This window comes from Capricornis sumatraensis, chromosome X (genome assembly GCF_032405125.1).
Source record: "Capricornis sumatraensis isolate serow.1 chromosome X, serow.2, whole genome shotgun sequence".
In the NCBI taxonomy this organism is placed as follows: domain Eukaryota; kingdom Metazoa; phylum Chordata; class Mammalia; order Artiodactyla; family Bovidae; genus Capricornis; species Capricornis sumatraensis.
The window spans coordinates 94,916,148-95,060,326 of record NC_091092.1 but is presented as its reverse complement, the minus strand read 5'-3'; the positions used below and the strand labels follow the sequence as shown (position 1 = coordinate 95,060,326).

Sequence of the window (144,179 nt, the reverse complement as noted above, 5' to 3'; positions counted from 1 at the left end):
TGCAGGAGCTGCAGGATATGTGCGTTCAATCCCTGGATTGACGAGATTCCCTGAAGAAGAAAATGGCAACCCACTCCTGTATTCTTGCCAGGATAATCCCATGGACAGAAAAGTCTGGTGGGCTACAGACCACAAGTTCACAAAGAGTCACACACGACTGAGCAACTAAGCACACACGCATGTGCATGCACAAATTTACAGTATCACATCATTTGCAAACAGTGAGAATTTTAATTCTTCTTTCCCAATCTGGATTTCTTTTATCTCCTTTTCTTCTCTAGGACAACTAAAGCTATGTTGATTAATAGCAATGAGAGTGGGCACCCTTGGCTTGTTCCTGATCTTAGAGGAAATGCTATCAGTATTTCACCATTGAGAATAATGTTTGCTGTGGATTTGTCATATACAGCCTATATTACAATGAGGTAGGTTTCTTCTATACCCATATTCTGAGGAGTTTTTGCCTAAATGGATGTTGAATTTTGTCAAAAGCTTTCTCTGCATCCATTCAATGAATTATATGGTATTTATCTTTCAATGTGTTAATATGGTCCATCACATTGATTGATTTGCATATATTGAAGAATCATTGCATCACTGGGATAAACCTCATTTGATCATGGTGTGAGATCCTTTTAATGTGTTGTTGGATTATGTTTGCAAGAATTTTGTTGAGGAGTTTTGCATCTATATTTTTTGGTGATATTGGTATGTAATTTTGTTTTTTGTGCAATCTTTATCTGGTTTTGGTATCAGGGTGATGGCCTCATAGAATGAGTTTGGAAATGTTCCTTCATCTGCAATCTTTTAAAAGAGTCTTAGAAGGATAGGCTTCAGTTCAGTTCAGTCACTTAGTCAAGTCTGACTTTTTGTGACCCCATGGAGTGCAGCATGCCAGGCTTCACTTTCCATCACCAACTCCCAGAGCTTACTCAAACTCATATCCATCAAGTCAGTGATACCATCCAACCATCTCATCCTCTGCCAGCCCCTTCTCCTTCTGCTTTCAATCTTTCCCAGCATCAGGGTCTTTTCAAGGGAGTCAGTTTTTTGCATCAGGTGGCCAAAGTATTGGAATTTCAGCTTCAGCATCAGTCCTTCCAATGAATATTCAGGACTGATTTCCTTTAGAATGGACTGGTTGGATCTCCTTGCAATCCAAGAGATTATCAAGATTCTTCTCCAACACCACAGTTCAAGAGCATCAGTTTTTCGGAACTCAGTTTTCTTTATAATCCAACTCTCATATCCATACATGACTATTAGAAAAACCAGAGTTTTGACTAGACTAACCTTTGTTGGCAAAGTAATATCTCTGCTTTCTAATATGCTATCTAGGTTGATCATACCTTTCCTTCCAAGGAGCAAATGTCTTTTAATTTCATGGCTGCAATCACCATCTGTAGTGATTTTAGAGCTCTCAAAAATAAAGTCTTTCATTGCTTTCATTGTTTCCCCATCTATTTGCATGAAGTGATCGGACTGGATGCCATGATCTTAGTTTTCTGACAGGCATTAGCTCTTCTCTAAATGTTTGATAGAATTCCCCTGAGAACCCATCTGTCCCTGGGCTATTGTTTTATAAAAGTTTTTTTTTTTTTTTAATCACAGTTTCAATTTAAGTGCATGTAATTGACTTGTTCATAATTTTATTTCTTCCTGGTTCAATTTTGGGAGATTGAACTTTTCTAAGAATCTATTTTTTCATGTCCATTTTATTGGGTTATACTTGGTCAAAATCGTCTCTTATGGTTTTTTGTATTTCTGCATTGTCTGTTGTAAACTCTCATTTTTCGTTATCAATTTTGTTGATTTGATTTTTCTCCAGTTTTTTTCTTGATAAGTCTGGCTACAAGTTTGTCAATATTGTTTATTTTCTCAAAGAACCTGCTTTTAGTTTTATTAATCTTTAATATTATTTCCTTCATTTCATTTTAATTTATTTCTGCTCTGATGTTTATGATTCCTTTCATCCTGCTAACTTTGTTGTTGTTTTTTTTTGTTGTTGTTGTTGTTGTTCTCTTTCCAGTTGTTTTAGGAGTAAAGTTAGGTTGTCTCTTCGATGGTTTTCTTGTTTCCTGGGGTATTGCTATAAACTCCCTCTTAGAACTGCTTTTGCTGCATCCCACAGGTTTTGAGTTGTCCTGTTTTCATTGTCATTTTGTTCTAGAAATTTTTTTTTATTTCCCTTTTGATTTCTTCAGTAATCTGTTTGTTATTTGAAGCATATTATTTTAAAATCTCCAAATGTTTGTGTTTGTACAGTGTTTTTCCTGTAATTGATATCTAGTCTCATAGCATTGTGGTCAGAAAAAATGCTTGATATGATTTCAATTTTCTTAAATTTACTGAGGTTTGATTTGTGACCCGTGATGTGGTCTATCCTGGAGAATGCTCCATGTGCATTTGAGCAGAAGGTGTATATGTCTGCATTTGGATGGAATGTCCTGAAGATATCAATTAGAAGCATCTGGCCTAATGTGTCATTTAAGGCTTGTGTTTCCTTATTGATGTTTTGATGATCTATCCATTGGTGTGAGTGAGTTGTGTGAGGTGCTATTATTGTGTTACTGTCAGTTTCTCCTTCTCTGTGTGTTAGTATTTATCTTATGTATTGAGGTGCTCCTATGTTGGGTGCATAGATATCTACAATTGTTATATCTTCCTCTTGGATTGACTCCTTGATTATTATGTAGTGTCCTTCCTTATCTCTTGCAATATTCTTTATTTTAAGGTCTATTTTGTCAGATATGAAGATTGCTACTCTGGATTTCTTTTGATTTCCATCTGCATGAAGTATCTTTTTCCATCCTCTAAGTTTCAGTCTGTATGTGTCTCTAGGTCTGAAGGCACCATATATTTGGGTCTTGTTTTTGCATCCATTCAGCCAGTCTGCATTTTTTGGTTGGAGCATTTAATCCATTTTCATTTAAAGTAATTGTTGATATATATGTTTTTATTGGCATTTTCTTAATTATTTTGGGTCATTTTATAGGTCTTTCCCTTCTCTTGTGTTTCCTGTTTAAAAAAGTCCCTTTAACATTTGTTGTGATGCTGGTTTGGTAGTACTAAATTCTCTTAACTTTTGCTTCTCTGTAAAGCTTTTGATTTATGCATCAGTTTTGAATGAGATCCTTGCCAGGTAGAATAATCTTGCTTGTAGATTTTTCCTTTTCAATACTTTAAATATATCCTGCCATTCCCTTCTGGCCTGCAGAGTGTCTTCTGAAAGATCAGCTGTTAGTTGTATGGGATTTCCCTTGTATGTTTCTTGTTGTTTTTCCCTTGCTGCCTTTCAATATTCTCTCTTTGTATTTAGTCTTTGTTAGTTTGCTTAGTATGTGTCTAGCTGTGTTTCACCTTGGATTTATCCTGTATGAGATTCTCTGTACTTCGTGAAATTGACTAACTGTCTCCTTTCCAGCGCTGGAGAAATTTTTGACTATAATCTCTTCAAATTTTTTCTGAAACTCTTATTTTTATATTCTTCTTCTGGACCCTTATAATTTCAATGGTGGTGCATTTAATATTGTCCCAGAAGTTTCTGAGACTATACTCCGTTACTTCCATTCTTTTTCCTTTATTCTGCTCTGCAGCAGTTATTTCTATCATTCTATCTTCCAGCTCTTTTATCTGTTCTTCTGCTTCAGATATTATGTTATTGATTTCTTTTAGAGTATTTTTAATTTCAGTGATTGTGTTGTTTGTCTCTGTTTGTTTATTCTTTATTTCTTCTAGGTCTTTGTTAAATGTGTTAATTGATTCTTGCATTTTCTCCATTCTGTTTTTTGGGTTTTGATTCATCTTTATAATCATTACTCTGAATTGTTCTTAAGATAGTTTACTTATTTCTTTTTTGTTTATTTGGTTTTGTGTTTCTTGCTTGTTCCTTCATTTGCACAGTATGTCTCTATGTTTTCTTTTTTATTAACTTATTGTGTTTGAGATTTCTTTTTTCCAGGCTTTGAGGTTGAATTCCTTTTTCCTTTTGGTTTCTGCGCTTGGTGGGTAAGGTTGGTCTAACTGTGTAGGCTTCACGTTCAATGTGACTTGTGCTTGTGTTTGAGTGGAAGGACATGAGTTTTTGTTTTTATTTTTTCCTCTGATGGGTGGGGCTCTGTGAGGTGGTAATCCTATCTGCTGATGACTGGATCTGTGTTTTTGTCTTGTTGTTTGGGTGAGGTCCCCTGCACAGAGTTCTGCTGGCAGTTGGTGATGCCAGGTCTTATACACAGGAGGAGGTCTTTGTGGGAGATCTTAGTAATTCATACTCCCTGGGGTTAGGAGTTCTCTGGCAATCTACTGTCTTGGTGTCAGCAGTCACACTTCAAAGGCTCAGGGCCTGATTTATGGCCAGGGAATGCAGATTTCACAGGTTGTTTGTTATGGCATTAAAGGAGATTAAAACAAACACACAAAAGCAAAAAACAAGAATTAAAATGGGAGACCCAGACAAATGGCAAATACAAAATCAGTCAAATAATAACAAAAATAATGGAATATGCACATACACATATACAGCCATAAACAAAACCAAAACAGCCCCCCTCAAAAAAATAAAGTTCAAAAGATTGACCTGGTGAGTAAAGGAAACCAAATATAATATCAACCTTTTACAACAAAACTAAAGTACAAACTGAAATACAAAACCAAAGCAAGGTGCCAACTGGGCAATAAAGCAATAGAAACAAAACAAACTAACCAATATGGTAAGAAAAATAATAGAAAAAGCATAGTTAAAAGAGGTAAATAAAGATTTATATATATTAGAGCAACTACAACAGGAAAATAACAATAAGAAAGGAAACAAAAGAATAAAAGTAGTAAAATAATAAAAATAAACTTTTAAATTTTGTAAAAATAAAAAAAAAAGAAAAAGAAAAGAAAAAATATATGCCACAGAACTGCAAAAAGCCACTGTAGAGGAGAAAGATATAAAAGAATTTAAAAAGTATGATTAAAAAATTATCAGAAGGTTAAATGAATTTAATAGTACTAATAAAATCAACAAATATAGCAACAGTGGGGGGAAAAAGAAAAAAAAAATCAAGAAACAACTGCAGAACAAGTCAAAATATAAGAATAATAAATACATGTTTTTGAATCTCAGCTGTCAGTATCTTTTCCCTCTTTGTGGGTCACAGTCCACCTCTCCTCCCTAGGATGCCCTCTGATACTGGACTGGTCTCCAGATCTGCTGTGATGGCAGCTCAGACTCTAATCTGGTCTTACTCCTGTGTGTTCTTGACTTCAAAGTCCACCTCCAGGTGCCAGAGCCAGTTCGTTTTATTTTGTGGGAGCTTTCATTGTCCTTTTATACATCCCATAGGACACAAAGTCAGCTCAGTTGATCATCTGGATTTAACCTGCCACTTGTATAGCTGGTGGGAAGGATTTGCGTCCTCTTCCTTAGCCACACTGTCCCTGTGTTTCAACTGTGGTTTTATCTCCACCTCTGTATGTGAGTCATCCACAGGGCTTTGCTCCTAAGTCTGCCCTGGAGGACCTGGGTCTGCCTCAGTGAGGACCCAGGTGGCACAGTTGCTTGGATCACAAGGGCCCAGCACCACCAGGTACTCAGGAGCCAGCAGCTAGAGCAGCATGAAATGTACCCTAGGGTTTTTTCTAGCTTCTGGCAGCTCTGCCCCAGCAAGTGTTGAGTATAGAGGTGGCACAGCTGCTTGGATCACAGGGACCCTGGAAGCACCAAATGTGTAGGGACACTGACTGCCTCAACAGTAGGAGCTATGACCCAGTCAGAGTCTTTTTCTAGCCTCTGGCAGCTGGTGATCAGAGGGGCTCTTTGGCTGGCCCTTCTTTTTTGCTTGGCCTGATTCAGGCACTTAAAAGGCCCTCCTGGCTGGAGTCCTTCTCTGTTTTTCAGCTTATCAGAGGCTTAAAGGGCCAGCCTGTCTGGGGTCTTTATTGTTCAGTTGCTGGTGCTGGTATGTGGGAGAGAGAGGCTACAGTGTTGGCTCCCCACCCTGTACATGACTCAACAGTCTCATTTTGCCTTCATGGCTGCCTGGTTTTCCTACACAGTCATTTCCAACCATGATCTCCTCCTTCATGTCCCCTTGGGGCATCTCCCTGCAGCCAACAGCAGACCTCACTCTGGGATTTGCTCTCCAGTCCCTACACTCCAGCTCTCAGCTGCTGTGCATTCTAGGGGACTTGCATCTCTGTCAAAGGTATGTATGATTGTAGCAAGGGCTGTCTCTGTGATTCTCATTTCAATAAGATTGTCACTGATCAGCTGCTTCACTGCCCAACAGCCTCAAACGCTTCTCCTCTGCCCCCAATATTTTCCCTGATGTAGGGATCTGACCCCTGCTTCAGTCCCCCCCACTCCCCAGGTGCAGGTCCAGTCCTTCTTACTCTCCTTCCATCCACCGCCACCCCCCCCCCCCGCCCCACCCAGCGCCACTTCCTTCATCCTACTAAGTTCTTCCTGGTTCTATATATTCTTTTCAGGTACTCTTTTCTGCTCTCAGCTGGTGTTCTACAAGATCTTATGTGTCTGAAGGTGTATTCGTGATGTATCTATGGAGAGAGATATGCTCAATATCCACCTACTCCTCTGCCATCTCATTCTCTGGAATACCTTTCTCCATCCTTTCTCTTTCAATCTGTATGTGTCTCTAGGTCTGAAATTAGTTTCTTATAAACAGCATATACATAGGACTTGCTTTTGTATCCACTCAGTCTATGTCTTTTGGTTGGACTATTTAATTCATTGAATTTAAAAGTAATCTTTAGGGTTTTCTATGTAGAGGATCATGTCATATGCAAACCGTAAGAGTTTTACTTCTTTTCCAATTTGGATTCCTTTCATTTCTTTTTCTGCTCTGATTGCTGTGGCCAAAACTTCCAGAACTATGTTGAATAGTAACAGTGAAAGTGGGCACCCTTGTCTTGTTCCTGACTTTAGGGGATATGGTTTCAATTTTTCACCATTGAGGATAATGTTTGCTGTGGGTTTGTCATATATAGCTTTTATTATGTTGAGGTATGTTCCTTCTATTCCTGCTTTCTGGAGAGTTTTTATCATAAATGGATGTTGAATTTTGTCAAAGGCTTTCTCTGCATCTATTGAGATAATCATATGGCTGTTATTTTTCGATTTGTTAATGTGGTGTATTACATTGATTGATTTGCGGATATTGAAAAATCCTTGCATCCCTGGGATAAAGCCCACTTGGTCATGGTGTATGATCTTTTTAATGTGTTGTTGGATTCTGATTGCTAGAATTTTATTGAGGATTTTTGCATCTATGCTCATCAGTGATATTGGCCTGTAGTTTTCTTTTTTTGTGGCATCTTTGTCAGGTTTTAGTATTAGGGTGATGGTGGCCTCATAGAATGAGTTTGGAAGTTTACCTTCCTCTGAAATTTTCTGGAAGAGTTTGAGTAGGATATGTGTTAGCTCTTCTTGAAATTTTTGGTAGAATTCAGCTGTGAAGCCGTCTGGACCTGGACTTTTGTTTGCTGAAAGATTTGTAATTACAGTTTCAATTTCTGTGCTTGTGATGGGTCTGTTAAGATTTTCTATTTCTTCCTGGTTCAGTTTTGGAAAGTTGTACTTTTCTAAGAATTTATCCATTTCTTCCACGTTGTCCACTTTATTGGCATATAATTGCTGATAGTAGTCTCTTATGATCTTTTGTATTTCTGTGTTGTCTGTTGTGATCTGTCCATTTTCATTTCTAATTTTGTTGATTTGATTTTTCTCTCTTTGTTTCTTGATGAGTCTGGCTAATAGTTTGCCAATTTCATTTATCCTTTCAAAGAACCAGCTTTTGGCTTGTTGATTTTTGCTATGGTCTCTTTTGTTTCTTTTGCATTTATTTCTGCCCTAATTTTTAAGATTTCTTTCCTTCTACTAACTCTGGGGTTCTCCATTTCTTCCTTTTCTAGTTGCTTTAGGTGTAGAGTTAGGTTATTTATTTGACTTTTTTCTTGTTTCTTGAGGTATGCCTGTATTGCTATGAGCTTTCCTCTTAGCACGTGTTTCATATTGACATTTTCTTAATTGTTTTCGAGTTGTTTTTGTAGGTGTTTTCCTTCTCCTTCTGTAGCATTTGTTGTAAATCTGGTTTGGATATGCTGAAGTCTCTTAATTTTTGTCTATAAAGGTTTTGGTTTCTTTATTAATTTTGAGTGAAATCCTTGCTGGGTAGAGTAATCTTGATTGTAGGTTTTTCCCTTTCAATATTTTAAAGATATCCTGCCACTGTCTACTGACCTAGAAAGTTTGTGCTGAAAGATCAGATATTAATATTGTGATTACCTTGTATGTTAGTTGATGTTTCCCCCTTGCTGCTATTAATACTTTATGCTTTTAATTTTGGTTAGTTTAAGTACTCCATGTCTTGGCGTATTTCTCCTTGGGTTTATCCTGTATGGGACTCTGCACTTCTTGGACTTGATTATTTCCTTTTCCATATTAGGTGGGTTTTCTACTATAATCTCTTCAAAACTTCTCAGACCTTTCTTATTCTCTTCTTCTGAGACTTCTAAAAGTTGAATGTTGGTGCATTTAACATTGTCCCAGGTGTCTCTGAGACTATCCTCAGTTCTTTCCACTGTTTTCCCTTTATTCTGCTCTTCAGAAGTTATTTCCACTAGTCTGTCTTCTTGCTAACTTATTTATTCTTCTGCGTCAGTCATTCTACTATTGATTCCTTCTAGAGTATTTTTTGTATAGTTCTTCTGTGTGTTTTTGACACATCTTCTTAACATCCTCTGCTTCTGTTAGGTCCATACCATTTCTGTCTTTTGTTGTGCCTATATTTGCATGAAGTGTTCCTTTGGTATCTCTAATTTTCTTGAAGAAATCTCTCGTCTTTCCCATTCTGTTGTTTTCCTCTATTTCTTTGCATTGATCACTGAGGACAGTTTTCTTATCTCTCCCTGCTATTCTTTGGAACTTTGCATTCAGATGGATATATGTTTCCTTTTTCCTTTGTCTTTTGCCTCGCTTCTTTTCTCAGCTATTTGCAAAGCCTCCTTAGACAACCATTTTGCCTTTTTGTATTTTTTTTCCCTTGGGGGTGGTTTTGATCACAGCCTCCTGTACAATGTTGTGAACCTCCATCCATAGATCTTCAGGCAGTCTGTCTATCAGATCTAATCCCTTGAAGCTGTCACTTCCACTGTATAATCATAAGGGATTTGATTTAGGCCATACCTGGATGGTCCTGTGGTTTTCCCTACTACCTTCAATTTAAGTCTGAATTTTGCAATACAGAGATCGTGATCTGAGCCACAGTCAGCTCCTGGTCTTGGTTTTGCTGACTGTATAGAGCTTCTTGATCTTTTGCTACAAAGAATATGATCAATCTGATTTTGGTATGGACCATCTGGGGATGTCCATGTGTAGAGTCATCTCTTGTGTTGTTGGAAGAGGGTGTTTGCTATAACCAGTGCATTCTCTTGGCAAAACTGTGTAAACCTTTGCCCTGCTTCATTCTGTACTCCAAGGCCAAATTTGCCTGTTACTCCAGGTATCTCTTGACTTCCCAGTTTTGCATTCCAGTCCCCATGATGAAAAAGGCATCTTTTTTTTTTTTTTTGAAGTTAGTTCTAGAACCTTTTGTAGGTCTTCATAGAACTGCTCAACTCAAGTTTCTTTGGTATTGGTGGTTGAGTTATAGAATTGGATTACTGTGATATTGAATGGTTTGCCTTGGAAATGACCAGAGATCATTCTGTCATTTTTTGAGATTGCACCCAAGTACTGCATTTTGGACTCTTTTTTTGACCATGAGGGCCACTCCATTTCTTCTAAAGGATTCTTGCCCATGGTAGTAGACATAATGTATATTCACCCATTCTGGTCCATTTTAATTCACTGATTCCTAAAATGTCAGTGTTCACTCTTGCCATCTCCTGTTTGACCACTTCCAATTTACCTTGATTCATCAACCCAACATTCCAGATTCCTATGCAATATTAAGCTTCCCTGGTGGCTCAGATGGTAAAGTGTCTGCCTGCAATGCGGGAGACCTGGGTTTGATCCCTGGGTCGGGAAGATCCCCTTGAGAATGAAATGGCAACCCACTCCAGTACTCTTGCCTAGAAAATACCATGGACGGAGGAGCCTGGTAGGCTACAGTCCATGGGGTCACAAAGAGTCAGACACGACTGAGTGACTTCACTTCACTTCATGCAACATTAGTCTTTACAGCATCAGACTTTACTTCCATCACCAGTCACATCCACAGCTGAGTGTTGTTTTTGCTTTGGCTCCATCTCTTCATTCTTTTTGGAGTTGTCTCTCCACTCTTCTCCCATAGCATATTGGGCACCTACCGACCTGGGGAGTTCATCTTTTAGTGCCCTATCTTTTTGCTTTTTCATACCATTTAAGGGGTTTCTCAAGGCAAGAATATTGAAGTGGTTTGCCATTCCCTTCTCCAGTGGACCACACTTTGCCCAAACTCTCCACCATGGCCCATCCATCTTGAGTGCGCCTACATGGCATGCCTCATAGTTTAATTGAGTTAGACAAGGCTGTGATCAGTTTGGTTCAGTTCAGTTCAGTCACTCAGTCGTGTCCGACTCTTTGTGACCCCATGAATCAGTTTGGTTAGCTCTCTGTAATTGTGGTTTTCATTCTTTCTGCCTTTTGATGGATAAAGATAAGAGGCTTGTGGAAGTTTCCTGATGGGAGGGACTGGCTGTGGGAAATCTGGGTCTTGCTCTGTGGGTGAATCTGGATCTTGCATGTGTATGTGCACAGACATGTGAGACTCTGTAATGGAATTTTCCAGGCAAGAATACTGGAGTGGGTTACCATTTCCTACTTCAGGGGATCTTCCTGACCCAGGGATCAAATCTGTTTCTCCTGCATTGGAAGCAGGATTCTTTACTACTGAGACACCTGGGAAGCCCTCCACTTTCTGACACTTAGGGCTAATATTCAGGAAATTTGTTATATCGTCTCTTAAATATTGAAATGTTTCTATACCAGCTGGTAAATAGTCACTACCCTAAGCTCCCTACATATCACTTACTGCACTAATCCCTCACCTGGAACACCTAATCCTTCCTTGCTTGCTAAGTCACTTCAGTCGTGTCTGACTCTGTGCAACCCCATAGACGGCAGGCCACCAGGCTCCTCGTCCCTGTGATTCTCCTGGCAAAGACACTGGAGTGGGTTGCCATTTCCTTCTCCAAATCATTCCTAGAGAAAAAAATCTGTTTGAAGGAGAAGAAATTTTTGATTTTGATCTCCTGGAATTGTAGAGTTAGTATAAAAATGAAGGTCAGAGAGCCCTGAAGAGTAGAAGTCACCATTCAGATGACTGCTGGGGCTAAGCAGAAGCTACAAGGTAGGTTTATGTCCCTAAAAGAGACCAGCTGCACCCAGCTCCAGTCAACGATTGCAAGGTGGAAATGTTAGCCAAGGGATTCTAAATCTTTTGATTTTTTAAGAGAAGTTAGAAAGCCAGAGGTTCACACAGAAGGGAACAAATTCTTCCAGGTGGATCCTATTCACTGAATTCTACCTAGAGCTCTCTATTGTCATACTATTCAATGCATGGTCTGTAGACCATCAATATCTGTACCACCTAAAAGCCTTTTAGAAATTCTGAAATTTTAGGCCCCATTTCAGACCTTCTGAATCAGAATCCAAATTTAAAGATCACCAGGTGATTTGTACGCACAAAAGTCTGAGATGCGTGATTTAGTTGCTTGGGATATAATAGTATACAAAGATTTTGTTCTCATAAATGTTACATACTAGTAGGACAAGATATACAATAGAAATGAAAAATGATTAGTAAACAAGAGTAGTTTCAGTGGTGATACATATTATGAAGAAAGTAAAATGTCCAGGGTGGCTTCTTTACTTGCATGGATGGTATTTAATCTGGGGCCATAGATAAACTAAAAGGACTCAAATGGGATGGCTAGACACACTGGCATCACAGGTCTCTCTCTCTTTCTGTGACTTCTCCACATGACTAGCATGGGCCTCTTCATAGCATGGTGATCTTAGGGTAATGAGCCATCTTAACATAGTGGTTAGCTTCACCTAAAATAAGCATTCCAATAGACCAGTGTGGCAACTTATTAGTTGAACAAATACTGAGGACCTACTCTGTGCAAAGCACTGTCCCATACACTTGCTACAAATATTCTGATACAGCCTCACACGTTATATAGCATCACTTCTGTCACATTCTATTAGTTGCAAGGAAGGTAAAGGAACATCCCAGATTTAAAGAGATGAGATATACAAGAATAAGAATAATGAAGGAGTGTGATTCCTTGGGGAATCATGATTGGAGAATAACTACCACAAGAGATATTTGAGCTGAGACCTGAATGGAGCAAAGTTGCCAACCATGCAAAATTCTGAGCAAAAAACACTTCAAGTAGAAGAAATAGCCTGCAAAGGCACTGGGACAAAAGCAAGCTTAAAATTTTCAAGAGATGTAAAGAGGACATTTTTATTATAGCAAAGTGTATGAAGGAGAGTGTCATAGAAAACAAAACTGGAGAGGTAGGCAAGAACCCTACTATTATAGGTGAGAAGTTCAGAGTTTACATTAATCACAATGGGAAAAAATGGAGTTTTTGAAGCACGGAAGTATTAAAAGATAAACTGAGGCATATTACACACTTTGAGTTTATTTGAGCAAAACTTAGTTGGAATCGGGCAGGACTGGACTGAAAATGGTTAAGAGTGCTCCACCAATAGGAGCTAAAGGAAAGACTTTTATAGAGAAAAGGCAGGCATAAGTAAAGAAAACATAACTTGGCTATAGTTTAAGCAGTTGCATTACGTGACTATTTGTGATGCATTGTCCTTAGGTTTCAGTTTGTTATCCTTGAGACTTTACAGGCTTAGGCTTTGATCTGTTTACACAGATTCCTAAGTAACTCAAACCACTGCAGTCTAATGGCTTTCTTTCTTTTTTTTTTTTTTTCACTCATTGAGATTAATTTGTTTTTCTTTATAAACATATTTAATTGAGGATAATTGCTTTATAATGATTTCTTAAAATTAATTTATATTAATTGGACAATGACTAATTTACAATATTTGATGGTTTTTGCCATACATCGATATGAATCAGCCATAGGTGTATTTGTGTTTCTCCATCCTGAACCTCCCCCTTCCACCTCCCTCCCCACTCTATCCCTCTGGGTTGTCCCAGAGTACTGGCTTTGAGTGCTCTGCTTCACACATGGAACTTTCACTGGTCATTTAATTTACATATGACAATATACATGTTTCAATGTTATTCTCTAAAATCATCCCTCCCTCGCCTTCTTGCACAACCTAAAAGTCTGTTCTTTACATTTGTGTCTCTTTTGCTGTCTCACATATGAGGTCATCGTTACCATCTTTCTAAATATATAAGTGTTAATATACTGTATTGGTGTTTTTCTTTCTGACTTACTTCACTCAGTATAATAGACTCCATTTTCATCCACCTCATTAGAACTGATTCAAATGCATTATATTTAATGGCTGAATAATATTCCCTTGTGTATATGTACCACAGCTTTCTTATCCATTCCTCTGTCAATGGACATCTAGTTTGCTTCCATCTCCTGGCTATTGTAAGCAGCACTGTGATGAACATTGGAGTATATGTGTCCCTTTCTATTCTGGTTTCCTTGGTGTGTATGCCCAGCAGTGGGGTTGCTGTGTCATATGGCAGTTCTATTTCCAGTTTCTGAAGGAATCTCCACACTGTTCTCCATAGTGGCTGTACTAGTTTGCATTCCCACCAACAGTGTAAGAGTGTTCCCTTTTCTCCACACCCTCTCCAGCATTTATTGTTTGTAGACTTTTTGATAGCAGCCATTATGACTGGCATGAGATGGTACCTCATTGTGAGTTTGATTTAGATTTTTCTGATAATGCATGATGTTAAGCATCTTTTCATATGTTTGTTAGCCATCTGTATGTCTTCTTTGGAGAAATGTCTGTTTAGTTCTTTGGCACATTTTTTGATTGGGTCATTTATTTTTCTGGAATTGAGCTACAGGAATTGCTTGTATTAATTATTTGTCTGTCAGTTGATTCATTTGCTATTCTTTATTCCCATTCTGAAAGCTATCTTTTCACCTTGCTTATAGTTTCCTTCGTTGTGCTAAAGCTTTTAAGCTTAATTAGGTCCCATTTGTTTATTTTTCCTTTCATTTCCATTACTCTGGGAGGTGGGTCATGGAGGATCCTGCTGTGGTTTATGTCAGAGAATGTTTTGTCTGTTTTCCTCTAGGAGTTTTATAGTTTCTGGTCTTACATTTAGATCTTTAATGCATTTTGAGTTTATTTTTGTGTATGGTGTTAGAAAGTGATCTAGTTTCATTTTTTTACAAGTGGCTGACTACTTTTCCCAGCACCAGTTGTTAAAGAGATGATCTTTCTTCCATTGTATGTTCTTGCCTCATTTGTCAAAGATAAGGTGTCCATAGGTGCATGGATTTATCTATGGGCTTTCTATTTTGTTCCATTGATCTATTTTTTTTTTTTTTTGTCTTTGTGCCAGTACTATACTGTCTTGATGACTATAACTTTGTAGTATAGTCTGAAGTCAGGCAGGTTGATTTCTCCAGTTCCATTCTTCTTTCTCAAGATTGCTTTGGTTATTCGAGGTTTTTTGTATTTCCATACAAATTGTAAAATTATTTATTCTAGTTCTCTGAAAACTACCGTTGGTAGCTTGATAGGGATTGCATTGAATCTATAGATTGCTTTGGGTAGTATACTCATTTTCACTATATTGATTCTTTCACTCCGTGAACATGGTATATATCTCCAACTATTTGTGCCATCTTTGATTTCTTTTATCAGTGTTTTATCGTTTTCTTTATATAGGTTTTTTGTTTTTTACATAGATTTATTCCTAAGTATTTTATTCCATGTACCACAATGGTGAATGAAATTGTTTCTTGAATTCTGCTTTCTGTTTTCTTATTGTTAGTGTATAGGAATTCAAAGGATTTCTGTGTGTAAATTTTATCTCCTGTAACTTTACTATATTCATTGATTAGCTATAGCCATTTTCTGATGGGGTCTTTAGGGTTTTCAAGGCAAAGGATCATGTTATCTACAGACAGTGAGAGTTTTACTTCTTTTCCAATCTAGATTCCTTTTATTTCTTTTTCTTCTCTGATTGCTGTGGCTAAAACTTCCAAAACTATGTTGAATAGTAGGGGTGAGAGTGGGCATCCTTGTCTTGTTCCTGATTTTAGGGGAAATGCTTTCAATTTTTCAACATTGAGGATAATGTTTGCTGCGGGTTTATTATATATGGCTTTTATTTTGTTGAGGTATGTTCATTCTATGCCTGCTTTCTGAAGGGTTTTTATCATTAATGAATGTTGAATTTTGTCAAAGCTTTCTCTGCATCTATTGAGATATCCATATTTTTTATCTTTCAATTGGTTAATGTGCTGTCTCACATTGATTGCTTTGCAAATGTTGAAGAATTGTTGCATCCCTGGGATAAAGGCAACTTGGTCATGATGTATGATCTTTTTAATATGTTGTTGGATTCTGTTTGCTAGAATTTTGTTAAGGATTTTAGCATCTGTGTTCATCAGTAATATTGGCCTGCAGTTTTCTTTGTTCTTTGGCATCTTTGTCTGGTATTGGTATTAGGGTTATGGTGGCATCATAGAATGAGTTTGGAAGCTAACCTTCCTCTGCAATTTTCTGGAAGAGTTTGAGTACGATAGGTGTTAGCTCTTCTCTAAATTTTTGGTAGAATTCAGCTCTGAAGTGGTCTGGACCTGGATTTTTGTTTGTTGGAAGAGTTCTGATTACAGTTTCGATTTCCATGTTTGTGATGGATCTGTTAAGATTTTCTGTTTCGTCCTGGTTTGGTTTTGGAAAAGTATACTTTTCTAAGAATTTGTCCATTTCTTCCAAGTTGTCCATTTGACTGGCATATAGCTGCTGATAGTAGTCTTTTATGATCATGTATATTTCTGTATTGTCTGTTGTGATTACTTCATATTCATTTCTAATTTCGTTGATTTTATTTTTCTCCCTTTGTTTCTTGAGGAATCTGTCTAATGGTTTGCCTATTTTATTTATCTTCTCAAACAACCAGCTTTTAGTTTTGTTGATTTTTTGGCTATGGTCTCCTTTGTTTGCTTTTCATTTATTTCTGCCCTAATTTTTATGATTTATTTCCTTCTACTAAACCTGGGGTGCTTAATTTCTTGTTTTTCTAGTTGCTTTACATGTAAAGTTAGGTTATTTCTTTGATTTTTCTCTTGTTTCTTGAGGTAAGCTTGTATTGTTTTGAATTTTCCCCTTAGCACTGCTTTCACTCCATCCCATAGATTTTGTGTAGTGTTTTCATTTTTATTCATTTCTATGCATATTTTGGTTTCTTTTTTGACTTCTGTGGTTTGTTGGTTATTCAGAAGCATGTTGTTTAGCCTCCATATGTTTGTATTTTTAATAGTTTTTCTCATAATTGACATCTAATCCTACCAAAATGTGATCAGAAAAGATGCTTGGAATGATTTCAATGTTTTTTGAATTTACCATGGCTAGATTTGTGGCCAGGATGTGATCTATCCTGGAGAAGTTTCCATGTGAACTGTAGAAAAAGGCGAAATTCATTGTTTTGGGGTAAAATGTCCTATAGATATCAATTAGATCTAAATGGTCCATTGTATCATTTAAAGTTTGTGTTTCCCTGCTAATTTTCTGTTTAGTTGATCTATCCATAGGTGTGAACGGGGTATTAAAGTTTTCCACTATTATTGTGTTACTGTTAATTTCCCCTTTCATACTTGTTAGGATTTGCCTTACATATTGCAGTGCTCCTAAGTTGGGTGCATATATATCTACAATTGTTATATCTTCTTCTTGGATTGATCCTTTGATCATTATGTCGTATCCTTCTTTGTCTCTTTTCACAGCCTTTATTTCAAAGTCTATTTTATCTGATATGAGTATTGCTACTCCTGCTTTCTTTTGATCTTCACTTGTGTAAAATACCATTTCCCAGTCCTTCATTTTCAGTCTGTATGTGTCACTTGTTTTGAGGTGGGTCTTTTGTAGACAGCATATATAGGGTCTTGTTTTTGTATCCATTCAGCCAGGCTTTGTCTTTTGGTCGGGGCATTCAACCCATTTACATTTAAGGTAATTAACTATAAGTATGATCCTGTTGCCTTTGTTGTTTTGGGTTCGAGTTTTTAAACTTTTTTTTGTGTTTCCTGTGTACAGAAGATCCTTCAGCACTTGTTGAAGAGCTGGTTTGGTGGTGCTGAATTCTCTCAGCTTTTGCTTGTCTGTAAAGCTTTTGATTTTTCCTTCATATTTGAATAGGATCCATTCTGGGTACAGTAATCTGGGTTGTAGGTTTTTCTCTTTCATCACTTTAAGTATGTCCTGCCATTCCCTCTTGGCCTGAAGAGTTTCTATTGAAAGATCAGCTGTTATCCTTATGGGAATCCCTTTGTGTGTTATTTGTTGATTTTCCCTTGCTGCTTTTAATATTTGCTCCGTGTTTGATATTTGTTAATTTGATTAATATGTGTCTTGTGGTGTTTCACCTTGGCTTTATCCTATTTGGGTTTCTCTGTGTTTCTTGGACTTGAGTGGCTATTTCCTTCCTCATTTTAGGGAAATTGTCAACTATTATGTCCTCAACTATTTTCTCATGGCCTTTCTTTTTGTCTTCTTCTTCTGGGACTCCTATAATTTAAATTTTGGGGCGTTTGACATTTTCCCAGAGGTTTCTGACGTTGTCCTCATTTTTTAAAATTCTTTTTTCTTTTTTTCCTCCCTGCTTCATTTATTTCTACCATTCTATGTTTGACCTCACTTATCTTATCTTCTACCTCAGTTTTTCTACTCTTGGTTCTGTCCAGAGGTTTTTTTTTGTTTGTTTGTTTTTGTTTTTAAAATCTCAGTTATTGTATTATTTATTATTGATTGACTCTTTATTTTTTCTAGATCCTTGTTAAACATTTCTTACATCTTCTCAGTTCTTGTCACCAGACTATTTATCTGTAACTTCATTTTGCTTTCAAGATTTTGGGTCATTTTTACTATCATTATTTTGAATTCTTTTTCAGGTAAATTCCCTATCTCCTCCTCTTTTGTTAGGTTTGGTAGGCAGTTATCATGTTCCTTTACCTGCTGAATATTTCTCTGCCTTTTCATCTTGTTTAGATTGCTGTGTTTGTGTGGCCTTTCTGTATGCTGGTACTTTGTGGTTCTTCTTTATTGTGGAGGTTGCTCCCTGTGGGTGGAATTGGACGAGTGGCTTGTCAAGGTTTCTTGGCTAGGGAAGCTTATGTTGGTGTTCTGGTGGGTGGAGCTGGATCTCCTCTCTCTGGAGTGAAATGAAGTGTCCAGTAGTGGGTTTTGAGGTGTCCATGGGTTTGATTTGACTTTTGGCTGCCTGTATTTTAATGCTCAGGTTTATGTTCCTGCATTGTTGGAGAATTAGCTCGATATGTCTTGCTCTGAAACTTGTTGGTTCTTGGGTAGAGCTTGGTTTCAGTGTAGGTATGAGGGCTTTTGGATGAGCTATCACCAATTAATGTTCCCTGGAGTCAAGAGTTTTCTGGAGTTCTCAAGTTTGGGATTTAAGCCTCCTACCTCTGGCTTTGTCTTATTCTTAGAGTAGCCTCAAGACTTCTCCATCCATACAGCACCTATGATAAAACATCTAGGTAAATGGGAAAGAGATTCTCTACAATGAGAGACACCCAGAAAGTTTCACAGAGTTACATGGGGAAGAGAAGAGGGAGGAGGGAGATAAAAGTAACCAGGAGGAGAAGACAGGGAATCAAGCAGGGAGAGAGCAATCTAGCCAATAATCAATTCTTTATATGTTCTCCACCCCTGGAACACTCAGAGAGGTTCACGGAGTTACATAGAGAAGAGAAGAAGGAGGAAGGAAATAGAGGTGATCAGGAAGAGAAGAGGGGGAGTCAAAAGGAGAGAGGCAGATCTAGCCAGTAATCAGTTCCCTAAGTATTCTCCACAGCCCAGAAGACCCAAAGAGATTCACAGATTTGTGTAGAGAAGAGAAGGGGGAGGGAGGAGATAGAGGTGACCTGGGGGAGAAAAAGGAGAGTCAACAGGGTTAGAAAGAAATCAAGCTAGTAATCACACTCCTACATACAAATGGGTACTAAAGATTGGCCACCTCATGCAAAGAGCTGACTTATTGGAAAAGATTCTGATGCTGGGAGGGATTGGGGGCAGGAGGAGAAGGGGACGACAGAGGATGAGATGGCTGGATGGTATCACTGACTTGATGGACCTGAGTCTGAGTGAACTCCGGAAGTTGGTGATGGACAGGGAGGCCTGGCTTGCTGCAATTCATGGGGTCGCAAAGAGTCGGACACGACTGAGAGACAGAACTGAACTGAACTGAAAGATTGGATTCCTAAAGGTACAAAATTGATAACAAAAACAAAAAGCAAAGATTAAAAATCTAGATTAGAGGTTAGACTCTCAAAAATATTATATTAAAAGTATAAAACAAAATCAATCACAAAATTATAAAAAATATATATGTGAAATTTGCTTTAAAAATAGGGTCTTTTTTGCAAGGTAATAGTAGGTTATAAAAATGAAAATTAAAGGAGTAATAAAGAATTTAAAAATTAAAAAATGATAATAGTAAAATATATTTTGGAATTTCTCTGAAGCTGTTGAGGGCAGTGTGGTGTCAGTTTTAGTTTCAGACAGTTCCTTGATCCAGTTTATACTTCTCAAAGTCTATAGGCCCCTTCCAGTGTAGTCAGTGCTAACTACAGGGTTTTAATCTGTTGCACCTGTCACTTCCAGAGCAGTTCCCTCTTCTTTGTTTATTTTGACTTCCTCTGTTTGCAAGTCTCTTCAGTGTCTAAATTCCGCCCTTGACACAAGGGGGCGAAGGTGGTCACTTATTTTGGCTAACTTGTTTAGTTGTTCTACGGGGAGGGTGAAACACTGCAAACAAATATCACTGGCATGTGTGGGGAGTTCTCACAATGTCTGGGCCACACTGGCTTTTCCCACCTCTCTCAGCATGTGTGCTTTCCCAGTCTACACTGCTCAGGCTCCAGACTGCTCTGCACTGGAACTGTCTAAAGTAGGCCCTGGGTTGGGTGCACTTCCCAGTCCTAAGCCACTCAGGTTCACGTTTTCAGGTACCCCACAAAGGCACAGACTCGGTTGGGCCTGCTTTTTGTGCCCTTCCAAGGTCCGAGCAGCGCAGGCAACCAGGTGCTTGGAGAGCACACTCCCAATTTGATAGTGCCTCTTATCACCTCCCCAGTCCCAGGCACTTGGTTTCCTGGGTGCACCACGAAAGCACCGTCTCAGGTGTGCCGTGTGTCTCCTTTGGAGGGCTGATCTCTGATTGCCACCATCCTGGAGGATGTCAACCATTCAGGATCCCAGGAAGACTAGTTAGTACCTGGGAGCCTGCTCACAGTTTGGTGGAGGATGCCATCTCTGGGGCCAAGATTGTCTCTCACCTTCTGGCTCTGGCTGTAGCCCACCTGCCTCTCTGCCTCCAGTGGGGGAAGGGGCTGGTTCACATTCTACTAGCTCTCCTCTGGTGTTCGCTCAATCCTTTGTTCTGTGAGCAGGCCAGGCTGTTGTGGGAAAGTTCTCTCTCTCTCTTTTTTTTTTTCCGCTGGCTATCCCACAGTTTGGGTTGCTATCTCACCCTAGCTCCCTCAGATTGTCCTTTGGGCATTCAGGCCCGGTCCCCACCCTAAGTATGCAGCCCACACCTCCCTGTTCAGCCTTAAATCACTGCTGGCAGACTCCAGCGTCTGGGCTACCTCTCCACTGGGAGTTTTGGCTAGGCATGTAATCTGTGTTTTGTTTGTTTGTGTGTTTGTTTTTTCTCCCGGTTATGTTGCCCTTGAAGTGAAGTGAAAGTCACTCAGTCATGTCCGACTCTTTGCAACCCCACAGACTGTACAGACCATGGGATTCTCCAGGCCAGAATACTGGAGTGGGTAGCCTATTCCTTCTCCAGGGCATCTTCCTGACCCAGGAATCGAACTGGTGTCTCCTGCATTGCAGGCGGATTCTTTACCAGCTGAGCTATGAGGGAAGTCCTATGTTGCCCTTGGAGATTCCAAAACTCTCCACACACCTCCCGGTGAGAGGGTTTCCTGGAGTTTGGAAACTTCTCCTCTTTCATGACTCCCTCCCAGGACCAGGTCTCTGTCCTTAACTCTTTTGTCTCTCTTTTTATCTTTTATATTTTGTCCTTCCTCCTTTTGAAGAGAATGGGTTGTTTTTCTGGGTGCTTGGTGTCCTCTGCCAGGGTTCAGAAGTTGTTTTGTGGAATTTGTTCAGCACTCAAATGCTCTTTTGATGAATTTGTTGGGGAGAAATTGGTCTCCCCGTCCTATTCCTCCACCATCTTATGTCCGCCCCCTGATTTGAATTTTGTAATAATGAGCAATGATTAGCATCTTTTCATGTGTTCATTAGCCATCTGTATGTGTCCTTTGGATAAATGTCTGTTTAGGTCTTTTTAACACTTGTCAATTGGGTTGTTTGCTTTTCTGGCATTGAGTTGTATGAACTGCCTATGTATTTTGGAAATTAATCCTTTGTCAGTTGTTTCATTTGCTATTATTTTCTCCCATTCTGAGGGCTTTTTACCTTGTTTATAGTTTTCTTTGCTGTGAAAAAGCTTTTAAATTTAATCAGGTCCCAATTGTTTACTTTTGTTTTTATTTCCATTACTCTAGGAGGTTCAAGCTGGTTTTAGCAAAGGCAGAGGAACCAGAGATCAAATTGCCAACATCCGCTGGATCATGGAAAAAGCAAGAGAGTTCCAGAAAAAAAAAAAAATCTATTTCCACTTTATTGACTATGCCAAAGCCTTTGACTGTGTGGATCACAATAAACTGTGGAAAATTCTGAAAGAGATGGGCATACCAGACCACCTAACCTGCCTCTTGAGAAATCTGTATGCAGGTCAGGAAGCAACAGTTAGAACTGGACATGGAACAACAGACTGGTTCCAAAGAGGAAAAGGAGTACATCAAGGCTGTATATTGTCACCCTGCTTATTTAACTTCTATGCAGCATACATCATGAGAAACGCTGGAAAGGAAGAAACACAAGCTGGAATCAAGATTGCTGGGAGAAATATCAATAACCTCAGATATGCAGATGACACCACCCTTATGGCAGAAAGTGAAGAGGAACTAAAAAGCCTCTTGATGAAAGTGAAAGAGGAGAGTGAAAAAGTTGGCTTAAAGCTCAACATTCAGAAAACTAAGATCATGGTATCTGGTTCCATCACTTCATGGGAAATAGATGGGGAAACAGTAGAAACAGTGTCAGACTTTATTTTTGGGGGCTCCAAAATCACTGCAGATGGTGATTGCAGCCATGAAATTAAAAGACACTTACTCCTTGGAAGAAAAGTTATGACCAACCTAGATAGTATATTCAAAAGCAGAGACATTACTTTGCCGACTAAGTTCCGTCTAGTCAAGGCTATGGTTTTTCCTGTGGTCATGTATGGATGTGAGAGTTGGACTGTGAAGAAGGCTGAGCACCGAAGAATTGATGCTTTTGAACTGTGGTGTTGGAGAAGAATCTTGAGAGTCCTTTGGACTGCAAAGAGATCCAATTGGTCCATTCTGAAGGAGATCAGCCCTGGGATTTCTTTAGAAGGAATGATGCTAAAGCTGAACCTCCAGTACTTTGGCCACCTCATGTGAAGAGTTGACTCATTGGAAAAGACTCTGATGCTGGGAGGGATTGGGGGCAGGAGGAGAAGGGGATGACAGAGGATGAGCTGGCTGGATGGCATCATGGACTCGTTGGAAGTGAGTCTGAGTGAACTCCGGGAATTGCTGATGGACAGGGAGGCCTGGCATGCTGCGATTCATGGGGTCACAGAGTCGAACATGACTGAGCGACTGAACTGAACTGAACTGAACTGAACTGAACTGAGGAGATGGGTGATAGAGGATCTTGCTTTGATTTATGTCATCGAGTGTTCCGCCTATGTTTTCCTCTAAGAGTTTTATAGTTTATCATTTTACATTTTGGTCTTTAATCCATTTTGAGCTGATCTTTGTGTATGATATTAGGAAATGTTCCAATTTAATTCTTTTACATGTAGCTGTCCAGTTTTCCCAGCACCATTTATTGAAGAAGCTGTCTTTGCCCCATTGTATATTGTTGCTTCCTTTGTCAACAATAAGGCAACCATAGGTGCATGGGTTTATTTCTGGCCTTTCTATTTTGTTACTTTGATCTATATTTCTGTTTTTGTGGGTTTTTTTTTTTTTTTTTTTTTTGGCAGTGCTATACACTCTTGATGACTGTGGCTTTGTATTATTATCTGAATCAGGAAGGTTGATTTCTCCAGCTCCATTCTTCTTTCTCAACATTGATTTGACTATTCAAGATCTTTTGTGTTTCCATATGAATTGTGAAATATTTTGTTCTAATTCTGTGAAAAATGCCATTAGAAATTTTCAGGGGTCACATTGAATCTGTAGATTGCCTTTGGTAGCAGAGTCATTTTCAAAATATTGATTCTTCCTACCAAAGAACATGGAATATCTCTTCATCTGTTTATGTCATCTGTGATTTCTTTCATTAATGTCTTATGATTTTCTGTGCACAGTTCTTTTGTCTCCTTAGGTAAGTTTAATCCTAGATATTTAATTCTTTTTGTTGTAACGGTGAATGGGATTCATTCCTTAATTTCTCTTTGTCATTTTTCATTGTTAGTATATAGAAATGCACTTGATTTCTGTGTATTGGTTTTCTATCCTGCAACTCTGCTAAATTTACTGATTAGCTCTAGTAATTTTCTGATAGCATCTTTAGGGATTTCTATATATAGTATCATGTCACCTGCAAATAGTGAGAATTTTACTTCTTCTTTTCTGATCTGGATTCTTTTTATTTTTTTCTTCTCTGATTGATATAGCTAGGACGTTCATAACTATATTGAGTAATAGTGATGAAAGTGGACACCCTTGTCTTGTTCCTGATGTTAGGGAGCACGCTTTCAATGTTTTCATCATTGAGAATAATATTTGCTGTAGGCTTCTCATACATGGCCTTTAGTATGTTGAGGTAGGTTCCTTCCATGCCCATTTTTGAGGTTTTACTCATAAATGGGTGCTGAATTTTTGTCAAAGGCTTTTTCTGCATCTATTAATATGATCATATGATTTTTATCTTTCAGTTTGTTAATATGGTGCATCACATTGTTTGATTTATATATATTGAAGAATCTTTGCATTCCTGGTATAAACCCAACTTGATCATGGTGTATGAGCTTTTTGATGTGTTACTGAATTCTATTTGCTAAAATTTTTTTGAGGATTTTTGCATCTATGTTCATCAGTGATATTGGCCTATAATTTTCTTTTTTCTATTGTCTTTGTCTGGTTTTGGTATCAGGATGATGGTGGTCTCATAGAATATGTTTGGAAGAGTTCCTTGTTCAATTACCTTAAGGCATTCTTCTGCTTTTAGATGGTTCTCTTTGATAACTGACTTTATCTGTTTGTACTTCTTGACCTTAGGCATAGACTTAGGGATCTGCTACTGTTCTTCTCTAAATGTTCGTTCTTTTTGTGTCTTGCATCTCTATCACTCTATGTGTGTTTCTGTCTCTAAGAGTGATCTCCCTTCTCTGCTGAGACTCCCACATATCCTCAGGTGGTACCAAGCTATAAACATTTATACATTTCTTATAAATACTTACAAAATACTAAGGTTATTTTTCCAAAAGTCAAATTGTTTAAAAATACAAGATTTGCATTCAATTAGTAGATAGAGGCTGCATACTAAAGTACTATCCATGCCATTTTGATTTTAATTTCAGCATTTGAGGCCTCTTGCCTCACTTTCACCCCTTGTCCCAGTATGTTATCCCAGGTTAATCTTTATCTTGTCAAATACAAATTGTCACTTGCAATGGACACTTGCCCTCAACTTCTTGCATAAGGATTAACTCATGTGCTGATGAAGCTCCTGACATTCAATACCCCTGAAAGGAGTTCAGCGTGGAGAACAGAAATTGAGGTAGGAGACAGAAGGCCCCCCACCCCACAGTAAAGCAATTGGAAATTCATTCCTTATGGACCAAAACTCTGAGTAGCAGGATAATTATGAGAGGAGGCTAGGCCCTGCCCAGACCACATATTTCTTGTTCTTGAAGTCAGGAGACCTCCTTGACCACACATACACAGAAAGGCTCTTTGGAAGCCAAAGGGGAATTATGTCAAGGGATGTTCTACCCAGATGCCTTTTCAGTAAAATCCACCATGGCTAAGAGATGCATGCACACAGATGAGAGGTCCTGATGTGAAATGAAAATATCTCCTGCCATATTAATAAACAAGATATGTCACAGCCATCAGTGGTTTCTGGTCTCCAAATGTGAATGAGGGCTCCCAAAACTGATCCAGCAAATGCTGCCACCACCTCCACCTCATGGTGATTGCTGAGGAGCTGGGGAGATGCAAGAAGCAGGGTGAACAAGGAAACAGGTTTGGCCCCATATAGCTGAGGTGCATATGAAAAGAATGAATTTAGTGAGCCCAGAAACTTGTATCTTCCCATACATAGAATGCTAAATTCCTTAACTTGATACCTGATCTTTGATGTTCAGACTGCCTGCCCCCTCTGTTACAAACTAACTTGACTCCCCCTCCTTCCTCTTTGGAGCAGTTTTCTGGGCTCAGAGTCATAAGCATTCCAACCAAATAAAATAACTCCCTAATTTCAGGTTGTGACTATAATTTTTAGTCGACACTAAAATATACCAAATATGGACTGTGACTCAGGCAAATCAAAATGATTGGCCAAATGAAACCAAGAAGATATGCTTCGTAGAAGTAATTGAAACTGCCACAAGGGCACAACTCAGTGACTTTCTCTCACAGAATTCACCCATGTGCCTATCCACATGTACTGTACTTTTTTCCCTCTTATTAAGTACTTTACTATCTTCACTACTTTCCATCTTTGTGGAAATTCTTTTCTACAAAGCCAAAGGGCTAAGGCCTTTGTCACTGACCACTGGTCTAGTGGCTAGGATCTGGTGCTTTCACTGCTGCCATCCAGCCCAATCTCTGGCTGGCAACCCAAGCCCCTCTCCAAGCCATTGCAGGCTGAGGCCACAGGAGATCAAATGAGGCACTGTGTGCTCCAGTAAACTGGCAGGATGGGTCTTTAGATAGTTAGATATTTTCAGGAGCTGATTTTATGAGCTAGGTTCTTGTATCTTCTCATATCTAGGAAAGCACTAAAATCCTTCATGGTGACACTGTTCCTTGTGATTACTAAAGTTTCATGAGACTAGTAGAAACCTTCTGGAAAAATATGTGCTTGATTGCATGTATACCCTCTTCACCAAAATCACATATATGCTGACCTTTTCCCCTACCTCTTTGTAGCAGTTTGTCAGAGCAATCTGAGGTACTATCTCCCAGGCTGAAGTCCTCATTTTGCCTCAAATAAAACTTAACTCGCAATTCTCACATTATATGTTTTTTAACATCGGTGATATCTTGGTTTAAGCTGTTCCCCCCGCTACTAACACCATTCTCTTTTCATTTCTCTGTACCTATACAGGTATTTGGAAGATTGATTTGAAGTCCAGTGTTCTCCACAAAGCCTTTCTTAAGCACTCCAGGATACTGAAAAACATGATTGCAGTTAGCATGGAATCTTAGAATGTCTTTTCACTGATCATTTAGTATTCAGAGATAGATATCTTTTCAATTATATATTTTTTTAATATAAATTTATTTATGTTAATTGGAGGTTAATTACTTTACAATATTGTATTGGTTTTGCCATACATCAACATGAATCCACCACAGGTATACACGTGTTCCCCATCCTGAACGCCCCTCCCTCCTCCCTCCCCGTACCATCCCTCTGGGTCGTCCCAGTGCACCAGCCCCAAGCATCCAGTATCATGCATCTGTTTCTTTTTTTGTTGTTGTTTTAATTTTTTTTTTTTTTTTAGTTTTTATTTTTACTTTATTTTACTTTACAATACTGTATTGGTTTTGCCATACATTGACATGAATCCACCACGGGTGTACATGTGTTCCCAAACACGAACCCCCCTCCCACCTCCCTCCCCATAACATCTCTCTGGGTCATCCCCATTCACAAGCCCCAAGCATGCTATATCCTGCATCGGACATAGACTGGTGATTCGATTCTTACATGATAGTATACATGTTTCAATGCCATTCTCCCAAATCATCCCACCCTCTCCCTCTCCCTCAGAGTCCAAAAGTCCACTATACACATCTGTGTCTTTTTTGCTGTCTTGCATACAGGGTCATCATTGCCATCTTTCTAAATTCCATATATATGTGTTAGTATACTGTATTGGTGTTTTTCTTTCTGGCTTACTTCACTCTGTATAATTGGCTCCAGTTTCATCCATCTCATCAGAACTGATTCAAATGTATTCTTTTTCATAGCTGAGTGATACTCCACTGTGTATATGTACCACAGCTTTCTTATCCATTCATCTGCTGATGGATGTCTAGGTTGTTTCCATGTCCTGGCTATTATAAACAGTGCTGTGATGAACATTGGGGTACATGTGTCTCTTTCAATTCTGGTTTCCTTGGTGTGTATGCCCAGCAGTGGGATTGCTGGGTCATATGGCAGTTCTATTTGCAATTTTTTAAGGAATCTCCACACTTTTCCATAGTGGTTGTATTAGTTTGCATTCCCACCAACAGTGTAGGAGGGTTCCCTTTTCTCCACACCCTATCCAGCATTTATTGCTTGCAGATTTTTGGATCGCAGACATTCTGACTGGTGTGAAGTGGTACCTCATTGTGGTTTTGATTTGCATTTCTCTAATGATGAGTGATGTTGAGCATCTTTTCATGTGTTTGTTAGCCATCTGTATGTCTTCTTTGGAGAAATGTCTATTTAGTTCCTTGGCCCATTTTTTGATTGGTCGTTTATTTTTCTGGAATTGAGTTGCATAAGTTGCTTGTATATTTTTGAGATTAGTTGTTTGTCAGTTGTTTCAATTGCGATTATTTTCTCGCATTCAGAAGCCTGTCTTTTCACCTTGCTTATATTTTCCTTTGTTGTGCAGAAGCTTTGAATTTTAATTAGATCCCATTTGTTTATTTTTGGTTTTATTTCCAGAATTCTGGGAGGTGGATCATAGAATTCTCTGTACTTTTAAAATTTTCTATTCTGAGCATATTTTACTTTTATGATAACAAAGAAAAAGTGTTTTACAAAAAAGAAGGTTTGTTTGTGAATGTTTCCTTGGGAGTGGGGATAGAAGAACACCAATGGGAGATAAGATAAATGGTACTTTCAGCTAGGAGGACAAGGACCTAGAAGAGAAGGAATGCAGTCAAGGTTAGGATAGCCTATTGAAAGCTGGGTGTCACTATTTAGAAGAATTGGTGCTCCTTTGGTTTTCAGAAGGAAATTAGAACCTGAAGTGTCTGTATTGGAAGCAAATGTTCTATGTTAATATGTTCAATAATGGTGGGAGTTGGAGGAGAGGGGTCATGTGCAGAGCAGTAGCAGTGGGAAGTACAGTGAAGGAGTCTCAAGTACAAATTCAACCTTAGAGCAGGAATTTGGTTTTAGTCCTTCCACTCCCACTCCTCATCCCATGGCCCTGTAATAGGCCTGACACAGAATAAACTGCTCAGTGTTTCAATGTTTTTTGACAGGACTTTTGAGTGGCAGAAATCAAGACCTTTCTACCTAAAGATTTCCATCTAGGCTTTTCTTTTACATCACGACTTCTTTTGTTTTAAGGGAGCCTACATCTTTATAAATGCAAATTCAGTGGCTATCATACTTTATTTTTTAGCTTATTTTTTATTATGTAAATATATTTATTATAGACAAATGAAAAAATACAGGTAAGCAAATCCACAGAAGATGTAAAATAAAACTACCTAAATTTCCACCACCACCACCACCACCATCACCACCACCTAAAGATAACCATGTAAACATCCTTCCAGACATTTTTCTCTGTGTATATTTACCCTTATTATTCAATTATGTGTTTTGTAACCATGTCTTTTCACTTAACAATTTAACACAAACAACTTTTCAGGTTATTATTTTTATTTTTGGATCTTTTAAATAATTGTTTTTAGCTACTCACATGATATTTTAATGTATTGTTTTTTTAAAAATTTAAGTATATAAAATTTACAGGTAAGATTAATATCTTCTTTAATCAGCAGTCCCATCTTATCTTAGTCTTGGTCCCCTCCCCCACCCCTCAGAAATAACCACTATTATCATAGTATGTATATGTTCTTACAGGTGGTTCTCTAAAGATTTATATGTAAGACATTATTTTGGTGATATACATAGTGTTTATTATCTACATAAATTGTGACATACTGTATATATTAGTCTGTTATATATTAGTCTATTATATATATATATATATATATAATATATTATATTTACTTTCTTCACTCAAAATCATGACTCGAATATCTAAACACATCTCATTTCATTAAGCTGATGTGTGGTATCATGTAGTAGAGATGCACCATTATTTATTTAACTATGTCACTTATTGGTGTAAGTTTAAGTTGTTTTCAATCTTTCATTGTTACAAACAGCACTGAAATAAATATGCTTGGCAAGACTTCTTGTGCACATGTGTACAAATGTTCATTTAGGATAGATATGAGGAGAGTAATTAGTATGTCATGGGATGCATAGCCCTCAGCTTCAATAATTAACACATGGCCAAACTTGTTTCATTTTTACTCCACTTCCCCATATATATTAGATTATTTTAAAGTGAATTATATAATTTGGATGCCGATTTTAACATTTAGTATATGCTAAAAAATTCCCTCCAAAATGAACCAATTTAGATTCTCATCAGCAGTGCTTGAGATTATTTTCAACAACTTTGTCAAACTTGAACTTATCAAACTTTAAGTTTTTGTGATTAGAAGTAATATTTTATTATTGTTTTAATTTGTATTTCCCTGATTAGTAGTAAAATTGCCCAATTTCATATGAAATATATTTTCGTATATTTGTTGGTGTATTTAATGTTGTCCTAGAGGACTCTGAATTATCATCATTTCTTATTTTTTTTTCTTTTTAAAAAATTTCTTATTTTTAATTTATTGATGATTGCTTAACAGTATTGGTTTGATTTCTGTCATACATCAGCATGAATTAACCATCCATGTACACTCTTTAAAAAAAAAATTCTGTTCCACTGCAGTGATTTCTCCCATTTTGTATTCCAGCTTGTTCTTCATTTATTTAGCTATCATTCCTTTTAGGGTATTTTTTATTTTAGTTATTGTATTCTTCAACTCTCTTTGTTTGTTCTTTATGTCTTCTAGCTCTTTGTTAAATATTTCTTGTATCTTCTCAGTCTGTGTCTCCATCTTTTTCCAATATCTTGAATCATCTTTATTATAATTACTCTGAATTCTTTTTCAGGTAGATTGCCTATCTCTACTTCACTTAGATATTATTTTGGGGTTTTATCTTATTCCTTCATCTGTAACATATTCCTCTGCTGTCTCATTTTGTCTAACTTTCTGAGTTTTCAGTCCCAAGCTTCAGGATAATAGTTCCTCTTGCATCTGGTGTCTTCACTCCAGTGGATGAGACTGGTCTAAAGGGGCTTGTGCAGGCTTCCTGGTTGGGAGGGACTGGTGCCTTCCCATTGGTGAGTGGAGCTGGGTCTTGTCCTTCTGGTTGGCAGAGCCATGTCAAGTGGTGTTTGGAGACAGCTGTGGGCTCAGGAAAACTTTAAGCAGCCTGTCTGACGATGAGTGGGGCTATATCCCTGACCTGTTGATTGTTTGGCCTGAGACATCCCAGCACTGGAGCTTAATGTCTAGTGTTAGTTGCTCAATCACGCCTGACTCTTTGTGACCCCAGGGACTGTAGCCTGCCAGGCTTCTCTGTCCATGGGATTCTTCAGGCAAGAATACTGGAGTGGGTTGCTATTTCCTTCTCCAGTGGATCTCCCTGACCCAGAGATTGAACCAGGTCTCCTGCATTGCAAGCAGATTCTTTACCATATGAGCCACAAGGGAAGCCCTCAGCACTGGAACCTATAGGCTATTGGGTGGGACCAGGTGTAGGAATCAAAATGGCAGCCTCCAGGATAGCTCACGGAAGCAAGTACTTTCCAGTATCTCTGCCACTAATGTCGTGGTCCCTTCAGTGAGCCACAGCTACCCCCTACTCCCTGGGAAATCCTCCAAGTTCACCATGTGGGGTCTGGCCAAGGATTTATGAAGTCACTACCTTTCCCCTGGGTTTCAGTACACATGAGACATTGTGTGCACTCTCCAAGAGTGGAGTTTCTACTTGCCCAGTCCTGTTGAGTTCCTGCTACCAAGCTTCACTGACCTTCAAAGCCAAATGCTCTGGAAGCTCTTCCTCTTGATTTCCTACTCCCAGGTTGGGGAGCCTCATGTGGGGCTTAGAACTAATTCCTGTGCGAGAACTTCTGCAATAAAGTTCTTTTCCAGGTTGTGGTCACCCACCCGGTGGGTATAGGATGTGATTGTTTCACAAATGCACCTCTCCTACCATCTCATTGTGGCTTCTTCTTTGTCTTTTAAAATAGAATATCATTTTTGGTATGTTCAAATATTTCTTGCTGAAGGTTGTTCTGCAGGCAGTTTTGATTTTGATGTTTTTGTGAGAGAAGGTCAGCTCAGGTTTTTCTACTCCACCATCTTGTCCTCAAACCTGGTGTCCCAACCTAATCTCTCTTACCCAGGACAGCACCATCCTGTTGATCATGGGTCTTCATTGGGTGCAGTCAAGACTGATCTTGATACCAAGGTCACAGTCTTGGAGAGGCACCCATCCCCAGGTCCAAGCCATAGAAGCCCCAGCAGATCTTCTATATATTTAACAAACACTTTTTTTCACTTTCTGTGAAATATCTATTCAAACCCTTTGTTGATATTTCAGCTTGGATTTTTCTTTCTTTTTCTTTTTTAAATCACATTTAAGGTTTATATATAAAATACCACTGAATAAATAGCTAATGTGTAAACATTTTGAATGTTAAGAGGCAAGTGAAATTTTCTTAGCATCTGTTGATTCTTTTTTTCAACTATTTCAGCTATTTTTTTGAGAGCCTGTTATCTTCCAGTCTCTAGAATATGTAATGTTGAACAAAAGAGGACATGGGAGCCTGGTCTGCTATAGTCTGTGGAGTTGCAAAGAGTTGAACAGGACTTAGTGACTGAACAGCAACGACAAAAGAGATGATTCCTGCCCTAGTGAAAATTATTAGTTAAATGGGATAGACAAAAATCAATTAAATGACCGTACATGCATGCATGGTAAGTTGCTTCAGCTGTGTCCAACTTTTTGCAGCCCCATGGACAATAGCCTGCCAGGTTCCTCTGTTGATGTGCTTATGTGCTTAGTTGCTCAGTCATGTCTGACTCTTTGAGATCCCATGGACTCTAGCTCACCAGGCTCCTGTGTCCATGGGGATTCTCCAGGCAATAATACTGGAGTGGGTTGCCATTCCCTTCTCCAGGGGATCTTCCCAACCCAGGGATCGAACCCAGGTCTCCTGCATTGCAGGCTGATTCTTTACCATCCGAGCCACCAGGGAAGCTCTGTCTATATATATGGTTGTTGTTCCCTAAGTCATTGTCTGACTCTTTGCAACCCCATGAACTGCAGCATGTCAGGCTTCCCTGTCCTTCACCATCTCCCAGAGTTTGCTCAAACTCATGTCCATCGAGTCAGTGATGCCATCCATCTGTTGTCCCCTTCTCCTCCTGCTTTCAATGTTTCCCAACATCAGGGTCTTTCCTAATGAGTCAGCTCTTAGCATCAGGTGGCCAAAGTATTGGAGCCTCAGCTTCAGCATCTATCCTTTCAATGAATATTCAGGGTTGATTTCCTTTAGGATTGACTCGTTTGATTTCTTTGCTTTCCAAGGGACTCTCAAAAGTCTTCTCCACCACAATTCAAAAGCATCAGTTCTTTGGCACTCAGCCTTCTTTATGGTCCAACTCTCATGTCCATACATGACTACTGGAAAAACCATAGCTTGACTATATGGACCTTTGTAGAAATAGTGACAAATAATTAAAAGTGCTCTGAAAGAAAAGCACCTTGATTAAAAGGATTGAGGAATCCAAGCTGGTGGGCCACTGGGTAGGATGCAATAGAGAAATGATGAGTAGTAGTGCTCCCATTCAAGCAGCCAGGACAAATTGGAAAGGATCTCTCACCCCTTAAAGGCTATTTCTCATTAGCTTTATGATCACAATCTGCTTGAAAAGTATTGCTTTTTGAAATAAAGTCAACTTTAAAAGCACTGCTGCTGCTGCTAAGTTGTGTCAGTCATGTCCAACTCTGTGCGACCCCATAGATGGCAGCATACCAGGTTCCACCATCCCTGGAATTCTCCAGGCAAGAACACTGGAGTGGGTTGCCATTTTCTTCTCCAACGCATGAAAGTGAAAAGTGAAAGTAAAGTTGCTCAGTCGTGTCCGATTCTTTGCGACCCCATGGACTGCAGTCCACCAGGCTCCTCCGTTCATGGGATTCTCCAGGCAAAAGTACTGGAGTGGGTTGCCATTGCCTTCTCTGATAAAAGCACTGACTTAATAGATAATCTAGCACTTAATTATTAATCTTTGGTTAAAAATGAGGCAAAGACTATCCTCTGTGTCCCCAGGACAAGTCCACTACCAGAATCCTTCTAGGAAAACCAACAGAAATAAATGATGGATAGATCAAGTATTTTCTGAAGAAACTAGGGAAACTAGGAATTCCTACTTGTGGGAATCCAGTATAACTGTGCACTCCATTATAGCATTATCAACATGAGCAAAACCAATAACAGTAGCAATATCAAAACTCAGAGCAATAGCAAGAATATCCAGATCCATGAAAACAAGTGCAACAATATCAACAAGAACAAATTTAATCACATCAACAGGCAGTGTAAGGACAGGGAATGACAAGAGCACCTCAGACTTTTTTGTACTTACTCTTTCAAGAAGACAGTAAGATCACGCTCAAGGATGCTTGCCTCTTCTGTATGCTCTGAAGTAAGAAACCACCTTCAACCTCAAGGAACATGGAATGGAGGATTAAGTGTGTCACCAGAGTGTGATCCATCAAACTCCAATGATCCATTGGAGGGACACTATCCACTCTGAGAAAAACCACAATCCTGAGCAAGAAATACTCCTAACGGTTATATGAGCAAGTCCAAAAAGTTTGGAAAAGTAGTCCACTTTATCTGGCCTATGTGCCCACATTTCCACCCTTTCCACGGTTTACTGAGAAACCCATCTAGGCTTGGGACCTAGGAAAATCTTCCTGACACACAAAACAGTTTGTGTTATGGTAGGTGTCAGCGGACTAGATTCTATTTATGAAGTTTTATAACAAAATAGAATGATCTTTAGTTGAATTGGCTCATGCCTTTAAGACCCAAAAGCTTAAGAAGCTGATAAATATAAGACTTCAAATTCTCCAGGACTTATGGCTCTCTGGCTGATGAAAGTTTTATGATATGGCTTGAAGCTAGTCTGTGATCAGGGCTTGGCTATAGTGAGCCTGGAGGTTAGGGATGCTGCAGGGGAATGTTTAAACCCATAGCTACTTCAGGGAAATACTGGGGCCTCAACTGTCTCAGTTAAGGGAAAATATTCAGTGGTCTGAGCAGTGTTAAGTAGAACAAGACTGTCACCTCCCTTGTTCTGGACACTGTATTTTTGTAAATACAGCAAAAGACAGCTTTAGTTTTTGGCCACCACATTTCACAATTGACGTATATTGAGCTCACCGTCCACTGAAATCTCAAAGCTGTATTACACATGCTGTTTCTAAACCACATCTCCTCAGTGGCCTTTCGTGGATACTGCCAGTAGCACATCAACACATTCATTTGTTTTTATCTCCTCGTTCTCTAGCCTCTAGGGAGACAATTCCCCTCAACCTCCTCTCTGTTTCACAACACAACAGAAACTTCAGCCAAATTACACATAATTGAATAGGTTATGGTTTTCTATATACCAAATTCCATTCCTGCTGCATCTTCTTCATCACTGGACTTGGAACACAACCTGTTCTCTTGATTGAGATTTGGGACATTTTCAGTTTACTTTCATGCCAGTAGTATGTGTCCAAATTATTTTTTAGGCTCAATTCTTTCTGGAAAAGGCTAAGCTCATATGCTTCTTGCTGATTATATTTGGCTCATTTTCCAAATAGAATCAAATTTGGTCTAATCTGGCCTCTATATGGACAAGTAGAGGATGTGAAGTTGGAAGGAGGATGTGATCCTTGTGAGATGTCGCACAGCTTCAGGATGACTATCCAAACTTCAACTACTCCAGATTTAAAAATAATCAGCTCTTACATATCATTTCATTTAGTCATTATAAGAGTCCAGGAAGATACATGTTGCCACCTGTTTATTGATGAGAAAGCCAAGGTTTAGAGAGATTAAACGTTGTGTTTAAGAGTTACATAACTAATTATGAGCAGAGCTGAACACAGAAACTCTCTTAACTAAAAATGCAGGGATCTTCTGCCTTTCCATTTGGCTTTACGTATAAGTTGATGAGATCTCCAATCTATGCTACTCTTGCCATGACTATCCTATATCTGACTATTTCTGGGGACCTCACAGATGGGGACAAAATACACCAGTGACAAAATCACTTGGTACCTTGACCAGACTTGAAGAAAATATGGGAAACTGGATTCATTGCTTGGGTGCTGCTGCCTATGAGATGACCTGGTCATAGTGGTTAAAAGAGGAAGTGGCAGACTACTAAGCAGACTGCTAAGAAGGACTTCCTTTTCCAGAGACTCATAATGTCATTACAAAGACATCAGTGGACAGTGGACACAAAAAAATAAAATAAAATCAGTCTCTGCAGATTAGTTTTCTAGGGTTGCTATAATAACACAGACTAGGTGACTAAAAAAAAAGTGTTTTCTTACAATTCAGAAAGTTAGAACTTTAGAATGTCAGCAGATTTGTTTTTTTTTTCCTGGGGCCTCTCTCTTGGCTTGGAGGTGGCTACCTTCTCACTGTGTCCTCACATGGTCTTTACTCCACATGTACACATTCCTGGTGTCTCTTTTAGTGTCTAAATGTCCTCTTCTTATAAGGACACCAGTCAGATTGGATTAGGGGCCATCCTAATGACCAAATTTTAAGTTAATTGCCTCATTAGAGGTCTTATATGCAAATACAATTATCACATTCTGAGGTGCTGTGAGTTCAACATATGAATTTTTGGAGGACGCAACTCAGCCTTTGACATTATATTCTGTTTCTCAGAGCTTGTACTGAATCTAGTTATCCTTTTAGTTTTCAATAAATAGAGAACAGCTGCATAAAGTGACACATAAATAGGATATTCTTGAGAAGAAGGATGTGGGGTGAGAGGAGTCAAGATATTGATTGTCATTTAGTATCTGTATCTGTTCTCCCAGGTTCCAACTATTTCACCCCAGGCCTAGAATTTCAAGGTTTCTTGGCAACCCCTCATTGTTCTCTTGCTGGCAGAATCTTATTTTTCTTGCTGAACTCTTTTCCCTTTTTTGGCTAATATTTGATCCTTTGAGAAAGTTTGGGCTCTTGACTTTCTGGAAACAAGTATACAAAATTAAAATTTGGCCTATATTTATAGACCTTTTATCCAAAAATGGACATTTTAGTGATAATCATAAATGTGGTAGACATATATATCAGATTTTCCAGCATAGTTTAAGATCTAAAACTCTAGTCTTATTGCTTTCATAATTATATGTTCATTTGTTAGACTGTTTGAATCTGCATTCAGAAAATATACTTCAAAGATTTGCTAAGTAAATTTTTGTATTTCCTTCAATAAGTTTCCATTATTTGGGGAAAAGATTCTAAACTCAGCATAACATGCTAGGTACCCAGTGATGTGGACCTGCACATCTATCCAGTTTCATCTCCTGCCATTACTCAACATAAATTCTGTGATAAAACCACACAGAATTTTAATCACTCCAAATTACCTGTTTTATATATATGTCTGCACATGTATTTTAGGATACTTTTCTAGAATGCCTATGATGCTCTTCTTTCTACCACTATCTATAAACTTCCTGCAATCATCTTATTTATCTTTCAAGTCTCATTTAAATTCTTCTCTGTGAAGCTGCTTCTGCCTTCCTCAGAAAGTTGATCACTCATGTTTTTCCATTGTTGTTTATACTTACTAAATTACTTATTATATTGTATATACTATAGTATAGCTCATACATATTATATTTCATGTAAAAACTAAGCTATATATCATAGTGATGAGCACTTTGGTCTATTTGAGTCAGTTTGTTTATTTGGCTATCTTTCTCACTAGACAAGTACCTGACTCAGAGTAAGTACTCATGTGTTTGTTAAATTAGTGAATAAAAAAAATATGAAAGGGACATTGCCAAGGATGTAGGTCTCTGCTTTCCCACCTCCAAAATGATCAGTATGATTTTTGTGATTAAGATAATCATATGGGAGTGAGGTAGAACTAGGAATAGCTAAACTTAGGCTTTTAACCTGTTTACCAGTTATGGGAATCTGCTCTGATCTAAGCTGAATTACCAGTGTTGGGCCCTAAGAAGACCAATCCAAGTTGTCAAATTAACCTAAACTCCAAAAGGTATAAATAGCTGAGGAGAAAGCAGGATGGCCTGACAGATATGTTCCCTGGCAGACCAGGTGTTATGCTGAGGGGTTCAGAAAACCTGATTCCTCCTACCTCCATCTTCTGAGGTCCCCAACCCAGGGTCCCTAAGACTCTGAGAAACCAGAATATTGCCACAGTAGTGGGGAAATACTAGCATGGAAATTGCCACACATAGGCTTTGGGGAGGTAGTATAAGGGTTAGGGTGGAGGAAGAATGGTACAGAGGGACTGATGCAAAAGCCAACTGCCATTCTTGAGCAATTGAGGAGGTATGGGTTAGAAGTCCAGACTGTTGTTTCTGGGACTTCCCTTTCACAATGACTCTGCAATGAGTAACCGCTGGGGTGGAGAGGCAGTTACAGAGGCAACCTCAGGCAAAGCCTGGACTAGGGGTGGTGACTGATAAGCCACCCACTTTTGAGTTCCCACCCCATCCTACTTTCCTCCTTCACATCTATTATTACATCAGATCTGACAACAGTCCTGAAATGTAGGCAAGGCAAAGATTATGACCTTTGTTTTACATTTGAGGCTGTTGCCATTGGTGTTTATTTATACTATATTACTTACTATATTATACATACTCTAATATAGCTTATACATATTGAGTTAATGAGGACCAGAGAAGTGGTCCATTAGGTAGCCTCTTTCCCTATTAAACTGCTAAACTACACTCACCTAATGGTTCCTCCATCCAAGAGCTTAAGCTCTGCTCTTTCTGGAGCTTTTTGTCTATCCAACATAATAGGTCTTTGGAATTTCTGGCCTTCAAAGTCTCCAATTCACCATAACCATAACCATAACAATAACCACAGTAATATCAATTTCTCTCATCTTGACTTATGTTGTGTCAGGGACAACAGCCATTTATTCACCAAGTATTATTTGATATCTCCTACCATATGCCAGAAAACACCCTCTTCCAACAACACAAGATATGGCTCTATACATGGACGTCACCAGATGGTCAATAGCAAAATCAGACTGATTATATTCTTTGCAGAAAAAGATGGAGAAGTTCTATATGGTCAGCAAAAACAAGACCAGGAGCTGTCTGTGGCTCAGATCACGAACTCCTTATTGCCAAATTCAGACTTAAATTGAAGAAAGTAGAGAAAATCACTAGACCATTTAGGTATGGCCAAAATCAAATCCCTTACAATTATACAGTGGAAGTGACAAATACATCCAAGGGATTAAATATGATAGAGTGCCTGAAGAACTATGGACAGCGATTTATAACATTGTGCAGGAAACAGTGATCAAAACCATCCCCAAGAAGAAGAAATGCAAAAAGGCAAAATGGTTGTCTGAGAAAGCCTTACAAATAGCTGAGGAAAGAAGTGAAGTGAAAGACAAAGGAGAAAAGGAAAGATATATCCATCTGAATGCAAAGTTTCAAAGAATAGCAAGGAGAGATAAGGAAGCCCTCCTAAGTGATCAATGCAAAAAAATAGAGGAAAACATTAGAATGAGAAAGACTAGAGATCTCTTCAAGAAAATTAGAGATATTAAGGGAATAATTCATGCCATAATGGGCACAATGAAGGGCAGAAATAATATGGACCTAACATAAGCAGAAAATTATAAGAAAGAGTGGCAAGAATAAACAGAAAAACTATACAAAAAAGAGCTTAAATACCCAGATAACCATGATGGTGTGATCACATACCAAGAGCCAGACATCCTGAAGGGTGAAGTCAAGTGGGCCTTAGGAAGCATCACTATGAACAAAGATACTGGATGTGATGGAACTCCAGTTGAGCTATTTCAAATCCTAAAAGATGAGGCTGTTAAAGTGCATCACTTAATATGCCAGGAAATTTGGAAAACTCAGCAGTGGCCACAAGACTGGAAAAAGTCAGTTTTCTTTCCAATCCCAAAGAAAGGCAATGCCAAAGAATGTTCAAACTACCACATAGTTGCCCTCATTTCACATACTAGCAAGATAATGCTTAAAATCCTTCAAATTAGGTCTCAAAAGTATGTGAACCAAGAAATTCCAGAAAAGGCAGAGGAACTAGAGATCAAATTGCCAACATATACTGGATCATAGAAAAAGCAAGATAATTCCAGAAAAACATCTACTTCTTCACTGACTACGTTAAAGCCTTTGACCGTGTGGATCACAACAAACTGTTGGAAATTCTTCAAGAGATGGGAATACCAGACCACCTTACCTGACTCCTGAGAAAAATGTATGCAGGTCAAGAAGTAACAGTTAGAACCGGACGTGGAACAATGGCCTGGTTCCAAATTGGGAAAGGAGTACATCAAGGTTCTATATTGTCACCCTGCTTATTTAACTTAGTATATGCAGAGTACATTATATGAAATACTGGGAAGGATAAAGAACAAGCTGGAGTCAAGACTGCTGGGAGAAATTTCAATAACCTCAGGTATGCAGATGACACCATCCTTATGGCAGAAAGTGAAGAGGAACTAAAGAGCTTCTTTATTAAAGTGAAAGAAGGGAGTGAAAAAGCTGTCTTAAAGTTCAACATTCAAAAAACTAAGATAATGTCTTCCAGTCTCATCAGTTCATGGCAAATAGATGGGGAAACTATGGAAACAGTGACAAACTTTATTTTCTTGCACTCCAAAATCACTGAAGAAGGTGACTGCAGTCATGAAATTAAAAGATGCTTGCTCCTTTCAGAAAAGCTATGACCAACCTAGCCAGGATATTAAAAAGCAGAGACATAACTTAAGTGACAAGGTCCATCTAGTCAAAGCTATGATTTTTCCAGTAGTCAAGTATGGATGTGAGAGTTGGACCATAAAGAAAGCTGAACGCCAAAGAATTGATGCGTTTGAACTGTGGTGTTGGAGAAGACTCTTGAGAGTCCTTTGGACTGCAAGGAGATGCAACCAGTCCATCCTAAAGGAAATAAGTCCTGAATATTCGTTGGAAAGACTGGTGCTGAAGCTGAAGCTCCAGTACTTTGGCCAGCTGATGTGAAGAATGGACTCATTTGAAGACCCTGATGCTGGGAAAGATTGAAGGTGGGAGAAGGAAACGACAGAGGATGAGATGGTTGGATGGCATTATTGATGTGAAGAACATGAGTTTGAGCAAGCTTTGGGAGTTGGTGATAGACGGGGAAGCCTGACGGTTCTTCAGTCTATGGAGTCACAAAGTGTTGGGCACAACTGAGCGACTGAGCTGACTGACCATATGCCAGGACTTTCCTGGTGGCTCCATCAGTAAAGAATCTGCCTGCAATGCGAGAGACCTGGGTTTGATCCCTATGTTGGGAAGATCCTCTGCAGAAGGGCATGGCAAACCATTCCAGTATTGTTGCCTGGAGAACCCTCACGGACAAAGGAGCCTGGTAACATGCAGTCTATGTGGTCACAAAGAGTCGGACACAACTGTGTGACTAAGCACACACACCATATGCCAGGTACTAAGCACTAGTTAATATATTAGTGAATACAACATTGTTTCCTTTTTATCGCAGAGCTTATAGTCACAAAATGCAGTATCCAAAACCAGGGAGATGATCAACAGTAAGCATGTAAATTGACCAAATATTAAATTATTCCAAATCAGTCACCTAGAGCCAGACATGCTGGAGTGTGAAGTCAAAGGGACCTTAAGAAGCATCACTATGAACAAAGCTAGTGGGGGTGATTGAAATCCAGCTGAACTATTTCAAATGCTAAAGATGATGCTACTAAAGTGCTGCATTCAATATGCCGGCAAATTTGGAAAACACAGCAGTGGCCACAGGACTGGAAATGTCAATTTTCATTTTAATTTCAAAGAAGGGCAATGCCAAATAATGTTCAAACTACCACACAATTTCACTCATTTCACATGCTATCAAAGTAATGTTTAAAATACTCCAAACTAGGCTTCAACACTGTGTGAACCAAGAACTGCCAGATGCACAAGCTGGATTTAAAAAAGACGGGGAAACCAGAGATCAAATTTCCAACATCCGTTGGATCATAGAAAAAGCAAGAGAATTCCAGAAAAAAACATCTACTTCTGCTTCATTGACTATGCTAAAACCTTTGACTGTGTGGATCACAACAAACTGTTGAAAATTCTTCAAAAGATGGGAATTGAAGACTACCTCACCTGCCTCCTGTGAAACCTATATGCAAGTCAAGAAGCAACAGTTAGAGCTGGATATGAAACACTGGACTGGTTCCAAATTTGGAAAGGGATATGTCAAGTCTTTATATTGTCACCCTGCTTATTAAACTTATATGCAGAGTACATCATGCAAAGTGTTGGGCTGGATGAAGCACAGGCTGAAGTCAACATTGCTGGAAGAAATATCAATAACCTCAGATATGAAGATGACCCTACCCTTATGGTAGAAAGTGAAGGGGAACTAAAAAGCCTTTTGATGAAGATGAAAGAGGAGAGTGAAAAAGGTGGCTTAAGACTCAACATTCAAAAAATGGATATCATGGCTTCCAGTCCCATCACCTCCTGGAAAATAGATGGGAAACAAAGGAAACAGTGAGAGACTTTATTTTTGTGGCTCCAAAATCATTTCAGATGGTGATTGCAGTCAGGAAATGAAAAGACACTTGCTTCTTGGAAGAAAAGTTTTGACAAACCTAGACAGTGTATTGAAAAGCAAAGAAATTACTTTGCCTAAAGAGGTCCGTATGGTCAAAACTATGGTTTTTCCAATAGTTATATATGGATGTGCGAGCTGGACCATAAATAAAGTTGAGCACTGAAGAATTGGTGTCTTCAAACTGTGGTGCTGGAGAAGAGTCTTGAGAGTCTCTTGGACAGCAAGAGATCAAACTAATCAATCCTAAAGGCAATCAACTCTGAATATTCGTTGGAAGAACTGATGCTGGAGCTGAAGTTCCAATATTTTCCCCACTTCATGTGAAGAGCCCACTCACTGTAAAAGACCCTGATGTTGGGAAAGATTGAAGGCATGAGAAGATGGGGATGACAGAAGATGATATGGTTGGATGGCATCACCCACTCAATGGACATGAATTTGAACAAACTCAGGGAGATGGTGGTGGACAGAAAAGCCTGGCAGGCTGCAGTCCATGGGGTTGCAAAGAGTTGGACATGACTGATAAACTGAGTAGCAACAGAAACAGCAACAACTGTGAAGGAAGGGTTTCCAAATGGTTCTAGTGGTAACGAATCCTCCTGTCAATGCAGGAGAGACAGGAGATGCCAGTTTGATCCCTGAGTGGGGAAGATCTCCTGGAGAAGGGCATGGTAAAGCACTCCAGTATTCCTGTCTGGAGAATCAAATGGACAGAAGAACCAGGCAGGCTACAGTCCATAGTGTCAGAAAAAATCAGACAGAAGTGAAGCAATTTAGCATGCATGCAGACACTATGAAGGAAATCAGTAGGATTTATAAGGTGTGAGAGCAAAAGTGTAAGGACATCTACTTTAGCTTGGATTGGAAGGGAGGACATTCCATGAAGAGGATATTTGAAGTTAAGACCTTAGAGCCAAAGGTGTATATAGTCCATCTGACTAGGGTTAATAGCCATCTGGAGGCAAAATAATATGCAGGAATGGCACTGGATGCAACCTGAGGAATCCCTTTTAAATGGCACAGAAAGGAACTGGCATTTACTAAGTGTCTACTATGTGCCAGGCAGGAGCTAATCTCTTTTCCATATGCTTTAAAAAAAAATTGTTCAGTCTCAGTATTCTCATCTGTATAAAAAGGAAGTGAAGATATTTGTCCTCTAAGGGCTCTTAAAGATTGGAGATATTAACTAGTCCATGATCCCATCTTTTTGTTAGAAAGTGAAGCCTGTGGATATGGACCAGTTTGCCTCAGCTTGTCTGATATATAAGTACATCATTCTTCAACTCTAGGTCTGATCAACTTGGCCTGAGACAGTCTTATATGAACTAAAATCTAAAAGGGCACTTCAGACTCTGACACTGCCCAGGAAGAATATGTGCATGGGGGAAAACCAACTTGGATGCAGAGGGAGGAGTTCATCTGTGAGCCCATTTACAGTATGGTTTTACCTTTGGATGACAGCAAGGCTTTTTGTAGTGTCAGATATTTCCAGGAAGAGCAGAAACTGAAGTTCAGTGTTTTGTGTAGATAAAACTTATCCTGGTTGTGGCAGATATATTGGAAGAAGGTTAAATATTAAGTCCAAAATCTTTATGCTTTCGTGAAAAGAGATCTGATGAAAATTTCAAATATATTTTATTTCTTTTCTATAGCTCTCTTTTCTTCTTTCTCCTCCTCTGCTTTTGCCTCCTCCTCCCCCTCATCCTTCTTCTTCTCCTTCTCTTCTTCCCCTCCCCCTCTTCTTCTGTCTGGAAGTCAAATACCCAATTATAACCTCAGGCTCCATTTTACATTAGCACTGGTCCTAATATTTATCCCAACTTCCAGCTTGAGGGAGAGGATAGAAGAAGATAAAGGAGAAGAGGGAAGAAAAAATGAAAAGAAAAAAAAAAAGAAGAATGAGAAGATGGAAGATAAATGATTAGAAATAAAAAAATTACGTAGAGGAGAGGAGTGCAGGGGAAAGAAGGAGAGGATAACTTCTTCTCTTTGACTAGTATGCCCACCAATCCTGTCTCATCATGAAAGTAACTTCAGTGAAGCCTAGGGCTTTCCCCATGAAATAGTATTTCATCTTGATAACAATGGGCTTCCCTGGTGGTAAAGAATCTGCCTGCAATACAGGAGACTTGCAGTAGACATAGGTTCATTCCCTGGGTCGGGAAGATCCCCTGAAGAAGGAAATGCCAATGCACTCCAATATTCTTGCCTGGAAAATCCCATGAATAGAGGAGACTTCCAGGCTACAGTCCATGGGTCCATGGGTTGCAAAAGAGTGAGACATGACTGAGTGACTGAGCAATAAACTTGATAACAATGCAACACTTTGGTTACAAACTTCTCAAATCAATAACTTCAACAGAAATAAAGTACATCTGAAAATTATTTCTTCCAGAGTCCCTTGAACTCACTCCAATTTCTATCATAGGAGAGGGTGTATCACTTTGTGCATAGGAATACGGGCAAAGTGAGATCCTATTCCTCTTTCCCTCTGCCCAAAGGGAAGATTCTGCTCCTCTGAGATTTTGCCCAGTAAAATCAGCATGTAATAGATCACAGTAAAGTCAGCATGTAATAGATTTCACAGAAAAGTCTTTAAGGGAAGAGAGACCCTCACTAATCCATGTAGGAAAGAACAGTGCCTAACAGAAATCAGAAACCTAACTAAGGTGGAATCTTAAGAGGTCTGAAAAGCGAAAGTCGCTCAGTCGTGTCCTACACTTTGTGACCCCATGGACCCCGGTCAGTCCATGGAATTCTCCAGACCAGAATGCTAGAGTGGGTAGCCTTTCCTTTCTCCATGGGATCTTCCCAACCCAGGGATCAAACCCAGGTCTCCTGCATTGCAGGTGGATTCTTTATCAGCTGAGCTACAAGGGAAGCCCCAAAACTGCTGGAATGGGTAGCCTATCCCTTCTCTAACAGATCTTCCCAACTCAGGAATTGAACAGGGGTCTCTTGCATTGCAAGTGGATTCTTTATAAACTGAGCTATCAGGGAAGCCCTAAGAGGTCTGATGGAATATTAAAAGGAGGATCAGGGTTACTCATTTCTTTTCTCTGTCCCTTAGACATTACTATGGATAAAATGACCACTTTCAGCTCTTGGTTCTGTTTTTTTTTTTTTTCCCCAATGTTCATACTGAATCTCCACTTACCTCTCTGGGTTATTTCTACAGATGAGTTAATCTTGTTGATGAGGGGAAAAATCCACTATTTGGGGATAATATTTTCTCTAGAATTAAAAATATAACAAACAAGCAAACACAACCCCCTTGTTAATACATCCATTCTCTGTGAGTTTGGCTTGCATTAGGTGGTTATAGACTATAGTCAGGTCAACTCCAGATGTTTTCTCAAAAATGGTATTTAGAGGTCAGGCAAAATGGAACCTTGTGCCCCAAGATGAGAGATCTCTGCTTGAGAAGTGTATGTGGCTGTTCTCTTGCTCTGTACATCTGCAGCTTGACTACTGCCTGCTTTACCTACACCTTACTCATATGATTGGCCTTCCTATATACTTGCCCCAGGTCCAAACTAGTGATTATTCTTATCAAAGGAGCAGTGAGGGATGTGCCCCTGTTCTAGTTTCTCTGGTAAATGATGAGCGAACTTGACATAAATGCCCCCTATAACTGACAGTCTCTCCTCCCCACTAGGAGTGAGCCTGAGACTCTGACCTGCCTACTTTCCACTCCATGTGGTGGGGTGCTGCTCCAGCACCTTACTTCAGACATGTAAGATCCTTCATCTATTAAACCATTGATGTCTCTGTCGTTGACTCTGGGCTCTTTCTTTGGTCTTGAAACCAAACAAGCACAGAGGCTTGTAGGCCTGTGGAGTGTAATCTAACAGGAAGAAAGACCTTATCCTTGGAGAGCATTTTTACCTCATTCTATAATGTCAAGAAACCAATTTATTTGTATTGCAGATAAGGAAAATGGAGCCCAGAGAGGGTAAAAATCTTGCCCAAGTAGGTCAAATACACAGCCAGGATCTAGGCTTAGGTCATAACCTTGTTCTACCTAGGCTCTTGTCCTATAACAGTCTATGTCTGCATTCTGTACCCTATATGCCCATTCTGTACATTCTCTCTCTTACCCTGTAAATAAGAATCAGGAGTTCTGTGAAATCTCAGAAAAATAATCATTGAATCAATTGAACCTAGTTACTTTTCAATTAAGTGGCCAAGAGAGAGAAGTCTATTTATAGATTTTCTCCTTTTATCTTTATATGATAGATCTTTTCCTTCTCCTCTCCAATAGGGTTTCCCTTTATTTTGGATTTTAACTTCCTTATCTTCCTTACTTAAGGTGACAGAAATGTAACCCTGATTGAAACTTTGTTCATTTCTTTTCAAATATGTCCATAGAAAGAAAGTAGAGATTTGCAAGAAAACCCAATTGCTGTACAATCTTATCTTCACCTTCAGCCAGAATCTGATTCTAGGTCTTTCATTAAGAGCCTACTGTGTGCTAGGTGTGGAGTCTAAGAAAAGAGATAACCCTGCTATCTGAAGAGATTTTTGACTGGGGTAGGATTGGAGTTGGCAACTGAACATGTGTGGAAAGGATCTTTCAATAGATATTTTAATCAGATTTAACAAGAATTTACAGAAAGTCTGCTTCATGCAGACTTACCCTAAGGTTCTGGGAATCTCAAAGCAAATAAATCAAGGTCACTGCCTGATTTCATCCTAGGTATATTAATAGATAACTTAAATGTAATGTGATCAGGCAATAATTGCAAGATCAAACCAGTCAATCCTAAAGGAAAACAACCATTAATATTCTTTGGAAGGACTGATGCTGAGGTTGAAGCTCCAATACCATGGCCGCAAGATGCAAAGAGATGACTCATTGGAAAAAAAAAAAAATACTGATGCTGGGAAAGTTTGAAGGCAAAAGAAGAAGAGGCAGCAGGCAAACTCTGGGAGATAATGAAGGACAGGAGAGTCTGGTGTAATGCAGTTCATGGGGTTGTAAAGAGTCAGACATGACTTAGTGACTGAACAACAATATGTAGTATAGGACACTTTGTCTATGGAGCTAAGAGTGGTTTCCTAAAGATGATAATTGAGCTGAGCCTGAAGAACAAACACAAAGCCACCTTTCAGGATATATGTGAGGGGGCCAGGAAACTTTCCAGGTCTATAGAGAAGCATATAGAAAGGTCAGAGATGTACTACTAGAGTATAGGGGATGTGATGTTGTAGTTGGAATACAGGATAGGTGGATAAGGATGAAGACATAGGTTATGGACAAGGTGTGAAGGTTTCTGGCTAACTGGTTGAGTAATTTTCAACTTTTAGCTTTAGGCAATGGAGAGCCACTGATCCTTTTTAAGCACTAGAGTAAAAGACCATCCTGACAATAAATTCCAAACTTTAAGGAGAAACACATCATTGACTGAAAATAAGCATCATATTTATATGTATATTTTCATTTTCATCTTAATCATTAAGAATAAGATTATCCTCCCCCTTAAACAGGCACTATGGGAGCTAACCTCATTACCAGGTAACATTTCCTAAATAGGAACTTATTTTGTGCCTCTAACTGAGGATATAGAAATTATACAGGAGACTCTTGTCAGTGAGGGAACTCCAGGCTATAATGGGAGAAAGGCAGGGGCATGAAATGTCATGATGAAAAACAGTGCTCTAATGAGTATTAATAAATATTTACAATTGTAGTCAAAGATGACTGATCTGTCTATCTTGGATTCCCTTTCATAGGGATATGGATTCCCTTCAGGATTATTAAAAGGTTTGAGGTATAGGGTCAGAGATATGAGGACTTTGACATTCAAAGTGATATGTTGAATATTCAATTGAATCTACTAATGTGGAAGTGGGGGAAAAATAGAGTGAGCAAGCTGTAGACACAAGCACATACACACAGAGAAAGATACAGCACTCAAGGAAACACTTAACATGTAATAAGGAGCAGGAAAAAGAAGGAATTCATAAAGAAAACCAAAAAGAGTGGTCAGGAAGATAAACAAATCAGAGAAAAGTAGGCATGCCAATTCAACTACTCATTGAATACTACTCTGGATTGGGTGTTGTGTTAGGCAGTAGGGAAACAAATGAAGAGGACAGTTCCTGCCATAAGTTATGATCTTTCGGCAAAAAGTTGATTTTTATATCTCATCTGAACCATGCTTGTGTGACTTTGATGACAGAATTCATTTCGAAGAGGTAAGTTAACTTATAAACCACAGGAATTTGAGAAGAAAGGAATGGCTGACAGCATCATCAATTGCAGAGACATTGAAGGGAATGGGAGCTAGTAGGGAGGGTTTTGGCTTTGTTGAGAAAGAATTCATGGTAATTTGGTGACACCAGATAACAGGGTCAGTGCAGAGATGGGGATAGAAAAGAAAAAGCTAAGTTATGGTAAATTAGGAAGATAAACAATGAGAAAATTTTTTAAAACTACTTAAAAAACACTTTGTGTAAAGTGAAAAATGATGAGGTGAGCATTTTTTAAAAGTTGACTGTGATCAACATACAAAACACCAAATAGAATGACATCTGAGAAGAGGCCATTGGGTTGGTAAGCTTTGTGTAAGCAGATCCAGTGGAGTAATGGAAGCAGGTGAAGTGAGTGTGGCCTTAACCTGAGTTCAGAAACCACTTTGTTTGGCTTAGGAGTAAAAGTGGGAGGTTCAAAAGGGCATAAGAATTTGGAGGCTTGCAACACAGGGACAAATATTTGGAGGAGAAGTAGGATAAGAGGAGAGGAAGTTGACTTAAACCACAATAGGCACGGTTCAGATGAGATGAGAGGATCAATTTCCTGCCAGTGGAGCATAGCTCATGGCAAGAGAAGTGAGAGAAACTCTATATTTCCAATCCCCTCCCCAAATTTATAAATAATTCTCCCTATACTTTGCAATAAAAATTGTTACTATCCATCCTGGAGGCAGTGGAAGTTACAGAAGTTACTAAAATGACTCTTCCAAGTGGCATTTGGTATAGAAGAAAGTAAGAGAATTTGTTTGATCTTCAAGTATTCAGCTGCTAATGAATGACTTGACATGAATCATTTTGAGCACTCTGAACTTCATTTTTCTTGTTTGTGGAAAAGGAAGAACAACTCCTACCTCCTAGAATGACTGTGAAGGTTACATGAAAGGATGTGCATAAAGCATCCAGCACAGCGCCTCAGATGTAATAGCCATTAGCCAGCTGTTAGCTCCCTTCCCCCACTTCCTTTGTTTCCCTAGTCCTATCAACACAATGCTGGAGTCTCCAGATCCTGCTCCCCCTTTCTTCTCCCTGTTTATACTTAAGAGACAATGAAAATGTGAGAAAACTTGTGGATGCTGGGAATCCATGCCACAATGTACAAGAGCTGAGGATGTCTTGGATAGAGTCAAACTATCCAGAGGAGCCCACAGAGCATCCCTCAACCCACCTCTTTACCAAGCACTGAGACAAACGAGGCAGCTTTCCAAGATGTCTGATAGTATCAGTGGGTCAGAGAAGTGGACCTAATTAGTAGTTAGAGACTCTCAGGCTTCTAAATAAGTCTTCGCCTGTCAGACAGATGGCATTTGCTTTATACTACTAAAAGTAACAGAAGATGCCCCTACAAGTCTCAGGGAGACTCAGGTTCAGACTCAGGTTCAGCCTCAAAGGGTCCTAGAGTAAAGTCCCAAAACAGGTCCAGAGAAATCCCCAGCCACATGAAAAATGTCATCCTTCACATTCATAGTATCATTTTACAGTTTAGAAAACTTATTTCACATTAGGTTAGGATTTATGTGTATATGTTTGTGTTTAATATAAATATTGTTTATAAGAAAATTGTAAATTATATAATAAATATATAAAGAATACAATATAAACACAAAATAATTAATTTTAATGTATATGTGTATATTAAATAAGGACTTTCCAGGGGGCTCAGTGGTAAAAGAATCCTCCTGTCAATGCAGGAGACACAAGAGATGCCAATTTGATCCCTGGGTCAGGAAGATCCCCTAGTGGAGGAAATGGCAATCCATTCCAGTATTCTTGCCTGGAGAATCTCATGGACAGAGGAGTCTGGCAGGCTACAGTCCACAGGGTTGCAAAGAGTCAGATATGACTGAACAGCTGAACACATACACACATATATATTAAATAAACAAAACCCAGAGAACTTTACTTAGTCTGGGTCATCCTGAGATCTCAGTTTTAGACAGTTTGGAAGGAAGACTTACCTAAACTCATGCAAAATTAGATTTGCTATTATTTTCTCTTATAAGGCTCTATATTTATCTTACATAAATCTTGGTTTTTTACTGTGAGATTGTTTGGTGAGAAATCTGGGAATGTAGTGTCCTGGTCAATTGTATTATCTTTGGTATCTCTATCACTCAGACCATTTCAAAAATTCATAAATGAGAAAAGAGGGTTCTTGAAGACCATCTGTGCTTAGTTGCTCAGTCATGCCAGACGTTTTGCGACCCTGTGGACTGTGGACTGTAGCCCGCCAGGCTCTTCTGTTCATGGGGATTCTCCAAGCAAGAATACTGGAGTGGGTTGTCATGCCCTCCTCCAGGGGATCGTCCCAACCCAGGGATCAAACCCAGGTCTCCAGTATGGCAGGCAGATTCCTAACTGACTGAGTCATCAGGGAAGACCTGAAGATAATCTATAAATTATAAACAAGAGCAAAGAATGGAATTCCCCAAGTTCATACTATAAGCCATGGCATAGTTGAGCCTGGAACTCAGCTCTCCTGCCACTGTGTCCTGGGCTTTCTTCAATGAATCTTTAATCTTGATTAATTAAGATCCCAGGTCATTAGGAACCAGGGTCAAGGGATGGTCAAGGCATTCAGTATCTACATGTCATCTCATTTTCAGGCCTGTACAACAGGATTAATTATTTTTCATTAACAAATATTTATTGAACGTTTACTATAAGCAAAGCACTAGAGTTATAGCTGTGAATAAGCTAAAATCACTGCCCTCCTGGAGTTTGGTAGAAGACACATACAATGAAAAAAATATAAAATGTTAGAAGCAAGGTCAAAAGACAAATGCTAAACTATTGACATTTGCAATTCTTATTACTTACAAAAGGAGAAATCTATCTAATATATAAATAACTCTCAATCACAGGAAAAATAAATCAGCAACTTTATAGAAACGTGGATATTACAGAGATGGTTCTTGACCTCATGGTACTTGTAATGTAGTGGGAGAACCCCCTTTTCTCAAAGGCTAGGGAGAGTGGCTGGACAACATGGTTTTAAGAGACCAAAGGAGATGGTGAGCTTTGAGTAGTTCTCCTCATGCTTTCCTAGGTGCACAGCTAATACAAGTCTAAATCCCAACTCTGTCACTCACTAAATATGTGACTCTTAGGGAAATTGCTTAATGTTTTTGAGCTTCTGTGTCCTCATTTTGTGAACAGAGAATAATTCTAATTCTGCAAGTTTATTGAGAGGAATGATAAAATAGATGTGAGAGTATGAAGTATATAATAAGCACTCAACAATACTTTTTTTCCTTCCATTTCCCACATCTCATTCTGCCTAGAACAGAGAATAGAGGAGCAGTGCCTTTTCTTCCATGAATGTTTACCTTCCTTTCCTTCTTACCTTGTAATGTCTGGCCTTGAAGGAATTCTCAGCTATGTCATTCTGCTGAGTCCCATGAAGTACCTATTTATTAGTTCCATTTTGAGATGGGGAAATGCATAATCAGAAACATTAGTAACTTACCTACAGCTGTAAAGTGGCAAACTGTAGTTCAAATTCAGGTCTTTGAACTTCAAATTCAATGCTTTTGTCACTATAGTACAAGGCTTTAGGTGACAATCTTCAGTGCCTGCCACCAATTGAGTGCCCACTTTTAGCATCTTTGTTATTTGTCACTTAATCTAACTGTAACACTATTAGCAAGAGACATTTGACCATCTACATTATAACACCTTCTTAGGGGTTAGAAAAGTTCAGGATATTAATTAGAGATTCTGAACTACCTATTATACTAATTGCTGACACTCCTTAGATAAGCCTGTGGAAAGTAACATGCCAATACAGGACAGGAACATTACTGAAAAGAGTTCATGGTGATTATTAGCTGTGGTGTAAGCACAAAGGTTTGGCTAAATTCTTTTTTTGTCTCCACAAATGCACCATTCTTGCCATTTGTTTAGTCAGAGGAAACACTAGGAAGATGAAAATGGGATGAACATGGTTTGCACGCCAAGTCAGTGATACCAGGAGCAACCATTCCAGTCTGAATTTAGAGACTATATATTTTAAAACACCAATACAATATACTAACACATATATATGGAATTTAGAAAGATGGCAATGATGACCCTGTATGCAAGACAGCAAAAAAGACACAGATGTGTATAGCGGACTTTTGGACTCAGAGGGAGAGGGAGAGGGTGAGATGATTTGGGAGAATGGCATTGAAACATGTATAATATCATGTAAGAATCGAATCGCCAGTCTATGTCCGATGCAGGATACAGCATGCTTGGGGCTGGTGCACGGGGATGACCCAGAGAGATGTTATGGGGAGGGAGGTGGGAGGGGGGGTTCATGTTTGGGAACGCATATACACCCGTGGTGAATTCATGTCAATGTATGGCAAAACCAATACAGAATTGTAAAGTAAAATAAAGTAAAAATAAAAATAAAAAAGAAATGCAATTTTATTCCTTCCAAATATATGCAATGGGCTATGACAAGTTTTTCCTCCTTCCTTCCTTCACTGTCCACAACTGTTGCCTATGGGTTTTTACCTTTAGGTGAACCATTGTAGGAGTATTTGGCTAGTTTCTTCAGTTAGTTCTGTCATAAATGGAAGCTTCTAAAGAACTTTGATTGGTGGTAAGGTACCATCACAATAATGTAAAATAATTATTGACCAATTAAATAAATTTTTAAAAGAAGTGAAGAGTACAACCAACTTGCTTTTCTAAGTCTTAAACAACTCTCTAGAACTCCTATGTTATTTAGTATTTTTTTGACTGCACTGCTTGACTTGTGGAGTCTTAGTTTCCTTTTCAGGCATCAAACCTTCACCCTAGTCAGGGAAAGCATGGAGTCCTAACCACCAAACCACCAGGGCATTCCCATTCATACATTTAGTTTTTTCTTTCCAAGAAACTAAGCAAAGGTTAGCTCAAAAATTGTCATAAATTGGAAATTAATTGAGATTTTTTTCTGGATAAGACTACCCTTGTAGAGTGAGATGATAACTGACTTGAGTTTGCTGTTTGTTAACCAGAGTCATATTAAATATTTTTGTAGATTGCTTTAAAAATCTCACCTTTCATAAATTGTTGCATAGCCTTTGGGCAAATGACATGACCTCCTTTAACTTCAGCTCTTCATATGTCATACGAGGTTAATTTTAGTATCTTCCTCATAAGGTTGTTGTGAGGATATTGCATAAACTAATACATACAAAGGGCTTTAGACAGTGTCTGGCACTTAGTAAATTTTCTTGGTTAAGTACAAGGCCTTTGCCTTGTTTCTCCCAGAACACGTTTGATGAGTTGGACAGGCTTTGAGGCTGCTCTTACTCTAGTATATCCATAGATATTTGAAGATATTCTTGGGCTATATTTACCTTGTTATATCAGTGGTCCCTCCATTCATACAAGCTCACCATGTTCTTTTTTACCTCTGCAATTTTACTTGTGTTCTTCTTTCTGCCTGGAATGTCCTTTTCTGACTATTGATCTTAATCATCTTTCAAGGCTCTTTTTAGGATTCATGTTGCTGTATGGAAAAACCAATACAATATTGTAAACTATTTAACCTCCAATTAAAATAAATAAATTTATATTTAAAAAAATAATAAAATATACTGGTAAGAAAAAAATATAAATAAAATAAATGCTGCCTCTTCTGTGAAGTCTCCAAGCAGTTTGAATTAATTTTTTTTCCACACCCTTGCCTCCAGAGTTCCTTGTCTTGAAGATGAAAGAGTACTGAACCACCTGTTCCTTCTCTGGTTTCTCATGTCTCATTGGATAAGTTTCAAACTCTCAACAGTATACAAGGGCTTCTTCAGTTTGATATCCTCTTTACTTCTCTTACATTGCTTTGAGCTATTCTTTCCTTTTCTTACTCTATTTTAGACTACATCAGTCTTCTTATCTTCTTTGAATATGCCACATATTTTCCCACCTTAGAGATTTTACATAAGCTGTTTCTTCTGTCTAGAATAGCTTTTCACAATTACTTGCTTGGCTCATTCCTTCTTATTCATCAGTCTCACTTCAAAAGTTACTTCCTCTGAGAGGTTTTCTTGACCTATCCAAGCCTTGTGGATTAGGTTCCCTGTGTCCTAACTTTCTGAGATTCCTCCTTTCATGTCATATTTACCTGTAACTATTTGTTCAACAACTATTTTTCACCACACTGAAAGTGCCAAGAAGGGAGGCATCTTATGCGTCTTGTTCTCTGTATTCCAAGTGCCTTACATCATTCCTGATATTAAAAAAAAAAAAATTGTTGAGTGAATGAATCTAGTCCAGCCTCATTTTAGATATGGCTCATAGAGGGAGAGGGTTTTACTCAAGGTCACATAAAGAGTCAGTGGCAGAGAAGACTGTAGTCTACATCTCCTGACTTTAGGTGTAGTGCTCTTTTCCTTATATTCACTCCACTATAGTACTTGTTCTTTGTATTAATCTGAGTCCTAGGATAGGCTGTAAATTCCTTGAGAGCAGGGACTACATCTTGTACTTTTGCTGTCCAATTGTGGTAGCTACTAGCTACATGTGGTGATTGAATATTGTCATGAAATGTAAGTTTAAAATGCACACAACATTTTAGAGTGTAGACTACCTCATTAAAACATGTTTTCATTGCTTACTGGTTTAGAAAACATCTTGGATGCATTGGGTTGAATAAAATATACTATCAAAATTGCTTTCATCTATTTAGTTTTTTTTTTTAATTTCTAATGTGGCTCTTAGAAACTTTGTGGCTTATGTTATATCAGATGTATACTACTGCTTTGTTGTATATATATGTATTTTCCCCTTGGTACCAACTATAGAGCTTCACAGCTGATAAGTACTTGGCACACACATGTTGAATAAACTTGAGCTATAGTTGGTATATTAATTGCTGCCATGTTTCTTGTTACTCTCACTGGGTTTTGGGGAACCTCACAGTGAACCATCTGCCCTCAAGCTTATGAGTACATGAAGTTCTTCGATCTTGGCCTAAGGGTGCCCCATGCATTGCATCAGCCTTTGGGTTTCCTTTCGGAGGAAGCCCCAGTACAATCATATACACAACAATCACCAAGGTTGAGGTGGAGTGTGTGGACACTGGCTTCTTGCACAGGAAGTGGCCTCAGCATTGCAATTGTCCCTGGGGCCTTTTCTTGACAGCCTTCCTATAGTGGATGAGGGTAAATGAGCAAGGAGTTGAACTCAGTGTTGAGAGGGGCTTCTCATTTCTTTTATGAGGGTGAGGTAGGCTAAAGAATGTGGGGATCTTGGGCTCCTTCATTTGCTTATGCACTGATGCATTTACTCATTCAACTCACAGTTATAGAGCAACTATTTCATTCTTGGTCCTGTGAAGAAAGGAAGGGATCAGATACAGTCTCTATTTAGCAGTTTTTGGTCTGGCAAAGAGGCAGGCAAAGCCAGGAGCAATTAATTTTGTCAAGAGTAGGTGGTCACAGTAATCATCATTACTTTCTCTAAGCATCTTTAGAAATATAGGTAAAATCTTTCTTTTTCTAAGAACCTTAGAACTGCCTTATGACCCAGCAATCCCACTGCTGGGCATACACACCGAGGAAACCAGAATTGAAGGAGACACGTGTATCCCAATATTCATAGCAGCACTGTTTATTATAGCCAAGACATGGAAATAAACTAGATGTCCATCAGCAGATGAATGGATAAGAAAGCTGTGGTACATATACACAATGGAGTATTACTCAGCCATTAAAAAGAATACATTTGAATCCGTTCTAACGAGTTGGATGAACCTGGAGCCTATTATACAGAGTGAAGTAAGCCAGAAAGAAAAACACCAATACAGTATACTAACACATATATATGGAATTTAGAAAGATGGTAATGATAACCCTCTATGCGGGGCAGCAAAAGAAACACAGATGTATAGAGCAGACTTTTAGACTGTGGGAAAGAGAGAGGGTGGGATGATTTGGGAGAATGGCATTGAAACCTGTATACTATCAGGTAAGAAACAAATCGCCAATCTATGTTCAATACAGGATACAAGATGCTTGGGGCTGGTGCACGGGGATGATCCAGAGGGATGATATGGGGAGAGAGGTGGGGGGGGGGGGTTCAGGATTGGGAACTCATGTACACTCGTGGCTGATTCATGTCAATGTATGGCAAAACCAATACAGTATTGTAAAGAAAATAAAGTAAAAATAAAAATTAAAAAAAAAAAAAAAGAACCTTTCTAATCACCACTGCCTTCTTACTCCCTGCCCTGGAAGAATCATGGCTTTCTCGCTCAGTTTTCTGATAGCACTTTGTACCTTCATCAAATCACTTGTCTCACACTATAGAAATATTTATTTCCTTGGATACATGCCTACATCCTTTTCCTCTCTAGCTTGAGAATTCCTTGATATAATGTGGTAGTTGGTGCTTAAACAAGCTGTGCATGATTTTTCAAAGGCATATAATTAATGAGTTTCAGAGTTGGATCTATAACCCAGGGGCTATAACACAGCATCTAAGACATAGGAATTCTGACTCAAAATTCAGTGCTTTTTATTTTTTCATTCCAGCACTGAGTGAATAAATGAATGCATCTACAGTGTGAGACTCCAGCACCTTCTGCCTGCTCCCCTTATCCACCTCTCTTCCCCTATATCTTGTCTCATAAGTACAGTCAAGCCAAAGAATATCCAAAATGAAAGAATTCTGTGTCTTTTGGTTGGACAACAGACCTAAAGGAAAAGTCCCTTTTGTTTATTCTGCAAATTTGGCCCTTCCCAGCATACTTTGTGTTTGTAAGGTAAAAAGAGGCTCTGAGGAGCCCCATGATATTTACTGTAATTCAGACCTTTTGCACAGTAGGCACGAGTTGTAGATCCTCCTGACTCTGAACACTCTTTTTTCATGGACCTACTTTGAAGCTCAAATTTGCCATCATGCAGAGTACATCATATGAAATTCCAGGCTGGATGAATCAAAAGCTGGAATCAAGACTGCTGGGAGAAATATCAACAACCTCAGACATGTAGATGATATCACTGTAATGGCAGAAAGTGAAGAGGACCCAAAGGACTTCTTGATGAGAGTGAAAGAGGAGAGTGAAAAAGTTGGCTTAAAACTCAACATTCAAAAAACTAACATTATGGCATACAGTCCTATCACTTCATGGCAAATATAAAGGATAAAAGTGGAAGCTGTGACAGATTTTATTTTCTTAGCCTCCAAAATTACTGTGGATGGTGACTACAACCAGGAAATTAAAAGACATTTGCTCCTTGGAAAGAAAGCTATGACAAACCTAGACAGCATTAAAAAGCAGACAGCTCTTTGCCAACAAAAGTCTGTGTAGTCAAAGCTCTGGTTTTCCCAGTAGTCATATATGGAAGTGAGAGTTGGACCATAAGGAAGGTTGAGTGCTGAAGAACTGATGTTTTCAAATTGTGGTGCTGGAGAAGACTCTCTAGAATCCCTTGGGAATCAAGGAGATCAAACCAGTCAATCATAAAGAAAATCAACCCTGAATATTCATTGGAAAGGCTGATGCTGAAGCTTCAGCTCTAATACTTTGACCACCTGATGTGAAGAGCTGACTCATTGGAAAAGTCTCTGATGGGAAAGAATGAAGGCAAAAGAAGGGGACAGTATAGGATGAGATGGTTAGATAGCATCACCGACTCAATGGACATGAATCTGAGCAAACTACAAGAGATAGTGAAGGGCAGGAAAGCCTGTCATGCTGCAGTCCATTGGAAAGAAAAGAGTCAAACATGAGTTAGCAACTCAACAACAGCAATTGCTGCTTTAACTGAAGATGTTGTTTCCAGAGGGTCTCTGTTAAAAATCTAGGGCAGTAACTTAACTGATAAATGAGAGAGAGAGAGAAAAAAAAAGTGTGTAGCTGAAATTACTCAATCTCTAGGATACAAGTAGAGAGGAAGGGTCCCTCCCTAGGATAGTGCTCAAGGGACAACCCTGACTCCACCCCAAGTTTTAGTAAGAAACAACAACAACAAAAAAGGAACTGAATCTTTCTAGAAGATAGATCTGGGGAAACTAGTCTCAAGGACTAAGTCAATAAATTATTCTGATAGAAGAAAATTTTCTACAGAGCAGTGTGAATGTGAGTGAATCCCTATTCAAGCTATCCCTAGAGCCTCTAGGCCCTGCATATGCAGAAAAGACCATAGTAAGAGAGGGGCAGCAATGGAAGGGTTATAAAGGAACCAGGGAATGTTTGAGTTGGAGAGGCCACCAAGATCATCTAGTTCAATCTCCTGGTTAAATGGGAAACTAAGATTAAGGGAGGGAACAGAGTTGACAGATCTGGGAGTAGGACACAAAACTCCTGGCTCCCAGGATATGTTCTTTTTTTTTTTTTTTTTCTCTTGAACCTGAATTTATACTACTGTATGTGGCTTGGATAGATTATTCACTGAGTCTTGAGTATTGCAAAGAGCCCTATTTCTGCTCTATAGACTAAGGACTGAGACTTGGGCACTGCAATCATTGAGAGTGATCATGCAAATATAGCCTGAAAGCATAGCAGGAATTGTCTCTATGACATGCCATCTGCCATGTCATCAGGTTTCATGATGTAGTGTCCTGCATAATGGGAATTCAGTCTTCCTGGCTGTGGATGGGAACTGCCCAAGGATTGCAAACAAGACGATCTAGGAAATCATTTGCTTTCTTCTCATGACTATCATGTTCCTCATGAATCCTGAAGGTCACAGTTGAATTTAAGGGTCTGACATTATCTTTTCCTTCTCAAGGTCAATTACTTTCTTTGTAATCAACATGAGAGAGTAGAAAAAGCCTAATATTTGGAATCATAAAGACCTGAATGCAAATTCTGCCTTCTCAATTATTTTCCCAGTTTTGTTTCTTTAAGCAAGGCACTTTACTTCTATGTGTTTCAGTTTCCTCACTTATAAATAGGAATAATGATAATACCATACTAAATGGTTGTTGATTAAATAACACATGCAAAACACATAATAAAAGCATCATGCAAAAACATATAATAAATGCTTTGTAAGTGTGAAGTTTCTTTTTTCATTCTGTCTTAAGTTCCCTAGATGCCAGAATGCAACCTGTGGGCAGAACTGTGCTGGCAAGGCCAGCTTCAAATGTATGTGATCTGTAAAGTTTCACAGGGCTTCATGCTTATAAAAGACCCCAAACTTAGCTTAATATTCTGCTGTCACCATCTTGATTTTCTTTTCTTTCTTTTTTTTTTTTTTTTTACAAGGAGCTCTTCATTTTGTACCTGCAAATTTACCCCTGTAAATTGTTTTGTGCCAATATAGTTCAAATGAAAGTTTCAGGAACAGGAAACATTTAGACAGGATGAGAGAACACATGAATGTGGAGTTGACAGAAATAGATTCAAGTTCTATGTATGCCACTAATTTGCTTTTTTATATCAGGCATTTCCTTTTATCCTTCAGAGGATCAGTTTCTAAATTTTGACAATTTTCATTTGACAGTGTCTTAGCTTTGACATTTCAGGACTCCTTCAATAATCTTGAGGAAACCTCTCTGGCCATAGGCAGAACCTAGGGCAGCCAGAGCTCTCTACTCCGACATTCTTAAGCTTGGGAAAATAGTACCTGGTGGAGTTCAGTGGCAGTGGGCAAGGACATAGCAGTGGGGGCTGTTGCTGAAGTAGGAGACCCTTTCACAACGGCACTGTTTTGTCATTTTGCACTCAGATTTCCGTTGGCTAACCTCAGCCTTATCTTCCTCATTTCTGTTTCCTCTTGAAGACACCAAAGGCCCTTCAAAACATAGGACCTTCCTGCTCAAAGCATAAAGTCCAGTTCCCTCTGACTTCTGAAGGATGGCTCATCACCAGCGAACCTATGCCTCCTACAAGATTAAGGCACCAGTTCAGTAACAGGTATAGTATCCACTTGCCCTCTCTGTTTGGGTTCCCAAACTGGGAGAGTGTCCAGGGCTACTAAAGGTGGCTTGGATCTACTCATCTCATTCTCTTTGGACACTTGTCATTAATCCTGGATCAAGGGTGGGGGAAAAGAAGGGTCCCATTGGTCCCCTTCTGTCCTGAAATCTAAAATGGTAATAACAGACAGTTTAGGAGACAGTCAAATGGGAGTGGAAAGTTCTCTGTAACCAGAAGTCAGGATATTTAAATAACAGTTTTGGTTTTGGTGTTTACCTATTATGTATCTTTGAACAAGTCCTTTCTCTATTCTAGGACACATATTTTTGGCCTCTTCTGCAAAAAATAGGAGGGGGAGGATTAGATGAATTGTGTCCAGAGACTCTTTTAGTTTTTATATTTCTTATTTTGAAGGTTGTCAGCCCTCTATTGAGAAGGGATGTGGAAGGGATGCTGAGTAAATATCTTTCGGTGAGGATGAGCAAGGGGTTTAACTATGCCTGAAAAAAAAAAATCATACTGCTCCCAGTGTGAGGAGGCCCAACTGGGTCAGTTGCAGGGCAAATCTTACTACTTGGTGTGTTAGACCTCCCAGGGTAGGCAGAGAACAGATGACATTTTATGTAGTGTAACAGACGAAGAGAAAAGCTTTCAGTGTCCCTCAATACCACTCCATATAGATATCCACCTCTTCTTTCTATGGGTTTGGCCAGCTTTTCTCAGCTAAACTTGCTTTCATTACACTCTATGGGACAGGCATGGACTAGAACATCAAAAGTGGAAATAAAACCAATATAGTTTCAGCTCAACTGCTGACTCTTTCCATTAATACTGGGACAAAATGGTCTATAAGGCTCTTAAGTTTCATGTACTAAAAAAGAATCTTTAACCTCTTCATATCTCTCTTCCTTTTTGATGAAGTCAGAAAATGTGTTCAGAAGGCTGTGGGCACCTCCAGTTTACCCTTGTTGACTACTAGTCAATAAGGATGATAATAGAAGAAAGGCATCAGTACAGTTCTCTCTCTCCGGCCACCCTGAACTCAAACTCTATTAATCAGTTTCCTTGGCTGGTTTCTCCAGGGACTGAGCTAAGGTTTCCGTGAGCTCCTATACAAAAGGCTCTGGAAAGGTCACCAGACACTTTTACAACAATTTTTACAGGTAAGTTTTCTTGTTACCATTTCCAGGGGAGACAACTGAAGATCAAAGGACAACTGAAACCTAAGGGAAAACTTTCCCAAAGCCATGGTTGGCTAATCGGTGCCCAATGCAGCATTAGAATCAAAGTTTGTCTGATTCTTTCCACTATGGCATATCTGGTGATCATGATTGTTGCTTTGGCTGAAAAAGCCACACTTCTGGGTCGCTTGGAATGGATTGGGTAGGTAGAGAGGGAAATGATTGGATAGGTGGAGAAGTAGAAGGTGGAAAATACTGTTTAGATCTTTAAGTTTGAAGTTACTCTCACATATCAAATTGGAGGAACATGTCACCCCTTTGAGGCTTCTTGGTGGTGCTAGTGGTAAAGAACCTGCCTGCCAATGCAGGAGACATGAAATGTGGGTTCGATCCATGGGGTGGCATGATCCCCTGGAGGAGGGTATGGCAACCCGCTCCACTATTCTTGCCTGGAGAATCCCATGGACAGAGGAGCCTGGTGGGTTACACAGTCCACAGGGTTGGAAAGAATCAGACTCAACTGAAGCAACATAGCACGCATGCACACACATCACCCCCTTACCAACATATATTCAACTGAAAGAGTTAAAGTTTATTTATTTATTTACAAAAATACACTCTACTGTTTCATTGACAGAGAAGTCCCTCTGCCTTTTCTTATCTGTGATAAGACCTTCTCGCCTCATGGGGCATTTTTATATTCCTCGGAATGTTTGCAATTTTTATGCCAGTATTTAATATAAGCCAGTTACTTTCTCATAGATCAACTAACACACCTGGGGAGGGGAAGAATTTGACACAGACCACCCGGAACTTTTAGCAACAGGATTTGGGCATTGCTAATGAATTCTCTCAGAAGTTCCAAGCATGCATGATCATGCTCCTGGTAGCTTCTTTATTTTTCATATGACTGCACTGAATGATCCCAGTACCTGACTGCCAAGTCCACTGCCAACAATACTTACACCCATTTTGTGGATGTGGAAAACTAGAGTTCAGAGAAATGGAATGATTTATCCAAGATTTCTCAACTACTTAATGGAAGAGCCAGAATTCATGCTCACACTTGTCCTAAAAGCCTTTGTTCATAGCCATAACACTGTGAGAACATAACACACTGAGTAGCACACATTGCACACATAGCATAGAACACTGTGCGAAATGTGAGAACACTGAGAATACTGTGAGAACCATAGGAAGGTGAGACATGGACTTTAACTCTGGGACCTAGTCCTTTCCTGCACAGAGAACCTCACTGTAGCTAAGGACCCCTAGAAATGCCATAGCTATAGGACTCAGGCCTGAGAACCCCTCAACTGGGCACTGGGACTTCACCTGCATTATCAACTGGGCCTACCACATATACCATAAAGATCCTTCTACTGGTTAAAAGCCTTATTGCCTATTTTGCTCACTTCCTTATTCTGGTGATTCACCTAGTCCCTACAGCCTCTGAAGTTTCCCTGGTGTTCAGGGTGTGACTCCTTTCTCTCTCTTTCCCTCCAAGGTCACATCTTCCAGGAAGATCTCGCCTCCCTACTGAAGCCCCTGGCCAAGCCTTCTGCAGTGCCATGCTCTGTGTATTTGACAAGCTGAGTTGGACACTCCATGTAGTAGTGTCAGTTTGTCAAATACCCCAAGTGCGGCATATGCCTAGCAGCTCCAGGCTGGAACACTTGAGATACAACAGAAGAGAGACAGTTGGATACAAGAACACTCAGCAAATACCAACTAAGTTCTCAGAAGTTATTTTCGGTGACTTTGAGGGAAATAAACCATTATATGTGAAGGTGTGGGGGAAAGATGAAGCAGCTCTGCTACACACAGTGGGAGCCCTAGGGGGACACAGTAGTCTTGAAAAGGCATTTGGGCACTTTCAAGGGATGTAAATGTTCTTTGATTCATACTTTCTTCCTTCACACTCCCTTCCCAGAGTCACCTAGCAAGGACATGAGGACTTAGGCACCCAATTTCTTGACACTTAATCTTGACTTCTAAACACTTTGACCTTACTTATCTCTCTCCTTTTCCTTATGCTCTTTCTCCTCTTGGGAATACCTTCTTTATTTCTCTCTTCTCATCCAGTTATTTCCCATACTTCCTGGCCCAGCCAAAGTCCAGCATCTCCAAAGACTTTTGAAAGTTAACTTATATTCTTTCCTGCTTCGTTCTTCAACACACTCCTTGCCTGGGTGCTTGTATGTACCCATTTATTTCTTACTGCCCAATGATACCTTTTGAATTGTTAGTGAACTTCTAAGGGAGGTATTTTTTAATTCCCCACTAGATTGTGAACTCCTAGAGAACAATACTCTTTCCGTGATTGCTCTCTCCCAATTCCATCCCTACCCCAACCTCAGCACAGTACTCTAGTTACACAAAATACTTAAAAAATGCTTATTGATTGAAATACTTTCCACTAGTCCCTTAGCTTTGGGGCTTTGGGTCAAATACTACCCAGGAACTTTGTGAAAAAGCAATTAAATTTTGGTAACTACAATGCTATAGGGTGTGTGAGGTTACTGCGAACATGGATGGTTTAATCCCTGAGAAATAGGGTCAAAAGTCAGAGGATCAGGGCAAAAAAATGTAGACCCAGAGAGAAAGTAAGTTTTGTAATCACTTGGTAGCAAAAGGTTATATAGATACTTTATTGCAGGATTTTTCAGAGACTTTAATATTGAAATATTGCTTTGGAAGTCTCTAAGAGAGAGCCATGGAGTGAAACATTCCCCATGCCTATCTGATTATGGAATTTTTTTCTGTGGGCCATTTCCTGGGTCTTGTATTTCATGGAACGAAATTTGAGAAACTATCTTAGAGGAGCTTTATATTTTTCCTCTCTTCTGGAGATCTTGTCTTTTTCCCAACCGGCTACTTGCCTAAGACAGATCCAATGTTATCACATCATCTTTGTTTAGTCTATACTGTATATTTGGACTAGGTCTATACCTAGGACTTTCTTACTGACTTATTTTATATGTAAAAATTTATCAGGTTTTGGACAGAGACGATCTCTGGAAGTTTCCTGCTGTAATATATATATGATCCTAGGTCTGTAATTTTATCTTTTGTGTGACATTTAATCAAATTGGCATCCATGTTAACTGGGATCATTAAAATAATTTAGATGTTTGCTTTCAATTTTTTCTACTCTGGAACAATTTATGTAGCAACAACAAAAGGCATACAGGCCTGGGGGATGGAAGTGCTCCTTGATTCATTACTTTCATTCATGTAAAACAAAGGGCTCCTTGTTCACTTTTGTGTATAATTTTGACTTTTGTAATGTGTGTATGGGGGGCAGCTGTTAGTTAAATCTGAAATGACCTTGGGTTGCATTGTAATCAAAAGTGGTGCATGTCAGCTTCCATAGAGGTTTAAGAAGTCGATTTGACATGAATTACCTGAGGAAAAGTTGAACTTGCCCAGAACAGGTCTTCACTGAGGAGAATGATTTAAAAAGTACATTGTGTGTGCACATATTCAGAAAGATAAACAAACACACACACACATACACATGCTCAGGCACTTCCATCCCCAGGACCTAGTATTTATTCCTGCTTGAGAAGAAAGACTTCCATGCTGTGATCTTCACCCCACATTGTAAGAAGGGGTCAGGAGATAAAGATGACCTATGAAAAGTATAACTTTTACAAAGATTTCAGAAATCTAGGAAGTAAAAAATCCCTGAGGGTGATGCATCCATAGTTTGGAAAGAAGGAGAGCTCTTTATCTGTGCACCCACAGTCCCTAAGACAAAAGAAAGACTCCTTTTTTTATGGTTTCCAGTTAACCTGGGAAGAGTCACCCAGGTGGAGCTGGCAGGATAATTAAGAGGAGAATAGAAGGCAGTTGGGAGAAGGCAATGGCACCCCACTCCAGTACTTTTGCCTGGAAAATCCCATGGATGGAGGAGCCTGGCAGGCTGCAGTCTTTGGGGTCGCGAAGGGTCGGACATGACTGAGCGACTTCCCTTTCACTTTTCACTTTCATGCATTGGAGAAGGAAATGGCGACTCACTCCAGTGTTCTTGCCTGGAGAATCCCAGGGATGGGGGAGCCTGGTGGGCTGCCGTCTATGGGGTCGCAAAGAGTTGGACACGACTGAAGCAACTTAGCAGCAGCAGCAGCAGCAGGCAGTTGAGTACTCTTTTACCAAAGATTTATTGTGTTTCAGTGAGCTCACTGCTGAAATGAAGTAAGGATAGCATGGGTGTGAGGGAAGATAAACCAAAAAAGAAAAGGTTCTATGCATATTTACAGGACCTCAACTATCTCAACTAGTCTCACTTTAATCACTTTTGGTATATGCTTGAGAGAGGACCAAAATGACCAGTGTTGTTATTATGCTTAGATATTTATTGAGCATCAAAAGAATACCAGAGCACTAGGCTCTTAGTACAGGAGCAGATCTGAACCCTGCTCTGTTTCATGATAATCTTGATTCAAAGCTGTCTGGCACTAGAGAAAGGGAAGTGACCTGAACACAACTCATCCTCTGAGCTGGTGGAGATGAAGCCTCCCTCTGGCTGTTCAGTGGTAAGAGGCCAAAGTTGAATGTCATCTGGAGGCATAGTGACCAAGTCCTAGTGCTATGGGCATGTTCTTCTGATATTTGGAGAAAAGCAATGGAAGCTGTAGGCAGGAATACTAGAAGGGTCTAGGGCATGACCCAGCAGCAGGCTTGCTTGAGGTACGTATGGAAACTTCTTAGGCAAAACCAGTTACTCTTAGCAACCCCATTGTTGGCAAGGAAGACATGTTGGACTAACCAGGAAGAAACAGAAGGGAAAGGGGCCATGTAGAATGGCCCAGTAAGACATTTTTAGCAGACATTCTTGCCCTTGGTCGCTAGAAGCTCATAGTCCAGGGGATCTGTATACAGCAGACGAGCATAGTCACTGTTGATCTGGGTGATGATCTGGTACTCCTGGCCCAGGCAAGGCTCATCAGAGTAGTCATTGCCCAGAGTCTGGGAATCTGGCTCTTCATTGGAGCAGCCACTTGTGAAGAGGGCCACCCTCATTGTTTCACCAGAGTCACTGGCCTCCCTGGTATGAAACCTGTGGTTCAAGAGCCCACCACCCATGAGAAGAAACTTGAATCTGGTACCTTGGTTTCCCACTTTTCTGCCCCAATTATTGACAAATGACCATCAGGCACCTGCCACCCAAGGATTCTTGGAACAGAGGGCTAGTGGACTTGGATTATTTTGTGTATTCACTGGGTTAGGACAGTACCATAGGAGGTGCTTCTGAGAGGGAAGAAAGTTGTGCCCTGACCTTGAAGGCCTCTGGGCTTAATATTGGGCCTGTACCAAACCCACTTGCCTCTATGCCAATAATCAACAAACTTGAGGACTAGGAACAGGTCAGAAGATAGAAGATGAGAAGCTATCTTACCTGGCCACTTCATAGACATGATCTAGAAAAAAAAAAAAAAAAAAGAAGAAGAAGAAGAATCAGGTCAGAAGTCTCCATAGGGAATGGGTAAGGGCCAAATGCAAGTGCTTGTGAAAAGAAAAGGGAAGAGGAGACAGAAAGGGGGATCTCAATATGTCTCAGCCTTCCAATCATTAGGAGCTGTTAGGAAGGTGGTTTGAAATACAGATTTACCTGTTTTTCAACAGATGCAGATTTATCCGGGAAATGAAGAGGAAGCACATTGATCACTGTCATCTTTGGCACAATCTGACTCTGGACATAGGGCTAGAGCTTGGTGTGATGAGGGGAGGGACACTGGAACTGGATCCACTCTCCACCCAGGAGTCTTGCCAACTATCCTTCAGGGAGTCCTTATGAAAAACTTGGCAGCCATTCAGAGCCCAGACCAAAGGGTCTGAATTATCAGTCTGATGCCCGAGACTAGCTTGAGTCATTCTCGAGTGCATTTCTCCCCATCCTGCATCCAGGAAAGATCTTGGAATAAGTCACCATTGCCCCCTAGTGTCTGTGGAGGAGAAATATCTACATTCTGCTGCTGCTACTGCTGCTAAGTCGCTTCAGTCGTGTCCAACTCTGTGCGACCCCATAGATGGCAGCCCACCAGGCTCCCATGTCCCTAGGATTCTCCAGGCAAGAACACTGGAGTTGGTTGTCATTTCCTTCTCCAATACGTGAAAAGTGAAAGTGAAGTCGTTCAGTCGTGACCGACTCTTTGCAACCCCATGGACTGCAGCCTGCCAGGCTCCTCCATCCATGGGATTTTCCAGGCAGGAGTACTGGAGTGGGGTGCCATTGCCTTCTCCATTCTACATAGGCTTAGAAGTTCTATAAGTAAGTAAGTGAAGTTGCTCAGTCGTGTCCGACTCTTTGCAACCCCATGGACTGTAGCCTACAAGGGTTCTCTGTCCATGAGATTCTCCAGGCAAGAATCCTGAAGTGGGTTGCCATTTCCTTCTCCAGGGGATCTTCCCGACCCAGGCATCGAACCTGGTCTCCTGAATTGCAGGCAGGCACTTTAACTTCTGAGCCACCAGGGAAGCTCCATAGCCTGGTACAAAGATGGATGTCTCTTAGTACTGCCCTCTAGGTGCTGGTAATCTTTCAGAGATGCAACTGGGAATGTAAACATTAAACCACAACAAAGCAAAAACAGAATGCTGCAGCTTTTTGTTTTGTGATAAAGCCTTACATTTCCATGTCTTACCTCCCTGATTGGCCCTGCAGCTTTCATATTGTAGGATATTTTTCATTTTTATATGCCTAGTGCATGGTACATAGTAGGTACTCAGAAGCTACATGTTAAATTGAGAAGATGCCCTGAGGCTGTCTCCCTTATAGAGAGATAGAATGCAGGAATTCTGGAAAGGCATTCCAGGGAGGAAAAAGTATAAAGACATGAGGTGTGTCACATATTTGCCTGTTTGACTCCAGTGACTGGGAATGAAATTAGGTCTAAGAGAATGGTGGGGGTTGACAAGATAGGCCAGAGCCACATTATAGAGGGCCTTCAATGGTATGCTACATTTTGACCTCTGTCCTCTGAGTCATGGGGAGCACTGGACTGTTTTTGAAAGAGAAATAATCTAATATGGTTACAGTTTGTACTCAGTCTTATTGAGACTATGATGAATGTTTTTGTTTTAGTACTCCTAGGATTTGTGGCAACTTAAGATATCTCCACTTCCAAGTTTAGCCTCATGGATCATAGCCATGGTAACTGGCCAAGACAAGAGTTTTTACTTCAAACCCAGGACAAGGAGAAACTCAAGGCTTCCTCCTCTTTTGGGGTTGGAGAGACCTATGGTAGAAATCAGACTATTAGGGAGTAGGAGCTACTTCAAAGGAAGAGACACATAAATGCTGGTAATGACTAGTGCAAAAGGAATTGAGGTGTAGTTAGGCTTACTTAGAAGTAAATATTAAGAGTCTCCTTTTCCTCTGTTGGCAAACACATGTTAAATGACTCTGACAACTACACTGTAATCATGTCACTGCCTGGCTTAAATTTTTTAAGTGATTTTTAATGCAAGACTTAGAGAAGAAATTCCAAATTCCTTAACCTGTCATTCAAGACTTTCTAGAATCAGGAATGAACTTATCTTGTCCTTAGTATTTCCCTATTGCTTGGCTACATGAATTTTCTCTATTGATGACTCCACTCATATTTATCTTTTACAATTTCACCCCTTTATTCATGTAATTTCTTGTATTTGTAGAATATTGTCCCTTTTCAATGGCTTTCATCCCTCAATGTATGGTCTAAATCCTGCCTCCTCCTGAAAGTCCTTGATAATTATTCTACCCCTAACTGATTCTCCTATCCTTTGGATCCCTTTAGCATTGATTGTCTTCTCCAAGCTTTGAGTTCATAACCTTTATAGCTATGTATTGTTATTGATAAACTCCATGACTCTACCTTGATTCCATTAATTAAACTGTAAATAACTTGAGGCAAGTAATTGTTACTTCTCCTCCTCTTGCATCCTCATTAAAAATCCATTATATAGATGCTGTGCCAAGTTGAGTAAAAAATTTTGTGAATTAAATTTCATATGTTGTACTTTTATTGCATGTCTGTCTACATGAATTCCCTATCCTCACTTTCAGGATAGGCTGGGGACTCTTTGAAGTGCCTAACATAGTGCTTGATACAGAGTTTATGCTCAACTGTACTGCTGAATGAAAAAATAAGCAAAAGCCACCCATTCATATTCATCACTCACCCTGTTGGGATGTCTTCTGGCAGACCATGATATAAGTCATGGTGATAAACACAATACAGCACAAGGAGATGATGAGAATTATGGCGAAGATAGACAGGCCTTTACCTAGGAGGCAAAACAAGACCAAGTGGTGTCTGGTTGAAAACAGTCCAGAAACAGAGACTCCAAGGATCAGTCCAGACTCGCTCACAGTTCTTTCTTTTCCATCTTCTCCTAACTTATTTAGCTAGCCAGAGAGACAAACAAAACCCTGGATCCATGAGAAAGACTTGAGAGAAGCTAGAGACTCAATGTATATGCAAGTTATTTCAGATCCACTCATTGATGGCTGATTGGCCTGGGCATTTGAACCAGTACTCCATGCTTTCCATGGGGCCAAGACAAGAGGTTTTTCACATTTTCTTAGAAGAAAGTGTTTCCTAGCTTCACAGAAATACTACTGTATTGAGATTATGATCAATTACTTCTAGTCATAATGATTCTTTTATTCAAACACTCTGTCCAAGCATTCAGGTTTCTTAATCCTCAAAACATATTTCAACTGAGTCTCCTGGGTTACCTATCTAAATCATGAAGGAAACCCCTGGACTAGGTTTCTGGTCCTGAATCTGTTATTGATTTGCTGCATGACTGTGGTAGGCAGAATAAAGGTCCTCCAAAGATGTTCATATTCATATCCCCAGTATGTTAGTTTACACTGTAGGGAAGAATTAAGATTGCAGATATATTTAAGGTTGTTAATTCATTGACTTTGAAGTGGGGAGATTATCTTGAAATATCTGGGTGGGCTCAATGGAATCTCAAGGGTCTCCCAAAAGTGGAAGAAGGAAACAGAAGAGGGAATGACAGTGAGATATTTGAAGATGCTACATTGCTAGTTTTGAAAATGGTGGAAGGTAACCAGAAGCCAAAGAAAGAAGGTAACCTCTAGGAACTGAAAAGAAGACAAAGAAACTGATTATCCACAGTCTCCAAAAATAACATAGCCCAATTATGCCTTAATTTTAGCCCAGTGTGTCAGACTTCTGATGTCCAGAAGTATAAGATAATACATTTGTGTTATTTTAAGATGCTAAGTATGGGGTACTTTTTCAGCAGTCCTAGAAGGCTAAATACATAGAAGTCATAGAAGAATAAATACAGTGACTTTAATCAGATTTCTGACTAATACCTTAGTTTCCCCATAAGTTCAATGAAAAGATTGGATGATGTCTAATGCACTTGTAGCTATAATATTCTGAATCTAGGGAATGAGGTCAGGGGATATGGATGGAGAGGGAAAGGAATCTCAGTGTTCTTAGGATTTAATGCTGCAACTGACTTTGTTTTCTCTAGATTCCAAAATATTATATCTTAGAAAGCTGGTATTTGTGGTCCTTAGAGCTCTGATTGGAGTTGAGAGAACCCAAGGTATAAAATGATACAGATCAAGGGAAGGTTCCTCATTGGAGAGAGTCAAGTTGTAAAATAATTAATAGAGGATGTAGTGCATGAACTCCAAATCTTAGAGTATCCATTCCTCCAAAAGTTATTTTCTCATCTTCTCAAATCAACTGTCTTAAGAAGTATCTTCTTGCCCCCATTCTTCTATGGATATTGCCATAGGAGAGACATGGGACTATGGAAGTCTTCAAGCCAAAAGTGACAACACAAAAATGGAACACAAAACAAGTTTAAGCTGTGACCTGAGACAGACAAGAAACTCTGCAACCAGAAGGGCAGAAGTACAGAGGCATTAAGAATTCCACCATCAAAAACCCTGAGTTGGGAAGATCCCCTGGAGAAGAGAATGGCTACCCACTCCGGTAAACTTGCCTGGAGAATTCCATGAACAGAGGAGCTTGGCTGGCTGCAGTCCGTGGACATGATTGACTTCCAGGAGTAGTTTTGTAGAAGAAGATGAGTAAGCAAAGGATCTAAGAAGTGACAAGAGTTGCTGCAGAAACACTGGGTGTCCAAGTTTCATCAACTGCACTGTTACCCTGTGCCAGGGACTGTCTATGCTGCTCCTGTGGTCAGAGATGGATCTGCATTGCCAGCAGTGAACCTCTCTGAGTGTCCCTCAATGTGGAGAAACTTTTCATCTTTAACTTAGATGTTTTATCATCGGTGCTGTATAGATGGAGAAGTCTAGAGGCTACTGTAAAAACAAAACTGAAGACCAGAAGCAGGAGGCTTAAATCCAAAGCCTGAAAACATTAGAGAACTCTTGAATTCAGGGAACATTAAGCAATAGGAGCTCATCAAATGCCTTCATACCTACACTGAAACCAAGCTCCACCCAAGGGCCAACAAGTTCCAAAACAAGACATATCACTCAGATTCTCCAGCAACACAGGAACACTCCCCTGAGCTTGAATATGCAGGCAGCTCAAAATTATTCCAAAACTTTTGATGTCTCATAACCCATCACTGGTCACTCCACTGCACTCCAGAGAGAAGAAACCCAGCTCCACCCACCAGAACTCCAACACAAGCCTCCCTAACCAGGAAACCTTGACAAGCCACTGATACAACCCCACCCACAGTGAGGAAGCTCCATAATAAAGAGAACTCCACAAATTACCAGAATATAAAAAGACCACCCCAAATGCAGCAATATAACCAAGATGAAGAGACAGAGGAATACTCAGCAGGTAAAGGAACAGGAGAGTTGCCCACCAAACCAAACAAAAGAGGAAGAAGTAGGGAATCTACCTGAGAAGGAATTCCGAATATTGATAGTGAAAATGATCCAAAATCTTGAAATAAAAATGGAATCACAGATAAATAGCCTAGAGACAAGGATTGAGAAGATGCAAGAAAGGTTTAACAAGGACCTAGAAGAAATAAAAAAAGAGTCAAAATATAATGAATAACGCAATAAATGAGATCAGAAACACTCTGGAGGCAACAAATAGTAGAATAACGGAGGCAGAAGATAGGATTAGTGAAATAGAAGATAGAATGGTAGAAATTAATGAATCAGAGAGGAAAAAAGAAAAACGAATTAAAAGAAATGAGGACAACCTCAGAGACCTCCAGGACAATATGAAACGCTCCAACATTCGAATGATAGGAGTCCCAGAAGAAGAAGACAGAAAGAAAGATCATGAGAAAATCCTTGAGGAGATAATAGTTGAAAACTTCCCTAAAATGGGGAAGGAAATAATCACCCAAGTCCAAGAAACACAGAGAGTTCCAAATAGGATAAACCCAAGGCGAAACACCCCAAGACACATATTAATTAAATTAACAAAGGTCAAACACAAAGAACAAATATTAAAAGCAGCAAGGGAAAAACAACAAATAACACACAAGGGGATTCCCATAAGGATAACAGCTGATCTTTCAATAGAAACTCTTCAGGCCAGGAGGGAATGGCAAGACATACTTAAAGTGATGAAAGACAATAACCTACAGCCCAGATTACTGTACCCAGCAAGGATCTCATTCAAATACGAAGGAGAAATCAAAAGCTTTACAGACAAGCAAAAGCTGAGAGAATTCAGCACCACCAAACCAGCTCTCCAACAAAATCTAAAGGATATTCTCTAGACAGGAAACACGAAAAGGGTGTATAAACCTGAACTCAAAACAATAAAGTAAATGGTAACTGGATCATACTTATCAATAATTACCTTAAACGTAAATGGGTTGAACGCCCCAACCAAAAGGCAAAGACTGGCCGAATTGATACAAAAACAAGACCCCTCTATATGCTGCTTACAAGAGACCCACCTCAAAACAAGGGACACATACAGACTGAAAGTGAAGGACTGGAAAAAGATATACCACGCAAATAGAGACCAAAAGAAAGCAGGAGTGGCAATACTCATATCCGATAAAATAGACTTTAAAACAAAGGCTGTGAAAAGAGACAAAGAAGGCCATTACATAATGATCAAAGGATCAATCCAAGAAGAAGATATAACAATTATAAATATATATGCACCCAATATAGGAGCACCACAATATGTAAGACAAATGCTAACAAGTAAGAAAGGGGAAATCAACAATAACACAATAATAGTGGGAGACTTTAATACCCCACTCACACCTATGGACAGATCAACTAAACAGAAAATTAACAAAGAAATGCAAACTTTAAATGATACATTAGATCAATTAGACCTAATTGATATCTATAGGACATTTCACCCCAAAACAATGAATTTCACCTTTTTTTCAAGTGCTCATGGAACCTTCTCCAGGATAGATCACATCCTGGGCCATAAATCTAGCCTTGGTAAATTCAAAAAAATAAAAATCATTCCAAGCATCTTTTCTGACCATAATGCATTAAGATTAGATCTCAATTACAGGAGAAAAACTACTAAAAATTCCAACATATGGAGGTTGAACAACACACTTCTGAATAACCAACAAATCACAGAAGAAATCAAAAAAGAAATCAAAATATGCATAGAAACTAACGAAAATGAAAACACAACAACCCAAAACCTGTGGGACACTATAAAAGCAGTGCTAAGAGGAAAGTTCATAGCAATACAGGCATACCTCAAGAAACAAGAAAAAAGTCAAATAAATAACCTAACTCTACAACTAAAGCAACTAGAAAAAGAAGAATTGGAGAACCCCAGAGTTAGTAGAAGGGAAGAAATCTTAAAAATTAGGGCAGAAATAAATGCTTAATAAACAAAAGATACCATAGCAAAAATCAACAAGGCCAAAAGCTGGTTCTTTGAAAGGATAAATAAAATTGACAAACCACTAGCCAGACTCATCAAGAAGCAAAGAGAGAAAAATCAAATCAATAAAATTAGAAATGAAAATGGACAGATCACAACAGACAACACAGAAATCCAAAGGATCATAAGAGACTACTATCAGCAGTTGTATGCCAATAAAATGGACAACGTGGAAGAAATGGACAAATTCTTAGAAAAGTACAATTTTCCAAAGCTGAACCAGGAAGAAATAGAAAATCTTAACAGACCCATCACAAGTATGGAAATTGGAACTGTAATCAGAAATCTTCCACCAAACAAAAGCCCAGGTCCAGACGGCTTCACAGCTGAATTCTACCAAAAATTTAGAGAAGAGCTAACACCTATCCTACTCAAACTCTTCCAGAAAATTGCAGAGGAAGGTAAACTTCCAAACTCATTCTATGAGGCCACCATCACCCTAATACCAAAACCTGACAAAGATGTCACAAAAAAGAAAACTACAGGCCAATATCACTGATGAACATAGATGCAAAAATCCTCAACAAATTTCTAGCAATCAGAATCCAACAACACATTAAAAAGATCATACACCATGACCAAGTGGGCTTTATCCCAGGGATGCAAGGATTCTTCAATATCCGCAAATCAATCAATGTAATATACCACGTTAACAAATTGAAAAATAAAAGGCATGTGATTATCTCAATAGATGCAGAGAAGGACTTTGACAAAATTCAAAATCCATTTATGATAAAAACTCTCCAGAAAGCAGGAATAGAAGGAACATATCTCAACATAATAAAAGCTATATATGACAAACCCACAGCAAACATTATCCTCAATGGTGAAAAATTGAAAGCATTTCCCCTAAAGTCAGGAATAAGACAAGGGTGCCCAATTTCACTGCTACTATTCAACATAGTTCTGGAAGTTTTGGCCACAGCAATCAGAGCAGAAAAAGAAATAAAAGGAATCCAAATTGGAAAAGAAGAAGTAAAACTCTCACTGTTTGCAGATGACATGATCCTCTACATAGAAAACCTTAAAGACTCCACCAGAAAATTACTAGAGCTAATCAATGAATATAGTAAAGTTGCAGGATATAAAATCAACACTCAGAAATCCCTTGCATTCCTATACACTAATAATGAGAAAGTAGAAAAAGAAATTAAGGAAACAATTCCATTCACAATTGCAACCAAAAGAATAAAATACTTAGGAATGTATCTACCTAAAGAAACCAAAGACCTATATATAGAAAACTATAAAACACTGATGAAAGAAATCAAGGAGGACACTAATAGATGGAGAAATATACCTTATTCATGGAATGGAATAATCAATATAGTGAAAATGAGTATACTACCCAAAGCAATCTGCAGATTCAATGCAATCCCTATCAAGCTACCAGCGATATTTTTCACAGAACTAGAACAAATAATTTCAAGATTTGTATGGAAATACAAAAAACCTCGAATAGCCAAAGCAATCTTGAGAAAGAAGAATGGAACTGGAGGAATCAACTTGCCTGACTTCAGGCTCTACTACAAAGCCACAGTCATCAAGACAGTATGGTACTGGCACAAAGACAGACATATAGATCAATGGAACAAAATAGAAAGCCCAGAGATAAATCCACACACATATGGACACCTTATCTTTGACAAAGGAGGCAAGAATATACAATGGAGTAAAGACAATCTATTTAACAAGTGGTGCTGGGAAAACTGGTCATCCACGTGTAAAAGGATGAAACTAGATCACTTTCTAACATTGCACACGAAAATAAACTCAAAATGGATTAAATATCTAAATGTAAGACCAGAAACTATAAAACTCCTAGAGGAGAACATAGGCAAAACACTCTCCAACATAAATCACAGCAGGATCCTCTATGATCCACCTCCCAGAATTCTGGAAATAAAAGCAAAAATAAACAAATGGGATCTAATTAAAATTCAAAGCTTCTGCACAACTAAGGAAACTATAAGCAAGGTGAAAAGACAGCCTTCTGAATGGGAGAAAATAATAGCAAATGAAGCAATTGATAAACAACTAATCTCAAAAATATACAAGCAACTTTATGCAACTCAATTCCAGAAAAATAAACGACCCAGTCAAAAAATGGGCCAAAGAACTAAATAGACATTTCTCCAAAGAAGACATACGGATGGCTAACAAACGCATGAAAAGATGCTCAACATCACTCATTATTAGAGAAATGCAAATCAAAACCACAATGAGGTACCACTTCACACCAGTCAGAATGGCTGCGATCCAAAAATCTGCAAGCAATAAATACTGGATAGGGTGTGGAGAAAAGGGAACCCTCCTACACTGTTGGTGGGAATGCAAACTAGTACAACCACTATGGAAAACAGTGTGGAGATTCCTTAAAAAATTGCAAATAGAACTGCCTTATGACCCAGCAATCCCACTGCTGGGCATACACACTGAGGAAACCAGAATTAAAGAGACACATGTACCCCAATGTTCATCACAGCACTGTTTATAATAGCCAGGACATGGAAACAACCTAGATGTCCATCAGCAGATGAATGGATAAGAAAGCTGTGGTACATATACACAATGGAGTATTAGCCGTTAAAAAGAATACATTTGAATCAGTTCTGATGAGATGGATGAAACTGCAGCTGATTATACAGAGTGAAGTAAGCCAGAAAGAAAAACATCAGTACAGTATACTAACACATTTATATGGAATTTAGAAAGATGGCAATGATGACCCTGTATGCAAGACAGCAAAAGAGACACAGATGTGTATAGTGGGCTTTTGGACTCAGAGGGAGAGGGAGAGGGTGGGATGATTTGGGAGAATGGCATTGAAACATGTATACTATCATGTAAGACTCGAATCACCAGTCTGTGTCTGATGCAGGATACAGCATGCTTGGGGCTGGTGCATGGGGATGACCCAGAGGGACGTTGTGGGGAGGGAGGTGGGAGGGGTTTCATGTTTGGGATCACATGTAGACCTGTGGTGGATTCATGTCAATGTATGGCAAAACCAATACAGTATTGTAAAGTAAAATAAATTAAAAATAAAAATTAAAAAAAAGAACTAAGAACACATATATCACTATCCTTAAACCCATTCTGACTTTGAACATTACCATATCTGTATCTTTCCCTCTCCTTTCTCCATTCTATCCATCTTATCTGTCTCTAGGACCTTTGATCATAGCCTGGTACATAGGAGGTAACGGTTTACAGAGTAGAATGACATAGAATAGTGTGTAAAGTGGAAAGTTTTTGTTGCAAAGTTAAGAGCCAAAAGGGAAGAACAGAAGTGTTAACATTTCCCTTACCTGGTCCAGCACTTGTCTTTCCAATATCACCATCCACTTCAGTTATTCTGCCCCAGGATGTATTCACTGTGGATGTTGCTATAAAAACAGGATTATTAGCATCAGAAGCCTCTATTCCAGATAGGAACTTTCAAGATGGAGGGTGAAACTTTCAAGATGGAACTTTCAAGATTGCAGTTCTTCTATGGGTATCTGTGCTAAGATTTCCAGAATTCTTGGCCATGTCATTGACCACTATTATTGGGTTAGCCAAAACGTTCATTTGAGCTTTTCAATAGTATCTTACAGAAAAACTTGATTGAACTTTTTGGCCAATTCAATACAGTAATGTGATAGCTATTTTTTTTTTAATTTTTTTTTTTTTTTTTTTTACTGTTGGTGGGAAGAAGGCCCATAGAGGAGAGAAAATATACCTGAAGTCCCATAGCAATTCAGACTAGGAGCAGAGCAGAAGTTAGTTTTCTTTTTCCACTTTTCCTATAGGGTTATTCAAATTCTCTCCTTCTTTTTGCCGCAGACATTTTTACAGATTATATATATATATATATATATATATATGATTCACTTCTTCATGACCCTTAGGCCTTTTTATTTCCATGTCTTTATTACTATGTTCCTTCTGAAGAACCCAGTGACCCCTTATTACCTGTCTAATGGCATTGAGTCTCCTCCCTTGGCTTCCATGACACCATTTCAGACCTTCCCTATTCCCACAAAATCCCAGTAAAACTCACCTTCCAAGGGGGTTTGCATGGTTGGAAGTGACTTAGTCTTGGTCTCAAGTGGCTTTGAGGAATCTGCAAGGAAAAGGGAGTCCACTCAAGGGCCCTGGCACCCCTGAGTGAACAGTTGAATGTTTTAGGAAAAAAATGGGAAATAAGTAATGGCCAGTCAGATACTTACTTAATCTGGATGGGGAACATATTTTGTTTTAACTAACACCCAGTTGATATTTAGCTACTTATTGTCTTGAGAGGGTCTTAGAAGTATTAGAAAGAAGGTGATTGTGGTGAGTTAGTAAAGATAATAGAGTAATAACCTCCAAACACTTACTTCTTCACAAAACTAGTGAAATGACTGACAAAAATTTTTCATAACTTTTTTTCTTTAAGATTTTGGAAAAATAGCCAAAGATTTGAATCAACCCAGGTAGCATTTATGGAAGAAAAACACTCCAATCTTGTTAAGCACAGCAAGTATTGTTGCATTTTAATTTACCCCAGCTCTATTACCCTGTCCCAGGCCAGTAGTAGCCTTGAAAATAAGCCTTGTTCAAAGTGCTAGACTGAAGAGAACAGATTTAATTCCCCCCCCCCCCCTCCAAATTGTCATTATTTGACTTCTGTGGAAGTTCCCTGAAAGACCTGATTCAAAAGGCTTGTCTTCATTGATTATCCAGTGCTAAAACTCTTGCCAGGGAAGGGATGTATTTGTCAGACAGATGCCTGGAGCATTAGACAACAATTGAGATAAGCAAGAGACTTGCAAAGAAGCTTAAAAGAAAAAAAAAAAATAAAAACAACAATAAAGTAATTAAATGTTCAGAGACTTTGAAAATCTCTGACACATTCATGAAATCTGGAAAGCCAAGACATGCATAGGATTGTGTGCATGCTCAGGAAAGACATGAGAATGTCATATGTTCTTATCTCTGACTAGTCTTGAGGCTCTGCATTAGCAGGAAATGAAGGCTACAGCACAGTTATAAACTTTCTGGGTAAGCATTGAAAACAGTTAAACAGGCAACAGAACCCTTGGAGTTTTATTGATTCCAAGTATTTAAAGAAATATCTGTCCAGTCAATAGTTGATCACTAAATTGATCAGAGACTTCAGTGGCAATCCATGACAAAGAATATAAGAGACTACGTAGAATTGGCTCAGACAGTTATTGAACAAACAAATAGCAATTAGTACAGAAAGCAGCAACAAAAGCAAGCCCTGGAGAGAGACAGAGACTCATAATTCTAAATTTGTCACATTATATTATTTAAAAAGTCAAATTTTCAACAAAATATGACACATACAAATAAACTAGAAAGTATGGAGCTTCTGGTTAAAGATGGCAGAGTAGAGCACCATCTCCTTCTGCAAGAGAACCAAAATCGAAGCTAGCTGTTGAACAATCATCAACAGGAAGATGCTGGAACCTATCAAAAAAAGACACCCCACATTCAAAGACAAAGAAGCCATAGCAAAATGGGAGGAGGGGTACAATCACAATAAAATCAAATATCTTACCCATTGGGTGGGTGACCCACAATCTGGAGAGAAATTATACCCGAGAAGTTTTCCCACTGTTGTTAAGATTCTGAACCCCATTTCGGGCTCCCCAGCCTGGGGACCCAACAAACAGACTGGGAAAATGCAGGGAATCTGACCTTGAAGGCCAGCAGTATTTGATCATAAGACTTCCACAGGACTGGGAGAAACAGAGACTCCAGTCTTAGAGGGCACAAACAAAAGCGTGTGTGCACTAAGCCTCAGAGGAAGGGAGTAGTGACCTCACAGGAGACTGAATCAAAACTGCTTGCCAGTGTTGGAGAGTCTCCTGTGGAGGTGTAGGTCTGCAGGGGATCACCACAGGGATGGGGGCACTTGCAACATCAGTCTGGGAAAGTCCCCCTTGGTGTAAATCCTCCTGGGTTGCCATTAGCCAGACTACTGAGCCTGTAGACCCGAGGGCTGGGTCACCTCTGGACAAAAAACTACCAGGAAGGGAGTGCAACCACACTCATCAGCAGATAATTGGATTAAAACTTTACTGAGCAAGGCTCTGCTCACCAGAGCAAGACCCAGTTTTTCCCACCACCAGTCCTTCCCATCAGGAGGCTTACACAAGCCTCTTATACTCCTCCATCAGAGGGCAAACAGAGAAGAGAGAAGATGCACAGCCTGATGGCTACCAAATTACAGAAAGTTAATCATCATGAAAAAAATAAAAAGTTATGTCTCAGATGAAGGAACAAGATAAGACCCCAGAAAAACAGCTAAATGAAGTGGAGATAGGCAAACTTCCAGGAAAATAATTCAAAGTAATGATTGTGAAGATGATTCAGGATCTCAGAAAAAGAATGGAGGCAAAGATTGAGAAGATGCAAGAAATGTTTACCAAAGACCTATAAGAACTGAAGAACAAACAGGTGAATAATACACTAGAAGAAATCCATAGCAGACTAACTGAGGCAGAAGAACAGATAACTGACCTGGAGGACAGAAAGGTGAAAATCACTGCAGCAGAACAGAATATAGAGAAAAGAATGAAAAGAAATGAAAATAGATGGACAAAAAAAAAAAAAAAGATAACTGCAATTGCAAGCCATAATGGGAACATGATTAGCCTAATAATATAAAACAATTACATACAACTCAGGGGGGAGGATCAAGCAGAGTGATAAGTGGAAGCACATATTTTCATCTACTCAGCTAGTCTATGTCTTTTGTTTGGTGCATTTAACTCATTTGCATTTAAGTGCAAAACTACAGTTTTTGTGTTTGGGGTTCATTTTCTTTTCCTTTTTTTTTTTTTGTGATGAGAAAAAATTTTTTTATTGGTCCTGGAAATATTCGAACCCCAGTTATATCTCATCAATGCCCAGAGTCTTTTCATATGGGTTCATTTACTGTAGGTAGATCTTTTCCTTCTCTTGCTTCCTGCTTGGAGAAGTTCTTTTAGCATTTGTTGTAAAGCTGGTTTGGTGGTGCTGAATTCTCTTAACTTTTGCATGTTTGGAAAGCTTTTGATTTCTCCATCAAATCTTAAGGAGACAGTCTTGCCGAGTAGAGTATTCAGTTTTTCCCACCACCAGTCCCTCCCATCAGGAGGCTTAGACAACTGTAAATAATATGTATAATATATATATATATTAGAAAACTTATGAACTTTTACCTAACTAAAAAAATTTTGTGACAGTTTGATTCCACTTGTTTGATTTAGTATGAATAGAATGCTAGATTTATAATTTAAGAAAATAGATAATCAAGAAGCAGCAAAGGTTTACTGTGTAGCAGAGGGAAATATAGTCAATATCTTATATTATCCTATAATGGAAAATAATTTCAAAGATAATATATGCATATATGTATAATGGAATCACACAAAAATTTCTACATTTTGAAATTTAGTATTGTTTACCAGTTTTTCTAAATGTCCTATGGATATCTAATAGCAACATATGAGATATAAAATTTTAAATACATTTTGTAAGATATAAAATTAATGTAAATTTATATAAATAGAAATCAATTGTATTTAAATTATTGACTACATCATCAAGATGCTCCTTTTCTTATTTTTTCTGCATTTGATAAAATATTCTCAGAGAAATGTTAATATGTCTCACTATGATTACATATTTTTTCTTTTCCCTTATATTTCTTCTGAGGTTTTCGCTTTATGTATTTTTGTTTCTTTGCTGTTAGGTACCTCATGGTTTATGATATCTATTTTTGTGAGTTGTACTTTTTATCTTTAAAATATTCATCTTTGTTTAATTTAAAATAAATAAATTTATTAAATTAAAAAAAAAAGAAACTAGAAAATATAGTCCATAAACATGTTAAAAAAAAAAAAAAAGCAATGAATAGAAACTTTCTCTGAGGAAATACAGATACTGGACTCATTGGAAAAAAATACTTTAAATCAACTAAATTTGTTATTTTAAAAAAAGAAATAAAGGAAACTATGTCCAAAAAACTAAAATAATGAGGGCAATTCAAACCAAGTTGTTGTTCTGTAACTCAGTTGTGTCTGACTCTTTGTGACCCCATGGGCTGCAGCACACCAGATTTCCCTGTCCTTCACTATCTCCCAGGGTTTGCTCAAATTCATGTCCGTTGAGTCAGTGATGCTATCTAACCATCTCATCTGCTGAAATGCTCTTCTTTTCTCTTCAAATTTTCCCCAGCATCAGGGTCTTTTCCAATGACTCTGCTCTTTGTATCAGATAGCCAAATAACTGGAGCTTCAGCATCAGTCCTTCCAATGAATATTCCCATTACTTTAAGAATTTTCCACACTTTGTGGTGATGCACACAGTCAAAGGCTTTAGTATAGTCAATGAAGCAGAAGTAGATATTTTCATGGAATTCCTTTGCTTTCTCTGTGATCCAACAAATGTTGACAATTTGATCTCTGGTTACTCTGCCTTTTCTAAACCCAGCTTGTACATCTGGATATTATCAATTCAAGTACTGCTGAAGTCTAGCTTGAAGGATTTTGAGCATAACCTTACTAGCATGTGAAATGAGTGCAACTGTATGGTAGTTTGAACATTCTTTGGTATTGCCCTTCTTTGGGATTGGAATGAAAACTGGCCTTTCCTGTCCTGTGGCCACTGCTGAGTTTTCTATATTTGCTGACATATTGAGTGCAAACTTTTACAGAATTATCTTTTAGGATTTTAAACAACTCAGCTAGAATCCCATCATATTCATTAGCTGTGTCTGTTGTGGTCATGTTCTTAAGGTGACTTGACTTCACACTCCAGAATGTCTGGCTCTAGGTGAGTGACCACACCATCATTGTTATCTGGGTCATTAAGACCTCTTTTGCAGAGTTCTGCCACTTCTTAATTTTTTTTTTTTTGCTTCTGTTAACTCCCTACCGTTTATGTCATCTATCATGCCAAAACTTGCATGAAATTTTCCCCTGATATCTCTGATTTTCTTGAAGAAACCTCAAGTCTTTCCCATTCTATTGTCATCTTAAACTTCTTTGCATTGTTCATTTAAGAAGACTTTCTTATCTCTCCTTGCTATTCTCTGGAACTCTGCATTCAGTTGGGTATATCTTTCCCTTTCTCCCATGCCTTTCAGTTCTCTTCTTCCCTCAGCTATTTGGAAAGCCTCCTCAGACAAACATTTTGCCTTCTTGCATTTCTTTTTCTTTGGAATAGTTTTGGTCATGTCCTCCTTTGCAATGTTACAAACTTCAAACCAAGTAGAAAATGTCATTAAACAAAATTATAACGCAGGAACAAACTAGAAATCCTAGAGGTGAAAGATACACTAACTGAAAAAATGAATGCATGCTAAGTTGCTTCAGTCATGTATGACTCTTTGCAATCTTATGGACTGTAACCTGTCAGGTTCCTCCCTCCATGAGATTTTCCAGGCAAGAATACTGGAGTGGGTAGGCATGCCCTCCTCCAAGGGCTCTTCCTAATTCAGGAATCAAACTGGCATCTCTTATGTTTCCTGCATTGACAGTTGGGTTCTTTACCACTTCTGACACCTGGGAAGCCCCAATTGAAAGAATAAAACCCACTGAAAAGAAGAATTCACTAAAACAGATTTAAACAGGCAGAAGACAGAATCAGTAAAACTGGTGACAATTGAAATTAGCAGATTAGAGAAACAGAAAGGAAAGTGAATGAAGAAAAATGACCAGCACCTCAAAGAACTGCAGGGCACCATCAAATGTACTAATATACACATAATGGAAGTTACAGAAGAGGATAGAAAAGCATAGACAAAATATTTTGAAATGCTATGTAATGTCAAAAAACTTTTGACATTTTTATTTTTTATTGACATTTTTATTTTTATTACTTTTTTATTCTTGTTCAGCTGTGTCTGACTCTTTGCAACTCCATTGACTGCAGCCCCATCTGACTCTTTGCAACCCCATTTACTGTAGCACACAAGGCTTCCCTGTCCTTCACTATCTCCCTGAGCTTGCTCAAACTCATATCCATTAAGTCCATGATGTCGTCCAAACATCTCACCCTCTGTCATCCCTTTCTCCTGCTCTCAACCTTTCTCAGTATCGGGGTCTTTTCCAATGAGTCTTTTTGGCCAAAGTATTGGGGCTTCAGCTTCAGCACCAGTCTTTCCAATTAATATTTGGGACGGATTTCCTTTGGGATTGACTGGTTTGATCTCCTTGCTGTTTAAAGAATTCTCAAGAGCCTTTTACAACACAACCATTCAAAAGCATCAGTTCTTTGGTGCTCAGTCTTCTTTATGGTCCAACTCTCACATTTGTACATGACTATTGGAAAAATGATAGCTTTGACTAAAAAGACTTTTGTAGGCAAAGTAATGTCTCTGCTTTTTAATACACTGTCTAGGTTTGTCAGAGCTTTCCTTCAAAGGAGAGAATGTCTTAATTTCATGACAGCAGTCACCATCCACAGTGATTTTGGAGCCCGAGAAAATAAAATCTGTCACTGTTTCCATTGCTTGCCCACCTATTTGCCATGAAGTAGTGGGACTGGATGTCACGATTTTCATTTTTTTTTTAAATACTGAATTTTACACTAGCTCTGTCACTTTCCTCTTTCATCTTCATCAAGAGGCTCTTTATTTCCTCTTTGGTTTCTGGCATTAGGGTAATATTGCCTGCATACTTGAGGTTGTTGATATTTCTCCTGGCAATCTTGATTCCAGTTTGTTATTCATCCAGCCTGGCATTTCACATGATGTACTCTGCATAGTAGTTAAATCAATACACATACAATGTGTTAAAATGCAGAGACATCACTATACTTACAAAGATGATACCACTGTAATGGCAGAAAACAAAGAGAGACTAAAAAGCCTCTTGATGAAGGTGAAAGAGAAGAATAAAAAAGCTGGCTTAATACTCAACATTCAAAAAACAAAGATCATGGCATCTGGTCCCATACTTCATGGCAATTAGAAGGGAAAAAAGAAGAAGCAGTTGCAGATTTTATTTTCTTGGGTTCCAAAATTACTGGTGATGGTGACTGCAGCCATGAAATTAGAAGACACTAGCTCCTTGGAAGGAAAGCTATGAAAAACCTAGAGAGCATATTAAAAAGTAGAGACACAAGTTTGCCGACAAAGTTCTGTACAGTCAAAACTATTGTTTTTCCCATAGTCATGTACAAATATGAAAGTTGAACTATAAAGAATGTTGAGTGCTGAAAAATTGATGCTTTCAAATTGTGGTATTGGAGAAGACTCTTGAAAGTCCCTAGGACTGCACGGTGATCAAACCAGTCAATTTTAAAGGAAATCGGCTCTGAATATTCATTGGAATGCCTGATGCTTAAACTGAAGCTCCAATACTTTGCCCACCCCATGTGAAAAGACGACTCATTGGAAAAGACTCTGACGCTGGGAAAGATTGAAGGCAAAAAGAGAAGCGAGTGGCTGAGGGTGAGATGGTCAGATAGCATCACCGACCCAATGGACATGAGTTTGAGCAAACTCCAGGTGATAGTGAAGAACCGGGGAGATTGGTATTACGCAGTTCATGGGGTCTCATCGCAAAGGTTCAGACATGACTTAGAAACTGAAAAACAACATAGCAGTATTATTTTCCATCTGCCCCCTAAAGCAAAAGAAGCAAAAATAAACAAATGGGACCTAATTAATTCCTTTTGTACAGCAAAAAAAAAAAAAAAAAATCAAACCATCAGTGAAACAAAAGACTGCTTACTGAATGAGATAAAATATTTGCAACTAAGAACGATAAATAGTGAAAATGAGTATACTACCCAAAGCGATCTACAGATTCAATGCAATCCCTATCAAGCTACCAGCAGTATTTTTCACAGAACTAGAACAAATAATTTCAAGATTTGTATGGAAATACAAAAAACCTCGAATAGCCAAAGCAATCTTGAGAAAGAAGAATGGAACTGGAGGAATCAACTTGCCTGACTTCAGGCTCTACTACAAAGCCACAGTCATAAAGACAGAAATATAGATCAATGGAACAAAATAGAAAGCCCAGAGATAAATCCACACACATATGGACACTTTATCTTTGACAAAGGAGGCAAGAATATACAATGGAGTAAAGATAATCTCTTTAACAAGTAGTGCTGGGAAAACTGGTCAACCACTTGTAAAAGAATGAAACTAGATCACTTTCTAACACCACACACAAAAATAAACCTAAAATGGATTAAAGATCTAAACGTAAGACCAGAAACTATAAAACTCCTAGAGGAGAACATAGGCAAAACACTCTCAGACATAAATCACAGCAGGATCCTCTCTGATCCACCTCCCAGAACACTGGAAATAAAAGCAAAAATAAACAAATGGGGTCTAATTAAAATTCAAAGCTTCTGCACAACAAAGGAAACTATAAGCAAGGTGAAAAGACAGCCTTCTGAATGGGAGAAAATAATAGCAAATGAAGCAATTGACAAACAACTAATCTCCAAAATACACAAGCAACTTATGAAGCTCAATTTCAGAAAAATAAATGATCCAATCAAAAAAAGGGGCCAAAGAACTAAATAGACATTTCTCCAAAGAAGACATACAGATGGCTAACAAACACATGAAAAGATACTCAATGTCACTCATTATTAGAGAAATGCAAATCAAGACCACAATGAGGTATCACTTCACACCAGTCAGAATGGCTATGATCCAAAAGTCTGCAAGCAATAAATGCTGGAGAGGGTGTGGAGAAAAGGGAACCCCCTTACACTGTTGGTGGGAATGCAAACTAGTACAGCCACTATGGAAAACAGTGTGGAGATTCCTTAAAAAGTTGCAAATAGAACTGCCTTATGACCCAGCAATCCCGCTGCTGGGCATACACACCGAGGAAACCAGAATTGAAAGAGACACATGTACCCCAATGTTCATCGCAGCACTGTTTATAATAGCCAGGACATGGAAACAACCTAGATGTCCATCAGCAGATGAATGGATAAGAAAGCTGTGGTACATATACACAATGGAGTATTACTCAGCCATTTAAAAAGAATACATTTGAATCAGTTCTGATGAGATGGATGAAACTGGAGCTGATTATACAGAGTGAAGTAAGCCAGAAAGAAAAACACCAATACAGTATACTAACACATTTATATGGAATTTAGAAAGATGGTAATGATGACCCTGTATGCATGACAGCAAAAGAGACACAGATGTGTATAGCAGGCTTTTGGACTCTGTGGGAGAGGGAGAGGGTGGGATGATTTGGGAGAAGAGCATTGAAACATGTATACTATCACGTAAGAAACGAATCGCCAGTCTATGTTCGATGCAGGATGCAGGACGCTTGGGGCTGGTGCACAGGGATGATCCGGAGGGATGATGTGGGGTGGGAGGCGGGAGGGGGGTTCATGTTTGGGAGCTCATGTACACCCGTGGCGGATTCATGTCAATGTATGCCAAAACCAATACAGTAAAATAAAGTAAAAATAAAAATTAAAAAAAAATAATGATAAAGTGTTAATGCCCAACATATAGAGAGAGCTCATATAATTCAATATAACAACAACAAGAAAATAACTTGATTGGAAAATGGTCAGTTCAGTTCAGTTCAGTCACTCAGTCATGTCCAACTCTGTGCAACCCCATATGCTACAGTAAGCCAGGGCTCCGTGTCCATCACCAATCCCTGGAGTTAACTCAAACTCATCTACTTTGTGTCAGTGATGCAATCCAACCATCTCATCTTCTCTCGTCCCCTTCTCCTTCCACTTTCAATCTCTCTCAGCATCAGGGTCTTTTCAAATGAGTCAGTTCTTCACATAAGGTGGCCAAAGGATTGGAGTTTCAGCTTCAGGATCAGTCCTTCCAATGAATATTCAAGACTGATTTCCCCTAAAGACTCCACCAGAAAATTACTAGAGCTCATCAATGAATATAGTAAAGTTGCAGGATATAAAATCAACACACAGAAATCCCTTGCATTCCTATACACTAATAATGAGAAAGTAGAAAAAGAAATTAAGGAAACAATTCCATTCACCATTGCAACAAAAAGAATAAAATACTTAGGAATATATCTACCCAAAGAAACTAAAGACCTATATATAGAAAACTATAAAACACTGATGAAAGAAATCAAAGAGGACACTAATAGATGGAGAAATATACCATGTTCATGGGTTGGAAGAATCAATATAGTGAAAATGAGGATACTACCCAAAGCAATTTACAAATTCAACGCAATCCCTATCAAGCTACCAGCCATATTTTTCACAGAACTAGAACAAATAATTTCAAGATTTGTATGGAAATACAAAAAACCTCGAATAGCCAAAGCAATCTTGAGAAAGAAGAATGGAACTGGAGGAATCAACTTGCCTGACTTCAGGCTCTACTACAAAGCCACAGTCATCAAAACAGTATGGTACTGGCACAAAGACAGACATATAGATCAATGGAACAAAATAGAAAGCCCAGAGATAAATCCACACACATATGGACACCTTATCTTTGATAAAGGAGGCAAGAATATACAATGGAGTAAAGACAATCTCTTTAACAAGTGGTGCTGGGAAAACTGGTCAACCACTTGTAAAAGAATGAAACTAGATCACTTTCTGACACCGCACACAAAAATAAACTCAAAATGGATTAAAGATCTAAATGTAAGACCAGAAACTATAAAACTCCTAGAGGAGAATATAGGCAAAACACTCTCAGACATAAATCACAGCAGGATCCTCTATGATCCACCTCCCAGAATTCTGGAAATAAAAGCAAAAATAAACAAATGGGATCTAATTAAAATTAAAAGCTTCTGCACAACAAAGGAAAATATACACAAGGTGAAAAGACAGCCTTCTGAATGGGAGAAAATAATAGCAAATGAAGCAACTGACAAACAACTAATCTCAAAAATATACAAGCAACTTATGCAGCTCAATTCCAGAAAAATAAATGACCCAATCAAAAAATGGGCCAAAGATCTAAATAGACATTTCTCCAAAGAAGACATACGGATGGCTAACAAACACATGAAAAGATGCTCAACATCACTCATTATCAGAGAAATGCAAATCAAAACCACAATGAGGTACCACTTCACACCAGTCAGAATGGCTGCGATCCAAAAATCTGCAAGCAATAAATGCTGGAGAGGGTGTGGAGAAAAGGGAACCCTCCTACACTGTTGGTGGGAATGCAAACTAGTACAGCCACTATGGAGAACAGTGTGGAGATTCCTTAAAAAATTGCAAATAGAACTACCTTGTGACCCAGCAATCCCACTGCTGGGTATACACACCGAGGAAACCAGAATTGAAAGAGACACATGTACCCCAATGTTCATCGCAGCACTGTTTATAATAGCCAGGACATGGAAACAACCTAGATGTCCATCCACAGATGAATGGATAAGAAAGCTGTGGTACATGTACACAATGGAGTATTACTCAGCCGTTAAAAAGAATTCATTTGAATCAGTTCTGACGAGATGGATGAAACTGGAGCCGATTATACAGAGTGAAGTAAGCCAGAAAGAAAAACACCAATACAGTATACTAACACATATATATGGAATTTAGAAAGATGGCAATGACGACCCTCTATGCAAGACAGGAAAAAAGACACAGCTGTGTATAACGGACTTTTGAACTCAGAGAGAGAGGGAGAGGGCGGGATGATTTGGGAGAATGGCATTCTATCATGTATACTATCATGTAAGAATTGAATCGCCAATCTATGTCTGACGCAGGATACAGCATGCTTGGGGCTGGTGCATGGGGATGACCCACAGAGATGTTATGGGGAGGGAGGTGGGAGGGGGTTTCATGTTTGGGAACACATGTAAGAATTAAAGATTTTGAAATTAAAAAAATAAAAAATTAAAATTAAAAAAAAAAAAAAAGAAAGAAAAAGCTAAAAAAAAAAAAAAAAAAAAAGACTGATTTCCTTTAGGAGGGACTGGTTGGAACTCCTTGAAGTCCAGGGATTCTCAAGAGTCTTCTTCAACACCACATTTCAAAAACATCAATTATTTTGTGCTCAGCTTTCTTTGTAGTCAAATTTTCGTATCCATACATGTCTACTGGAAAAACCATACCTTTGACTAGATGGAACTTTGTTGGCAAAGTAATGTCTCTGGTTTTTAATATGCTGTCTAAGTTGGTCATAACTTTTCTTCCAAAGAGCAAGCATATTTTAATTTCATGACTTCAGTCACCATCTGCAGTGATTTTGGAGCCCTCAAAAGTAAAGTCTCTCACTGTTTCCACTGTTTCACAATCTGTTTGCCATGAAGTGATGGGACCAGATGCCATGATCTTCGTTTTCAAATGTTGAGCTTTAAGCCAACTTTTTCACTCTCCTCTTTCACTTTCATAGAGAGGCTCTTTAGTTCTTCTTCACTTTCTGCCATATGGGTGGTGCCATTTACATATCAGAGCTTATTGATATTCTCCAGGCAATCTTGACCCCAGCTTTGCTTCATCCAGCCCAGCGTTTCTTATGATGTACTTGCATATAAGTTAAATGAGCAGGGTGACAATATACAGCCTTGACGTACTCCTTTCCCGATTTGGAACCAGTCTGTTGTTCCATGTCCAGTTCTAACTATTGCTTCCTGACCTGCATACAAATTTCTCAAGAGGCAGGACAAGAGGTCTTGTATTCCTATCTCTTTCAGAGTTTTCCACAGTTTATTGTGATCCACACAGTCAAAGGCTTTGGCATAGTCAATAAAGCAGAAATATATGTTTTTCTGAAACTCTCTTGCTTTTTTGATGATCCAGCAGATATTGACAATTTGATCTCTGGTTTCTCTGACTTTTCTAAATCCAACTTGAACATCTGGAACTTCGTGGTTCATGTACTGTTAAAGCCCGGCTTAGAGAATTTTGAGCATTACTTTACTAGGATGTGAAATGAGTCCAATTGTGTGGTAGTTTGAGCATTCTTTGGCATTGCCTTTCTTTGGGATTGAAATGAAAACTTACCTTTTCCAGTCCTGTGGCCACTGCTGAGTTTTCCAAATTTGCTGGCATATTGAGTGAAGTACTTTCACAGCATCATATTCCAGGATTTGGAACAGCTCAACTGTTTTTTCCATCAACTCCACTAGCTTTGTCCATAGTGATGCTTCTTAAGGCCCACTTGACTTCACATTTCAGGATGTCTGGCTGTAGGTGAGTGATCACATCATCATGATTATCTGGGATGTGAAGATCTTTTTTGTATAGTTTTTCTGTGCATACTTGCCACTTCTTAATATCTTCTGCTTCTGTTAGGTCCATACCATTTCTATCTTTTATTGTGCCCATCTTTGTATGAAATGTTCCCTTGGAATTTCTAATTTTCTTGAAGAGATCACTAGTCTTTCCCATTCTATTGTTTTCCTCTATTTATTTGCACTGAACTGATCACTGAGGAAGTCTTTATCTTTCCCTGCTATTCTTTGGAACTCTGTATTCAAATGGGTATATGTTCCCTTTTCTCCTTTGCCTTTAACTTCTCTTCTTTACATAGCTATTTTTAAGGCCTCCTCAGACAACCGTTTTGCCTTTTTGTATTTCTTTTCCTAGGGGTTGGTCTTGATCATTGCCTCCTGTACAATGTCATGAACCTCCCTCCATAGTTCTTCAGGCACTCCATCTAGTAGATCTAATCCACTGAATCTATTTGTCACTTCCACTGTATACTCGTAAGGGATTTTATTTAGGTCATACTTGAATAGTCTAATGGCTTTTTCTACTTTCTTCAATATAAGTGTGAATCTGCCAATAAAGAGCACATGGTCTTAGCCACAGTAAACTCCTGGTCTTGTTTTTGCTGACTGTATAGAACTTCTCCATCTTTGGAAGCAAAGAATATAATCAATCTGATTTCGGTATTGACCATCTGGGGATGTCCATGTGTAGAGTCTTCTCTTGTGTTGTTGGAAGAGGGAGTTTGCTATGACTAGTGTGTTCTCTTGGTAAAACTCTATTAGCCTTTGCCTTGCTTCATTCTGTCCTCCAAGGCAAAATTTTCTTATTACTCCACGTATGTCTTGATTTCCTACTGTTGCATTCCAGTCCCCTATAAAGAAAAGGATATCTTTTTTGGGTATTAGTTCTAGAATGTCTTGTAAGTCTTCATAGATCCATTCAACTTCAGCTTCTTCAGCATTACTGGTCAGAGCATAGACTTGGATTACTGTGACATTGAATGAATTGCATTGGGAATGAAAAGAGATCATTCTGTCATTTTTGAGATTGCAGCCAAGTACTGCATTTCAGACTCTTTTATTGACTGTCATGGATACTCCATTTCTTCTAAGGGATTCTTGCCCACAGTAGTAGATATAATGGTCATCTGAGTTAAATTCACCCATTCCAGTCCATTTTAGTTTACTGATTCTAGGTGAAAAAACAGTCTTCAGAATGGGAGAAAATAATAGCAAACAGAGCAATGGACAAAGAATTAATTTCAAAACTATACAAGCAACTCCTGCAGCTCAATTCTAGAAAAATGAAAGACCAAATCAAAAAGTGGGTCTAAGAACTAAACAGATATTTCTCCAAAGAAGACATACAGATGGCTAACAAACACGTGAAAAGATGCTCATAACTCATTATCAGAGGAATGCAAATCAAAACCACAATGAGGTACTATTTCACACCAGTCAGAATGGCTGCTGTCTTTGGGTTCAAGTCTACAAGCAATAAATGCTGGAGAGGGTGTGGAGAAAAGGGAACCCTCTTACACTGTTGGTGGGAATGCAAACTAGTACAACCACTATGGAGAACAGTGTGGAGATTCCTTAAAAACCTGGAAATAGAACTGCCATATGACCCAGCAATCCCACTGCTGGGTATACACAATGAGGAAACCAGAATTGGAAGAGACACGTGTACCCCAATGTTCATCGCAGCACTGTTTATACTAGCCAGGACATGGAAGCAACCTAGATGTCCATCAGCAGATGAATGGATAAGAAAACTGTGGTACATATACACAATAGAATATTACTCAGTCATTAAAAGGAATACATTTGAATCAGTTCTAATGAGGTGGATGAAACTGGAGCCGATTATACAGAGTGAAGTAAGCCAGAAAGAAAAACATCAATACAGTATAATAACACATATATATGGAATTTAGAAAGATGGTAATCAGTTCAGTTCAGTTCAGTTCATTTCAGTCGGTCAGTCGATGTCCGATGCATGATACAGGATGCTTGGGGCTGGTACATGGGGATGACCCAGAGAGATGTTACAGAGAGGGAGATGGGAGGGGGGTTCATGTTTGAGAATGCATGTACACCCGTGGAGGATTCATGTCAATGTATGGCAAAACCAATACAATATTGTAAAGTAAAATAAAGTAAAAATAAAAATTAAAAAAAAAAAAGTAAATGGGAAGTCGCTCAGTCGTGTCTGACTCTTCGCGACCCCATGGACTGCAGCCTACCAGCCTCCTCTGTCCATAGGATTTTCCAGGCAAGAGTACTGGAGTGGGGTGCCATCGCCTTCTCTGGAAATAAAGCACAAATAAAGGTAATTAATCTAAGTAAATGTAGAAAGAGTATAAATGTATTTTTTTGGCTTGTAACCCCTTTATTCTATCTGATTTAAAAGACAAATACAGGAACAATAATTAAAAGCCTATGCTGATATTGTTATAATACATAAATATGTAATTTGTTACAATAACAACATAAAGAGGGAGAATTGAATTATGTAGAAATGAAGCTGTATATGCTATTAAAATTAAGTTGGCAAGAATTCAAACTAGAATGTAGTAAATTAAGAATTAATAGTAATCCCCATGAAAACCACCAAGAAAGTTACAAAATATATATGGGAGAAATAACAAAAGGAATTGCATAGTACACTATATTATATCTATTTAATACCCAAAGCAGAAGTAATGAAGGAATAAAGGGATGAGAAAAGACAAGATATATAGCACATTGGCAAACAAAAACCCTATGTTATCAGCACTTACATTAAATGTAAACAGATTAAATTCTCAAATTTAAAGGCAGAGATTCAAAGAATGGGTAAGGAACATAATTCAACTACAAGCTATGCATATTTAGGATTCAAAATACACAAGTGATTTGTTATTTTTAAAAAAATGGAAAAAAAATACGCCATGTAAACAGTAAACAAAATAGAGCCAGAGTAGCTATACTATTCAGTCAGTTCAGTCGTGTCTGACTCTCTGCGACCCCATGAATCGCAGCACACCAGGCCTCCCTGTTCATCACCAACTCCTGGAGTTCACTCAGACTCACATCCATCAAGTCAGTGATGCCATCCAGCCATCTCATCCTTGGTCGTCCCCTTCTCCTCCTGCCCCCAATCCCTCCCAGCATCAGAGTCTTTTCCAATGAGTCAACTCTTCACATGAGGTGGCCAAAGTACTGGAGTTTCAGCTTTAGCATCATTCTTTCCAAAGAAATCCCAGGGTTGATCTCCTTCACAATGGACTGGTTGGATCTTCTTGCAGCCCAAGGGACTCGCAATAGTCTTCTCCAACACCACAGTTCAAGGAGTAAGCGTCTTTTAATTTCATGGCTGCAGTCACCATCTCCAGTGATTTTGGAGCCCAAAAAAATAAAGTCTGACACTGTTTCTACTGTCTCCCCATCTATTTCCCATGAAGTGATGGGACCAGATGCCGTGATCTTCGTTTTCTGAATGTTGAGCTTTAAGCCAACTTTTTCACTCTCTTCTCTCACTTTCATCAAGAGGCTTTTTAGTTCCTCTTCACTTTCTGCCATAAGGGTGGTGTCATCTGCATATCTGAGGTTATTGATATTTCTCCCGACAATCCTGATTTCAGCTTGTGCTTCTTGCACTCACTGTGTCATTGATTGACTGATCCTTTCATAATTATAAAATGCTAATTATGAAAGGATCAGTCAATCAATGACACTACGATTATAAACATGTTTGCTCTTAACAACAAAGCCCCCAAACACATGAATCAAACAGTGAGTCCATTTTAAGGAGAAGTAGTTGGTTAAAAGTGACAGCTTGAGATTTAAATACTACATTTTCAACTATGGATAGAATACCTAGCTAAAAGATCAGCAAGGACATCAAAGACTTGAAAAATAATGTTACCCAGTGGACCCAAAGACATTTACAGGACACTCCACAATACAACAGCAGGATACACATCCTGTTTAAGTGCACATGGAACATTATCCAGAATAGACCATATATGTTAAGCCATAAAATAAGTCTCAATAAATTTGAAGCAATTATAATAATGTATCATAATACAATAAAATTAGAAAAAATAGCAGAAGGAAATTAGGGAGATGCAAACATATGTGCAAGTTAAACACTTCTAAATAATCAATGGGTTAAATAAGAAATCATTAGGAAATTAGACAATACCTGCAAATTATTGAAGATAAAAACACAGCATATCAAAACTTATTGGTCACAGTGAAAATAGTATTTTGGTACTATTTAGGTACTATAGCTAATAGTACTTAACCATAAATACCTACACCAAAAAATTAAAAAAAAAATTCTGATTAATAACAATTTTTCACCTTAAAAAGAAAATTAAAAATAGAAGAGAAAACTAAGCAGAAAATAAGCATATTGAAGAAATCAAATATTTAGTAGAGATAAATGAAATAGAAAATTGAAATAAAGAAAATCAACAAAACCAAAGTTTGATTGTTGAAAAAGATCAACATAATTGGCAAGCCTTTAGCAAGACCAAACTGAAAGGAAAGAAAGAAAGAAGGCTCAAATTATTAAAATGTTTGATGAAAATGGGGACATATCTACTTTGTAGAAGTAAAAAGAATGACAAGAGAATACCATGAATAACTGTATGACAATGGATTAACTAAGATACAAACAGTAATTTCCTAGAAATTCACAATCTATTGAAACTGAATAGAGAAGAAATAGGAAATCAAAAAAGCAGATTTTTAGTGAGTGAAAAGATTGGATTGCTAATCAAACAACTTCATATAAAGTAAAGATTAAGCCCAGGTGTGGTTTCACTGGTGAATTCTACAAATCTTTTTTTTTTTTTTTTTAATAATGCCAACTCTTCACTAATTCTTTCAAAGAATGGTTATGGTAGTACCTCCTAGCTCAGTATATGAGATCATTTTTATCATATCACATGGAATTGTATAATGACATAAAAACAAAAGAAAACTAAGAACCAATATTCCTTATGAATATAGATGCAAAACTCCATAACAAAATACTAGCAAACCAAATCTAGCAGCATATTAAAGGGATTCTGTACCATGATCAATTTATCCCAGGAATGCAAGATTGCTTCAACAATTGAAAATGAGTCAAGATAATACACTCTCTTAATAAAATAAAGAAGGAAAGAAATACACAATCATTTCAATAGACACAGAACATGACACGATTCAATACCTTTTGATTATAAAAGCACTCAAAAAGCTGTGAATAAGGAAATGTTCTCAACCCAAGCAACATTTACCAAAATAAAGGCATCTGTCATCATATTTAATGTTGAAATAAAGAATATTTTCTTGTAAGATCACAACGAAGGCAATGATTCCCATTCTTGCCATGCTTTTTTCACCATTGAACTGTAGGTACTAGCCAGAGAAATTGTGCCAGAATAACAAATGAAAGGCATCCAAATTGGAAAGAAAGGAATAAAATTATTTCTATTTTCAGATGACAAAATCATATAAAGAAAAACCTAAAGCATCCACAAAACAATGATTAGAGTGAATAAATGTTTTACAAAATTGTAGGATATAAGATCAATATACAAATATCAGTTGTACTTCTGCACCCTAGCAATGAAAAACCCAAAAATAAAATTAAGGAAACAATTTTGAAAACAAAAAGGTACCCAAATTGGAAAGGAAGAAGTAACATTCTTACTATTTGAAAAGAGACATGATACTGTATAAAGACAATCCTAAAGACCACCAAAAATCTTTTAAAATTAATAAATGTTTCAATGCCATTCTCCCAAATCATCCCACCGTCTCCCTTCCCCACAGAGTCCAAGACTGTTCTATACATCTGTGTCTCTTTTGCTGTCTTGCATACAGGGTTATCATTACCATCTTTCTAAATTCCATATGTATGCATCAGTATACTGTATTGGCGTTTTACTTTCTAGCTTACTTCACTCTGTATAACAGGCTCCAGTTTCACCCACCTCATTAGAACCGATTCAAATGTATTCTTTTTAATGGCTGAGTAATACTCCATTGTGTATATGTACCACAGCTTTCTTATCCATTCATCTGCTGATGGACATCTAGGTTGCTTCCATGTCCTGGCTATTATAAACAGTGCTCTGATGAACACTGGGGTACGCGTGTCTCTTTGGATTCTGGTTTCCTCAGTGTGTATGCCCAGCAGTGGTGTAATATCATATATGAAACGAATCACCAGTCCGGATTTGATGCATGATACTGGATGCTTGGGGCTGGTGCACTGAGAAGACCCAGACAGATGGTACGGGGAGGGAGGAAGCAGGGGGGTTCAGGATGGGGAACACGTGTATACCTGTGGCAGATTCATGTTGATGTATGACAAAGCATATACAATATTGTAAAGTAATTAACGTCCAATTAAAATAAATACATTTATATTAATAAAATAAAAATAAAAACATAAAGTCAAAAAAGAAATAAATAAAATTAATAAATGAATTCAGTAAAATAATAAAATACAAAATCAATATACAGAAATTTGTGGCATTTCTATATAACTCTCAGAAAGATAAGTGAAAAAAATAGTCCAATTTATAATTGTATCAAAATTAAAATACTTGGCAATAAATTTAGCCAAGATGTTAAAAGACATGTACAAAGAAAACTGTAAGACACTGACAAAAGAAACTGAAAACACAACTAAATAAGAAGATATCCCATTTTTCTGGATTGGAAAAATTCATATTTTTAAAATATCTATACTACACAAAATAATCTACAGATTCAGTACTATCCTTGTCCAAGTTCCAATGGTACATTTCAAAAAACTGAAACAAACAAGTCTAAAATTTATGTGGAACCCCCCAAAAATGCAGAATAACTGAAAACAAACGTGAGAAAGAAAAATAAACCTGGAGGCATCATGTTCCCTGATTTCAAACTATACTTCAAAACTATAGTAATTGAAGCAGTATGATAATGGCACAAGAACAGACACACAGATCAATGAAGCAAAATTGAGAGCCTAAAAATAAGCTCACACTTACATGGACATTTAATTTATGACAAAGGAGCAAAGATGTGAATAGAGAGGAGGAGCAAAGATGTGAAATTGGAGATTTGGAAGTAACTGATGACTCCAGTTTACAAAGTTATATTGGGCTAAATAAGGTGGGACAGAATAAAAACTACTTGTTTTAGTAGATTGGTAGTGGCCACGGGTGAGAGATGGGGTGGCAGACGTAAAATTTTATTTAATGACACATATGTTGAAATGAAGGTGTTAGTCACTCAGTCGTGTCCAACTCTTTGTAACCCCCGGATTGTAGCCAGCCAGGCTCCTCTGTCCATGAGATTTTCCAGGCAAGAATACTGGAGTGGGTTGTCATGCCCTCTTTCAGGGGATCTTCCCAACCCAGGGATTGAACCCATGTCTCTCTGTCAGATTCTTTACCATCTGAGCCATTGTGGATGTTATTTACATATATATGTACATTAGGCTTACATAATACACATATACATATATATTATATATATATGTGTGTGTGTGTATATGTGTATATATATATATATATATATATATATATATATAGTAGAGGATAATGGATGAAGCAGGGAGTTAGAGTACTTGAGGTTAAGAGCTGAGGTAAAGGATTTTTCTGTGGAGAAAAAGGTATATCTTACTCCGAGCCAAGAGGGAATGAGCAAGGGAATGTCGAAGCAGAGAGGGTGCTTGAAAGAATTCACATCTGAGGGTGGGGATCTGGATCTTCTCAAGTAAGGAGAAGGTGACCTCATTTTCTGGGAGCAGGGTTAAAATATGAAATAAGGCAGGAATTGTTCTGAATAGCTGCTATAAGGAATGGGACATAGATGAGGAAATTGATTGACAAATAGCACAGGGACAAGCAGTAGATGACAGAGCATGAAACTAAAGTGAGGCCAATGCATCTCTGTACTTTTTCCAGAATTGGGGAATAACACAGAGTGTGAAGTATATGTAGGACAGAGATGAATCAGGTGACCAGGCTTAAGGAACCATGTTGAGGTGGAAGAGAAGGCAGGTAAGGAAGCCAAGAGAAAGTAACTTGGATCAGAGAACAGGAAAGGATTTAATTTCTCTGGGCCTCAATTTCCTTATCCATCAGTAGAGGTCAGTTGTGAGCACTGCCTAACAGTTTTATTGCCTGTAAACATGGACTGGAAAAGGAATAGACAGGCTGATTGGTTGTGAGCAAGGTCATGCCTAAATGGGCTAGAAACAAAGAAAGATGAGAATGTTCAACTTGTCTTTTTATGAAGTACATTTTTTTTTTTTTTTTACTTTCTGGCCATGTCTTTCTTTGCTTGACCAGACTGTCATCTCTCAAAAAACTGGACCAGTGTCCATAAATTTCTCTCAGGATGAGACTGCCTTTATTCCTTCCTAAACTAACAGACCAAAACTTACAGCACACACATTCTCACTACATCTAAACTTTGGCAAACAAATCCCTGCAGGCCAAAGCCAAACAGGAGTCTCAAACCAATATCAGCCACTTAATGGGAAGTAGATGGGGAAACAGTGGAAGCAGTGTCAGACTTTATCTTTTTGGGCTCCAAAATCACTGTAGATGGTGACTGCAGCCAGGAAATTAAAAGACACTTACTCATTGGAAGGAAAGTTATGACCAACGTAGATAGCATATTCAAAAGCAGAGACATTACTTTGCCAACAAAGGTCCATCTAGTCAAGGCTATGGTTTTTCCTGTGGTCATGTATGGATGTGAGAGTTGGACTGTGAAGAAGGCTGAGCACCGAAGAATTGATGCTTTTGAACTGTGGTGTTGGAGAAGACTCTTGAGAGTCCCTTGGACTGCAAGGAGATCCAACCAGTCCATTCTAAAGGAGATCAGTCCTGGGTGTTCATTGGAAGGACTGGTGCTAAAGCTGAAACTCCAATATTTTGGCCACCTCATGTGAAGAGTTGACTCATTGGAAAAGACTCTGATGCTGGGGGGGATTGGGGCAGGAGGAGAAGGGGACGACAGAGGATGAGATGGCTGGATGGCATCACCGACTCGATGGACATGAGTTTGAGTGAACTCTGGGAGTTGGTGATGGACAGGGAGGCCTGGAGTGTTGTGATTCATGGGGTCGCAAAGAGTCGGACACGACTGAGTGACTGAACTGAACTGAACTGAACCCAAGTGGAAGGAGACAGTTTCTTACTTTTGTTACACACAGATATCCTCTGAGGATAATAATTTTCAGGAGGCTCTGAGGATAATCTCCTAAAGGAAGTTAGCTCTCAACTTGTTTTGGGAAATAAAAACCATCTTGGAATAAGTATCTTCCCTTCCAAGGAGATTTCTTGAAGGGCAACAAGATTCATTTGGCCATATCAATGCTGGGCTGTTCATTTAAATTCCAGTCTACAATCTTTATGTACACAATTTGCAGTGTTTCCAAATAATTCTGTAATAAACATTCAGACCTTGATTAGACTTCAACCAGAATTTGCATTTGGCTTTAGGGAAAAAGAGGGGAGATTTAAAGAAACTCTGCAGAGATCTGGGCTTTATTTCATAAAGCAAAACTGAACAATCAACCAACAAAATAAAAACAACAGCAGCAAAAAAAGAAAAAAAAAGGCACAACAAAAATGAACCAATAAAAAGTATCCCAAAAGGTGCCCAGAAACTGGTATAGGTTCAATCACGAGAGGCAATCAGACATAGTGGAAGAACATGAAATCTGAGTTCAAATCCTGCCTTGAACTTCCAAGCAGTAAGCCCCTGGACAAGTAGATTTCCCTTTCTGACTTGTAGTTTCTTCTTCTGTAAAATAAGAGTAGTGATAGCTATCTCATGAGATAATTGTGGGATTCATTGAGAAAACATGTGCAAACTTCCTGTGCATTGTATATGGCAAATAAAGGTACTTAGTAACTATTACTTTTCCCTTTACCATTTTCATCTACTTAACCTACAACATGACAGGCAATGTCTCCAGTGTTATTGCACCAGTCTAGAATTTTTCTTTAGTAAATGAACAACCTCCCCTCCCCACTCTGCCCCAATCGATTTTCTCTGGGATAAGGGCATTATGTTGATATATCTCTGGAGCAAGGTAGTCCACTGAGATTCTCACCAAGAAAGAATGTTGCTCACCTTTGATCACAAATTTCACAGTGTGACTGTGGTGCTCAGAGCCTAACCAGCCCTTGACAGTACAGAAATAGAAACCTGAGTATCTACCACTGCAGACTTCAAAAGTAAAATGCTGAAGATTCCTACTTTGATGGGTACTTGGTTGTTAGTCTATTCCTTATATCAAACATAATTAATGGGGGGAGAACCCCAAGCCTGGCATTGAAGGCTAATCCTCATTCCTTTGGGTACTGTGAAGCCACAGCCACTGTCAGACATCACTGTGTGTTTAGAAACAGGTACTGAAAAGGGAAGACAAAAGAGGAGGCTCTGGGAAGTTGCAAGGATATGAGAACACAAGGCTGTCATCCATGTTGAGTCTAGGGTTATGAATATCTCTGCAAAGGGAACTATAAAGGGCTACTGATGTGGGGTATAAAAGGGAATAAGACAACTTAAATGAAAAGAATTACCTTGGAAAAAGTATCATTTTGTATTATTTGGGGATTTGTGCTATCTGTAGTTAAAAAAATAAACTGATTAAAACAAAGCCCAAACAACTTTTTTGTTTTGGTTTCATTTTTCATTTTGCTTTGTTTGCTTGTTTTTGTTCAGGGTTTTTGGTTTATCTGAAGTTTTGGATGACCAGGGGTCAGATTTTTGTAAAATTGTCAAGCTAGCTAAGCTTATCTTGACTAATCCATGCATATCCTTCCCCAGAGTTTCTCTGCGAATATTTATACATTCTCTGATAACCTGATCAGATATACTTATTTTTATGAGTTTTAAGAGACTCCAAGGATACAATCAGGCTATGGTGCTGGAATTCCTGGAACACTTGAAGGAGTAGAGATTTGAAGGCCAGAAAGCCTTCCCAACATTTATTAAATTCTGCCACTAGAGTGATAACCCTGAGACTATCCTGTTCACTACTTCTGATTAGCACATATAGCTGAAGAGAGACTATGTAGAGGTAAACTAAGGTCTATGGGTTTCTCAGGACTTTCTAGGATTGCAGTCCTTTATTGGGTCTTTGCTTACCAGTACTTTCTTAACACCCATAGTAACTCACGTTTCTGGACTCGGAGTTCAACGATCTTATCTCTCACAACTTGGTTGCCATCAGGGGTCTGCCAAGTGACTTCACATGTGTAGTGGCTCCGGTCATCCATCTCCAGGGTATTCAGTTGGAGGGACACATCTCCTGGAACCTCATGATTTACATGCAGGCGGCCCCGGTACTTTGCTTGCTGAATATGGTCTCCAGAGGGGTCACGTAGAAAAATCGTGACTGAGTCAGATCCACGTTCTACCAGCCACTTTACTAAGACTTGTGTATAGCCTTGCAGAGGACCATAGGTACAGGGAATATTTACATCCCCTTTCCAAGGCCCTGTCACACTCTCAGGCACTTCCAGGATGGGATGTCCTGAAGAGGGGGGAACAGAAGAAGGAAGAAGACACAGATGGTACACTCATCTGAGATCAACGATGGCAGTGGCATGCTTCAAGAGGGTTCTGAGAAACACACCTTTAACTCATAGGTTCGGATTTCCCATGATCTTTTGTTCTCTGCCAGCTCTCTCATCAACCAGAACCAGTCCTTAGAAGGAAAGCCCTAAAGTTGTGTGTTTTTTTTTTTGTTTGTTTTTTTTGTTTTTAGCACTTGTGAGTTTCAGGTTCTTTTCCCATCACTTCCTTGCTTTGAAGTGACCCTGTGTAAGTCCATTTACACCATGGTGGACCTATTTATTTCATATATTATATAGAAATTCTGAATGGAATGAACTCTAAGGATCCTACAAAGTCTAATATTCTGCAAATCCATGAAAAAAAAACACTTTCAACATTTTCCAAAAGAAGTATGGGAGCAAATGCTGAGCAATCGGGTCTGAGCTATTTTACTGCATGTAATTATGTACTTGGAGAAATGCAGTGGCTTCAGGATTCAGAAAGAAAGGACTATCTACCCTGCTTATTCCTCACTGCTCCCTCCGAAAGGCTCAGTGATTGGGTCCTTGCAGTAAAATTATTTTCTGGAAGGGAAGAAAGAGGCAGGCAAAGGACAATTCTCAGGGTGGAAACTTGTATAAGATGCATTTCTGTTTAGCAAAATCATTAGTTATTGTTAAATGTTGAAAACATGCAATTTGTAAGCTTGATTTTTTTTCTGATTTCTATCCTTTCTTTATCCTCCTTTTGGTTTCTCTGAGTTCTCAGCAAAAGTACATTGGAAAATTTCATCTTGAGGAGGAATGGAGAGGAAAATATCTGGAAGAGCAAAGGCTCTGAGTATAATCCTAGAGCTGCCTGGTAGGAATGGTGGTAGGGCCAAAGGGTGATTGTTTCTTGGCTTGCTGAAAAAGGAAACTAAGGGGAAAAGTTGGGGGTGTTGAGAGAGATACCACCTTCCATTAACAATTTCCATCCATAAGCTTATATCTTGAGGATTTTGTGTTTTACTTAACTGGAGTCAGGAGCGAAGGATTGTATTTAGATATGTCTTTATATCTCTCTTAGGAGAGGTAGTTTCAAAGTGTAGAAAGTAAAAGTGTTAGTCGCTCAGTTATATCTGACTCTTTGCAACTCCATGGACTGTAGCCCACCATGCCCCTCTGTCCATAGAATTCTCCAAATAAGGATCCTGGAGTGGGTAGCCATTCTCTTTTCTAGGGGATGCTCCTGACCCAGGGATCAAACCCAAGTATCCTGCATTGTAGATAGATTCTTTACCAACTGAGCCACCAGGGAAACCCTTATCAAATAAATATTTTTATATAGCCTAAGATTCCCAGGCTTTAATCAAACAGACGAAAGATAGAGTGGGGGAATGTGTTCTGGCTCCCAGAATGTATTGCCAAATACCGGGGCTTCTATCAATGGGAACGCTAAAGTCTAGCCTTTGGCCTGTGCCCTCAACAGAGACTCTAGTAAAACTCCTTTACAACCTGCTGGGACCTATCGAGTTATGGACAGGTCATAGGTCATCCCTTGGTTGTAGGGAAACTAGAGAGGACACTTTAGCAACAAGGCAGCTTGGCAGTCAATGTGAAATGTAGGTCAAATTAAGAAATACTAATCACTTTCCTGGAAAGTTGGGTAGGGGAAAATCTATTTCAGGAAATTCCCAACTCTTGGGGACACACTTTGCCCATTATGGATCCTTGCAAACCACCAAATGGTGAGGTACTTGGTACAACAGGGTTTGAAGTACCAGGCAGGATGGAATTTGGAGACTTCCAGTATGGCATAGCTAGAAGGGCTTATAGAATCAACTTAGTCACATTCCCTCATGGTACATATGGACAAGCTGAGGCTCAGTGAAAGAAAGATGCTTACTCAAAGTCATACAGAAAGTAGGGGCACAGCCAAGCCTGGAAGACTAGAATGAAGTCTTTCAGATGCCACACTGCCTCCTTACTTTTTAAACTGATTAATCTACCAGCTACAACTGAAACAAGCACCTTCTTATCTGGATCTATTTGATATGGCTTAATAGTGCTATGCTAGGACTAGAAAATATCCTCTTGACAGCCTAAAACGTGATTCTCTCATCTGCCAACTGCTTTCTGAGAAATCTTTCCCACAACTTCAGAGCTTAGCTATCCTCCCTCATGAGATTGAATATTATTCAACTATTTCATCCCTTCAGAAGAAAGAAAAGGGCTGGGCATTGACTCAAAGGGTTTTGTTGGAAAGTGTTTTGACTTGAGAAAGAAGAGCTAGTACTGGGGCCCACACTAGTCCTGGGACCTGGACTTTAAAAAGTAAAGAGAACTGTGGCTTGTGTGATGATCCTAAAGCAAGGAAAGGCCTGGTTTGGGTGGTTATGAGATCTATTATGGGCTTCACTTAAAATTTTCATCCTCATATTATCAAACAGGCAGTGGGATCTTCTGATGACCCTGAACATCTCTGTCTGGCCTCTCTCCCCCTATCATAATGCCCACACAATAGAGAATTAGCTTACATAATAGATATTTGAAAAATGTTTATAGTATTTACAAATGCAAATATTAGGATTTATTTTTATTATATCAACATATGTCTTAAATCGAGATGCTTTTTAGAAGTGAAACCACAGTCCTCCAGAGTTGTCCACCTGGCAGGGTGTTTTGAGATCAGCCAAACTGATCTCTTCACTATACAGATGAGCTGGGGACACTGAGATTAAGGGAGAAGGAAGGTGCTATAGGCCAGTTTGTTCTCAGTCTCAGGTCTGTGGTGTAAGACTCTCCACACAAATGATAGACCTGCTTCTAGGTCTAAATGACCTCCACAGGCTGTAGAGGGAACAACACACACACACACACACACACACACACGTGATTTGAATTTAACATTTACAAAATGGTCCTCTGAGCTCCAGTCCTTTCTCTTTAATTCCAAGCTCAAATCAACTGATTTGGAGAAAGTAGAGAGGTGCACTCTAAAATGTATTAGAGAGTGAAAACATTGTAGTTGTAGAAAGAACAACCATTTTTAGGAGCATTAACTTTGTTGCTAATGCTCTGTGGCCTGGAACAAATTATTTTCCTTCTTGGGTGACTTAATTCAGTGTCTCTTCTAACTCTGAGGTTGTAGAATTTGATGGATGACAGAGCTCCAGGACAAGGTGACTTGATCTGAGTCAGTTATGGAAAGTTGGATTCTTTCTAACGACCTAAATAGCACCAAGTTAGCACCCATCTAGTCTATCCCTCTAAGGATATGGAATAAGCAGGGATGAATCAAGGATCCTTTTACCCTCTAGTGAATTTCACTTAGCTATTGCTCAGGCTTAGTTTCCTAAAGGGAGAAGGAAATGGCAACCCACTGCAGTATTCTTGTCAAGAGAATCCTATGGACAGAGGAGCCTGGAGGGCTGCTCTCCATGGGATTGCAGAGTCAGGCACGACTGAAGCGACTTAGCAAACATGCATGTATTGGAGAGGGAAATGACAACCCATTCCAATATTCTTGCCTGGAGAATCCCAGGGACAGAGGAGTCTGGTGGGCTGCCATCTATGGGGTCACACAGAGTCAGACACGACTGAAGTGACTTAGCAGCAACAGCAGCAGTTTCCTAAAAGGCTATTTCAGTTCTCAAGGATATAAATGAAGATACAGTAGGATTTCAGAAAATAATGCTGCTATGAGATAGTCAATCCTCTTTTGATATATAAGTCCAGCATTAAGTTGGACAAATTACCCCAGACAAATTGTGCCATGTCCACAGGGAAGTGAGTCATCCCAGGAAGTGATAAGAAACCAAGTCTTGTGAAGAACACTTGAAGAAGCTAAAGGTGTTTAACTTAGAGAAGAGATGAATCAAAGGAACGTTGTTTCTGTCCACAGCATTCTAAAGACCTGTCAGAACATGGAGAAGATATATTCTTTGTGTCTCCAAGAAACAGGGCTGGGATCCTTTGAAAGAAGACACAAGGGAATTGATTTAGTTCAACACAAGGAAGAATTTTCCAACAGTTGATTGGATAGACTAGATGGTCTGGACAGAGAGCGGATTCTCAGTCACTGCAAGTATGTGAACAAATATTCTGAGCACTTGTTCATAACACTGAATGGTGGATCTAGGTTACTTCTAAGGTCCCATCTAGCTCCTAACAACATTACTTATTCAGAGCCTGTATATCTTAACAAAGATCCAAACCGGGGAGCATAGAGGTAAACATATAGTGGTAGAATTTTAGGTGAAGGGCAATAAATGGGGAAGGGAATTAAATGATGTTGGGAACATTTTTTAATGTCCCTGAGATATAACAAATACTAGAAAATAATGTGTATGTTTTACAGGGGACGATCCTTTCCAGTTTCTACCCAAACTTATTTCCTGGCTTCCTCAATAACCTTCAACCACTTCCCTCCCTTCTGCCCAAAGCTGACAGAATCTGGAGCATTGGCTGAGAACAGTGACTCATTTAGCAGGTGTAGGCTTTCCTCAGTAGGCATTCAATCCCACCTCTCCCCACTCCCCCATTTTTGCCTGTGCCAAAAGTGGCAGCCAGACCCCCTTTTACTACTTTACCATAGATGACCACCAGTAGGTGGCTCAGGAGCAGCAGGCCCAGTAAGAGCCCCATCACAGCCAGAGCCACTTCTGTCCTTTCTTCTTGCCTCCTGATATTAAAAAGATGAACTCCTGATGGCTTCCAGAGTCTGTGCTTGCTTACTTCCTTTTCTTCCTTATATCTCTCACATGGACTCCCAGTCGCATCTAACATTCCCCTTCCTTCCCTATTTCAGTACAAGTCACATGAGCACCCCCTCCCTACCCTGCCTGGGGTTGGAGTTTTAACTGTGAGTGAAGCAATTCTTCCCGTTGCTAAAATATTGACTTGACTTTCCTTGCAGCCAATAGGAGTTTCTGGTCTTTGATTTTCCAAGCTGTGTTTATTGTGTTTCCTCAACAAGATGAGGTTGAGGAATAACGTTTGGGATGAGTGTGCTCCCTCCACTATGGGAGTATTTTCCTTCCTGGTGTGCCCAGGTAGAATAGATCAACATTGCTGGCCTATGCAATATTCAGCAGTCGTACTGTTAACCCCTGTCTCTTCAGTCTATGTAAATAAACAAAGAGTTGGGGATGGGTGTCTATGGGCCTCAGAATGCAAGAGATTAAGTTTATGAAAGATATTTTTATATATTAGTGCTTAAATAATTTGTAAGCTCATGAATAATGCTGTTATGGGGGAATATACCCCCACATCTCCTATAGGGGAAGCTTTCTCTGATAGCTCTACCTCTTTGGTGCTAAGGGTAAAGTTTCCGTTACTGCTCACAAGGAATCTTTTATTTATTTCTTTAGTTTGAAAGTTAGGTCTGACATCCAGTGTACTTGGCAATTGATTTGACAGTGGTATGCTCTATCAGATTGACCTTTTAAATGGTTTTACATTGATACATACACCTGACCCATAAGAGTGATATTAGGCCTTATGAGAAGCTTAATTACTTCTCTTCATAGGCCTCAGGGTGACTTTAAGTCCACTAGATGTCTACCTCTAGGTTTGGCACTGCTAACAATTCACTAATCTTTGAAAATGTAAACACTTCCAAGAGGGAAAATACACTCAACAAATTCACACTGAAGTGGGTCTCCAAAGAGAGACATTGTCTCCTCCACTCCTGTGTGTAACCACCCCTAGTGCCTGTCAAGGAGTGATTACATACAGATGATTTGAGGCTTGACAAGGGCTAAGAGGAGACTCTAGCATTTCATATTCTGCCATTATCACATGGGATTCTGTTAAGCCCCTCTGGCTTCCAAATTCAGTCTCTCCTTGGCTGTCCCTTGCTTTTTGGTCACTTCATTTAGTATACCTCACTGGAACTTTTAGTCATTCTTTCCCATCAGGTCATCACTCAGGGAACGCTGAACTTTGAAAAAACCCTGCTTTTGTATTTCCCAACCAACATCCTATTACCATCACCAGCATTCACACACACACACACACACACACACACACACACACACACACACACACACACACACACACCCCTCTTCACCTACACAATCTTTTCCTGATGAAAAGCTAGAACCCCATGCCCCCCTGGACTGGTGTCAATTTCTGTCTGGCCTGGTGATTGTATTATTGAACTGCCTCTTGCCTCTTGTTAGGATCTGCTAGATCTGACAATAAATAAATGTCCTCGAGAGCATGCACAGCATTTCTCTAGGGAAGACTTACAGTCCTGCAGTAGGCTCAGTAACTGCTGAGAAAGAAGAACATTGAAGGGAAAGTTAGAAATTCCATTGAAGGTGAAGTTAGAAATCCTGGAGACAGACCTGACTTTACATCTTTCTGAGACTTTAGACAAGTTAAATCTTTCTGTGCCTCAACTTCCCCAATTGTAACATGAGCATTGCTAAACTGGATATTTGTATCTTTTCTGATCTTTAAAAATCAAAGTATAATATACTTACAGTAACAAGAATAACAATGACAGCTACTATTTCTTAATCATTTGCTTTTCCAGGCACTGTACTAAGCACTTAGTGCAGATTATTTCATTTGGTATCTACAATCTCCTAGGTAGGTATTATGGTATTATTGTACTCACTCTTGTGTATCTTTTGTCATTCTATTCTTCCTTATGCTATTATTCTTTTTTCTTTCTAGAACTTGTCACTACTTGGCAGATTGTATATTTACTGGTTTATTTGTTTGTTGTCTGTCCACTCTAGAATGTAAACACTATGAAGACATGTTTGATACGATATCCCCAGTCCCTAGAAAAGTGACTAACATATGATAGATACTCAATAAAGATTTTTCATGAATGAATTGCACAAGTCACCATTTTAAAAATGAGACGGAAGCCCAGAATACTGAAATCAGTTACCTGTATAGAGCTACCTAGACAAGATTCAAACACATATCTGTATGTCTCCAAAAATGATATTGTTAAGCACAGTGTGTACAAGTACTTTGGGTTTTACTGAGCTGGAAGGAAGCAGTGGTGCAAAAAAGAAATCCACACAGGTCCTGCTCAAGAACATGCATACATATAAACCCATAAACCCATAAATATCATATACAAACATAGATGCATATACATAAGGACAAATACATATATGCATGTGTATATATGTGTGTGTGCTAAGCTGCTTCAGTTGTGACCAACTCTTTGTGGAACTATGGTCTGTAGTCCCCCAAGCTCCTCTGTCCATGGGGATTCTCCAGACAAGAATACTGAAGTGGTTTTCCATGCGCTCCTTCAGGTGATCTTCTTGACCCAGGGATCAAACTGGCAACTTTTATGTTTCCTGCATTGGCAGATGGGTTATTTATCACTAGTACCACATCAATTCACTTCAGTTCAGTCACTCAGTCATGTCCAACTCTTTGAGACCCCATGGATTGCAGCACACCAGGCCACCCTGTCTATCACCAACTCCTGGGGTTTACTCAAACTCACGCCCATGAGTTGGTGATGCCATCCAACCATCTCATCTTCTGTCATCCCCTTCTCCTTTCACCTTCAAACTTTCCCAGCATCAGGGTCTTCTCAAATGAGTCAGTTCCTCACATCAGGTGGCCAAAGTATTGGAGTTTTAGCTTCAGGATCAGTTCTTCCAAGGAATATTCAGGACTGATTTCCTTTAGGATGGACTGGTTGGATCTCCTTACAGTCCAAGGGGCTCTCAAGAGTCTTTGCCAACACCACAGTTCAAAAGCATCATCTTCAGCACTCAGCTTTCTTTATAGGCCAACTCTCACATCCATACATCACTACTGAAAAAACCATAGCCTTTACTAGACGGACCTTTGTTGGCAAAGTAATGTCTCTGCTTTTGAACATGCTGTCTAGGTTGATCATAACTTTTCTTTCAAGGAGTAAGCATCTTTTAATTTCATGGCTGCAGTCACCATCTGCAGTGATTTTGGAGCCCAGGGAAATAAAGTTTGCCACTGTTTCCACTGTCTCCCCATCTATTTGCCATGAAGAGATGGAACCAGATGACACGATCTTAGTTTTCTGAATGTTGAGTTTTAAGGCAAAATTTTCAGTCTCTTCTTTCACTTTCATCAAGAGGCTCTTTAGTTCTTTGCTTTCTGCCATAAGGGTTGTGTCATCTGCATATCTGAGGTTATTGATATTTCTCCTGGCAATCTTGATTGCAGCTTATGCTTTATCCAGCCCAGCTTTTCTCATGATGTACTCTGCATATAAGTTAAATAAGTAGGGTGACAGTATATAGCCTTGACGTACTCCTTTCCTGATTTGGAACCAGTCTGTCATTCCATGTCCAGTTCTAACTGTTGCTTCTTGACATGCATACAGATTTCTCAAGAGACAGGTCAGGTGGTCTGGTATTCCTATCTCTTTCAGAATTTTCTAGAGTTTGTTGTGGTCCACACAGTCAAAGGCTTTGACATAGTCAATAAAGCAGAAATAGATGTTTTTCTGGAACTCTCTTGCTTTTTTGATGATCCAGTGGATGTTGGCAATTTAATCTCTGGTTCCTCTGACTTTTCTAAATCCACCTTGAACATCTGGAGCTTCATGGTTCATGTACTATTAAAGCCTGGCTTGGAGAATTTTGAGCATTACTTTACTAGCGTGTGAAATGAGTGCAATTGTGTGGTAGTTTGAGCATTCTTTGGCATTGCCTTTCTTTGGGGGTTGGACTGAAAACTGACCTTTTCAAGTCCTGTGGACACTGCTGAGCTTTCCAAATTTGCTGGCATATTGAGAGCAGCACTTTTACAGCATCATCTTTCAGGATTTGAAATAGCCCAACTGGAATTCCATCACCTCCACTAGCTTCATTCATAGTGATGCTTCCTAAGGCCCATTTGACTTTGCATTCCAGGATGTCTGGCTCTAGGTTGGTGATCACACCATCGTGATTTTCTGGGTCGTGAAAATCGTTTTTGTATAGTTCGTCTGTGTATTCCTGTCACCTTTTCTCAATATCTTCTGCTTCTGTTAGGTCCATGACATTTCTGTCTTTTATTGTGCCCATCTTTGCATGAAATATTCCCTTGGTATTTATAATTTTCTTGAAGAGATCTCTGGTCTTTCCCAGTCTATTATTTTCCTCTATTTCATTGCATTGATCGCTGAGGAAGTCTTTCTTATCTCTGCTATTCTTTGGAACTCTGCATTCAAATAGGTATGTTTTTCCTTTTCTCCTTTGCCTTATGCTTCTCTTCTATTCACAACTATTTGTAAGGCATCCTCAGACAACCACTTGACCTTTTTGCATTTCTTTTCCTTGGCATTGGTCTTGACCCCTGCCTCCTGTACAATGTCATGAACCTCCATCCATAGTTCATCAGGCACTCTATCTATCAGATCGAATCCCTTAAATCTATTTGTCACTTCCACTGTATAATCATAAGGGATTTGATTTAGGACATACCTGAATGGTCTAGTGGTTTTCCCTACTTTCTTCAATATAAGTCTGAATTCGGCAATAAGGAATTCATGATCTGAGCCACAGTCAGTTCCTGGTCTTCTTTTTGCTGACTGTATAGAACTTCTCCATCTTTGACTGCAAATAATATAATCAATCTGATTTTTATACTGAACATCTGGGGATGTCCATGTGTAGAACTGTCTCTTGTGTTGTGGGAAGAGGGTGTGACCAGTGCTTTCTCTTGGCAGAACTCTATTAGCCATTGCCCTGCTTCATTCTGTCTTCCAAGACCAAATTTGCCTATTACTCCAGATATGTCTTGACTTCCTACTTTTGCATTCCAGTCCCTTAAAATGAAAAGGACATTTTTCTTTTTTCTTTCTTTCTTTTTTATTTTTGGTGTTAGTTCTAGAAGGTCTTGTAGGTCTTCATAGAACCATTCAACTTCAATTTCTTCAGCATTACTGGTGAGAGCATAGACTTGGATTACTGTCATGTTGAATAGTTTGCCTTGGAAATGAATAGAGATCATTCTGTCGTTTTTTAGATTTCACCCAAGTACTGCATTTCGGACTCTTTTGTTGACTATCATGGCTACTCCATTTCTTCTAAGGGGTTCTTGCCTACAGTAGTAGATATAATGGTCATCTGAGTTAAATTCACCCATTCCAGTCCATTTTAGTTCGCTGATTCCTAAAAGGTCAATGCTCACTCTTGCCACCTCCTGTTTGACCACTTCCAATTTGCATTGATTCATGGAGCTAACATTCCAGGTTCCTATGCAATATTAGTCTTTACAGTATCAGACTTTACTTCCATGACCAGTCACATCCACAACTGGGTGTTGTTTCTCTTTGTATCTATCTCTTTCATTCTTTCTGGTGTTGTTTCTCCACTCTTCTCCCATAGCATATTGGGCACCTACCAATTCATCTTTCAGTGTCCTATCTTTTTTCCTTTTCCTACTGTGTAAAGGGTTTCTCAAGGCAATAATACTGAAGTGGTTTGTCATTCCCTTGTCCAGTGGACCACATTTTGTCAGAACTCTCCAGCATGACCCATCCATCTTGGGTGGCCCTACACGGCATGACTCATACTTTCATTGAGTTAGACAAGGCTGTGGTCCATGTGATCAGATTGGTTAGTTACCTGTTATTGTGGTTTTCAATCTGTCTGCCCTTTGATGCAGAAGGGTAAGAGGCTTATGGAAACTTCCTAATGGGAGAGACTGACTGAGAAGGAAATTGGGTCTTTTTCTGATGGGTAGGGCCATATTCAGTAAATCTTTAATTCAATTTTCTATAGATGGGTGGGGCTGTGTTCCCTCCCTGTTATTTGACCTGCGCCAAACTATGGTGGAGGTAAATGAAGGTAATGGTGACCTCTTTCAAAAGGTCCTGTGCATGCATTGCTACACTCAGTGCCCCCGGCCCTGCAGCAGGCCACCACTGACCTACACCTCTGCCAGAGACTCCTGGACATTCTTGGGCAAGTCTGGGTCAGTCTCTTGTGGGGTACTGGTGCACACAAGTTTCTGTTTGTGCCCTCCAATAGTTTGTTTCCCAGTCCTGTGTAAGTTCTGGTGGCTCTATGATGGGGTTAATGGCAACCTCCTCCAAGAAGGCTTATGCCTCACCCAGGCCTGCTACACTCAGATCCCCTGCCCCTGCGGGAGTCCGCTGCTGACCCGTAGAGTCTCTGTGGGCTCTCTGGGTCCTGGTGCACACAAGGTTTGTTTGAGTTCTCTGAGTGTTTCTGGCAGGCAAGGGATTTGATTCTAAATATGATTTTGCCCCTCCTACTGTCTTGCTGGGGCTTCTCCTTTGTTCTTGGACATGGAGTATCTCTTCACAGTTGATTGAGCACCGTGCAGCCACCACTCCACACCTACTGTCTTGCTGGGACTTCTCTGCCCTTGGACGTGGGGTATCTCTTCAAAGTCACTCCCACACCATGCATGGAGAAGGCAATGGCACCCCACGTCAGTACTCTTGCCTGGAAAATCCCATGGACAGAGGAGCCTGGTAGGCTGCAGTCCATGGGGTCGCCAAGAGTCGGACACGACTGAGGGACTTCACTTTCACTTTTCACTTTCATACATTGGAGAAGGAAATGGCAGCCCACTCCAGTGTTCTTCCTTGGAGAATCCCAGGGACGGGGGAGCCTGGTGGGCTGCCATATACGGGGTCACACAGAGTTGGACACGACTGAAGTGACTTAGCAGTAGCAGTAGCACTGCAGCTAGCACCACATGGGAAGTCCCATATATGTATGCATATGTATGTATACATATGTGTATATTAATGACCATAAGCATAAATATTAATTGTCGTTGTGTCATGAAGTCACTCAGTCGTGTCTGACTCTTTGCGGCCCCATGGACTGTAGCCTATCAGGTTCCTCCCTCCATGGGATTCTCCAGGCAAGAATACTGGAGTGGTTTGCCATTTCCTTCTTCACAAAACAGATGAAATATACATGCAGAAAAAAACAAAATACAGACACATAAAACAGTCATATAGACACACAAATATACACAGACATACACATGGACACAAAAACAAGGGTTGAAACACAGAACCATGTTCTGTGCTAACTTTCGTCAGTCATGTCCAACAGTTTGTGACTGTATGGATTGTAGCCTACCAGGCTTCTCTGTCCATGGAGATTCTCCAGGCAAGAATACTGGAGTGGGTTGCCATGTCCTCCTCCAGGGGATCTTTCCCACCCAAGGATTGTACCCGTGTCTCCTGCAACTTCTGTGTTGCAGGCATATTCTTTACCACTGAGCTACCAGGGAAGCCATAAACCATAGGACAACCTAAATACTTTCAACCCTTTCAAAAACAAGCGTTGAAACACAGACCCATATATCCAAGCAAAACAGAAGACAACAGTAGAAGCATGTGTATACATGTGCAAACACTCACACACACATATAAAACATAACCCAAGCATTAACCAAAGAATCATGAAAAAGAGGGAGATCCATTTAAAAGTAAACTAACAACAGGCCTCACATACTAAATGATAAGGGAATGATAGAAATTTATTTGTACAGTGGGTACACAGAGATGGTAAAAATTCCTATGGACTTCACTGGTTTAAGAAGACTTCTGAGAGTAGCTGAAATGTGGACTGGAACCTGAAATTTTGTTACCACTAGCTAGGCAAAGAGGATGGAGAAGTGATTTAGCAGTAGCAGTAGCACACCACGCAGCTAGCACCACATGGGAAGTCCCATATATGTATGCATATTGACTTCAGTCATAGAAAGAGCTTTGGAACAAAGCAAATTTGAGCTACAATTTCAACTGTGCTTAATTCCAAAGCTCTTTCTATGACTGAACACTTAGAATAGAAAGGACAAGGGTATATAAGAAAAATAAGAAGCCAAGCAAAATATTTCTGAAAAGCACAGAATTGTCAGAAGTCTTTTGGAGCTAAGTAGGAAAAACCCAAAGTTCAAGAGGGAAAAACAGTTTTGGAGTTGATATATCTGTACCTTAAGTGTGGGGATGTTATAAACACACACACAAGACTAGATTCATTGGTTGCATGTATGTTCAAAGAATGCAAAACAAAAAAAAATTAAAAATGAAGCAAGCATTAATATATGCCACCAGGTTTTTTTTTTTTTTTTTGACTGAGCAGTAAAAAGCAAATTTCCTCTTACTCTGATTCTTAAAATGACAGAAAAAAGGAAGTGAGACATTTGTGCTGACTAAGTGGGTGGATGTGATGTATACACACTGTCCACATTTCATTTTACCCACTGACTTGGAGAGTTGAGTAAGAAACCCTGACATCCTATTGTCTAGGAAGATCCCTGACAGTCTGGGCCTGCCGATCTTTCCCTTCAGTTCAGTTCAGTTCAGTCGCTCAGTCATGTCCAACTCTTTGAGACCCCATGAACTGCAGCACGCCAGGCCTCCCTGTCCATCACCAGCTCCCAGAGTCCACCCAAATCCATGTCCATTGAGTCAGTGATGTCATCCAACCATCTCATCCTCTGTCATCCCCTTCTCCTCCTGCCCTCAATCTTTCTCAGCATCAGGGTATTTTCAAATGAGTCAACTCTTCGCATCAGGTGGCCAAAGTACTGGAGTTTCATCCCTCTCGTGAATGGACTTTCAATTTAACCCCAATTCATTTCACTAAGATGATTGATTACTGACTTGTGTCAGGTCTGTCTTAGGTTCCTTATATGGATTATGTCCCTTATTTAACCCTTAAACCTTAAGGTTATGAGGAAAGTACTAATTTTATTCATATTTTACAGGTGATCAGGGTAAAATATCTACATTGTGGAATGTAGATTGCTTTCTTGAGGTTTTATAGCTAATTTGAATCAGAGTTGGGAATTGAACCTATGCAGTCTGTAGTCAGAGTCCATATTTTGCGTTACTCCTATCAATACTGTGTCTTGTACTATGAGTTTTTTTAAGTTTATTTTTAACTGAAAGATAATAGTTTTACAATATTGTGTTGATTTCTGCTGTATTTTAACATGAATGAGGCACAGGTGTACATATGTGTCCTCCCTCTTGAATCTATATAATTCTGGACCCAGCCAAGGGCCTGGTACATACCAGATGCTTAGTGTCTGATAGGTTTAACAAAATTGAACTTAGAAGGTGATACAGCTAAGAGTTTAAAATACTATAAAGTCATAGCAGAGTGAATAATTAAATTGCCAAAAGATTATGAAAGCTTTTGAACAGAATATGGTGACATTTGAAATGAACTTTGAAGACGTGATGGATCTTCTATAGGAAGAATTGGGGGGAATGGTGGCTTCTTCAAGCTCAAGTTCAGGGTGGAACAGGGCCTCTTTTGCATGGATGGATGACTTCCTCTTCAGCACTTGACTAATATACTAGATTTTAGCCTTCAGATATGAGATACTATTTTGCCTTCAGACAGGATTTGACCTGTGACACACCAAAAGCTACATAATTGCACACCATGTGATAACATTTCTACTGTGCCAAGCATAAGTTTACATTCCCTAAGTACATATCATCTGGAGGATTTTAAGAAAATATCTGTACCCATATTGGTAGGTAGAAACAAATAAGTCATTATTAAAGTTTCATTAGCAAATAGGACAATATACAGAGTCAGAAGATAGATTTAGTTGTTGCCTATGATGAGAGATAGGGGAAGGGATAAGGAGCGACTTCTAATAGGTAAAGTTTTCTTTTGGGAGTTATGAAATATTCTAAAATTGATTATGATCATGATTACACTACTCTGTGAATATATTAAAATGATTAAATTGTATACTTTTAATAAGTAAACTTTATAGTTTGTGAAATATATATCAATAAAGATGTAAATTTTGGAGAAATTTGTAAAGGTTTAGGAAAAAATTTATAATCTAATATTAAGCAATGAAGTGTAGTATGAAACTATACATGTTATGATCTAATTGATTAAATATATGATGTACATGCCTATAATGTTTCAAAACAAATTTAAAGTTTTTTTTTTAATTTTCCCATTTTTCTCAATGATCATATATTTTCTTTAATAATTTATTTTTGTAATTATATTAGTGGAAAATAAGCATCAAATATTAATATTTTCTTTTAGTTGGCAGGCTGAAATGTTTTCTTTTGTACTTGTTACTTTTCATAATTTTCTGAAATTAAAATGCATTATTTTAATAAACAGATTTTAAAAAGCATTTAAAAAACTATAAGATACCCATTGTATATAATAATATATATCAATAAATAAAAATCTTTTGAGTTACAGCAGCTTTAAAGGTGGAGCCACTGTCACTCTGAACTTTAGAGTTTAAGATTCTGCTCATATCATAAGAAGTTAGTACAGTAAGTTTTCACCCATTAGTAAACTTAAGAGCTTCAGGCACTAGCAAACCAATAGAAGCTATAGGCTGTAGGTGAGGCCCTTGGGATTGTGTCATCACTCTCAAGGCCATACCTTTTTTGTTCAGTAACAAACAGATTAAACTCTAACCCTGTGGGTGCTTAAAGCAGGAGCTTGTAAGAGAGCAGCTTGAAGAGTCTTAAAAGCCTTTTGAGTCTTTGGTGACAAAACCAGTTTATCAGTCTTGGCCTGCTGAGTTTCAGTTAGAAGTGTATATAAAAACAAGAGAAGTTCCCCATAATCTGGAATCCAAATGCGGCAATAGACTGTAAAGTCCAAGAATCCTATTAGTAGTCTTGAAGTCATAGGTAGAGGATTATTTAATATAGGCTTAACTCTAGAAAGCATCCTTTAAATCAATGACTGAAAAATATTTGATTCATTCAGAAATTTCAGACAGTAAAGTATAAGGATTAGGTACCTATGATTCATATATCTTGAACAAGTCTTCACTTAGTGCTTAACTTTTTTACACCCAAAGTAAGAGTGTTGCATGGACTGTTCAGTCAGTTCAGTTCAGTTGCTCTGTCGTATCCAACTCTTTGTGAACCCATGAATCACAGCATGCCAGGCCTCCCTGTCCATCACCAACTCCCGGAGTTCACTGAGACTCACATCCATCGAGTCAGCGATGTCATCCAGCCATCTCATCCTTTGTCATCCCCTTCTCCTCCTGCTCCCAATCCCTCCCAGCATCAGAGTCTTTTCCAATGAGTCAATTCTTTGCATGAGGTGGCCAAAGTACTGGAGTTTCAGCTTTAGCATCATTCCTTCCAAAGAAATCCCAAGGCTGATCTCCTTCAGAATTGACCGGTTGGATCTCCTTGAAGTCCAAGGGACTTTCAAGAGTCTTCTCCAACACCACAGTTTAAAAGCATCAATTCTTTGGCACTCAGCTTTCTTCACAGTCCAACTCTCACATCCATACATGACCACTGGAAAAACCATAGCCTTGACTAGATGGACCTTTGTTGGCAAAGTAATGTCTCTGCTTTTGAATATGCTATCTAGGTTGGTCATAACTTTCCTTCCAAGGAATAAGTGTCTTTTAATTTCATGGCTGTAGTCACCATCTCCAGTGATTTTGGAGCCCCAAAAAATAAAGTCTGACACTGTTTCCACAGTTTCCCCTTCTATTTGTCATGAAGTGATGGGACCAGATGCCATGATCTTCATTTTCTGAATGTTGAGCTTTAAGCCACCTTTTTCAAGGTCTACTTTCACTTTCATCAAGAGGCTTTTTAGTTCCTCTTCACTTTCGGTCATAAGGATGGTGTCATCTGCATATCTGAGGTTATTGATATTTCTCCCAGCAATCTTGATTCCAGCTTGTGCTTTATCTAGTCTTGTATTTCATATGATGTACTCTGAATAGAAGTTAAATAAGCAGGGTGATAATATACAGCCTTGATGTACTCCTTTTCCTATTTGAACTAGGAATGTTCAGGGAATTAATAGCCCTTGTTCTTTCAAATTTTCAATGATGAGTTTTAACCCTTCCTAAACCTTAGGCTTTAGTGGATACTGCTTTTGATGTGGAAATAGGTGAGGGTCTTTGAACTTGATAACACAGGAACAGCAGTTTGTGCTCAACCCATAGTTTTCCCATCAGTCTACACTCTAGGATTTACATTTTGTTCAATTAATGGGAGAAAGGGTAGGCTCCATATTCATGAAAAGAGAGGGCTAAACTTTGCTCCGTGTATCCCTCCCCAGAAGGAGTGAGGGAGACTCTGGCAAGATGAGAACCTCGTGAGAAAACAGCACAGAGTACAAGTTGCAGCTTAGAGGAAAACTGAAATAATAATGCTTGGCCTATCCAAACAGCCCCATTATGGTAGTGAGTCAGGAGAAAAGTGGACCAGGTGCTTCACTGATCACAGAAAATGTTGCCCCAGTGTCCAAAAGGAAATCGACTGGTTGTTCCTCCCCCTGCAGTTATTAATACCCAGGGTTCCTCAGGTGTAATTAGGATGGTAGCTTGTGTCTGGACTCCCAGCCACCTTTAGTCCTGATTTCTTTGAGAGTCTGACCCCTGGGGCCTATGCTCAGCTATTGTTTTTCCAGTAGTTATGTATGGATGTGAGAGCTGGACCATAAAGAAAGCTGAGGGCTGAAGAATTGATGGTTTTGAACTGTGGTGTTGGAGAAGACTCTTAAGAGTCCCTTGGACTGCAAGGAGGTCAAACCAGTCAATCCTAAAAGAAATCAGTTTTGAATATTCATTGGAAAGACTGATGCTAAAGCTGAAGCTCCAATACTTCAGCCACCTGATGTGAAGAACTGACTCCTTGGAAAAGACCCTGATGATGGGAAAGATTGAAGGCAGGAGGAGAAGGGGATGACAGAGGATGAGATGGTTGGATGGCATCACTGATTCGATCAACATGAGTTTAAGCAAACTTCAGGAGCTGGTGATAGACAGAGAAGCTTGGCATGCTGCAGTCCATGAGGTTGCAAAGTGTTGGACATAATTGAGTAATTGAACTGATATGAACCAATAACATTTTAGCAATCGTTAGATGACAAATTCACAAGAAGTAATACATTTGATTAGCTAACATGGAAATATGCTAAACCTCCCCTGTAATAGACAGAAGATAAAAACAGTTGTTATTGCCCATTGTTGGTGGAGGTTTGGGGAAAGAGGCAGTCTCCCATGAGGATGGCCAGAGTGTAGACATGTGCCACCATTTTGGAAGACAATATGGGCAATATCTATCAGTATGAAATAAGCATATTTACTGAGCTATTGAATTTTTAGAATTAATTTTAAGACATCATTAAGACATTAACTTAAGATATTAATTTTGAGACATTGTACAGAAACATTTAGACATGATATAATGAAATACAAAAAGGATATTTATTGCATCATTCCTTATAATAGGGAAAATTAGAAGGAGCAAATCAATATAGAAGTGAATATGTCTATTGATACAAACTATAATTTAGAATTATTTAAATAATTTAATATAATTTAAATAAATTGCAGTTTATCACTATAATAAAGAATACATGAGCATATATATATATATATATATATATATATATATATGAAAAGAAAGGGGGAGATAAAGTTATCTCCACATAGCAGTGTTTAATATTTAATAATGGACACAATGCTTATTTGCTCATATTTACACTTCTAAAGCAAATATCTAGGGATCTAAACTTCAAACAACAAAAACATACTATTCACACAGTCTGCTGAACACAGGGTAGGTAAGGCTCAAGCTAAGAGGCTGGAAGACAATGCAAGGAACCGTAGGAAATGCAGAGACATTTATTCTCTCCTGGCTGGATTGGCAGCCATAACACAGCCTCTTTCCTTGCTGATGCAGTAGCTGTAGCAGCAATCATAACATAACCATAATGTAGCCATTGCATAACCTCACATAACATAACCATGGTGTCACTCTAATGTAGCCCCAATGCAGCAGCAAAACCTTCCCAGATGGTGCCCATATAAGTATACCACACAAAGTAGTCCATGTATAAGTGTACTGAACAAAGAAGCCCACGACCAAGTGAGTATCTTGTGATGTACATGTGCAGTGCTATATGTGATCTCACCTGTTACAAAGTCATTGTTTACAGAACACGGGGCTAAAGGGTGTGAGAATGTGGGGAAAGAGAGCCTGACTGATGCCATCTTATTAAGTTCCCTCCACCTAATAACTAAAAAAATAATAAAATGAAAGGGGTCAACCTATATGCATAGATATAGAAAGAGGTCTACAATGTATTTTTAACTGAATAAAGAGCAAATTTTAAAAGAGAATGTATGAGTTCTTTTATATATTACATATATGTATATACATGGGGGGCAAATTTTAAACTGTAATCTATAAGGTGGATTTACAGGAGACTTTCACTTTGTACGAAGGAGGAGGATTGATTTTTAATCCTAGATATGCTACTTACAAAGGCCTAGGACCTTATGTAAATCACTTCATCTCTCTAAGCTAAGTTTTCTCATATGTAATAGAGAGCTAAACTTTGTGCATATTTCATAAGGCTGTGTTGAAGGTAAAATGGAAAATGAATATAAATGCTCAATAAATATCAGCTATTTCTGCTTTGTATTATTCTGATTTTTAATAATTCCATGCATTGTTTCTGATATCAGAGAAAACGGTGAAGAAAAAAAAAATAGACAACCTACATTCGTATAATGGTTTGGTGGCTTTATCAGAGTAGCCAGTAAAGTCAGTAGAAATTTAAAAACCTCCCTATGAGGAAGAGTATCTGGTAACCTACAAAAGTGCACACTAGATGGAAAAGCCTTAGATCTCTATTCTTAAGGATTATTTGAAACTGAAATATTTTTACATCATTATCCAAACTCTATCTGTTGTTATTATCACTCTATATGATACAGAGGCTGTTAAGTTTAGTAACTTGGTCAGGGTCAAACATAGTGGAACCAGGAATCTAAACCTGTTCTTTGTGCCTCCAAGTTTGTGCTTTTTTGTATCATATGACACTCTCCAGATTAGTTCAAGTGGAGAGCAAGTAAACTTTCCCTGGTATATCCCCTTAGTCCCTTGCACAGCCATTAACTTTCACACACCAAGAATATTTCTTCACTTTATGGACTAGAAGGTGGAAGTAGAACTCCCTATGTTCTGTTTTGGGATATTTCTGAACTGACCCAAGAGTGTGTCCTACTAGGTCATGGGCTTTCACTGACCACAAAAGTTGAGAACTCTTGAGCAAATCAGTTTCTTCTGTCTCACTGGTTTGAAAGAAAAGCAGAAATGGCAAAAGCTGACAAAGCTCAGCTGGAGCACGGATGTTGAAATGGACAAAAATAACATGCCCTCATGAACATGATCAACAGAAATGTTCTAAACAATTATTTTCCAATATTTATACTTAGTATTTTATCCTTAATCTTAGAGGTAGTATGCACTCTTCCTTTTTCTTTCCTCTCCTTTTCCAGGTGCCTCATTGTGCTGTTCTCACCCTTTTATCCTTATGATCAAATTTCTTATTGAGGTTCTGTGTAGCTCACTGTTGGTCTCTTAACAGTTTCTCCTCATGGACACAGCTATCTCAAATTTATCTTTAAATCTACAAGAAAAAACTTTTTTCTATCTTTTCTCAGTCTTCAAAGCTCCTCACCAATTTCTCCTCCTCATCTGGCTTTTATTATCCATGTCCTTAAGTCTAAATTTAATTATCCCACATATTTGAGCAGAATGCAGGTGTTAGACACTCAGTCATGTCGACTCTTTGCAACCCCATGGACTATAGTCTGCCAAGCTCCTAGGTCCATAGAATTCACCAGGAAAGAATACTGGAGTGTGTTGCCATTCCCTTTTCCAGGGTATCTTCCTGACCCAGGGACTGAATCAGGATCTCTTGTGTCTCCTGCATTGATGGGTAGATTCTAAATTTTATTTTCTGCTAGAATGTGAACTCCCTGAGGCAGGTATATTGTGTATTATGTTTACTGATGTCATAAGTTCCTAGAACAGAAACACTCAGTGTTAATAAATATCTGTTGAGTGAGTAAATGTATGAATATTCTAAGATCTTGTTCCATTCTCTTCCTGGCTCAAACATCAATCAAACCTGTATCTAAAGCATTTGTTGTTGTTTAGTCACTAAATCATGTCTGACTCTTTTGTGACCCCATGGACTGTAGCCTGCCAGGTTCTTCTGTTCATGGGATTTCCCAGGCAAGAATACTGGAGTGGCTTGCCATTTCTTTCTCGAGTTGATCTTTCTGACCCAGGGACTGAAACTGGGTCTCTTGCACCTCCTGGATTGGCAAGTGGATTCTTTAGCACTGAGCCACCAGGGAAGCCCACAGAGGCTATATAGTCTAAGGAATAAGACTCTATATTTGTCTCAAAAACTACTCACTGCTGGATTTTGTTTTTCTGTCCATGTACTCATTCAGTTCTTGAGTACTTACCATGTGCCTGAACCTAAGCTGGTGACAGAATTGCAAAAGTGAGTAAAAAGTATTCATGTTTTCAGGAAACAGAGAATATAAAATGAGACATAGACACAAAGACCAACTGGAAGTCTAGTTCAGTTCAGTTGCTCAGTCATGTCCAACTTTTTGGGACCCCATGAATTGCAGCACACCAGGCTTCCCTGTCCATCACCAACTCCCAGGACTTGCTCAAACTCATGTCCATCAAATCAGTGATGATATCTAACCATCTCATCCTCCATCATCCCCTTATTCTCTTGCCTTCAATCTTTCCCAGCACCAGGGTCTTTTCAAATGAGTCAGTTTTTCACATCAGGTGGATGTGAAGCTCCAAAATATTGGAGCTTCAGCTTCAGTATGAGTTCTTCCAATGAATATTCAGGATTGATTTCCTTTAGGATTGACTGATTGGATCTCCTTGGACTCCAAGGGACTCTCAACAGTCTTCTCCAACACTACAGTTCAAAAAAATCAATTCTTCGGTGCTCAGCTTTCTTTATGGTCCAACTCTTACATCTGTACATGACTACCAGAAAAACCATAGCTTTGACTATATGGACTATTGTCAATAAAGTAATGTCTCTGCTTTTTAATATGCTGTCTAGGTTTGTTATAGCTTTTCTTCCATGCAGCAAGTGTATTTTAATTTCATGGCTGCAGTCACCATCTGCAGTGATTTTGGAGCCCAAGAAAATAAAGGCTGTCACTATTTCCATTGTTTCCCCATCTATTTGCCATGAAGTGATGGGACTGAATATCAAGATCTTAGTTTTCTGAATGTTTGGTTTTAATGCAGCTTTTTCACTTTCCTCTTTCAATTTCATCAAGAGGCTCTTTAGTTCCTCTTCACTCTCTGACATAAGGATGGTGTCATCTGCATATCTGAGGTTATTGCTATTTCTCTCAGCAATCTTGATTCCATCTTATGCTTCACTGGACCCATATTTTGCATAATGGACTTTGTATATAAGTTAAATTAGCAGGGTGACAATATACGGCCTTGATGTAATCTTTTCCCAATTTGTAACCAGTCCGTTGCTCCGTGTCCGGTTCTAACTGTTGCTTCTTGACCTGCATACAGATTTCTCAGGAGGCAGGTAAGGTGTTCTGGTATTTCCATGTCATGAAGAATTTTCCACAGTTTGTTGTGATCCACACAGTCAAAGGCTTTAGCATAGTTAAAGAAGAAGTAGATGTTTTTCCGGAATTCACTTGCTTTTTCTATGTTACAATGGATGTTGGTAATTTGAGCTCTGGTTCTTCTACTTTTTCTAAATCCAGCTTGAACATCTGGAAATTCTCAGTTCATGTAATGTTGAAACCTACCTTGGAGAATATTGAACATTACTTTGCTGGCATGTGAGATGAATGGGATAGTGAGGTAGTCTGTACATTCTTTGGCTTTGCCTTTCTTTGGAATTGAAATGAAAACTGACCTTTTCCAGTCTTGTGGCCACTGCTGAGTTTTCCAAATTTGCTGGCATAATGAGTACAGCACTTTTACATCATCATCTTTTAGGATTTGAAATAGCTCAACTGGAATCCTATCACCTCCACTAGCTTTGTTTGTAATGATGCTTCCTAAGGCCTACTTGACTTTGCACTCCAGGATGTTTGGCTCTAGGTGAGTGATCACACCATGGTAGTTATCTGGGTCATTAAGATCTTTTTTGTATAGTTCTTCTGTGTATTGCCACCTTTTCTTAATATCTTCTGCTTCTGTTAGGTCCATACAGTTTCTGTCCTTTACTGTGCACGTTTTTGCCTGAAATGTTCCCTTGGTACCTCTAATTTTCTTGAAGATATTGCTAGTCTTTCCCATTTTATTTTTTTTCCCCTCTGTTTCTTTGCATTGATCACTTAGGAAGGCTTTCTTAACTCTCCTTGCTATTCTTTGAAACTCTGCATTCAGATGGATTTATCTTTCCTTTTCTACTTTGCCTTTCACTTTTCTTATTTTCTCAGCTATTTGTAAGCCCTCCTCAAACAACCATTTTACCTTTCTGCATTTCGTTTTCTTGGGGATGGCTTTGATCAAACCTCCTGTACAATGTTATGAACCTCCATCCATAATTATTCAGGCACTGTATCAGATATAATCCCCTGAATTTATTTGTCACTTCCAGTGTATAATCATAAGGGATTTAACTTAGATTGTACCTGTATGATCTAGTGGTTTTCCCTACTTTCTTCAAGTTAAGTCTGAATTTGGTAATAAGGAGCTCATGATCTGAGTTATAGTTAGCTCCTGGTCTTTCTCTTTTCTTTTCTTTCTTTCTTTCTTTTTTTTTTCTTTTTTTTTTTTTTTTGCTGACTGTATAGAACTTCTCCATCTTTTGCTGCAAAGAATATAATCAATCTGATTTCAGTATTGACCATCTGGCTATATCCATGTGTACAGTGGTCTCTTGTCTTGTTGGAAGAGGTTTTTCGCTATGATCAGTGCATTCACTTGACAAAACTCTGTCATCTTTTGACCTGCATCATTTTGTACTCCAAGGCCAAACTTTCCTGTTACTCTAGATATCTCTTGATTTCCTACTTCTGTGTTCTAGTCCCCTTTGATGAAAAGCACATATTTTTTTGGTGTTTGTTCAGAAGGTTTTGTAGGTCCTCATACAACTGTTCAAGTTCAATTTCTTCAGCATTAGTGGTTGGGGTATAGACTTGGATTATTGCAATATTGAATGGTTTTCCTTGGAAACGTACAGAGATCATCCTGTCATTTTTGAGATTGCACCCAAGTACTGCATTTCGGGCTCTTTTGTTGACTATAAGGACCACTCCATTTCTTCTAAGTCATGGAAACGGACAAATTTAATTTAGATTACCATATGTCTACTACTGTGGACAAGAATCCCTTAAAAGAAATGGAGTAGCCCTCATAGTCAAAAGAAGAGTCTGAAATGCAGTACTTGGGTGTAGTCTCAAACATGACAGGGTGATCTCTGTTCATTTCCATGGAAAACCATTCAATATCAAAGCAATTCAAGTCTATGCCCTAACCACTAATGCTGAAGTTGGAGAAGGGAGTGGCAAACCACTTCAGTATTCTTGCCTTGAGAACCTCGTGAATAGTATGAAGAGGCAAATGTATATATATATGACATTGAAAGATGAACTCCCCAGGTCAGTAGGTGCCCAACATGCTCCTGGAGAAGAGTGGAGAATTAATTTCAGAAAGAATGAAGAGATGGAGCCAAAGCGAGAACAATGCACAGTTGTGGATGTGACTGGCGATGTATGTAAAATCTTATGCTGTAAAGAAAAATATTGCATAGAAACATGGAATATAAGGTCCATGAATCAAGGTAAATTGGAAGTCTTCAAACAAGAGATGGCAAGAGTGAACACTGACATTTTAGAAATCAGTGAACTAAAATGGACTAGACTTCTAGGCTGCATGCATATTAGTGCCATGTTATATATACTCAGCCTAGTCTGAGAGTGGAAAAGTGGAGAGATCACTTTTAATTCTGTATGTTAATACCACCTTTAAATCTAGTACAGGATATCTTTTGTATGGCAGCTTAAACCAACTAAATATTAACAGAAAAATAGGTATGTGCCATTAGCATGAGTTTCCATGACTCTAACTAAAATGTCCCCTTCCCTTAATACTCCTCCCAGACTTTTCTTCTCTATAATATAAAATCCCAGTTCTATTTACCTTGCTTCATAGGTCATTATCTCATGACCTTCAGCACTTTCTTAAGGTTCTTATTAGGATTTCTTCTTAAGGACTATTCCAGTAAGCTATGATAGTCAACCTCATGACTGAGAAGTTGGAAAATTAAAGGACTCTCATGTGTGCTGACTGAGATGGAGAAATGCCCTTGATGACCTAATAGTGAAATCAGTCCTGCATTCCCATAGATCATCAAGCAACTGGAATGATGTAGCAACAAGGTGGGGTTGAGAGACAGAGGTAGCAAGTGAAATAAACAACAGAGATAGAATTAAGCAGAGTCACCAGAATGCAAGGAGTTCAAGAGGTCACCATCCTCACTTGCACTTCCTTGATTGGCTTTTTCACTGTCACCTAAAGGAAAACTGGTGATATTAAATTTATTACTGTTACTTTGTAAAGCAATTTCTGGCTGATACTACTGAAGATGATTTACAAACACATCTAAAATCCCAGCTACCTGTGGCAAAACTGGTTCAATGGAACTATATACCACTGCTGTGCCACTAAGTGTCCAACAGCAGATGCTGCTTTCTTCAATATACATGGACCACATAACTCAAATGCAGCTGTTGCCCATTTTGACTTTCAAAGCTGTTACAAGCAAATAGAGTTTTACAGTTAATCATACTTCTATTTGTTTGTCTCCCTTTAATTGTTATTATCTCTGAAAATCAGAGTTATATCAATATATAACTGAGATGTGAAAAAGACATTGTCAATAGCAATTTATTTTCCCAAAAACTTGATAAATATTTTATATCTTTCAGGTATTAGGAAGTATTTGTGTATACTTCTCATACTATTCGGGGACACATAGCCATGTTGCTGTGGTTGAAGACGCTTCAAAGGTTACATTGGTTCTAATTGCTCAGGGTAAATTCCAAACTTTATAGATTCAAAAAGTTACGCTTATCAACTTTGACGAATGATGTCAAATTAATCAAATACTTAAAGCAGAGTTTTTCAGTGTGGTTATATCTCAGAATCACCTGGGGGAGTTTTAAAACACCAGTGCTCAGATATTAGTACCCATGGCTGCAGTCCATGGGGTCATTAAGAGTCTGACACAACAGAGCGACTTCACTTTCACTTTTCACTTTCATGCATTGGAGAAGGAAATGGCATCCCACTTCAGTGTCCTTGCCTTGCGAACCCCAGGGATGGGGGAGCCTGGTGGGCTGCTGTCTATGGGGTCACACAGAGTTGGACACGACTGAAGCGACTTAGCAGCAGCAGCAGCAGATATTACCTCAGAGAAGTTAAATTGAAGTCTTTTGACATGCGTCTAAGACACCAGTATTTTGTAAACTTCCCAGCTGATTCCAATATACCTCCAAGTTTGAGAACCATTGCATTCGAGTGACCACTGTGTAAATCCAAGAGAGGGAGAGGGTGGGATGATTTGGGAGAATGGCATTCAAACATGTATAATTTCGTGTAAGAAACGAATCACCAGTCTAGGTTCGATGCAGGATACAGGATGTTTGAGTGCACTGGGATGACCCAGAGAGATGGTAAGGGGAGGGAGGTGGGAGGGGGGTTCGGGATTGGAAACTCATGTACACCCATGGCGGATTCATGTTGATGTATGGCGAAACCAATACAGTATTGTAAGGTAAAATAAAGTAAATTTTTTAAAAAATGGCATTTGAGTTACTGTGATGACAGTAAGATACAAGTATCAAGAATTCCAGGGATTGCCATTTATTCTTTCTTCCCCCTTTTTGGTATGGACATTAATAAATACTATCCTGATAAATCAAACTAAGTACTACCCTTCGTGGGCATGTGATCAAAGTGTAGAATCAGGGTCTCACCAGTTGTGGGATGAATTTCATAATTTGGGAAAGTACATAAATAAAATAAAGGATAAGGCAAGATCCTGGAATTAGATAACAGATAACACATGTCCTTCTATATCAGCTAGCCTTCGAACTACTATTACATAATACTATCCTATATGTAAAGGGATACAACCATATCAATTATTTGGTAAGTTTCCTACTCTATAACTTCCTACTGTAATTTATTTATTTATTTAATGTAAACAAATGTGACTTAAATTTTTATTTTAGCAATCTCATTTCCTATTCAATTTGTTGGAATACATATGCCATAAAACAAGCAATAACTGCACTTACCATGATAAGATAAAAATAATTAGAACAGGAAACTTCTTGGAGTATTTAGATTGAGTCTTCACAGCAGTGTGAAAGAAATACAATTTTTTTTTAATAAATGAGTATTGGATGATAGAAAAATGAAAGGGAGTAAAATGGCTAAAAGCGTTTCAATCACAGAAACAAAGGCAGAATCCTTGCCCAGTATGCAGATATCTTCCACAATGAAAAAGAATAAGTTTGGGGTTTTCAAAAGAAGTGAAATAGCCTCTTGCTTTATTTAAAGCACTTTCTCCAGGCATATTTCTCAGTTCTAAGTGGAATGATCCAGACTGAGCATCCGATTTTATTGAATGCTTAGGCAATTATTGTCACAAGACCTTATAGTCCTGTCCAAGCACCATGAGATGGTTCTCTGGTCAACATAGAGCTTGTTTGATGGCTTATTAATTTAGGCACTCAAAATACCTGTTGAGAGCCTACTGTGTTCTAGGTCCTGGGAAGAGAGGAGAAAACAAGATAAAGTCCCTGCTCTTAGAGCTTGCAGTGTAGTGAGGAAGGCTAAACAAGAAACATGTAAACAAATAAAATGGCTGTCCTTTTAACAATCATCAAAGCTTATATAGAGGGAACATATTTCAAAATAAAAGAAAAACATTTTTGACAAACCCACAGCTAACATTATACTCAATGGTGAAAGACTAAAAATCTTTCCTCTAAAATCAGGAACAAGACAAGAATGCTCTCTTGCCACTTCCATTTAACATAGTATTAGAAGTCCTAACTATAGCAATCAGACATGAAAAAGAAGTAAAATGTATCCAAATTGGAAGGGAAGAAGTTAAATTGTCACTTTGAATATGACATGATGCTATATATAGAAATCCCTAAAATCTCCACCAAAAAATCATAGGAACTAATAAATAAAGTCTGTAAAGTTGTAGATTGTAATATTAATATGCAGAAATCTATTGCTTTCATATATACTAGCAATGAAATATTGGAAAGTGAAAGCAAAAAATCCAGTTTAAAACTGCATCAAAAATAATAAAATACCTAGGAATAAACTTATTCTAGTGAAAGAATGCTATAAAAAAAGAAAACATTGATGAAGGAAATCAAAGATGATACAAATAAATGGAAAGATATCACACATTCTAGGATTGAAAGATTTAATATTGTTAACATGGACATATTACCCAAAGTAATCTACAGATTTAATGCAATCCCTATCTAAATACCCATGATATTTTTCACAGAACTAGAACAAATAACCCCAATATTAATATATAATCACACAAAAAACACAATATGCTAAAGCAATAAAGAAAAATAAAAGATAAAATCTGTCAATATCATGTTCCCAGATTTCAGAGTATGGCACAAAGCCTCACTAATCAAAACAGCATGGCACTGACACAAAAATAGACACATAAATCAATGGAAAAGCTTAGAGAGTCCAGAAATAAAGCCACGCACCATGGTCAATTAATCTATGACAAAAGAGGCAAGAATATACAATAGAGAAAATACAGTTTCTTCAGTAAGTGTTACTGGGAAAACTGGACAGCTAAATGAAAAAGAAAGACATTAGGACTTTCTTTAACACTGTATACAAAAATAAACTCAAAATGGATTAAAGGCATAAATGTAAGACTAGAAACAATAAAAATATAAAAGAGATCAGAGACAGAAGAGCCCTTGACATAAATCATAAAATGATTTTTTGAATCTGTGACCTAAGGCAAAGGAATATAATCAAAATTAAACACATGGGGCATAATTAAACCTTAAATCTTTAATACAGCAAAGGAAACCATTGACAAAAGGCTAACCTACTGAATGAAACAAAATACTTGCAAATGATATGCAATTTGCAAATATTTCCAAAATATATAAACAATCTATAACATTCAATATCAAAAAGCAAACAGCCCAGTTAAAAGTGGGCAGAAGACCTGATAAACATTTTTCCAAAGAAGACACTCAGTTGGCTAAGAGGCATATTAAAAGATGCTGAACCTTGAGAAAGAAGAATGGAACTGGAGGAATCGACCTGCCTGGCTTCAGGCTCTACTACAAAGCCACAGTCCTCAAGACAGTATGGTACTGGCACAAAGACAGAAATATAGATCAATGGAACAAAATAGAAAGCCCGGAGATAAATCCACACACCTATGGACACCTTATCTTTGACAAAGGAGGCAAGAATATACAATGGATTAAAGACAAACTCTTTAACAAGTGGTGCTGGGAAAACTGGTCAACCACTTGTAAAAGGATGAAACTAGAACGCTTTCTAACACCATATACAAAAATAAACTCAAAATGGATTAAAGATCTAAACGTAAGACCAAAAACTATAAAACTCTTAGAGGAGAACACAGGCAAAACACTCTCTGACATACATCACAGCAAGATCCTCTATTGCCTACCTCCCAGAATATTGGAAATAAAAGCAAAAATAAACAAATGTGATCTAATTAAACTTAGAAGTTTCTTCACAACAAAGGAAACTATAAGCAAGGTGAAAAGACAGCCTTCAGAATGGGAGAAAATAATAGCAAATGAAACAACTGACAAAGAGCTAATCTCAAAAATATACAAGCAACTTAGGCAGCTCAATTCCAGAAAAATAAACGACCCAATCAAAAAATGGGCCAAAGAACTAAATAGACATTTCCCTGAAGAAGACATACAGATGGCTAACAAACATATGGAAAGATGTTCAACATCACTCATTATCAAAGAAATGAAAATCAAAACCACAGTGAAGTACCATTTCACGCCAGTCAGAATGGCTGTGATCCAAAGTCTACGAGCAATAAATGCTGGAGAGGGTGTGGAGAAAAGGGAACCATCTTACACTGTTGGTAGGAATGCAAACTAGTACAGCCACTTTGGAGAACAGTGTGGTGATTCCTTAAAAAACTGGAAATAGAACTACCTTATGACCCAGCAATCCCACTGCTGGGCATACACACGGAGGAAATCAGAGTTGAAAGAGACACATGTACCCCAATGTTCATCGCAGCACTGTTTATAATAGCCAGGACATGGAAGCAACCTAGATGTCCATCAGCAGATGAATGGATAAGAAAGCTGTGGTACATATACACAATGGAGTATTACTCAGCCATTAAAAAGAATTCATTTGAATCAGTTCTAATGAGGTGGATGAAACTGTAGCCTATTGTACAGAGTGAAGTAAGCCAGAAAGAAAAACACCAATACAGTATAATAATGCATATATATGGAATTTAGAAAGATGGTAATTATAGCCCTATATGCAAGACAGCAAAACAGACACAGATGTATAGAACAGTCTTTTGGACTCTGTGGGAGAGAGCGAGGGTGAGATGATTTGGGAGAATGGCATTGAAACATGTAAAATATCATACGTGAAATGAATCACCAATCCAGGTTCGATGCATGATACAGGATGCTTGCGGCTTGTGCACTGGGATGACCCAGAGGGATGGTATGGGGAGGGAGGAGGGAGGGGGGTTCAAGATGGGGAACACATGTATACCTGTGGTGGATTCATGTTGATGTATGGCAAAACCAATACAATATTGTAAAGTAATTAACCTCCAATTAAAATAAATAAATTTATATTTAAAAAGATGCTCAACATCACTAATCATTACAGAAATGAAAATCAAAAACAGAATGAGATGCCATCTTACATCTGTCAGAAAGGCTATCATCAAAAAGTGTACAAATAATAAATATTGGTAAGGATGGAGAGAAAAAGAAACTTATATACTGTTAGTGACAGTGTAAATTGGTGCATTTACTTAGTAAAACCATATGGAAGTTTCTTTTAAAAAGCTGAAAATAGAAATACCATATTATCCAGCAATTCCACTCCTGGGTATACATCAGGAAAAAAAAAACACACTAATTCAGAAAGATACAATGTTTATAGCAGCATTATTTACAATGGCGAAGATACAGAAGCAATCTAACTGAACATCAAGAGATGAATGAGCAAAGAAAATTATATATATATATATATATGTGTGTGTGTGTGTGTGTGTGTGTGTGTGTGTGTGTGTGTGTGTATGTGTGTGTGTGTATAAAACCCAGTCACATATATTATCCAGTCATATGTGTGATTAGTGTGACTGCCCTAATGGACTAGGCTCCAAGAGGGCTGGGGTTCTGTCTTGCTCACCACTATATCCCCAGGACTTGGTACAGAGTAAGCATTCAATAAAAATTTGTTAAATGAAAAGACTCATAGCAATAGGAAAGAAAGTAGTGGTTAACAGCTTTTAATCAGTGAGCTTTACTACTTTGTTCATTCTACTCTGTTTTTAATCAATATTTCCATCTTTTAATATTATTTTTTTAAAATCGTGCTCACAAAAATAGTTCTAATTGCCCCAGGAAACCCTGGAATGATACAATTCATTTGCTATAAATAAGATAAAACTACATAGATTTGTTAGCTATTTAGAAAATTGCCATACTTTGTGTTATTTAAAGTTTCTATTCTAGAAAATAATAAGATGTTTGGAAGAATGTTGGGAATATAAAAAATAAATTTTGTTATCAGTTCCCCTCTGACTTTGATGTAGTCTGTATCTTTTCTGTGTGGTCTGAATATCTTTCTAGATATTAAATCTTGAGAACCCCAAGGATAGTAGGAAAAGGCAAAAATATATGACACTGAAAGATAAAGCCCCCAGATGAATAGGTGTCCAACATGTTACCAGGAAAGAGCAGAAAACGAGTTACACAAGGAATGAAGAAGCTGAGTCAAAGTGGAAACAGCATCCAGTTGTGGATGTGTCTGGTGGTAAGACTAAAGTCCAATGCTATAAAGAAAAATATTGCATAGGAACCTGGAATGTTAGGTCCATGACTCAAGGTAAATTGGAAGTGTTCAAACAGGAGATGACAAGAGTGAACCAGTGAACTAAAATGGAAGGGAATGGGCAAATTTAATTTACATGACCATCATATTTACTACTGTGGCCAAGAATACCTTAAAAGAAATGGAATAGTTCTCATAATCAACAAGAGTTTGAAATGCAGTACCTGGGTGCAATCTCAAAAATGACAGAATGATTTCAGCTCGTTTCCAAGACAAACATCAACATCACACAAATCCAAGTCTTTGCCCCAACCACTAACGCTGAAGAAGATGAAGCTAAACAGTTCTTTGAATACCTACAAGACCTTCAAGAACTAACACTCCCCCCCTAAAAAAAAAAATGTGCTCTTTTCATCACAGGGAACTGAAACACAAAAGTAGGAAGTCGAGATACATGGAGTAACAGGCAAGTTTGGCCTTGGTGTACAAAATGAAGCAGGGCAAAGGCTAACAGAGTTTGGCCAAGAAAATTCACTGGTCATAGCAAAAACCCTCTTCCAACAACACAAGAGATGACTCTACACTTGGACATCAACAGATGGTCAATACATAAATCAGATTGATTATATTATTTGTAGCCAAAGATGGAGAAGTTCTATACAGTCAGCAAAAAGAAGACCGGGAACTGACTGTGGCTCAGATCATGAATTCCCAAAGATGGAGAAGCTCTATCCAGTTAGCAAAAACAAGACTGGGAGCTGACTGTGGCTCATATCATGAGCTTCATGTTGCAAAGTCCAGACTTAAATTGAAAACAGTAGGGAAAACCACCAAGCCATTCAGGTATAACCTAAATCAAATCCCTTATGATTATACAGTGGAAGTGACAAATAAAGGGATTAGATATGATAGTTTGCCTGAAGAACTATGGATAGAAGTTCATAACATTGTACAGGATGTGGTGACCAAAACCATCCCCAAGAAAACTAAATGCAAAAAGGCAAAATGGTTGCCTGAGGGGGCCTTACAAATAGCTGAGGAAAGAAGAGAAGCAATAGGCAAGGAGAAAAGGAAAGATATATCCATCTGAATGCAGAGTTCCAAAAAATAGCAAGGAGAGATAAGAAAGCCTTCCTAGGTGATCACTGGAAAGAAATAGAGGAAAACAATAGAATGGGAAAGCCTAAAGTTCTCTTCAAGAAAGAGAGATACAAAGGAAACACTTCACGCAAACATGGGCACAATGAAGGATAGAAAAATTAAGGGTATAACAGAAGCAGAAGATATTAAAAAGAGGTGGCAAGAATACACAAAAGAAGTATACAAAAAAATTATCAATGACACAGATAACCTCAGTCGTGTAATCACTCACCTAGAGCCAGACGTACTGGAGTGTGAATTCAAATGGGCCTTAGGAAGCATTACTATGAACAAAGCTAGTAGAGGTGATGGGATTCCAGCTGAGCTATTTATAACCCTTAAAGATGATACTGTTAAAGTGCTGCACTCAATATGCCAGCAAATTTGGAAAATTCAACAGTGGCCACAGGACTGGAAAAAGGTCAATTTTCATTCCAATCCCAAAGAAGAGCAATGGCAAAGAATGTTCAAAGTACCATACAACTGTGCTCATTTCACTTGCTAGCAAGGTGATGCTCAAACCCTCTGAGCTATTCTTCAATAATACATGAATCAATAATTTCCAGATGCACAAACTTGGTTTGGAAAAGGCAAAGACAGAAGAGACCAAGTTGCCAATACCCATTGGATCATAGGAAAAGCAAGGAAATTCCCGAAAAACATCTACTTCTGCTTCATTGACTACATTATAACCTTTGACTCTGTAGATCATAACAAAGTTTGGAAAATACTTAAAGAACTGGGAATGCCAAAACACCTAACCTGCCTCCTGAGAAACCTTTGTGCAGGTCAAGAAGCAATAGTTAGAACTGGACAAAGAACAACAGACTGGTTCAAAATTGGGAAAGGAGTACTTCAAGGGTGTATAAAGTCACCCTGCTTCTTTAACTTCTGTGCAGAGTACATCATGTGAAGTGCTGGGCTAGATGAACCACCAGCTGGAGTCAAGACTGCTGGGAGAAATATCAATAATCTCAGATATACAGAGGACACCACTCTCATTGCAGAAAGTGAAGAGGAACTAAAGATCCTCTTGATGACAGTGAAAGAGGAGAGTTAAAAAGCTAGCTTAAAACAGAACAGTCAAAAAACTAAGATCATGACATTCGGTCCCATCACTTCATGGCAAATAGATGGGGAAAAAATGGAAACAGTGACAGACTTTATTTTCTTGGGCTCAAAGATCACTGTGGACTGTCACTGCAGCCATGAAATTAAAAGACGCTTGCTCTTTGGAAGAAAAGCTATGACAAGCCTAGATGGCATGTTAAAAAGCAAAGATATCACTTTTCTGACCAAGTTTCTTATAGTCAAAGCTATGGTTTTTCCAGTATTCTTGTATGGATGTGAGAGTTAGACCATAAAGAAAGCTGAGTGGTGAAGAATTGATGCTTTTGAACTGTGGTGTTGAAGAAGGCTCTTGAGAGTCTCTTGAACAGCAAGGGTATCAAACCAGTAAATCCTAAATTATATCCATCCTGAATATTCATTGGAAGTACTGATGCTGCAGCTGAAGCTCCAATAGTTTGGCTACATGATGTGAAGAGCTGACTCATTGGAAGAGACTCCAATACTGGGAAATATTGAGAACAGGAGAAGAGGGCAACAGAGAATGAGATGGTTGGTTGGAATCATCAACACAGTGGACATGAGTTTGCAAACTCAGGGAGTAAATGAAGGACAGAGATGACTGGCATGCTGCAGTCCATGGAGTCATAAAGAACCAGACATGACTGAACGACTGAACAACAGTGAAGTACCAAGAGATAACAATTTTAAATACATTTTATAATTACTGTAGTTAAGAGATAATAGAACAAACATTAGATAGCCAAAGATAAAGGGATTCTTGTCTAATTTCCAGCATTATTTCTACAAAAGAATTTCTTGGAAATCATGCAAAGTAATAGTGCATCCCTTCGATAATATTGTTTTCATTGCTTTGCTGTCAGATAAGAAACATCATAATATATTTTCTGTTAAGTTCATATAGCAGTTTTCAGGGTTCTTTCATATAGATTTTTCATTTGATATTCACAAGAACTTATGAAGCAAGAAATGTAAGTTACTAACTTTTCTTTACACAAGAGTAAACTCAAATTCAAAGAATTAAGTGATTTTCCCAGAGTCATCTAAACAGTCTTAAGACCAAAACATAAGTTTTCTAATCCTTCTACAAACATGATTTCATATTTTTTTTTCAATTAACTCCAGGTGGACTTATCCTTCCTTAATTTTTCATTAAACCTAATCTCTAGATAGAAAGAAAAAGCACTGGCATATTTAACAACCAATCTTTAGAAATGATGTTAATACATTGACAGATTAACAAAACTGAGGCAAAGATGTTTCCATTTATTTTCTAAAGATTATAGTTTTCTTCACTAACTGTTCTTTAGATAGAAGGGAGAAAATCAATTGATGGTGCAGTAAGAGTCAACTGCATGATGTAGGCCCAAGTCTTTGAACTAATATTGACCCATATTTATCTGCCAAGACAGAAATTAATATAGAAAATATCAAATTTGAACCTGAATTTTTGAACCTGAATAATAAGGCTCATCAAATATATCTAGTCTGTCTGGCAGAAAGAAAATTTATTTCAAGTCATCTTGGCTAAATAATATAGCAAGAACCAATGGATATCAGGGTTTATTTAGTTTCATTAATTTTTGGTCAATGACCAAATAAATAGTTTGCATCTAGAGATCTTCCCATGCTTCCCTTGTGGCTCAGATGGTAACGAATCTGCCGACAATGCAGGAGACCAGGGTTCAATCCCTGTGTTGGGAATATCCCCTGGAGATGGAAATGACTACCCTCTTCAGTATTCTTGTCTGGAGCATTCCATGGACAGAGGATCCTCGTGGGCTATAGTCCATGGGGTCACAAAGAGTCAGACACAACGACTCACACACACACACATGCACACACACACACACATCTTTCTTAGCTGAAGAAATACTATTGTGGGGAAAGCAAGTTGTTTTTTTTTTTTTTAATAGCAGCAACAATAAGACCTTCTTAAACTAAAAAAGGAAACCTGTAAGAGCAGCATTAAGGACAATTATCTTCCAGGAATTAAGTTTCCTTGCTATTCCTAGGAAGTTGAGGAAGAACTAACAAAGGTAAATTTCAGTTATAATTATGACCGTTCATTACTTAACTCTGTCTGGTTGAAAGGGATTTTTTTTTTTTTGTATAGCTTAAATTTGGTTACTTATTCAATATTGGTGCAGTAATGTATTTAACATTTAGATATTTAACCATGACACAGTCTAAAATGCACAGATTTACCCTTTATCATACATTCTTATTAAAATATTACAAAATTATAAAAGATGAAGTAGGTAGCCTTGGGCATGAGGCAATGTTAAAAAATAAAGCAAGTTAATAATGTGGCAATATTAGCAATTAAGCTGTATTTATTTGTGTGTGTGTGTCGGTATATACATATACACATATATATTATTTTTTCTGACTGACAAAATACTTTAAAAAATACTTCCTTAATTATGCTCCACAATCTAAGCTACACGTGGCAAATACTTAAGAAATTTCTGTTATTCAACATTTTATTAGAATAAAAGTCCATTGAATTAGACATATTTCCAGGTTTTGATCATAAAGGCAGAGACAGAATAAAATTCCTCTTTGTATAATTCATAAAGTAAACAGTTAATAAAAGCAATGGTTTACTTAGGAAAAATTGTCAATTAACTTGATCAATAGCCATTTGCAAAGAATTTCTACTTCACTACCTATCTCTTATGTATCTTGTGTGTGCATAAAGGTAACAAAATACTTTAAAAAAACTAATTTAAATTGGACTTTTTGGTAATTAGTCAATATATTAAGGCAGAAGAGAAAAAGTATGTGTAAGGCAGTGGGAGGATATATATGGTGTGTTTTAAGTCATCCTGTTTTATTTAATTAACTGAAAAGCTTTCTTGCTAATAACCAGCTATCATGGTGTTCTTCAGTATGGGTACAATTCAGGTTCTTGCAGCTGGGTGGTATATAAAAATCAATTAAAAAAAGAGGAATGAATCTTACAGTTATTTCTGCCTTTACATCCCTATTGAATAAAGTTTCAGTTTCATTAATCATCAAAGTGGGAAGTTCAGGACTGACTGACTGAAGAAAAAAAAAAAACACTATAAACAAGATTTTCTAAATACAGTAACTCTGGGAGTTGGTGATGGACAGGGAGGCCTGGCATGCTTCGATATATGGAGTCACAGAGTCGGGCACGACTGAGTGACTGAACTGAACTGAAGTTTCAAAACTTTAGTTATGGGGAAAACTAACTTACACAATAGCAAAGAATAATATGACAAGAAGAGGACTTTACATAAATGAAAAGCTGTTATTAAATAATCACAATTCTGCACAATGGCTACCTTCATTAGTTTGTTATATATGTTATATATATATATATATATATATATATATATATATATATATAATATGTTATTGAAGAAAGTATAAAATACCACGTAATATCAAATAAGCTTTGATAATAGTATTGGAGAAGAGAGACTATGATAGCTTCTTTATTTTCCAGTTTAGAAAATCAAGACACAAAAATCATATACAATAAATTACTGAAAAAGCTAAGATAAGAATTAAAATATTCTTGAATCTCAGGCCTAATATTATCCTTATTGTCAATTTTCATATTTCATTATCTATTTTTGTTAAAGCACCTTCATAATGCAATAAAATATTAAAAATTAATTCATATGCTTACCTCATTGATACAATCAAGCTCAAAATTCATTTTCTTTCTGATAGCAAAGACTTTTTCTTCACTGCTTTAGATCCAATACGTTACATGAGCATCTCATCCCTTAAATGACAAGTGGAGGAGTGAGGAGTCAATAAGTTCTGTTAGCAAGAAAAATGGAAAAATATAATAATTCAACAACCAGGAGACACATAACCTCAAGATGAATATGAGATTTCATCTTTGATAAACTACCCCAAATGTAATACATTTAACAGATGATGTCATCCTTAATCAAGAAACCACAAACCATATGGCATTTTCTAGTTACATATATTTTACTTCCTGACAATAAAGCCTAGTGTTATTCATAAGATTTTAGTGCATAATTCATTGGTTATAATTCAGGCAGAGTAAGCCTCTTTCAAGTATCTAACCATTGTTTGTAAACTGAAGAATCCTAGAAAAGAAGGATTGAAGGGAAAAAAAAAAAAAGTCTGGATTAGATCCTATGAATCCTATATTAATTACTCTTCAACCCAGGGAGGCTTTCAGCACAAAGGATGTGCTTTTGTTCATGTGGTGTCAGGCAAGAAAATAAAATCATTCCAAAATATCTCTTATCAGAACACATTGAGGTACAAGGGACTGCAACATTGTAGCTGGCTAATTCAAACAACTTCTAGGGTCTTCCTGTCTATAAGAATCTACACACATGCAATTTTGGATTTAAAATGACTATTCCTCCCATGGAACGGCATTCAATCTTAATCTCATCACTAGATGGGAATGCCAAGTTTTGCAGGAAGAAGACATATATCAGGTGTCAGTAAACAAAACAAAGTTGCATATTTTGACTTTACCCTATGGAACAGCTATTGACTTTAATTTATGGTTCCATTTATTAGGAAAAATCAGGTGCTTTGAAGGTCATTTATAGTATTACTGACAACTACTACTATTGATCCTTATTTCAAGAGGCTCAGATGCCAGTAGATTTTTATAGCTCAGTAACAAAGGAAGCCTTTGGCCTTCCCCATAGCATTTTCAATCTAACAGAATGTGAAATCAGCTTTGGTGGGTATCCAACTCTGGCATTTAATGTTAAAATTATTCAGGATAATCATAACTGACGGTTGCTATGATCATTTAAGGTTCTGAGAAGCTTCAGTTCCCTGAAGTATAAAGATTATTTCATTAACTATATTAGTGCATTTTGATATAGATCCAAGGTCATGGTCTGCAGTGAAGTTTGGGACCAGGTTGAGACAGTTCACAGGGCTCCTTTTTGGATGTGTTTCTCAGGAAGATGTTTATGTGAAAAGATCTATCAAGACTCAAATCTGACATTTGTATCTTTAGGAGTGGGCAAGAAAAACAAGGAATAGTATAAATATAAAATGATAAAGCATGTAAACAGGCAAATGTAAATGCTGCTGATGTAGGTGAAACTAAGGCAAACTCCCTTCCTCCTCGTGCCACTCAGGGTTTTCATGGGTACAGATTTGCTGATGATAGTGCCTTTGTGGCTCCAATTTAGTAATATTTCTGCTGAAGCACACAAACCCTCCTAGTTTCAGGAAATGAAGGCATCTTTCTCTCTCTCTTTTTTTTCCCCTGCAGTTCTGTGCCAACAGGAGGTTTCACCCTACTTAAAGAGCTTACTTTTGGCTCTCATTTTCAGAAGACCACAGAGGGAGAATAAAGGCAAGTATTTGTGGTCTATGAGAATGATAACGTTTGGGAGTGAAGGTGTAAGGAAAATATTTCCTTAATCACGTCTTGCTTTCCTCTCTATAACATTACCCTCTGGGTTAACTGGTAATTTTCTAATCCCAGAGGAATAAGCATCTGAAAATCATCATCCAAATTTCCTCAGAAACACAAGTTATACATCAGAGCTAATTCCTGGTTTAAGACACTAAGCATAATTTAGTTTTTTTTTTTTTCTCTAAAAAGTTTTATTGGAAAGGTTTCAAAGAGAGTGTAAGGTCAATATCCAACTTAACAACAATAAGTATAGCATAAAATTTTGCTACATTCAGCTAGATTTTGAGGTCACTAGCTATAGATTTGGATTTCCAAGTCCCCATCACTATTCTAAGTAATGTCCCTGGGCTTCTCAGAAAGAAAAAGGAAATAATGGGTGGAGGGACTCCTCAAGGACTCTGTAAGCTACTGATACATCCTACCTTTCTCCTATCCAAAATAATTTCAAGGCCATAAAAATACTTAAAAGGTACACATTTTTCTCAAAAACAAGTGGAGAACACTCTAGATTAGAGAAGGAACAGATTATATGTCTGTCCATTATAGTGTTACACTGAGTGTCTGATTTGTCTTCTATCAAAATGTGGGAGAAGGCAAGGGTGGGATGATTTGAGAGAATAGCATTGAAACAAGTATATTATCATATGTGGAATAGATCACCAGTCCAGGTTCGATGCATGAGACAGGGTGCTCAGGGCTGGTGCACTGGGATGACCCCGAGGGATGGGATGGGGAGGGAGGTGGGAGGGGGGTTCAGGATGGGGAACACATGTACACCCATGGCTGATTTATGTCAATATATGGCAAAAACCACTACAATATTGTAAAGTAATTAGCCTCCAATTAAAATAAATAAATTAAAAAAAAAAAGATTGGATCATTGTCCTGAGAAGGAGATGACACTAACTCCAAAGAAATATATTTAATTTACTGTCCAAAGAATTTTTTTGTCATTAGTTCTTGGAAATCTGGCATGATCAAATACTAGCCAATGGCCAGGGAATCTTCGCTTATAAGTATTTCCTGAATTGACATTTCAGTCTTTTCTAAGAAATATCAACACAGGAAAATATTAATTCAAAATGTTTCCCAGAGTTCAAATTATATAGGCTGTTGCATACTTAACAGTCAAATAGCATAAGAAGATTTAAAACACTTAGGTCAAATAACCTAAATATGCCAACAACCTCTTCCTTCACTTTATTTACAAATTATATAATACAATATTTAAACATTCTGTCCATTTTTTCTCCTTAATTTAATGAAAAAAAAATCAAACCTCAAATGGTTGTAATAAAAAAAGACGGACAATAACAAATATTGACAAGGAATGTGGAAAGGAAAGCTCTCACATATTTCTGGTAGAAATAAATGTGAAATGATATATATAACTGCTTTGGAAAACAATTTGATGCTTTCTAAAAGTTGAACATAATTTGCCATATGATTTAGCAATTCCACTTTTATGTGTTTACCCAAAGATTTGCATGTGAATGTTCTTTGAAGTGCTATTCATAATAACAAAAAACTGGAAAACAACTTA

The 144,179-nt window shown here is 38.5% G+C and overlaps 1 protein-coding gene across 1 annotated transcript; it reads right to left on the bottom strand.

Annotated features, from left to right (window-relative positions):
* Positions 1 to 66,281: 66,281 nt before the first annotated feature.
* On the bottom strand, positions 66,282 to 107,783 carry VSIG4 (V-set and immunoglobulin domain containing 4). The gene is given in 9 exon segments (XM_068962506.1): positions 66,282 to 66,576; positions 66,916 to 66,937; positions 69,681 to 69,785; positions 77,683 to 77,760; positions 78,417 to 78,479; positions 101,665 to 101,745; positions 101,748 to 101,945; positions 102,716 to 103,072; positions 107,669 to 107,783. Coding segments are annotated over 9 exon segments (1,197 nt in total). The 5' UTR covers positions 107,724 to 107,783; the 3' UTR covers positions 66,282 to 66,338.
* Positions 107,784 to 144,179: the final 36,396 nt, after the last annotated feature.